This window comes from Simochromis diagramma, unplaced genomic scaffold (genome assembly GCF_900408965.1).
Source record: "Simochromis diagramma unplaced genomic scaffold, fSimDia1.1 OVJJ01000549.1, whole genome shotgun sequence".
NCBI lineage: Eukaryota > Metazoa > Chordata > Actinopteri > Cichliformes > Cichlidae > Simochromis > Simochromis diagramma.
This window is the reverse complement of record NW_024387379.1, coordinates 46,597-186,531: the sequence shown is the minus strand read 5'-3', so window position 1 is coordinate 186,531 and position 139,935 is coordinate 46,597. Positions and strand designations below refer to the sequence as shown.

General features: G+C 42.8%; 2 protein-coding genes and 4 long non-coding RNA genes across 11 annotated transcripts; 3 read left to right on the top strand and 3 right to left on the bottom strand.

Annotated features, from left to right (window-relative positions):
- Window positions 1–23,802: 23,802 nt before the first annotated feature.
- On the bottom strand, window positions 23,803–27,294 carry LOC120720114. The gene is made up of 4 exons (XM_040009748.1): window positions 26,014–27,294; window positions 25,548–25,706; window positions 25,413–25,466; window positions 23,803–24,978 (listed from the first exon to the last, which is right to left on the bottom strand). The coding sequence occupies exons 1-4, from the start codon at window positions 27,221–27,223 to the stop codon at window positions 24,731–24,733; spliced, it is 1,671 nt and encodes a 556-aa protein (XP_039865682.1). The 5' UTR covers window positions 27,224–27,294; the 3' UTR covers window positions 23,803–24,730.
- Window positions 27,295–29,079: 1,785 nt separating this feature from the next.
- On the top strand, window positions 29,080–46,244 carry LOC120720109. The gene is made up of 2 exons (XR_005692791.1): window positions 29,080–29,163; window positions 41,928–46,244. It is a non-coding gene; the product is annotated as an uncharacterized LOC120720109 (long non-coding RNA).
- On the top strand, window positions 35,121–37,363 carry LOC120720110. Its single transcript, XR_005692792.1, has 3 exons — window positions 35,121–35,411; window positions 36,247–36,310; window positions 36,611–37,363. It is a non-coding gene; the product is annotated as an uncharacterized LOC120720110 (long non-coding RNA).
- On the bottom strand, window positions 37,474–50,356 carry LOC120720108. Of its 6 annotated transcripts, none has more exons than XM_040009743.1 (17): window positions 49,312–50,356; window positions 48,486–48,594; window positions 48,240–48,402; window positions 47,928–48,120; window positions 46,543–46,632; window positions 45,603–45,674; window positions 45,345–45,434; window positions 44,407–44,478; window positions 44,149–44,238; window positions 43,205–43,276; window positions 42,935–43,036; window positions 42,609–42,714; window positions 40,851–40,921; window positions 38,783–40,748; window positions 38,316–38,474; window positions 38,181–38,234; window positions 37,474–37,746 (listed from the first exon to the last, which is right to left on the bottom strand). In XM_040009743.1, the coding sequence occupies exons 1-17, from the start codon at window positions 49,348–49,350 to the stop codon at window positions 37,499–37,501; spliced, it is 3,696 nt and encodes a 1,231-aa protein (XP_039865677.1). In that variant the 5' UTR covers window positions 49,351–50,356; the 3' UTR covers window positions 37,474–37,498. The 6 variants fall into 6 exon arrangements, with proteins under 6 accessions (XP_039865677.1, XP_039865676.1, XP_039865678.1 ...); XM_040009742.1 differs by having other exon boundaries at window positions 38,181–38,237; window positions 49,312–50,355; XM_040009744.1 differs by having other exon boundaries at window positions 38,181–38,237; window positions 48,486–48,611; window positions 49,312–50,354.
- Window positions 50,357–63,045: 12,689 nt separating this feature from the next.
- Window positions 63,046–99,801, bottom strand: LOC120720113. Its single transcript, XR_005692794.1, has 3 exons — window positions 99,650–99,801; window positions 82,462–82,465; window positions 63,046–63,248 (listed from the first exon to the last, which is right to left on the bottom strand). It is a non-coding gene; the product is annotated as an uncharacterized LOC120720113 (long non-coding RNA).
- On the top strand, window positions 97,953–98,364 carry LOC120720112. Its single transcript, XR_005692793.1, has 2 exons — window positions 97,953–97,986; window positions 98,247–98,364. It is a non-coding gene; the product is annotated as an uncharacterized LOC120720112 (long non-coding RNA).
- Window positions 99,802–139,935: the final 40,134 nt, after the last annotated feature.

Sequence of the window (139,935 nt, the reverse complement as noted above, 5' to 3'; positions counted from 1 at the left end):
GGCAAAATCCATTTAAAAACAGTATTATTAATTTACGAATTTAACAGAGTTAGAAGTTAGCAGGGAGTTAGCTCGCTAGTTTCCACCTAAACATGATTTACCATGTTCTGACTGAGAGATTTCTGAAAAAATAAAGACGTACAGCTCTGCTATCACTTCCAATAAATGAAGACAGAAAACTAAACAGCAGTGACGTTTGTAGGGTTACTGAAGTTGAGTCAGCTGGTATATAATGATGTGCTACGTGATCACTTGCAACACAGCTATGTTAGGGTAACATAAACACGGTGAAGCTGAAGGATGAATGCTAACTTTTTTCCACTCGATAAAAATTAACGTGAAGGTTCCTGATGGTTAGGAACAAATGCAATCGCATTGCAGGGTGCTGTAAACGGATCAAACTTCAGTCAGGAGAACAACTGAGATAATCCATCCACAATAAGAGGTTAGTTATTAATATACTGCAACAACATGGGAATAGATCAGCTGCGAGAGAATTCAACATTAATGAATCAATGGTACGGAAGTGGAGGAAGTGCAGTTTTTGGCTTTCCTCATATTCTAAAACGTGATTCGTCTCTGCGCTATTACTGTCGCCCGGCATATTTGCAAATGATACTGCTTGCAGCTGCTGCGATGCTTTCAACCAAAACATGTGCAGCTTGATGAAACCATCAACATGCGCTATCGAGGTAGAGCGGTATAATCAAAATCTCTACCGCTGACCAAATTCATATAGTTTCTACCGTGTACCGTTTATACCGCCCACCCCCAGTTCAAGTTGTTGTTGATTGTGTCTTTTTGGCCAAGGGCTGAGACAGATGTTTCTATGTGCCATGCTGTGTTTTAACTAGCACACAGTGTCAATAGCAGTCAAACTGATTTGAACAAGATGGCAAATTCATCTTCATGACAACATTAATGACACTCCTTTGGAATCAAAAGTCCAAATATCAAAAGTCTGTGTTATGTCTTCTAATATTCAATTACTTTTCCTGATGTTTTAGATTTTGACCGGCACTGTCATGTTCGTACATTTTCTTCTCTAAGGACACACTTGTTCTGGAAACGGTAACGGTTAACCTAGCATTTATGTCTTTTGACTATGGGAGTACCCAACCAGGAAAACTCCACAGTAAGGCCCCAGCGTTTGGGGATTTGATCCCCTGCCTTTTTTGTTGGTAAATTGATGGTGTTTGCCCACCAACATCACCATGCCACCCCCGATATCACCTTTTAAAAGCCATAATTTGGATATTGTGGCACATAGTCAACATAAAAAGGAAGGAACACTGTCCAAGATCCGGTGACGATGCATTTGTGAGGTAATCTAAAGGGGCTTGAAGGTTTATTGTGGCTGCTGTCTGCAGCCAGTTATGCAGTTTAAGGTAATTTCATTGGTGTTTAAGTTGCAATAAATATGTTAAAATACTGTATTTCAATAAGTCAGATTAATGTGTGTGTTGTTGGTTTTAAAACACACATATAAAGGTTCTAACAGAATCTAATGTTCAGTCTGTTTTTTGGGGGTTGACATGATTTTTCAGGTACATGCCACACTCTGTAGAGGGCAGCATGCTTTCTTTTCTCAGGTGGTGGTAGAGCTATGTAGACACATGCAATGAAGTTTTCCAGCTGTGGGAAAAGAGTGCACTGCAAGATCCGTTGTCATTAGCCCCTTCAAGTTAATGCGGCCAGTGAGGTATGCAATTTTGTATTTTATATGTTGGTAGAAAAATAAGATGTTTGTTTGTGGACAGAAACTGTCGAGTTTATGTTAGTTTACGTGTAATATGTTAACATTTTGTAAAGCTCAAATGTGAATGTTTTTTATGTTGTTGAATAATATGCTTTATTGTTTAATCTCTATGAGAACAATTTACTATGGAAATTGATTATTTTATGTTGTTTGTACAGTTCTCATGGCATGGTTGGTGGCACCTGTGTCCAATAAATGCCTGTAAAAATCAAGAATGCCTTGTGTCTGTTTTTCAACTCGGAGTTTCAGTTATATAAGTTTTAAGAAAAGTACAGTTCTTTTCTTAAGACATCAAGGAGAGTGTAATCCTTGGACTTCAAAAAAACAAGACCGGCAGATCCGCATTTTCACAGGGATGCTCAACTAGTCAGTCTTACTTAGCAGTGTCTGTTTGACCTATTAAAATGTGTTTGTGTTGCTGGGAAGCAAATGAACATCTAGTCAGTGGTTTACGCTAAGATAAAGCAAAAAAAGAAGAAAGAAAAACCGAAGTTTAGAAAAATTTGAAATTGGTTGTGATCATGGCATACTGTTCGGTGTTTGGAGTCTTTTTTTGTTTGTTTGTTTGTTTGTTTGTTTGTTTGTTTGTTTTTTGTTGTTTTTAAATCTCAGTTTACAGATCACGTGACCTATTTCACCCTGGAGGTCTCTGTGCTGGGACTGTGTTTCTGTCATGGAAACACAATCAGCTGCATTTTTTTTAAAGGTTAAAACTGAAGAGGCCACCTTTTAGAGCTAAAATACATGCCGTGCTTCAGTTCTGTTACATCAGATTTAAGAGCATTACAGTTGAGATCAAACTCGTGGTCGCTGGCAAGATTCAAGAAGCATTACAGATGTAACTTTGCATTAATTATAACTTCATATTTACTTTGAAAGGAATATCTCCGGTAGTTCAAAGAAGTAATTAAAGTAATGCCCACAGCTTCACCCAGCAGCCGACCACAAGTAATAACGGATGATTTAGCCTGCCCGCAGAAGTCGAGTCTACAGTAGCGCAAAATCTACAGTCACTGTAGATGGTTACGTCTTTCATTGGCCCAGAGTCTACGGTGACTGTAGACTCGGGCCTCGGGACTCTCTATTATTCTCTAAAACTAATCAGAAAGTTATGTTTAAATGTGGTGATTTTAACGTTGACTTGTTGAATCCGAAAAAGCATAAAATGACCACAGAATTTCTAAACACTATGTACAGTTTGAGTTTACATCCTAAACTAACCAGGCCTAGCAGAATTACACCTCATTGTGACACTTTAATGGACAATATTTTCACTAATAATATGGAAAACAACATTGTGAGCGGATTATTAATTAATGAAATCAGTGATCACCTACCTGTTTTTGCAGTTTATGACACTAATTACAAGAGAAATCAGCGTGAGGAACAACTAAGATACAGACGTGTGAGGACAGAAGAAACCATGAATGCACTTAAGAATGATCTATTACATCAGAACTGGGATAATGTTTACAAAGAAAGTGATATATATATTGCATATGGCACATTTTTAAGAATATTCAGCGAATTGTATGATTTAAAAACTGTCCAACAATAAAAAATACAACAGAAAGCACAAATATTCAGATAGACCATTGATCACTAAGGGTTTACAAAATGCATGTAAAAAGAAAAATGCACTCTATAGGGAATTCCTAAGACAAAGAACAAAAGATGCTGAAATAAAATATAAAAAATACAAAAAACTGACCAATATTTTACGCATATGTAGAAATGAGTATTATAGTAAAACATTGATCAACAATAAACTGTCATGGGCGATCTGCGATTGTGGCTCAAGAGCGGGCAGTTCGACTTGTAATCGGAAGGTTGCTGGTTCAAGCCCCGGCTCGGACAGTCTCGGTCGTTGTGTCCTTGGGCAATACACTTCACCCGTTGCCTACTGGTGGTGGTCAGAGGGCCCGGTGGCGCCAGTGTCCGGCAGCCTCGCCTCTGTCAGTGTGCCCCAGGGCAGTTGTGGCTACAATGTAGCTTGCCATCACCAGTGTGTGAATGTGTGTGTGAATGTGTGGATGACTGAACGTGTAAAGCGCTTTGGGGTCCTTAGGGACTAGTAAAGCAAATACAGGCCATTTACCATTTACGGTCAGTGTGTGTAGAGTGTTTGGAGGACCCAGGTGCGGACACAGACGCAGGAGGCAAAATTTTTGCTAAACTCAAAGCGAGCCTTTATTTGGGGCTGATACAGAAGGCAAAATAACAAACCATAAACTACAGCAATGACAAAACTAAGAACCTAAACTGGAAGAAACTAAAGGCTATGAACGAAGACTGGGACTGAGGACTGAACTATGACGAAGTACTATGACTGACTATGAACACGACATGAAAAACTATGAACAAGATCTCGGTGCTGGCACATGAAGGTAAAGGAAAACATGACTAGAGTAAGTGACTATGAACATGTCCGATACTGAATCTTGCAGGCTAGAATCATGACGTGCAGCTAGAATAACAGGGTGGGAGAAACAGACGACACGACGACGAACACAGGAAGACTGAGGACTTAAATACACACATGAGGCCACAGCTGACTAGAATGAAACATAATGACAACACATTAAGACTAAATGCAATGAACAAAGGACATCAGACTCTTTCAAAATAAAACAGAAAACACGGAGGCATAGACATTACACGAACTTGACAACAAGAGCCACACAGACATGACACATGACAGGTAGGTGCACGAACCAGGGAGAATGAGTACAGGGGGAGATGACAGAAGGAGTTTAGGAAACAAAGGACTAAACAGCAACCTGGAAATTAACTAGATGAGCCAAACTGAAACTAGAACACCAATGAATACAAAATGATACATTACCGTGTCGTACCGTGACATAAACATAATATGAAGGAAATATGGGATATTTTAAACAGTATCATTAAAAATAATTCTGGACAACAAAGTTATCCTTAATATTTTATTGAGAATGGCAATACAGTGAAAAACACTGCTGATGTGATCAATAGCTTTAATAATTATTTTGTAAATATTGGACCAAATCTGGCAGAACAAATTCCCGAGTCACTGACATCAGTAGACTGTAGTGAATGCCTGATTGATAGGAACCCGAACTCAATGGTCCTCACAGCAGTGGACGAAAAAGTAATAATTGACATTGTAAACATGTGTAAATATAAAACATCTACTGATTGTAATGATATTGACATGAAAATCGTCAAGAAGGTCATAGAAGGAATCATAGGACCTCTAACATACATCTGCAACTTATCATTTCAGACTGGAAAAGTTCCAAACAAAATGAAAATAGCTAAAGTTGTGCTGCTGTATAAAACTGCGGATAGACACCACTTCAAAAATTGCAGGCCTGTTTCTTAGATAAATATAAATTACTCTCTGACAGTCAATATGGATTCAGATCAAAAAGATCAACTTCACTGGCAATAATCAAATCAACTGAGGAGGTTACAAATGCTATAGATCAAAAACGGTATGCAGCTGGACTATTTCACTATATTTAAAGGAGCTGCTGGATACAATTACATCAGAAATGAGCAAAATTAAAGATAGTTTGACAGGAATGAACTATCGCTAAATCTCAGTAAAATTAAATAGTCTTATTTGGGAATTCCCTAAGAAACACACAAGTCCTTTTGGAGGTGGGGTCACTCAGGCACAGCTGGGGGCCGGCGGAGCTCACGGGCGCGTCACTGCAACTCCCCCTGGCTTCTGCTCCGCGGCTGCTGGGCGAGCCCTCATCTGGGACTCTCCTCAGCTCTTACTGGAACAGTGGCGCGGCTGCCCCTCTGTTGGTCTTCCATGGTCTCTTGTGTTCTGGGGGCCTCTGGATGTCTGGAGTTTTGATCTCCCCCATACCCGCTTCACACCCTGGAGGACGGGGCTGTGGCCCCCCCACACTCCCTAGCAGATCGTTACATGGAGAAACCTTTGGAATGCAAGCATGCTGATCCACACAGGTATGCACACAGGTGTACACATGGGTATTCACAGACGCGGACTAAAGCTTTCTTGGCTGCTGCCTCAAAGCACACTGTGCACTGTCTATCTTGCGTGCTGCACAATATCGTTTATTATTTAGTAACTATTGATATCTATGACTAGCTAGTTTATTGTGATGGTGCTTTGTTTTCTCTATTATTATGTTGCTCTTTGTTGTTTGCTGTCTCCTCTGTTTGTTTGTTTTTTTGTTTTTTCTCCATACAGGTGACCCAGGAGTTTTTTTTTTTGTTTTTTTTTTTCCTTTTTTTTTCTCTCTCTTCCCCCCCCCTTCTCACCGTCTCTTCTCCCCTTTGGTTTTCTTTCTTTCTCTCCCCCTCTTTCTCTCATTCATTCCCCCTGTCCTATTTATTAAAAAAAAAAAAAATGACAAAGGATGAACTGAAGCTCTGCCATCACGTAATGTCGCATACTGCTGTTTCTGATGTCATTTAAAAAAAAAAAAAAAAAAAAAAAAAAAGAAACACACAAGTCCAGATTCATATAGATGGTGTGGAAATTGAAAGAGTTCTCGAACTCAAGTTGCTTGGTGTGATAATAGATGATAAATTAAGCTGGAAGTCGCATATAAATCATATACATAACAAAATTTCAAGAAGTATTTCAATTTTGAGTAAAGTAAAACACATTCTGGACCACAAATCACTCCACATTCTCTACTGTTTACTGATTGCACTGTATTTGCATTACTGTACAGAGGTTTGAGGCAATACTTACAAATGTTCGCTATCATCAGTCTTTATATTATAAAAAAGGGCCATAAGGATAATCCACAAAACTGGTTACAGAGATCATACAAATCCACTATTCTTAAAGTCAAAAATACTAAAATTCACAGATCTGGTCCCATTTTCTCATGGCACAAATTATGTATAAAGCAATAAACAACCTACTTCCTAACAATATTCTAAAATTGTTTTCTAAAAAGGAACCGGGATAAAATTTGATAAGAGAATTAAATTTAAAACATCCTTGTATCCGTACAACACTAAAACGTTTTTGTATCTCTGTGGAGTGAAGCTGTGGAACAGACTAAGTAAAGAAATCAAGCAATGTCCAAGCATGAGTCAGTTTAAAAAGCAGTCAAGGGTATGGTTTTTGCAGGGTACAGGGGGGAGGTAGAGCTCTGATAGGGTCTTCTTGTCCAATATTTTCATAATGCTGATGTGTATTTATGTGTGTGTGGGTGTACGGGTACGTTGGTATGAGTATACAGTGGGGCAAAAAAGTATTTAGTCAGCCACCGATTGTGCAAGTTCCCCCACCTAAAATGATGACAGAGGTCAGTAATTTGCACCAGAGGTACACTTCAACTGTGAGAGACAGAATGTGAAAAAAAAATCCATGAATCCACATGGTAGGATTTGTAAAGAATTTATTCGTAAATCAGGGTGGAAAATAAGTATTTGGTCAATAACAAAAATACAACTCAATACTTTGTAACATAACCTTTGTTGGCAATAACAGAGGTCAAACGTTTACTATAGGTCTTTACCAGGTTTGCACACACAGTAGCTGGTATTTTGGCCCATTCCTCCATGCAGATCTTCTCGAGAGCAGTGATGTTTTGGGGCTGTCGCCGAGCAACACGGACTTTCAACTCCCGCCACAGATTTTCTATGGGGTTGAGGTCTGGAGACTGGCTAGGCCACTCCAGGACTTTCAAATGCTTCTTACGGAGCCACTCCTTTGTTGCCCGGGCGGTGTGTTTTGGATCATTGTCATGTTGGAAGACCCAGCCTCGTTTCATCTTCAAAGTTCTCACTGATGGAAGGAGGTTTTGGCTCAAAATCTCACGATACATGGCCCCATTCATTCTGTCCTTAACACGGATCAGTCGTCCTGTCCCCTTGGCAGAAAAACAGCCCCATAGCATGATGTTTCCACCCCCATGCTTCACAGTAGGTATGGTGTTCTTGGGATGCAACTCAGTATTCTTCTTCCCCCAAACACGACGAGTTGAGTTTATACCAAAAAGTTCTACTTTGGTTTCATCTGACCACATGACATTCTCCCAATCCTCTGCTGTATCATCCATGTGCTCTCTGGCAAACTTCAGACGGGCCTGGACATGCACTGGCTTCAGCAGCGGAACACGTCTGGCACTGCAGGATTTGATTCCCTGCCGTTGTAGTGTGTTACTGATGGTGACCTTTGTTACTTTGGTCCCAGCTCTCTGCAGGTCATTCACCAGGTCCCCCCGTGTGGTTCTGGGATCTTTGCTCACCGTTCTCATGATCATTTTGACCCCACGGGATGAGATCTTGCGTGGAGCCCCAGATCGAGGGAGATTATCAGTGGTCTTGTATGTCTTCCATTTTCTGATGATTGCTCCCACAGTTGATTTTTTCACACCAAGCTGCTTGCCTATTGTAGATTCACTCTTCCCAGTCTGGTGCAGGTCTACAATACTTTTCCTGGTGTCCTTCGAAAGCTCTTTGGTCTTGGCCATGGTGGAGTTTGGAGTCTGACTGTTTGAGGCTGTGGACAGGTGTCTTTTATACAGATGATGAGTTCAAACAGGTGCCATTCATACAGGTAACGAGTGGGGGACAGAAAAGCTTCTTACAGAAGATGTTACAGGTCTGTGAGAGCCAGAGATTTTCCTTGTTTGAGGTGACCAAATACTTATTTTCCACCCTAATTTACGAATAAATTCTTTACAAATCCTACCATGTGAATTCATGGATTTTTTTTTCACATTCTGTCTCTCACAGTTGAAGTGTACCTCTGGTGCAAATTACTGATCTCTGTCATCATTTTAAGTGGGGGAACTTGCACAATCGGTGGCTGACTAAATACTTTTTTGCCCCACTGTATATTAGTGGTACAACGGATCACGGTTGATCTGTAATCCAAACCGATCCCACTCCACGGTTCGGCACACACGTGACCCGAAGATTAGAAAAAGAAGGGAAAAAAAGCATATGGTGCGCGTGGTCGTTCTGTCAAGCGATAGCTATGGCCAGCGCTAGCAGTCCAAGTGGAGGAGCAGAGGAGTTTGTGGTATTTAAGCAGCCCTTTGCTGCCCAATCCGACCGGGCTAAAGCTATTACAAAAGCTATTGGGGTGTTTAGCTGCAGACGGATGTAAAATTGTTCTGTTTCAAATGATTTAAATTGACTTCATGCAGCTGACTGTGTAAAGCTTGGTTTGAGAGTAAACATCAACTGAAAAGGTAGTTGTGTTGAGTAATTTCTAGTCAAATAGAAAACAAAAGGGATTTATCTTTTTTTGTCCAAAGAATTTGGCATGTACTGTGGAAAAGAAAAACAGGTTCAGTGGTGTTTCTACCTTTTCTCTGTCGTTCAGCTCTGCTTACACTTCGGCATTAAGAGAAAATAGGCTTGTTGACTTCATGAATTTAGTTTAAATTCTGTGTACACAGGAAAATTGTGTGGTCATGTGCTATGCTCACATCTACAGACATTCAGAATCTCTTAAATTATTTATTTTTTTCCAGTCTAGACCTCCTTTTCCTGTCTTTGAAGACTATTATTATTACTTATATATTATAAGAGTTCAAAGCAAGATCTGAGCTTACTGGGTGCCTCTTCTCTTCTAAAGCCCGAAATGAAACAACATACATACGGTAGTCTGTTTGTGGCTGCCTTCTAAATAAGATAATGGGAGAGAGCGCTTGACTGAGAAACGCACACAAAGAAAAGGAAACGTGAATACGTCAGCCTCACAAACCCCAAGTCTCGGCACAAAGGGTTCCTTATTCAAGACTTTGTCTTCTTCGAGACTGCTTTATCTGTCTTCCTTGACTTTAACTTGTCATGTGGACATGACTTTACAACCCTGTGTCAACAGAGAGGAGAAAGGCATGCCTGTTAGCTGTTGAGCTGATATTAAATCAAGGCATCAAATCCAAGTTAGATATAAAAGTTGGGTTTTTTTTTTTTTTTTTTTTTTAGGGAAATTTGTAGAAATGAAAAGCTCCACTAAGGCACAGCTGTTTAATTGGATTCTTCTGAGAATATGATTACATATTACAATGCTAACACACGGATGTTTAAGTATAGTTTTTACTGTGTTAATGATCAATACAGCTAATTTTTCAGATTTTTAGACCAATACAGCTGGGACAGGTGTAATGATGTAATTGAATGTAATAGATTGTAAAGCCACACATCCAGTTGTCTAATACCACAAATTTCAGGCAAGCATTCGTATCAAAAGAAGAATGAGTGGACACCAAATGCATTTGGACTTATCTTTTAGTTCTTGTCCAGTTTCTTCAAATTTTTTCAGGACACACTGCTGACCATGCTGAGATATGCCAAGTTCTCAGCTAATAGCTCATTGGGATTCAACCTGTTGGTGCTAAAAGACTATTTTTATGCTTATCAAACTCAAACTGCGCTATTGTTGGCATTTTTTGGGAGATTCGTTGAAAGAACAAATTATGTATTTCTAAAATCACTTTAAAAAACTACAAGTAAAGGCATCTCATTGGAAGCAAAATATAAAGAAATGAGGCTTATGTTTATGCCTACAGGTTTGTCTCCAAAACAGAAAGAGCTCTGTGATTACCACCAGGTTATCTCCTGATAGCAAGTAAAGTACAATTCTGAATAACCGAATCGTAAAAAACGGTGTGAATAACCGTCCTTCCTTATGACAAACCTCTGCCTCAGTTACGAGCAGTTATAACGCTGTTGGCAGAGTTTTGTGGCAGGGTGTGTTAGAGGAGGAAAAGAAGATCAGCTCTTCTCTTGCTTTGGTTCCAGCATTTTACAAGCCAGCATCACCTCTCGCCGATTTCATCACCATCGTAAAATGTATTTCATCGCAGCCATTTATAGATGAGCTGACAGTGTTGTTCATGATATTGTAGCTTGATTTGTTTTACTCCAGCAGCACTAAAATGTAATATACTCAACGCCCCTCGTGAGGTACCTTTTCTAATTGCCTGGTAAGTTTGTTTTTTTTTGGTGAACTCAGAATTAATTTCCTGGTGGGACTTTGAGAAGAACATCTTCATTACTGCATGTTTTCATAATTGAACCCAGAGGTTTGTAAAAAAAAAATAAAAAATAAAAAATAAAAAAAACCAAAAAAAGGGACTCCTGCTTGCTTCACTAGCAGTTTTTCCTTCTATAAAAAAAATTAACGATTGAACCCAACCCTGTCATTGCGAGACTTCCCACTAAACCATTAGCAAAGCCCACATATTTAAGTATATACCTAAAAGTCACATAACTCTTAAAGCATTACTGATAAATGGTCAATATATACACCTCCGCTTTCATTTTTATAACAAACCACTTCAGCTTGATAGCTCTGTAGCTGGGTGGAGGATGGGTAGGGCTGATATGCCCTGGAGAGTGCAAATCTGGACCACTGCCAGGAAGTAGGATTAGTCCGCTGAACTGGCACTGTATCCACTTCATCAACAACCTCTTCCTGAGCTGATTAGGCAGGAGTCTGAGATTATTTTTATTTTTTGTCATATCAATCCACTTGTTTTAGTATTGTTCCTATTATCAGTTACCAAGCTTTACACAAGATTAGTAATACTTTTTTTAATTCAAAATATTTTTATTGAGTAATTGTGGATACAGTTTTTAAAAAAAAAAAAAAAAAAGAAGAAGAAGAAGAGGGAAACACAAAATCTGTTTGCATTGAATACATAACAGAACTTTTCATGTTAGAAAATTGGTAAATAAAAAGAGGAAAATGAACAAGCAACGAAAAAAAACAGGGAAAAAAAAGAGAGAAAAAAAATAAAAACAAAAAAAACCCCAACAAAACAACAAAAGCCAAAACCTGGTAGGGATTATGATAGTAACTAACGGTTTCCTTAAGAACCACACAGAAGTTAGCTGCAACATCACTGAGCTTCCCATTAACACAGACAGGCATCAGACCTCTATGGAAAAGCAAATCCGTTAGTCAGCTGGAACATCCTTAAGTTGAAGTTTAGAGACGTTTTTTAGAAAGAGACCCCAAATTTTATCAAATGTGCCCTTTTGGTTCTGGATGGAGCAGTGGATCTTTTCCAGACTGAGACACGACATGATATCAGCAAGCCACTGAACATGGGAGGGCAGGGAAGCAGCCTTCCACCTCATCAAAATGGCACGTCTAGCCAGGAGGGAACCAAAAGACAGCACCCTACGCTTTGCTCTAGGAATATACTTATCATCCTCTCCCGCTGTACGAAAAAGAGCAAGTAGGGGTTGAGAGCTAGTTTCTGGCCGGTAGCCTTGTTCAAAGTGCAGAAAACCTCCTCCCCAAAATTTGCCAGGGCAGGGCAGGTACAAAACACGTGGGTTAGATTGGCATCATCAGACCTGCACCTGTTACAGCGCGGGTCTAAACTGGGATAAAGCTTAGCTAATTTGGATTTAGATAAGTGGGCCCCGTGGACTACTTTGAATTGTAATAGGGAATGACGGGCGCAGAGTGATGTAGAATTTACCAGAGAAAGGACTGAGTCCCAGACGTCACCTGACACAGATATACCCAACTCTTTCTCCCATGTGGACTTGAGGCCTACAACGGGAGCTGGGGTTACACTGCACAGTTTAATGCGAGACATTACACCTTTGCCTGATAGTTGCAAATGAAGGAGCTCGTCCAGTAAGTTTGTGGCTGGAGCTTCTGGAAAATTGGAGAGGTGGGATTGCAAAAAATGTCTGTTTCCTCTCCACTGCACAAGTTGAAAGACCTCCGAGTCCTTATTGTGTACATAGTGATGGTCCAAGTCTTTTATTTTATTGTCTCATTCTTGCCTTTCTTTTAAGTTTACCCTCTTCATATTAGCTGTATATGAAATGATCTGTCCTCGGAGATAGGCCTTCATTGAGTCCCAAACTAAAAGGCTAGAAATATTTGGGGAAAGGTTTGTGTCTACAAAGAGTTTAATTTGGTTATTTATAAATTCAAGAAAGGTATTATCAGATAGTAGTGTGGGGTTAAAACGCCAACTCCTGTCTGTTCTAAGTAAGTCGGGGATAGACAGAGTCAAAATTAAGGGGGCATGGTCTGATATAACTATGGCACGGTATTCACAGGCACATACAATACTAGTCAGGTAATTATCTAAGAAAAAGTAGTCTATCCTAGAAAAAGTGTGATAGACACTAGAGAAAAAAGAATACTCCCTGTCGGTCGAATGCAGAAGTCACCAAGTATCCCTAACCCCATATGTAGAAAAAAGGGAATGACTTACTAAGACAGGCCAGTTTTAATGAGGATCGATCCAAAACAGGGTCCAGCAATTTAAGTCTCCGCCAAGTATCAAAGAGTACGAGCCTAGGACTGGTAAATTAGAAAAAAGATGTTCGAAAAACTTGGGATGTTAGGAGCATATGCATTGACCAAAACTACCTGTGTGTTATACAACCTCCCTGAAACAATGACAAAACGACCGTGTCAATCTGAAATCACGTTAAGGTGTTCAAAGTGAACCTTAGGGCTGATGAGAATGGATATTCCTCTGGCCTTGGCCTCATAACATCAAAGGAACTAAAACATAAGCCGTGAGTTATCCAAAACTCTGATATGGGTTTCTTGTAAAAAGACAATGGAGGCATTTTCTTGCTTAATTTGTGCAAAAACATTCCTTAATGGGATGGTTTAAACCTTTAACGTTCCAGCTGAGCAGATTTAAGGTACTAATCATGTAAGATTATAGGAAGATAATGAAGGGATGTATAAACAGTCTGTCATACCTGGGTGAGAGAAAAGTATGGGAGAAGCCCAGAACAGAACATGGAATAACACCTTATACGAGTTCTGTGAGTTAAAAAAGAGACCCTCCAACAACACACACAAAAAAAAACGCCTGAACCCCCCTCCCTCACCCTGACCAAAGGAGAGCTACTGGAGAACACAGCAGCAAGCTCCCCCATAAAATGTGCATTCCTCCAAAAGGAAACAGCTTGCAGATCAGAACTACTACTACTACTAAGTCGGCTCTCGCTCAAGTCTGGAAAATGTACTTGAAACTTTAATCAAGAATGAAGAGTGACTTCCCTATAGACAAAAACAGAAGAAAAAAAACAAAACAAACAAAAAACAAAAACAAAAGGGAAGACTGACAGCACACTCTGTTAGTGTAAACAGCACAGTAGAAAGGTATGGAAAATGTATGGAAAAGAAAGCCCAAAGCAAAAACAAACAAAAATACTAGCAAACACACACCCAGAAAAAAAACAGAGAGAAAAAAGGAGAGATATATTTACATAGATAGTGGTAATGAAGGCAACGCAAGTGAATAAATTAAATAAAAATAAATATACAAGTAATACTTAAAACCTAATTGGGTTTTCAGGTCAGAGGACACGTAAGCAACTAAATTTGATTCCTTTTAAACACTCGAGTCACTGACAGTATTGATGTTAGAAAGTCGTCTTTCTTTCTTTCTTTCTTTCTTCCTTTTTTGTTATTGAGGCTTGGCGCGTTTACAATTTGGTTACCGTTTAATCCACTGATTCCTTATGCTTCTGAGCTATGTATAAAATGATCAAAGTAATAAATGTTTGGCAACTGTTGGCCAATTTAAAAAAGAAAGTTACAAATCTGAAATGGGTATGTATGTTTTTCAAAAATAAAAAACTTAAAATGCACTGTTCCAAATTATTATACACACAGAGTTTCAAAAGATTTTATAGGTTGTAGAGAATTGAAAATGGCCATTTGTTGAATTTGCAGCATTAGTAGATCAATTTTACTGAAATCAAAAGCTATTTCAATCAAAAACATCTTAACAGGTCAAGTTACATATTAACATAGGACCCCCTTATTTGATAGCAGTTTTACAATTCTTGCATCCATGGAACTTGTGAGTTTTTGGAAAGTTTCTACTTGAATGTCTTTGCAGCATGTCAGAAGAGTCTCCCAGAGCTGCTGTTTGGATGTGAACTGCCTCCCATCCTCATATTTTTTTTGCCTGAGGATGCTCCAAAGGTTCTCAATAGGATTGAGGTCAGGGAAAAATGGGGGCCACACCATGAGTTTCTCTCCTTTTATATCGATAGCAGCCAATGATGCAGAGATATTCCTTGTAGCATGAGATGGTGAATTGTCTTGCATGAAGATGGTTTTGTTGCGGAAGGCACAGTTCTTCTCTTTCTACCATGGAAGAAAGTGGTCAGTCAGAAACTCCACATACTTTGCAGAGGTCATTTTCACACCTTCAGGGACCCTAAAGGGGCCGACCAGCTCTCTCCCTCTGATTCCAACCCAAAACATGACTCCACCACCTCCTTGCTGACGTTGCAGCCTTGTTGGGACATGGTGGCCATCCACCAACCATCCACCACTGCATTCATCTGGACCATCAAGGGTTGCACTGCACTCATCAGGGAACAGGACTGTTTGAAAATTAGTCTTCAAGTAGTTCTTGGCCCACTGCAGCTGTTTCTGTTTGTGAGCATTGGTTAGGGGTGGCCGAATAGAAGGTTTATGCACAACTGCAAGTCTCTGGAGGATCCTACACCTTGATGTTCGCAGGGCTCCAGAGGCACCAGCAGCTTCAAATATCTGTTTGCTGCTTTGTAATTGCCTTTTAGCAGCTGCTCTCTTAATCTGATATATTTGTCTGGCAGAAACCTTCCTCATTGTGCCTTTATCTGCACAAACCCATGTGTGCTCTGATTCAGCCACAAATCTCTTAACATTATGGTGATCACGCTTACGTTTTTGTGAAATATCTAAGGTTTTCATCACGTGTCCAAGGCATTCAACTATTTCACGGTTTTCAGCAGAAGAGAGATCCTTTTTCCTTCCTATATTGCTTGAAAATGGTCTGCTTAATAATGTGAAACATCCTTCTTTAGTTGTTTTTTCCTTTAATTGGACTCACCTGGCAAACTAATGATCACAGGTGTCCGAGATTGATTTCAGTGATCCAAAGAGCCCTGAGACACTAGTCCATCCATGGGTTTAATTGAAAAACAACTTATTTAATCTTTATGACACTTAAACACAATTTGCATAATAATTTGGAACGCCGTGTAAAAGATATGGTTAGTCCACATGCCTGTCCATTCGAAGGGACTTAATAGGGGAAGGATTGAAGATGGTTGCCTAAATTTCTTTCTTCCTTTTCTGCAGGTTTTATGTTGGAAAGTTGTTTTTTTGTTTGTTTGTTTTTTAAATCCCGGCGTGCACACTTATCGTCCATCCTCTGGTGTAGTCATTAGAATTTGTAGTGTGTGTTTTATACACTGTGCATCTGAGCCAGGGTCCTTGTGTTCAGCAGTGTAGCTGATAGCGAGGAAAGAGTCTAGTCTGCCAAGTCTCATGCCTTTGATGACTGGCCTGAGGTTGTGCAAACGCCCTTCTCTGTCTCTGTAGTGAGAGGGTGGCCTTGTAACAACGGCCTCCTCAGTCATAGTCATCTTAAGCAAGCAAGCTTTGGACATTGTTTTGGAGCTGCATGTGTGATGTGCTTTTTTTGTCAGGAAAAGGAGAACGCCCCGCACGTTAACAATGGAAGAAAGCTGAGCTGTGGGCTTTGGAGAGGTGTTTGATGATTAAAAACTACCAACACTTTCTGTCAGTCCCTGCTATTCATGCTTCTATTGTGGAGATGAAAATACTCCAAAGGTTTTAACAGAGCACTCCCTGGATTCATGTGCTTGGCAGCGGCCCACCATAGCATCTCAAGCATTTTTAGCTTGATGTGTCATCAGGAAGACGTAGCTAAACTGTAAAGCATTTCTGTGCAAATTAAATCGGTCATGCTTTTGGCAAGTACAACACAACACGCAACTAAATACCCTTTCAAATACCCAATTCAAAATTATGAGAGTTCCTCAGCTGTACAAACTTATTCCCTGAGCTCCGTTTGTCCCTGACACTTGCCCTCTGCCAATGTGGATGAGGAAGAAACTACTCATCGGTGGACTTGGGGCCTGCTGATGTATAAAGCGCAGGCTGAATTTGTGAGTAAGGGATGAGCCACAGAGCAAAGCTTACTAACACAAACCCCAGGGCTTTTACAGAATATTCCTTTTATGGGGTCACTCTCTGTGAAGACTCCAGTGGGGCAGAATTGCTGGAGACATGACTGAGGCTCTAACAGAGTTGTTGGCAGGCAATGCTGTGAAGCAGTGGCTAGAGCTACACAGAAATGAGACAGAAATTAGGCTGTCAGCTATTGGGCTAAAAATAAGAAGTCCTTAAGCAGAAAGGGTGTCTCGAAGAGCGTCTGTCTCTTCTGTTTGGATGGACTGAGGAATGGAGGATGTCACTCTAAGAGAGACAGACTTGACCTCCTGACTATGAATGATGAAATGATAAGGTGCTGACTCAATGAATCCATAATCTCAACAGGGTTGTCCGAAAAGAACAGATGGGCTTATCCACAAATCCACTTCCACTCAAGTATCTGTCGTTCACTCATTTATTGAACAAGAATCCAAGTTACATATCCATAATGTGAGTGAGGGGATTTTAAAGTGCAGTAAAATGCTATATGCTGTGTGGTGAAGTGATGGTGTGGTTTCTGTTGGGAAAGGACATAAAAGTCTTACATAATTATGTGAACAGAGTGAATTAAATATGTAATACAACAATACAAACAATACTGGGTAGTAGAACATTCAGTAACATAAGGGAGTATCAACAAATGCTAGTTTTACTATTTACATAAATCCTAACTAGACACTTTACACAAGAGCCAACATGAGAAATTAGTGACGGTCCTTTAATGACCACATGGCAGAGGCTGCTTCGCAGTAAATGGCAGTAATATTCGATAAACAAAGTGTGCGCCAAGGATTTAAACAAGTGAGGATAATGTCCGCAGCAAAGAACAAAAAGGATAAAACACAGAAACTTAGCAGGCTCATGGACGCACTCCGCTAACACCATAAGAAGAAACGAAATCCACACAGTGAGTAAACCTCTGCTGACTCTCCCCACCTGCAGCTCTGACCAAACTCTCTGCGTCGAAGTGTGTGCGTATTGATGAGGTAGAATTGCGTCTTCTGATTGGTGAAAAGGATGGGTTGCCTCACCGCTGATTGGCTAATCGGCAGCTGTATGCTGATATGTTTACTTGGCAGATGTGGCTCCGTTCGTCAGTACCGCCAACTGGCTGGCCTTTTGCGGAGCGAAGGTGCACTTCACTTAGGAAGGTCAGCCAGTAGACTCCAGTGGAAGAGTTGGAAGTCTTATGAGTCGGGCCACTGGTCGTGTATATCCCTTGTCTCCCACCTGTTTCTGAGCAGTCCGAACCCTGCCATCTGCTCCAGGGATGACTTGGATGACCTTTCCAACTGGCCATAGGGCACAAGGGAGCTGCTGGTCCACAATGAGAACGATAGTGCCAACAGTCAACTCGTCCCTTTCCTGTTGCCATTTGTGCCGCGTCTGGAGTGAAGGTAGATAATTCCGAATGTAGTGGATCCAGAATTGATCCGCCAAGGCTTGGCACTGCCTCCACCTACGACGGCTCATGAGTTCTGTTTCTGGGTAGACAACCTGTGCCATCAGGCCGCCCTATCAACAACATGTTGGGAGTGATTGAATCAGCATCTGCTACATCTTTGAGACATAACCTAGCGGCTTAGAGTTGATGATGCGCTATACCTCGTTGCGTATCATCCTAAAGACTTCCTCAGTGAGATGCTGCGAGCCGAGAATGGTATGCGGGAGATTCGTTCCATCAAGTCAGCGCTGACTTGATGGAACAAATCTCCCATTCCCAGGAACCACCGAAGTGTGGAGGGTTGAAACAAAAATTAATCTGCTGGCTGGCCAACTGTGATTTCAGAGCAGGGTCAAGAGTGTTGAAAGCCTCCTGGAGTTCAGAGCTGCCACCTTTGAAGTTGGTACCTTGATCAGACAGTAGCTCGAAGGGCTTCCCATGTCTCACGATGAAATTGGCTGTGCCACTTCCTGCATTCAGGACAGTTATACTGGTGCTTCCGGATGGCCTCTCTCCCTCGAAGTATCCTGAATCTGCGCCGGAGCTCAGCAAAGACCCTGTCGGAGCCAGGGTGAGCAAGTTGGTGATCATAATCCTGGATGATGAGCTTTGTGATAACATGCTGAGGGTTGAGAATGACAGGATGCAAGATGTCTTGGCTGAGGGTTTCACATCTGCGAAGCCGCCCCTTACACGAATCAGTCGAGCCTCTGGGTCGTACTCAGGAGCCAAGGCAAGTAGTCGACTGCTGGGAGCTACCGTGTTGTGAGATGACAGCCAAACAAAATCTTCAGGGAAACTGTCTTCCTGTACCTTCTGGAGAAGTGCTAGCTCTGCTTGCCTGTAATCCTCTAGTGACTTTTTCTTTTGTCTGGGTTTGGTGAGTAAGATTGTACACTCGATCTCATCTTGTTTGGTTAATGTCTCAAATGTTTACTCTATATTGTCTGCTTTCACTGTGGTATTGTGGCCCGTTGCAATTTGTACCTCAATAAGTAATCATGTTTTCGCCAACAACTTTTGCCAATATAATCTAAGAATATTTACGCAAACTCAAACATATCACAGCCCTTTAGTTCATGTAGGGCTGTTCGATATAACGATATATATCGGATGACCGTATGAAAACACCTATTGTTTCATATTACGCTATTGTTTCATATTACGCTATCGTTTGAGTAGTCTTTATGTTTGTCATCATTTCAGTGTATTTCGAAAAATCTCAACAGGATCTTAAGCTTTATTGTGTAAGGTTTATTTGCAAAATAAACAACCGGACAGCGGTGCCACACCCGGGGTTTACCATCGTTGCTGTGACAACGTGTAAAAACAGTGGCTTGTCCGTCCATAATGTGGTTATTTTAAATATAAGAGAAAGAGAGAACTTTAAGAAATTAATATAGCCACTACAGTGACCATCAAAACAATGAAAAAATATTGCCGGACACACACACACACACACACACACACACACACACACACTCGGCTACAGATTGTCTCTTTCAGAATGAAGGTAGCTTACTGCTTTTGCAAACTTTTGTTGCACATGTGATTCAACATGAGCAACTTTTAATTGGAGAAAGTTCTCAGGTTAAAGTGTAACACACATTATTCCCGGCAGAGTTATGGAGCAATATTTCAGATTTCAATTAATTATGTCCCCACAGTCAGACCTCATTTCTTTTTGTTTTGTTGTTCTAGGAAGTCCATTTATGGTCATGCAGTGTTGGGGAGTAACGGAATACATGTACCGGCGTTACGTATTTAAAATACAAAATATGAGTAACTGTATTTCGTTACAGTTACCATTTTAAAAGGTGGTATTCAGAATACAGTTACATTGTTGAAATAAATGGATTCCTCTTTTTTCTGTTTCCTATGTTAAGCAGTGTTGGGAAGGTTACTTTTAAAATGTATTCCACTACAAAATGTATTTTGTACGTATTCCGTTAACTTTCCATTAAGTTAGTCAATGAGAGTAACATATTCTGAATACTTTGGGATTACTTAATAATATTATTGTGCTTTTTACATTTTTTTATTATTACCAACTAGATTTTTTTAATCTTAATATAAAGTGAGTAACAGTAGGGTGGACATTAGGTAAGGCTGCACTTTTTGCAGCGATCTTGTATAGAAAACTATTCTGCACATATATAAATCAGGTCCGCGGCTCCGAACCGTAGTAAAAGGACCTCTGGCTAATACGTCAGGTTCTGTGTTGGGCTCGTAGCCGAAAACCAGCTTTACTTTGTTGTCTGGGTCAACTTTGCTAGTGAGAGACAGAGAGGCGTTTAAAGGCTGCTCCCACGGAACTTATTGTTTCGGAGGAAAACACGAACACAGTGTACACTCGAGTCATAATTAGGGGTGCAACGATACACAAAATTCACGGTTCGGTTCGGTTCGATACTTTGGTGTCACGGTTCGATATTTTTTTCGATACAAAAAAAATGTTCATGCCTTTTTTAATTTGTCATTTATTAAAATTATAAATATATATTTTAACTCAAAAGTACAGTTTTTAAATTTAATGCTGTTTAAATGACTTGGGTAAAGTTTGTAGCATGCGTGCTTGTTGTTTTTGTCTGCTTCCACTTGTCTTTGCACTAGGATGATGTCGGCGTAAATGTGCAGTCATATTCATTGTGTTCCCACTAGTGCTGTCAGCGTTAATCTGAAATGACGTTAAGCCACAACACGGCAAATCTCCGTTAACGAGCTACCGCGGATCACCCCGTGCGTGGGGCTGGACGGCGTCAACACGTTAACGAGCTAACTGTGCTAACGCACTAGTTCCCACCAAAGTAATTGAGCATTGCGTGGCACATCCAACATACTGTTTTACTTTTGTCCATGACGCGCTTACCTTCAGGGTCATACGTCACATGAAAACCAAAATGGTTCCAAAGGCCAGATCTGAATGAGGGTGGGGGAGGTTCAATTTGCCATGTTGCAACGAGAGCTTAGCTTCTGTCTCGCTAGCTTGCCCTGTGCTCAGTGAATCTGCGTTCGACTACTCCGCCTAGGCTGCACTGTCGAGCGCAGATCCACTGAGCGTTCAAAACAGACAGCATCGTCAGAAGGAAAGTTGATAAAATAAATTAAAAATGTTGTATTGTTCGATACATATGCGTACCGAACCGAAAGCACTGTATCGAACGGTTCAATATCGATACAAGTATTGTTGCACCCCTAGTCATCCCATATGGAAAAGATATATATAAATCTTATAAAGTTTGTATCTGTCTTGTGTGAAACTTGTATGAAAAGCATATAACAGTGAAAACAGATATAAGAGCCCTTAAAAAATTATATAATGAAACTTGTATGTTTTGGATACTTACTAAAACAATGTATGAAAGTAATGAGAAAGTGGCCACTTTCATGAGTAAATCATGTAATCCTTATATGATTTACTCATGAAAGTGAGTAATCACATATAAGTTGTTACTATTTCTTTTCCATATGGGATAATAGCTTACTTACAACTGGGCTGCAGTGGTTATTATTATATTTACATGCTTCCATCTCCTGTTTCTGGTCGGTGACAACTCTACTGTTCAACTCTCCTTTTTCTTCCTCCCTCATGCTCACAGACACATAACGGGTATGGCAATGAATTCTCCCTGCAGCACAGACTACACTGCCCAGGCTACATTCTTTAGGGCTATACCTGTAACACCATGCAACACTGATGTTAGGCTATGCCCTTTCTATTTTTAGTTATTCCACACCAGTGGAAACCCAAACAAAACACGCAATAAAAGGCTCTAATGCCTGTGTCTCAATCTTACGGCACATGTCACCCGTACTTGCGGCCCGCATAAATGACGTGAAGAACAAAGTAAAGTTGGTGTTCGGCGATGAGCCCGACACGGAAACCGACGTATTAGCCAGAGGTCCCTTTGCTACGGTTCGGAGCCGCGGACCTGTTTTATATACGCGCGGAATAATCACACAGCAATAGTACATTCATGTAGATGTAAAATACACGATAATATTATTAAGTAATCCAAAGTATTCCGAATACGTTACTCTCATTGAGTAACTTAACAGAATACGTTACAAAATACATTTTGGGTCATGTATTCTGTAATCTGTACTGGAATACATTTTAAAAGTAATCTTCCCAACACTGTGGTCATGGAATATCAGATCATTTACCACCTGCAAGAGAGTTGTTCAATCACCAAAGTGGACAAGGAGAACTTTTACTGTGGCCGTGTGCCTGCTTGCTCGATCAATTGGCACTCAAGGTCTGATCTTCCCTTGCAGGAAGTTTGTTGAACCATCAGCCTCACCTGTCTTTTTCCACCTTCACTGCTCATTATAACTCAAAAAGGGAGCAGGCTGCTTATATATAACTGGGAGATATGCATGTATATATACTCTAAGTGATTGTCTCTGTTTGCAAAATAGCGTTCAGGATGTTCAAATCAGGTTTATTAATATTCACAGCTGCAAAAACCCGACAACCTTTTGTTTATTACAGTTTGGTTTTCACAATCTGAGTAATAATTAGAGGGCTAATTACAACTCACGTGGCTCTTCTAATTAAAACTGTCAGCTTGCTTTGCTCATCTGCCTCTGTTACTCTGGTGTTGGGCTGCTGGACTGCAGGGTTCATGTCAGGGAGAACCCTCAGGGACCAGCTAATGAGGAGGAAGAAGAGGGAGGGCGGTTGACAGCTGTTTGTGCCTAATTCTCACTGATTAGCTTCCTTTTGCGCTTAGTGTGTATGAACCCAGCACAACATCATAAGTAAAACACACAGTGCGATTGAAAAACGCAGTTTTATCCTTTGATACCAGTTGAGAAGCCCTGTTCTTTTCCCTCAGTGATGTGAATCACATGTGTCTTGGTTAGCACAACTGCATGAGCTGTTATGTGTTGTGAGGTGTGTCTGAGAAATCGGACCAAGTTGTTTGGCTTTCTTTTGTCAAGAGCAGGCATGTTTGGGAATGTGCTTTAGGGATTACGCCAGCACCGCAATTTCTAATAACCACGAGGAGGAATATTTTGTTTTTCAGAGTTAATTGCTCAAGTGAACCCATAATTTAAATCTCAATCAATTACTTGCTTATTATGCGTGCATACACTGTGTGTGTGTGCGTGTGTGTGTGTGCGTGTGTGTGTGTGTTAAAAAGCTGTTGCGGTGATTAACTCTGCTGGCTCTCTCTTCATTGCCAGTCAGAACCTGTTTGACCAGCTTGGGGCCTAAACATGCATAAGAGAAGATGAGCTGTTCTAAATAAAATCCATTCATTCATTAAAACAAAAAAAAAGAGCCTCCCTGTTTGTTGCACTACCTTCCTTATTCACGCATTGTATTACGTAACATTAAATAGGCGAATTTATCAGCCCATAGTTGTTCTCTGGGAGCTGAAAACTCAGAGAGCATTCATTTATCAACATTGTTTAAGCACTAAATTGTCATTTTGTCATGTCATGAATCCTGCGATTGAGTCAAATATGGTTAAACTAGAAATTAGACTTTTAATTTTGAGATGTAGACGTGAATCTCCTCTCCAAAAAAACAAAAACCTACAACTGTCATGGAATTTGTGACACACCAGAACTTTTCTGGAGAATACCACAATGGGTTGGACTTACTGGTCACAGGGATTGTTTTAACCAGCCTTCATACAAGTGGAAAGATTGAGACCTTTGCCAGCATAAAAACACGCAGCTGACTTTGACTCGCGGGCCAGAACTTAACTCGTCACTGAGATTTGATTTTGTTGCAGATGCAGCCCAGATCTGTTATTTTCACATGAAAGCATGCCAAGTTATGACTGCACAGACTAAATTCTCCAACAGAGATACACACACACACACACACACACGGGTCTATGTGGTATGGAGGGACTATCCTACGTCAATCCGCCCGGTGGTGGTTTAAGTGGACTACCCTTTTCAAAGGACTTAGAGCCAAGGGAGCGAGGTTAAAGTGTTCGAAAAATTCTGAAAAAAATTTGGGTCACTTCAGACCTCATACACTCCCTATAGAAGTCTAGATACACTGATACACACCAACCAGACTCTATTGTGTTTTCTGGAGACATTGTCCACTTGACAACAATGTGTTTTATGAGGTCCAAAAAAAACAATATTGGGTCTTTAAAGGGACAATGATGTAATATTTAAATAGCTCATCATTACCATGAATACACATCTGACAGGACACAGGATTACTGGAACATCATTTTATTAGTGTTCTTGGATCTGAACATTAATTTTAACCATAAATAAAAAAACAAATCTATGGACAAAAATGCCCACGCTTCCCACAGAAATATAAAAATATAGAAAACAGAAAAATTAAAAACATTTAAAATGAATTTTAATAGTTTAAAGGTAAATATTAAGGGGAGAAAATATGCATTTATAATTTTTTATTTTAAATATAACCCGTCAAAAAAAAACTAAATAAATTAAATGTAAAAATTATGAAATACAAACTGCTTCTGTATTTAACAAGAACTTTTTTTTTCTTTAAACAGAACATCAGTGTTAACAACAATTGGCAATCTGACCAAGATGTAAAACCACATCTGGCTAAACAGTTATTTTAGTTCATTTTTTTCTGCCTTTTTGCAGTTAATCCTCTGTTTCTTACAAAATCTCTTATGTTTTGAACTGTTCTTCCTGCCAACACCGGATCTTCTACCAATTTGCAATGACTGCATTCATTTTTGGTGGCTAGTTTCCCTTCGTTTATGTGGTCTTTAAAATGCCTCATCACTGCAGCAACCTCAGCCTTGGACCACATGTTTTTGGGAGCTCTTCGGGAATTGTGGGATTGAGCAGCATTTTTCTCTGGAAGATATATAAAGTAGTAGTAGTTAAAACAAACAAAAAACCAAACAAAAAAAAAACAAAAAACATTTGCTTGTTAAAAGAATGGATGCTACCCTGTACTAACTTCTGAAATGTGTTGCTACCATCAATATCAAAACGAGCTAAAATTCTCTTTGAAAATTTATCAAATTTCTAAAATGAGACAACATTTAGTGTTCCGCTGTGAATAAAAGACTGAATAAAAAGTTGAATAAAATTCTCTTGATGCATGCTCAATCATCCAGGTAAGTAAATCCCAAAACGTTGATTCTGTTAATCTGGACGTAGCGTTTTCAGTGGGAGAAACATTTTGTCACTCATCCAGGTGACTTTTTGCGACCACTCTGCAGTTTGCCATATGTTGCAAAGTGATGAAACAATAATAAGCTTAGAGAACCAACTGCACCCCTTACCTTCAGAGGGAGCAGCAGTCTCACTTGCTGCAGGCATTGTGAGTGGTCCTTCATCTGCTGATTACACAATTTGATTAAGTTTTAATATTTGTAACAAACATTTTATCCACAGAAACCAAGCTACTGGTAACTTACCACAATCTACAGTGTCTTGGAGCTGCGCTGTGTTTGTGGAATCAGCTACTGCATGTACAGGCTCACTGGTGCCACACGCCGACATTGTGAGTGCTGTGTCATCATCATCTGATTCACTCTCACTGTCCTTTGTTTCAGCATCACTTAATGCAATTTCATCTGAGAAATTGTGGGGGGGGGGGGAAACAAAAACCAAAAAACCAAACACAACCCCCCCAAAAACCTCACATTAACAACGAGATATGACAAAATACAGAACAAATACTGGAAATTATAGTACATAGTTTTACTATTTAAGGTCACCACTCTGCAGTTTGCCAAATGTTGCAAAGTGATGAAACAATAGACTTCAAGAACCTTAAATCATGGACATTTAACAGAATGGTCTGTGCTTTTAGGTTTTAATTCTGTTGATAAAGCATAATATTCAACTACTGCCCTAATATTTGCTCCTTTCAATACAAACCTTCTATTTTGATCTCATCCAGTGATTTCCCCTGGATCTGGGAAAGATGTCCTTTTTCCAGTGTTAAAAGCAGTTTGGAAATCTTGGCCAGCTGTGTTGTGGGAACTGGTAATCTGTAGAATTCGCGGTGAACGCGGATATCATGACCCAGGAAATCTGCAACCTGATCAAGTTCGTTGTTTTTCAAATTAAGGACTTGTGAGAGTGTGGCAACATGTTTTCTGAGCTGTGTCGATCTTAGATACTCAGGCTGCTTTGCTCCACACTGGTGTGCATGAACACGCAAGGAGTCCATTCCTCTGTAATGACTCATTGATCGGGGTCTTGCAAAGAGGTAGATATTAGTGGCACAAATACCACAGTCAGGCCTCCTACTAACCAGTAGTGACAGAGCATCGAGCATGCTTGGTGTTAGCAGAACTGGAACATTTCTGTCCCTTTTTCCCATTATTTCTATTCTACAGAAATAGTTACAGAGTCTCTGTTCCATTTCTGAGAGCCCCATGGCAACATCTGTGTGGAGTGCTGTTTTGTCTCTTTCAAGAAAACTTTTGAGGCGCATCTTTGAAACCTCTCCAGAACGTCTTCGGTTGAACACAATGATTTGTGAGAGTGTAACTTGTGCAAGTTGGGCATAATTCTGAGCTGTGGCTTCGTTCTCCAAGCTGCAAAAGGCACTTTCTGCAGATTTTTGAAGGTAGTGATGGAGAATCCGAACATCTTCTGTAAAGGGCAATGTTGATGGCTTGTTAAACTTTGCCTCACTCAATGTGTTCAAGGCACGGTGAGACACCATCTCGGACCATTTGGAGACATACAACTTCTTGAACGCATCAGTGGACTTGATTAGGGCTTCATCCTCTGTCATGAGGGCACGACAATGGATAATGTCAGACATTTTATGCAGTGTATGTCCCAGTTTCAGCGCAAGGCTTGGAGTTTTGTATGACAGTGTCTCTTCATCAAAACCTGAAACTTTCTTTACTGCTTGCACAACTCTCTGGAAATTAGCAGGCTTAATAGCTTCTTCCATGTTATGCACTGAGAATTCTGTGCGCAGACACAACAACAAACGTCCCGCTTCACGAAGCTTCTGTCGTATATAATCATACTTTGTAGGGTCTTGTCCATGTTTATTGTAGAGGGACTGGGCAAACTGAATAACAGTAAAGTCATTTCGCACAGCTGAGGCAATCTCATCTTGTTTCATAACAGCAAGAACCTTCCAGACTCCACTTGACACCTGCGGATAACACTGAGACTCCAGAGTTAAAGCCAGGCCGAGTACTTTGGTTTCTTCCAGGTTCTTTATTCCGTGTCATCTTTTGGTTTGTTCGGACATCTGCGGACATGTCTCCAAAGATCCTTGCGAACATACATCCCTTGACAATAAAAGCAATGAGCGAACTTTCCCTCTACTGCTTTAATCTTGGGTCTTCTCTTCACTTTCAGTGGTCCCACTCCAACCATGCAAAACTGCAGCATTATGCTTAAAATTTCCCTTATTTCTCAATTTCTCTAACAGACTTTTACGCTCGTTTGAGTCTCTAGGCAGGGAAAATGCATGCACAACATCAGGAGCTTGTTTTGTGCGTTTTCAGGTGGCGGGAAATTTTAGCTTGTGGTTTGCCACAAAAATAGCAGTAATTTCTTTTACTTAAAGTCATTTTTTCTGATTCAGTTTCGCAAAGCTCACTTTTATCTTGTGGCTTGTCCTTTGTCAAGTTGTGGATTAAATTCATTGAATCTGATTGTTCATGCGCTTTGGAGATGTCATTTTGGCATAGCAGACCTTTTGATGTGCTTGGCAATAATGAGATGTCTTCATCTGAATCTTCATCATATGACTCTGAATCTGGCACATATTCTTCTTCTGATATGCTGTGGTTGCCATCATCATCGCTTGATATTTGATCCAGAACTGAATGTGGCAATCCATCCTCCCCTGAATATTCAGAAATTTCTTCTTTCTGGAATGTAAGAACAAAAGTTATTTTAATTGATCAATACTTTAGACAGGTAAAAATAAACTGAAAAACAAAGTCAAGCCAAATATGAATGGGATACACACCTGTGTTGACTGGTGGCAATTCTGATTTGCCAATTTTGCAAGGCAAGATTTGTGCCAGACCCCTAAACAAACTGAAACACATTTTGATAGACTTAATTTAGCTTTGCAGTTCTATTTAAGTGAAGTCGTTTTTTGTCAAAGCATTGCAGTAATGTCAAATGCTGAAAAAACAAAACAAAAACCAAACTGTTCACACTTAAGGATATTTTAATGACTACACATACACTGCTAATCCCCCCCCCCAAAAAAAAAGGACATCCCAGATGTGAATGAAGGAATTATTCTTATTAAATACTTTGTTCTTTAGGTAGTTGAATGGCATGAAAGTGTGTAGTTGAATGTGTGTGGCCTCCAGATGCCTGTATGACTTCCCTACAATGCCTGGGCATGCTCGGGATGAGGTGGCGGATGGTCTCCTGAAGGATCTCCTCCAAGACCTGGACTAAAGCATTTGCCAACCCCTGGACAGTTTGTGGTGGATGGAGTGAGACATGATGTCCCAGATGTGCTCAATTGGATTCAGGTCTGGGGAACAGGCGGGCCAGTCCATAGCATCAATGCCTTTGTCATGGAGGAACTGCTGACATACTCCAGCCACATGAGGTCCAGTGTCGTCTCGCATTAGGTGGACCCCCAGGGTCAAACGCACCAGCATGTGGTCTCACAAAGGGTCCGAGGACCTCATCTTGTTACCCAATGACAGTCAGGCTCTCTGGCAGGTACAGAAATGCCACCCCTCACCATTACTGACCCACTGCCAATATGATCATGCTGGAGGATGTTGCAGGCAGCCAGAACGTTCCCCACGGCATCTCCAGACTGTCACGTGCTCAGTTTGAACCTCCTTTCAGCTGTGAGGAGCATAGGGTGCCCGTGCGAAGTTAGCAAACTTTGTGTTTTCTGGCAAAATGCCAAGCATCCTGCATGGTGTTGGCTGCAAGCTCAATCCCCACCTGTGGACGCTGGACCCTCAAGCCACCCTCATGAAGTCAGTTCTGACCATTTGAGCAGACAGATGCACATTTGTGGCCTGTTTGAGGTCATTTTGCAGGGCTCCTCTTGTTCCTCCTTGCACAAAGGTGGAGGTAGCGGTCCTTTTTTTAAATATTATTTACCTAAATGTAATTTGAGGTCATTCACATGTAATGAGTTTACTACTTTACTATATTGCCTCTCTAGGCAGCAACCCCAAGTTGCTCTGATTCATCCATCCAATTTGAATGTATGTGATGTTAGATGAAGTGTGTTTATGGGTTAATGAAGCAATTTGCATAAAGCCCTTTGAGTGCTCAGGTAGACATTTATTAACATTATATGGAATAAAACTGCACTAACTGAATAAAACCACAATTTATAACTTGTGATGAAAAGGAAAGAGCATGGCAGTTTTGTTATCAATGTTTATTTAAACACAGACCCAGACCTAATGATCTGCTGTTAACTGTATGATATTTAGTTATAGAATAACTGAGAATGGTTTGAGTTTTGGCCGCGCTCCTGTCCGACGCGTAATGGGGAGATCAAAAAATCTGATCTGTTAAGCATCCAGCTAAGACTAAAATACAGACTCAGAACAAAGTATGAATTCATAATATGTGGCAGTAAAATTGTAAAGCTCACACACAGCTCCTTTTTTTAGGGGAAAGTGTCCACTTTTTAAATCGTGGTATGCCAGATTTTTTTTTTAAACTGATTATTAAATTTGATACTACTATTAATGTAGTTGTACTAGGATGAGTTATTTAAACAGGTTTGGTTGGTCTGTGTCCATCCTCCTTCAGGTCTCACATGTGAAGAATGAGCTCACATGCTGGGTCTCCAGAGGCACACATGACCGTCCCTTATCAGGTTCAGTAAGCAGCGCCAGTAAATAATTATATCAGTTAAAATATAAATCTATTTATATTTCAATAGAATCCTAATGTTGTTTACTTTATGGTGTAAACAAATTACTAAAACTTGAAAGTCTGCTCAGTAAAATGTACTTTTATCAAGGCTACAAGAGGAAAATTCAGTCCAGACACTATCACCCAAATAAACATGAAGATGTTGTTTGCTGTTATTCTCCGTTTCCTGTTTCACGTGTGTGCTAACAGACACCAGAGCAGATAAACTGAATTTCTTGTCTCTCGTTGCTGGATCAGCTGCTGCTCTATCAGAGATACTTTCACCACAGCGTTTGTCAAGAACCTGATCGTGGTTCTGGTCTGGCTCACACTCAGTTACATCAACGGCCCTTGGTGGTCACGTTTTTTAGACACCAGGTAAACACATAGGCACAACACACACCCACACACACATACGGGATTTGTGTTGGAGGGACTATCCTACGTCAATCCGCCCGGTGGTGGTTTAAGTGGACTACCCTTTTCAAAGGACTTAGAGCCAAGGGAGCGAGGTTAAAGTGTTCGAAAAAATCTGAAAAAAATTTGGGTCACTTCAGACCTCATACACTCCCTTAGAAGTCTAGATACACTGATACACACCAACCAGACTCTATTGTGTTTTCTGGAGACATTGTCCACTTGACAACAATGTGTTTTATGGGTCCAAAAAAAACAATATTGGGTCTTTAAAGGGACAATGATGTAATATTTAAATAGCTCATCCTTACCATGAATACACATCTGACAGGACACAGGATTACTGGAACATCATTTATATAGTGTTCTTGGATCTGAACATTAATTTTAACCATAAAAAAAAACACATCTATGGACAAAATGCCCACGCTCCCAGAATATAAAAAATATAGAAAACAGAAAAAATAAAAACTTTAAAATGATTTTAATAGTTTAAAGGTAAATATTAGGGGAGAAATATGCATTTATAATTTTTATTTTAATATAACCCGTCAAAAAAAAAAACTAAATAAATTAAATGTAAAAATTATGAAAATACCAACTGCTTCTGTATTTAACAAGAATCTTTTTTTTCTTTAAACAGAACATCAGTGTAACAACAATTGGCAATCTGACCAAGATGTAAAACCACATCTGGCTAAACAGTTATTTAGTTCATTTTTTTCTGCCTTTTGCAGTTAATCCTCTGTTTCTTACAAATCTCTTATGTTTTGAACTGTTCTTCCTGCCAACACCGGATCTTCTACCATTTGCATGACTGCATTCATTTTGTTGGCTAGTTTCCCTTCGTTTATGTGGTCTTTAAAATGCCTCACACTGCAGCAACCTCAGCCTTGGACCACATGTTTTTGGGAGCTCTTCGGGAATTGTGGGATTGAGCAGCATTTTTCTCTGGAAGATATTAAATGTAGTAGTTAAAACAAACAAAAAACCAAACAAAAAAAAAACAAAAAACATTTGCTTGTAAAAGAAGGTGCTACCCTGTACTAACTTCTTAATGTTGTTGTACCCTCAATATCAAACGAGCTAAAATTCTCTTTGAAAATTTATCAAATTTCTAAAATGAGACAACATTTAGTGTTCCGCTGTGAATAAAAGACTGATAAAAGTTGAATAAAAGTCTCTTGATGCCTGCTCAATCATCCAGGTAAGTAAATCCCAAACGTTGTTCTGTTAATGGAGTAGCGTTTTGGGGAGAACATTTTGTCACTCATCCAGGTGACTTTTTGCGACCACTCTGCAGTTTGCCATATGTTGCAAAGTGTGATGAAACAATAATAAGCTTAGAGAACCAACTGCACCCCTTACCTTCAGAGGAGGCAGCAGTCTCACTTGCTGCAGGCATTTGGTGGTCCTTCATCTGCTGATTACACATTTTGATTAAGTTTTAATATTTGTACAAACATTTTATCACCAGAAACCCAGCTACTGGTAACTTACCACAATCTACCGTGTCTTGGAGCTGCGCTTGTTTGTGGAATCAGCTACTGCATGTACCGGCTCACTGGTGCCACAGCCGACCTTGTGAGTGCTGTGTCATCTCATCTGATTCACTCTCACTGTCCTTTGTTTCAGCATCACTTAATGCAATTTCATCTGAGAAATTGTGGGGGGGGGGGGGGGGGGGAAACAAAAACCAAAAACCAAACACAACCCCCCCAAAAACCTCACATTAACAACGAGAATGACAAAATACAGAACAAATACTGGAAATTATAGTACCTGTTTTACTATTTAAGGCCACCACTCTGCAGTTTGCCAAATGTTGCAAAGTGATGAAACAATGACTTCAAGAACCTTAAATCATGGACATTTAACAGATGGTCTGTGCTTTTAGGTTTAATTCTGTTGATAAAGCATAATATTCAACTACTGCCCTAATATTTGCTCCTTTCAATACAAACCTTCTATTTTGATCTCATCCAGTGATTTCCCCTGGATCTGGGAAGATGTCCTTTTTCCAGTGTTAAAAGCAGTTTGGAATCTTGGCCAGCTGTGTTGTGGGAACTGTAATCTGTAGATTCGCGGTGAACGCGGATCATTGACCCAGGAAATCTGCAACCTGATCAAGTTCGTTGTTTTTCAAATTAAGGACTTGTGGAAGTGTGGCAACATGTTTTCTGAGCTGTTCGATCTTAGATACTCAGGCTGCTTTGCTCCACACTGGTGTGCCTGAACACGCAAGGAGTCCATTCCTCTGTAATGACTCATTGATCGGGGTCTTGCAAGAGGTAGTTTAGTGGCACAAATACCCAGTCAGGCCTCCTACTAACCAGTAGTGACAGGAGCAGCGAGCATGCTTGGTGTTAGCAGAACTGGAACATTTCTGTCCCTTTTTCCCATTATTTCTTTCTACAGAAATAGTTACAGAGTCTCTGTTCCATTTCTGAGAGCCCCATGGCAACATCTGTGTGGAGTGCTGTTTTGTCTCTTTCAAGAAAACTTTTGAGGCGCATCTTTGAAACCTCTCCACGAACGTCTTCGGTTGCACACAATGATTTGTGAGAGTGTAACTTGTGCCAGTTGGGCATAATTCGGCTGTGCTTCGTTTCTCCAAGCTGCAACACGCTCGCTCTATGATTCAGCAAAGGAGGGAGGGGGTGAGCGAGTCCTGAGTGATTCGCTTACGCTTACGATTCAGCACAGGAGGGAGGGGGCTAGTGAGTCCTGAGTGATTCGTTCGCTCTATGATTCAGCACAGGAGGGAGGGGGTGAACGAGTCCTGAGTGATTCGCTTATGCTTACGATTCAGCACAAGAAGGGAGGGGGTGAGTAGCTCAAATGTGTTGTTAGCATGTTAGCAGCGCGATGCTACTCTGAACCGAGGAGCTATTTTCTTGATGTGAGCTTCTACTCAGGGTTTTTTCTTCCAGTTCAGAGCAGAAATGCTTTTGTTACGAAACTGGCTGTTGTTTTTTCCCCCCACAATTTTAATTATAAGCTAGATATATTTCTACTAATGGAATTAGTTTGCTAACAGCAACAGGGATGAGTCAGTGAGTCAGTTGGGCTTGTGAATCATGATTCACGAGTCAGTAAAGTGATTCTCGAGTATTGAACGATTCGTTCACGAATCGAACATCACTACCTGTCTCTGCTTTTCTGTTAAAAAAACAGGTTAGTGGTTCAAGTTTGCTCACTGCAATGTACATATAAAGGCAAGAAACCTTTTTCTGTCTTAGTTTAAAGACCGCGAATATTGTGAGAGAGTGTGTTTTCACCGATTGAGAGAAAGCTAACTATACCGCCATTTGTAATGGAAGCCGCCATTTCACTCTTAGTCTAAATAGGCAGCTGGTCTTATTACCTGTTTTATTTTGTGACAAACGCAGCTCTTAAGACGCTTCTTTTATCCTGACATTATTGGAAGTTACAGTTGATTAGGACCTACCCAGTTCTTATGTGTCAAATGTAAATAATCTGATGTATACTGTTTGTGGATGATTGTGAACTGTTTGTGAGCAATGGAAGAATGTTTTTGTTTATTGGTTACAAATGTAATATGTTGTTTGAATCTGTTAAAGTATAAGGAATGTATATACTTTAAAAACCCAAAAACCCTGACTGTAGCCTGTCAGACAAAAACATTGCAGTCATATTTAATTAAAAACCTAATTAAAATCAAAATGGTATATAAGCGGGTTAATTGCAGTGTTAGTGGTGCTGCACAGAAATGTTTTTGATGCTGAAATGCAGTAGAATTGGTTACAGATTTATTGTAAATAAGGACACTCATATACAATGATTATTTTGTAAGTTTATTCTTGCGAGAGTGCAAGGTAACCAAAAGTGTTTGAGCTATGGACCTAACTGAATGTTTGTGTTGTTAAAAGAGAAATGTGTGTGTCTAAATGAAAAGAAAAGGACGTTGTTAAATTCTGTTAATAAACCAGACGAGGAAGAGCCTGCAGACCGAACGCAACTGATGTCTCCTGTCTCTGCTTTTCTGTTAAAAAAAAACAGTTTAAAAACAGACCCCATCGAAGGCCTGTAACATCTGCAACAGTATAAAACTTTATTATTAACTTAATTTGTGTTTTTTATGCTGCAAATAAATAAATACCATTGCTTGATTTTATAAAGCGTATTTCTTTTTTCCGGGGGGGGGGGGGGGGGGGGGGGGGGGCTTATAATTATTCAATGAAAAGAAAATATCCACTGGGATTAGTCAAGAAATTATGAGACATTTTGTATAAATTCCATGTTAATGTGCAATGAAAACACTAAAAGTAAAGCAGAAAATACTCACCACCAGCCTTAAATGATCAGAGGTTAGTTTGGGGTTTACTGTGCATCATGCTTTGGTAATAAATAATAAATAAAGTCCTCTTAGGTCAGAATATGCTTCATTTTCTTCTCTTCTTTTTGGCCTTTTTATCTTATAAATTAAGGATAATGAAAATTGCTGTGACTGATTCATATATTTTTAAGAAACTGTGACAAAGAGCATTCATGCTTCAGACTTGGCCTTTGTTGGAGGATTATACATGACTGGTCCCTTTACAGCAGGGGTGGGCAACTCCAGGCCTCGAGGGCCGTGTCCTGCAGGTTTCAGATCTCACGCTGGGTCAACACACCTGAATCAAATGATTAGTTCATTACCAGGCCTCTGGAGAACTTCAAGAAATGTCGAAGAGGTAATTTAACCATTTAAATCAGCTGTGTTGGATCAAGGACACATCTAAAGCCTGCAGGACACGGGCCTCGAGGCCTGGAGTTCCCCACCCCTGTTTTACAGTAAAAGCAATGAGTTGGTACAGCTGACAGAGATTAACATTTATTTTTCTGTTATTTTTTTAACCATTTGATTTTTTTTTTTCAAATCTCATATTTGAGACCATAGCAATCACAGCAGCACCATCACTGTCATCATCAGGAAGCTTTCCCTCCTGTGATAAACACTGAAACGCTTATAAAAGCTCCGCTCTCACACTGCCTGCCTTCTGTGTTTCACCTGCACTCAGGTAGGTCCTCATTAAAATCTCTGCAGTGTGAATTTGTTTGCACGGCAGCAGTTACTCTGTTCCTTTATTTATATGATTTAACTATATTCTATATTTTAAATGATATTCTAATTTAATGTTTTAAATATTATTTACCTAAATGTAAAATTTGAGGTCATTCACATGTAATGGAGTATTACTACTATTACTAATATTGCCATTCTAGAGGCAGCAACCCCAAGTTGCTCTGATTCATCCATCCAATTTGAATGTGTGTGAATGTTAGATAGAAAGTGTGTTTATGGGTAAATGAAGCAATTTTCATAAAGCCCTTTGAGTGCTCAGGTAGACATTTATTAACATTATATGGAATAAAACTGCACTAACTGAAATAAAACCACAATTTTATAACTTTGTGATGAAAAGGAAAGAGCATGGCAGTTTTTGTTTAATCAAATGTTTATTTAAACACAGACCCAGACCTAAATGAATCTGCTGTTAACATGTATGATATTATAGTTATATAATAACTGAGAATGGTTTGAGTTTTGGCCGACGCTCATGTCAGACAGGTAATGGGGGAGATCAAAAAAATCTGATCTGTTAAAGCATCAGCAGCTAAGACTAAAATACAGACTCAGAACAAAGTATGAAATTCATAATAATGTGGCAGTAAAATTGTAAAGCTCACACACAGCTCCTTTATTTTAGGGGAAAGTGTCCACTTTTTAAATCGTGGTATGCAAGATTTTTTTTTTAAACTGATTATTAAAATTATGATACTACTATTAATGTAGTTGTACTAGGATGAGTTATTTAAACAGGTATTGTGTTGTCTGTGTCCATCCTCCCTCAGGTCTCACATGTGAAGAATGAGCTCACTGCTGGGTCTCAGAGGCAACATGACCGTCCCTTATCAGGTTCAGTAAAGCAGCGCCAGTAAATAATTATATCAGTTCAAATATAAATCTATTTATATTTTAATAAAATCCTAATGTTGATTTACTTTATGGTGTAAACAAATTACTAAAACTTGAAAGTCTGCTCAGTAAAATGTACTTTTATCAAGGCTACAAGAGGAAAATTCAGTCCAGACACTATCACCCAAATAAACAATGAAGATGTTGTTTGCTGTTATTCTCCGTTTCCTGTTTCACGTGTGTGCTAACAGACACCAGAAGCAGATAAACTGAATTTCTTGTCTCTCGTTGCTGGATCAGCTGCTGCTCATCAGAGATACTTTCACCACAGCGTTTGTCAAGAACCTGATCGTGGTTCTGGTCTGGCTCACACTCAGTTACATCAACAGCACCTTGGTGGTCACGTTTTTTAGACACCAGGTAAACACATAGGCACACACACACACACACACACACACATACGGGTCTATGTGGTATGGAGGGACTATCCTACGTCAATCCGCCCGGTGGTGGTTTAAGTGGACTACCCTTTTCAAAGGACTTAGAGCCAAGGGAGCGAGGTTAAAGTGTTCGAAAAAATCTGAAAAAAATTTGGGTCACTTCAGACCTCATACACTCCCTATAGAAGTCTAGATACACTGATACACACCAACCAGACTCTATTGTGTTTTCTGGAGACATTGTCCACTTGACAACAATGTGTTTTATGAGGTCCAAAAAAAACAATATTGGGTCTTTAAAGGGACAATGATGTAATATTTAAATAGCTCATCATTACCATGAATACACATCTGACAGGACACAGGATTACTGGAACATCATTTTATTAGTGTTCTTGGATCTGAACATTAATTTTAACCATAAATAAAAAAACAAATCTATGGACAAAAATGCCCACGCTTCCCACAGAAATATAAAAATATAGAAAACAGAAAAATTAAAAACATTTAAAATGAATTTTAATAGTTTAAAGGTAAATATTAAGGGGAGAAAATATGCATTTATAATTTTTTATTTTAAATATAACCCGTCAAAAAAAAAACTAAATAAATTAAATGTAAAAATTATGAAATACAAACTGCTTCTGTATTTAACAAGAACTTTTTTTTTCTTTAAACAGAACATCAGTGTTAACAACAATTGGCAATCTGACTAAGATGTAAAACCACATCTGGCTAAACAGTTATTTTAGTTCATTTTTTTCTGCCTTTTTGCAGTTAATCCTCTGTTTCTTACAAAATCTCTTATGTTTTGAACTGTTCTTCCTGCCAACACCGGATCTTCTACCAATTTGCAATGACTGCATTCATTTTTGGTGGCTAGTTTCCCTTCGTTTATGTGGTCTTTAAAATGCCTCATCACTGCAGCAACCTCAGCCTTGGACCACATGTTTTTGGGAGCTCTTCGGGAATTGTGGGATTGAGCAGCATTTTTCTCTGGAAGATATATAAAGTAGTAGTAGTTAAAACAAACAAAAAACCAAACAAAAAAAAAACAAAAAACATTTGCTTGTTAAAAGAATGGATGCTACCCTGTACTAACTTCTGAAATGTGTTGCTACCATCAATATCAAAACGAGCTAAAATTCTCTTTGAAAATTTATCAAATTTCTAAAATGAGACAACATTTAGTGTTCCGCTGTGAATAAAAGACTGAATAAAAAGTTGAATAAAAGTCTCTTGATGCATGCTCAATCATCCAGGTAAGTAAATCCCAAAACGTTGATTCTGTTAATCTGGACGTAGCGTTTTCAGTGGGAGAAACATTTTGTCACTCATCCAGGTGACTTTTTGCGACCACTCTGCAGTTTGCCATATGTTGCAAAGTGATGAAACAATAATAAGCTTAGAGAACCAACTGCACCCCTTACCTTCAGAGGGAGCAGCAGTCTCACTTGCTGCAGGCATTGTGAGTGGTCCTTCATCTGCTGATTACACAATTTGATTAAGTTTTAATATTTGTAACAAACATTTTATCCACAGAAACCAAGCTAGTGGTAACTTACCACAATCTACAGTGTCTTGGAGCTGCGCTGTGTTTGTGGAATCAGCTACTGCATGTACAGGCTCACTGGTGCCACACGCCGACATTGTGAGTGCTGTGTCATCATCATCTGATTCACTCTCACTGTCCTTTGTTTCAGCATCACTTAATGCAATTTCATCTGAGAAATTGTGGGGGGGGGGGGGAAACAAAAACCAAAAAACCAAACACAACCCCCCCAAAAACCTCACATTAACAACGAGATATGACAAAATACAGAACAAATACTGGAAATTATAGTACATAGTTTTACTATTTAAGGCCACCACTCTGCAGTTTGCCAAATGTTGCAAAGTGATGAAACAATAGACTTCAAGAACCTTAAATCATGGACATTTAACAGAATGGTCTGTGCTTTTAGGTTTTAATTCTGTTGATAAAGCATAATATTCAACTACTGCCCTAATATTTGCTCCTTTCAATACAAACCTTCTATTTTGATCTCATCCAGTGATTTCCCCTGGATCTGGGAAAGATGTCCTTTTTCCAGTGTTAAAAGCAGTTTGGAAATCTTGGCCAGCTGTGTTGTGGGAACTGGTAATCTGTAGAATTCGCGGTGAACGCGGATATCATGACCCAGGAAATCTGCAACCTGATCAAGTTCGTTGTTTTTCAAATTAAGGACTTGTGAGAGTGTGGCAACATGTTTTCTGAGCTGTGTCGATCTTAGATACTCAGGCTGCTTTGCTCCACACTGGTGTGCATGAACACGCAAGGAGTCCATTCCTCTGTAATGACTCATTGATCGGGGTCTTGCAAAGAGGTAGATATTAGTGGCACAAATACCACAGTCAGGCCTCCTACTAACCAGTAGTGACAGAGCATCGAGCATGCTTGGTGTTAGCAGAACTGGAACATTTCTGTCCCTTTTTCCCATTATTTCTATTCTACAGAAATAGTTACAGAGTCTCTGTTCCATTTCTGAGAGCCCCATGGCAACATCTGTGTGGAGTGCTGTTTTGTCTCTTTCAAGAAAACTTTTGAGGCGCATCTTTGAAACCTCTCCAGAACGTCTTCGGTTGAACACAATGATTTGTGAGAGTGTAACTTGTGCAAGTTGGGCATAATTCTGAGCTGTGGCTTCGTTCTCCAAGCTGCAAAAGGCACTTTCTGCAGATTTTTGAAGGTAGTGATGGAGAATCCGAACATCTTCTGTAAAGGGCAATGTTGATGGCTTGTTAAACTTTGCCTCACTCAATGTGTTCAAGGCACGGTGAGACACCATCTCGGACCATTTGGAGACATACAACTTCTTGAACGCATCAGTGGACTTGATTAGGGCTTCATCCTCTGTCATGAGGGCACGACAATGGATAATGTCAGACATTTTATGCAGTGTATGTCCCAGTTTCAGCGCAAGGCTTGGAGTTTTGTATGACAGTGTCTCTTCATCAAAACCTGAAACTTTCTTTACTGCTTGCACAACTCTCTGGAAATTAGCAGGCTTAATAGCTTCTTCCATGTTATGCACTGAGAATTCTGTGCGCAGACACAACAACAAACGTCCCGCTTCACGAAGCTTCTGTCGTATATAATCATACTTTGTAGGGTCTTGTCCATGTTTATTGTAGAGGGACTGGGCAAACTGAATAACAGTAAAGTCATTTCGCACAGCTGAGGCAATCTCATCTTGTTTCATAACAGCAAGAACCTTCCAGACTCCACTTGACACCTGCGGATAACACTGAGACTCCAGAGTTAAAGCCAGGCCGAGTACTTTGGTTCTTCCAGGTTCTTTATCCGTGTCATCTTTTGGTTTGTTCGGACATCTGCGGACATGTCTCCAAAGATCCTTGCGAACATACATCCCTTGACAATAAAAGCAATGAGCGAACTTTCCCTCTACTGCTTTAATCTTGGGTCTTCTCTTCACTTTCAGTGGTCCCACTCCACCATGCAAAACTGCAGCATTATGCTTAAAATTTCCCTTATTTCTCAATTTCTCTAACAGACTTTTACGCTCGTTTGAGTCTCTAGGCAGGGAAAATGCATGCACAACATCAGGAGCTGTTTTGTGCGTTTTCAGGTGGCGGGAAATTTTAGCTTGTGGTTTGCCACAAAAATAGCAGTAATTTCTTTTACTTAAAGTCATTTTTTCTGATTCAGTTTCGCAAAGCTCACTTTTATCTTGTGGCTTGTCCTTTGTCAAGTTGTGGATTAAATTCATTGAATCTGATTGTTCATGCGCTTTGGAGATGTCATTTTGGCATAGCAGACCTTTTGATGTGCTTGGCAATAATGAGATGTCTTCATCTGAATCTTCATCATATGACTCTGAATCTGGCACATATTCTTCTTCTGATATGCTGTGGTTGCCATCATCATCGCTTGATATTTGATCCAGAACTGAATGTGGCAATCCATCCTCCCCTGAATATTCAGAAATTTCTTCTTTCTGGAATGTAAGAACAAAAGTTATTTTAATTGATCAATACTTTAGACAGGTAAAAAATAAACTGAAAAACAAAGTCAAGCCAAATATGAATGGGATACACACCTGTGTTGACTGGTGGCAATTCTGATTTGCCAATTTTGCAAGGCAAGATTTGTGCCAGACCCCTAAACAAACTGAAACACATTTTGATAGACTTAATTTAGCTTTGCAGTTCTATTTAAGTGAAGTCGTTTTTTGTCAAAGCATTGCAGTAATGTCAAATGCTGAAAAACAAAACAAAAACCAAACTGTTCACACTTAAGGATATTTTAATGACTACACATACACTGCTAATCCCCCCCCCCAAAAAAAAGGACATCCCAGATGTGAATGAAGGAATTATTCTTATTAAATACTTTGTTCTTTAGGTAGTTGAATGGCATGAAAGTGTGTAGTTGAATGTGTGTGGCCTCCAGATGCCTGTATGACTTCCCTACAATGCCTGGGCATGCTCGGGATGAGGTGGCGGATGGTCTCCTGAAGGATCTCCTCCAAGACCTGGACTAAAGCATCTGCCAACCCCTGGACAGTTTGTGGTGGATGGAGTGAGACATGATGTCCCAGATGTGCTCAATTGGATTCAGGTCTGGGGAACAGGCGGGCCAGTCCATAGCATCAATGCCTTTGTCATGGAGGAACTGCTGACATACTCCAGCCACATGAGGTCCAGTGTCGTCTCGCATTAGGTGGACCCCAGGGTCAAACGCACCAGCATGTGGTCTCACAAAGGGTCCGAGGACCTCATCTTGTTACCCAATGACAGTCAGGCTCTCTGGCAGGTACAGAAATGCCACCCCTCACCATTACTGACCCACTGCCAATATGATCATGCTGGAGGATGTTGCAGGCAGCAGAACGTTCCCCACGGCATCTCCAGACTGTCACGTGCTCAGTTTGAACCTCCTTTCAGCTGTGAGGAGCATAGGGTGCCCGTGCCGAAGTTGCCAAACTTTGTGTTTTCTGGCAAATGCCAAGCATCCTGCATGGTGTTGGGCTGCAAGCTCAATCCCCACCTGTGGACGCTGGACCCTCAAGCCACCCTCATGAAGTCAGTTTCTGACCATTTGAGCAGACAGATGCACATTTGTGGCCTGTTTGAGGTCATTTTGCAGGGCTCCTCTTGTTCCTCCTTGCACAAAGGTGGAGGTAGCGGTCCTGCTGCTGGGTTGTTGCCCTCCTATGGCCTACTCCACATCCAGGTAGCACCTCCATGCTCTGGACACTACACTAACAGACAGAGCAAACCTTCTTGCCACAGCTCACATTGATGTGCTACGTTAGATGAGCTGCACTACCTGAGCCACTTGTGTGGGTTGTAGACCGTCTCATGCTACCACTAAAATGAAATAACCGCCAGCATTCAAAAGTGACCATAACATCAGCCAGAAAGCATAGGTGCTGAGAAGTGGTCTGTGGTCACCACCTGCAGAACCAGTCCTTTATTATGGTGAATTGACTATAATTTCCACTTGTTGTCTACTCTATTTGCAAAACAGCATGTGAAACTGGTTGTCAGTGTTACTTCCTAAGTGAACAGTTTGATTTCACAGAAGTGTGACTGACTTGGAGTAACATCACATTGTTTAAGTGTTCCCTTTATTATTTTGAGCAGTTTATGTTATGGAATGGGGAATTGAGGACAATCCCAAGTATACCATTTTTACAAGGTCCTGCACCAATGAGGTAATACTACATTTCTTTAATTAGACGTGACCACCCATTAATTAAAAAGGGAGCAGTGTTCATTTCAGCTAGTCTTAACTTGTTGAACTCTATTAATGCTTTTTACTATATACTGTACCTATTCACTAAATGTCTCACCTTTGCACTTATAGCCAAGCCACTTGAGGGAGGAAACCGGTCCCACACACTGAATGCACTTGTCCAAAGATGATATTGTTGTGCACACCAGACGATGATTGTGAAACTGTTAGCAAAATATTGCAACATTTATTTGTTTTGGACAGTTGGAAAGGTGAGGTGTTTTCAATTCAGTTGCAGATATCAACTAATAAACTTTGTCCATGTAAATCACATCACACCCAGGTGACTGCCAAACACACACACACACACACACACAGCATCCATAAAGAATGATGATAGATTAAATTATTAGTTCATTAAGTGGTACACTGGATTATATTTACCCTTTCAGGCTCTGGATGTTTCAGGTCCAGATCATTGTTTGGAAAGCTGTTTGGTTGCGGCTTTAGGCAGCTCACAGTCTTCTGAATCTGGCTGGTCTCAGTCTTCGTGTGTAACAGATAGAAAATGAAGACAAAAGAACAGTAATCTGACAGTTACTAAAAATGCATCACTCAAGAGGATGAATAAACCATTTCACTATCGGCAAATAGCGTAAGGTACACATCGTGCATGAGAAACATTCATTAAAATCTGTCCTAAGTCAATGTTACCTCTTCAAAATCTTGCACTGAAGAAGAATGCATGGCTTCTGAGCCTTGCTGAGGCATTTCTTCATCAAGATCCTGCAACAAAGAAAAGATGGCACAAAGATTAGACCAAGTGCTCTTCTTGCAACTGTACTGGGCAGGCCTGTGCTTCTGTTTTTAATTTGCATGTGTGTGTGTGTGTGTGTGGGGGGGGGGGCTTTCCACTCAAGAAATGTTTTCTTCTGACAAAAATACTGGCTACAATAATTAACAACTGATTCCTTTGCAATCATCCATCCTCTTCCACTTATCCTTATCAGGATTGTGGGGTAGCAGGTTTGGGGCCTATACCAGCTACCATAGGGCAGTACAACCTGGACAGATCACCAGTCTAACATGGAAGGACAAGCATTTGCATTCACACCAAAGGGCAGTTTTGAATCACCAGTTAACCTAACCCCATAAGCTACATCTTTGGACTGTGGGAAGAAGCCAGAGTACACAGCCAGAGACAACCCATGCACTACAGCAGTAAAAAGTGCCTAAAACAAGTTAAGAAGTTGTATAGTACTATCCATCTTAATGTTCAAGCCTGAGTTTCAAACCATTTCAACATAGAAACAAAGCACATGTAGCCAGTTCTGCATGCTGTAGGTCAAACTGTCAGAAAATACAAGAAGACCCCTCCTAAAACCAGAGTGATGTCACCATGAAGCAAACTTTGACGGAGTCTCCCAATAACAGTGTGGTCCTCCTAAGTCACATTTGGGTGGTTAACACACACACACACACACACTCAGATGTTATCCAGACTTGCACTTTGAAACAATGAAAAGGACCTACAAGCCACGGTCCATGTAAATCACATCTCACCCAGGTGACTGCCAAACACACACACACAGCATCCATAAAGAATGATGATAGATTAAATTATTAGTTCATTTAGTGGTACACTGGATTATATTTACCCTTTCAGGCTCTGGATGTTTCAGGTCCAGATCATTGTTTGGTTGCGGCTTTAGGCAGCTCACAGTCTTCTGAATCTGGCTGGTCTCAGTCTTCGTGTGTAACAGATAGAAAATGAAGACAAAAGAACAGTAATCTGACAGTTACTAAAAATGCATCACTCAAGAGGATGAATAAACCATTTCACTATCGGCAAATAGCGTAAGGTACACATCGTGCATGAGAAACATTCATTAAAATCTGTCCTAGGTCAATGTTACCTCTTCAAAATCTTGCACTGAAGAAGAATGCATGGCTTCTGAGCCTTGCTGAGGCATTTCTTCATCAAGATCCTGCAACAAAGAAAAGATGGCACAAAGATTAGACCAAGTGCTCTTCTTGCAACTGTACTGGGCAGGCCTGTGCTTCTGTTTTTAATTTGCATGTGTGTGTGTGTGTGGGGGGGGGGGGGCTTTCCACTCAAGAAATGTTTTCTTCTGAAAAAAATACTGGCTACAATAATTAACAACTGATTCCTTTGCAATCATCCATCCTCTTCCACTTATCCTTATCAGGATTGTGGGGTAGCAGGTTTGGGGCCTATACCAGCTACCATAGGGCAGTACAACCTGGACAGATCACCAGTCTAACATGGAAGGACAAGCATTTGCATTCACACCAAAGGGCAGTTTTGAATCACCAGTTAACCTAACCCCATAAGCTACATCTTTGGACTGTGGGAAGAAGCCAGAGTACACAGCCAGAGACAACCCATGCACTACAGCAGTAAAAAGTGCCTAAAACAAGTTAAGAAGTTGTATAGTACTATCCATCTTAATGTTCAAGCCTGAGTTTCAAACCATTTCAACATAGAAACAAAGCACATGTAGCCAGTTCTGCATGCTGTAGGTCAAACTTTCAAAAAATACAAGAAGACCCCTCCTAAAACCAGAGTGATGTCACCATGAAGCAAACTTTGACGGAGTCTCCCAATAACAGTGTGGTCCTCCTAAGTCACATTTGGGTGGTTAACACACACACACACACTCAGATGTTATCCAGACTTGCACTTTGAAACAATGAAAAGGACCTACAAGCCACGGTCCATGTAAATCACATCTCACCCAGGTGACTGCCAAACACACACACACAGCATCCATAAAGAATGATGATAGATTAAATTATTAGTTCATTTAGTGGTACACTGGATTATATTTACCCTTTCAGGCTCTGGATGTTTCAGGTCCAGATCATTGTTTGGTTGCGGCTTTAGGCAGCTCACAGTCTTCTGAATCTGGCTGGTCTCAGTCTTCGTGTGTAACAGATAGAAAATGAAGACAAAAGAACAGTAATCTGACAGTTACTAAAAATGCATCACTCAAGAGGATGAATAAACCATTTCACTATCGGCAAATAGCGTAAGGTACACATCGTGCATGAGAAACATTCATTAAAATCTGTCCTAGGTCAATGTTACCTCTTCAAAATCTTGCACTGAAGAAGAATGCATGGCTTCTGAGCCTTGCTGAGGCATTTCTTCATCAAGATCCTGCAACAAAGAAAAGATGGCACAAAGATTAGACCAAGTGCTCTTCTTGCAACTGTACTGGGCAGGCCTGTGCTTCTGTTTTTAATTTGCATGTGTGTGTGTGTGTGTGTGGGGGGGGGGGCTTTCCACTCAAGAAATGTTTTCTTCTGAAAAAAATACTGGCTACAATAATTAACAACTGATTCCTTTGCAATCATCCATCCTCTTCCACTTATCCTTATCAGGATTGTGGGGTAGCAGGTTTGGGGCCTATACCAGCTACCATAGGGCAGTACAACCTGGACAGATCACCAGTCTAACATGGAAGGACAAGCATTTGCATTCACACCAAAGGGCAGTTTTGAATCACCAGTTAACCTAACCCCATAAGCTACATCTTTGGACTGTGGGAAGAAGCCAGAGTACACAGCCAGAGACAACCCATGCACTACAGCAGTAAAAAGTGCCTAAAACAAGTTAAGAAGTTGTATAGTACTATCCATCTTAATGTTCAAGCCTGAGTTTCAAACCATTTCAACATAGAAACAAAGCACATGTAGCCAGTTCTGCATGCTGTAGGTCAAACTTTCAGAAAATACAAGAAGACCCCTCCTAAAACCAGAGTGATGTCACCATGAAGCAAACTTTGACGGAGTCTCCCAATAACAGTGTGGTCCTCCTAAGTCACATTTGGGTGGTTAACACACACACACACACTCAGATGTTATCCAGACTTGCACTTTGAAACAATGAAAAGGACCTACAAGCCACGGTCCATGTAAATCACATCTCACCCAGGTGACTGCCAAACACACACACACAGCATCCATAAAGAATGATGATAGATTAAATTATTAGTTCATTTAGTGGTACACTGGATTATATTTACCCTTTCAGGCTCTGGATGTTTCAGGTCCAGATCATTGTTTGGTTGCGGCTTTAGGCAGCTCACAGTCTTCTGAATCTGGCTGGTCTCAGTCTTCGTGTGTAACAGATAGAAAATGAATATACAGTGCATTTTTGAAGAGGCTTTTGAAACATTAAATAAACTGTATGAAAAAGATAAGTTTCAAGCTAATGTCTTTAAAATATTCACTTATGTATAGAGAATTTAAGGCCCTATGATTAAGAGACAAATAGTCAGTGTGATTTCTTTATTTTTTAAGCCATTGCTAAAGGAGTAAAACAATCACCTGTAGCAGCAACGAACTGTCACTAGGGCCCATTTATCTTCGAGGGACAAAATTTAAAATTAATCTAACTAAAGAGGCTACACAGCAAAATCTCCAGTGTTAAATTAACACTAGAGAGTGTCTATATGGGTCCACACAACACTGTTGAGTGTTAAATTAACACTTTTGACAGTGTTATATGTTTAAAAGTAACCTAGTCAGTTTTGAAGATTAACAGTGGCTATTCCAGTTTTCTAACACTGGAATATTTCTAACATTTTGAGTTATTTTCCAGTGTTAGAAAATCAGCACTGCTCAGTGTTAGCCATTGTTAATCTTCAAAACTGACTAGGTTACTTTTAATCATATAACACTGTCAAAAGTGTTAATTTAACACTCAACAGTGTTGTATTTAACACTCAGAGGTGTGGACCCTTATAGACACTCTCCAGTGTTAATTTAACACTGGAGATTTTGCTGTGTAGAATCACATTAAACATCAATCACTGTTAAAATTTAGAAACCGAAAGCCATTTTTTATTTCTGCATACCTGCTTTTAGAGGGCTTTGATGTGGCAGCCATCACAATTGCCTGTTTTCCATTAGTACCTACCCCTGTTTTTCCAGTAGGTTATAGTACCATGTAGTTTTTCAGTAACTACTGCACCAAGGTTCTAAGTGATCCAAAGTGATCAGAAAATTTGACATAGACAGACTGAATGCCACCAGGTGGCTGGTCAATGGTGTCACTCGATAAGTTATGAGTGCGCCTCCTTCGTGAAAATCCAAGCCATCATTTTTGAAACTCTGAAATGTTTGAAATGGCGACCAAAATTAACAGCGTGATCCCTGAATTGAACACTAAAGTATAGACTGAGCAGCAGGCATTTTGTCACCTTGACGTCCATGCTTGCTGTGGCATTTATATCACTGGATGCTCGGCTGCATTGCTATAGTGACCCCAGGCACAGTAGGTGATACTCAATTTCAGTGAACAACTAGATGCCCTAAGTCACTTTAAGCCAATTTGAGTAGGTACAAATGTAAAAATGGCTTACGGTATGCAATTTATCAGTTCCAAAAAGTACAATTGTAGAAATACCTTGCATCTCCAGGGCCAATCCGAGTCACCATAATTATAGTCTATTTCTTCGCCTGGACTTATGTCTCTGCTTGCAAATAAGCATAGATGGGGCTTTCCATTGATATTTAATATTTTCATCTTAGCACTTGGACTGATGTGGTTGTCGTTGACAAGTCTGCCTAATGACCCATCTTCTTGAGATGCATCCACACTGTGGGGTTAGGCAAAAAAGTATTAGCTTAACTAGTTTTTGTTAGGAAGCTTTTTTTTCATAAATCAAAAGCAATGTGTAATTTAATCTTAATCAAACTACACTGATATAATACGCACCACCAGAGTTTTCCATCAAACTTGAATTCAAACATGAACACCTTCAGGCTGTCATGATAAACTCTGTGTCTCCGCTCACATTCTTCTTTTGTTATGAGTTTACCTCTGTATTCCAAAAGGAAGTCTCCTTTTTGGAATGGAACAGTCGTGAAAATGCCCCGACCTGAATTGCAGAGGCATACCAAGTGAGTGACAAAAGACAAAGTGACAAACTCCAAATCTAATCCAAACTAAAGACCAACTTACCTTTGAAGGCATTTATGTAGTGGATATCAAGTCCCAGTTTGTCCCTTCCAGCAGAAACATGACAGACTGCATCCTCCCGTGGAGGAATGCGTCTCCTTCGCATGTTCTCCTGTACGTTTTGATTGGCTGTATTACCAAAGCATATAAAGTATTACGATTATCGTCATCATTGTCATCATCATCATCATCAGTAGTAGCAGAACTAGCAGTAGTGTAGTTTACAGCATAAACACAGCTGACTTATTCATAGTCCTAATTTATGCCTTCTTTTAAAATGTTAAAGGCCTAGTACTCAAAATGGCGACATGTGACATTTCTGTAATGGCGACTGCAGAGAGTGATACAAGTACTGAGAAAGCTTAGGCATCAAAACTGTAAGAAGTTTTTTCTTCAGGCATATAAATAAATACACGACTAAATACACTTATACCCTTGCTTTTATTTTAGGGCTGTCAGCAGAATGGACAGACATTGGACAAACTGCCCAAAATTAGCTAACAGCGACATCAGGGATTTTGACTCAGACTGCGCTGGTTTAATTGATAATCGCGTTAGTCGCGATGTCGGCATTAACACGTTTAAGCCACAATAATGCTTTAACACCGAGTAAATCCTAACACGGGTTAGCCCGCTTTATCGCGTTGACGCGGTTAGTCGTCAGCCCTATTTTATTTACTCAATGACAAACGCTGGGGCCGTTTTACTTCTTCAAAGACTCACTAACAGTCCATAAAGCATAAATTAAACCAGTTTAATATAGGCCTGTGCACCTATAATTTCATATAGTATTAAAGTCATGGTGCATTTTACATTAAAAAAGGCTTACCTTTGTGTTTTTAATCCGTCTTCGTATTGCCGTCGACATACACTTGTTAAAGGGCACGCGCGCGAAAGTTGTGGCGCCGTTTCCTGTAGGTACCGCCTATATATATAGCCTACCAATCACAATGACTTCCGGCCGTGTGTATTGAAAATGTGTATTAAATTGCAGTACCTACACACATCCACTCTAACTCGAAACGTCGCTGTGCAATACACTGGAATACACAAAAATCAGGTGAGGGGTATAGGTGGACTTTTAAGAAAATCAGAAAATCTTTTAATTATAGTTTAATAAATGAATTTACACTACAGTTTAAGCAAATACAGGTCAAAAGATAAATAATGACCTCATAAGAAGTAGAAAAAATTATTATTTAGACACTTAAAAATGCATTTACAAGTCATGTTTTAGGGGGACACATGAATACACAGCAAAAAGTCAAAATGTCCCCGGAGCCCAGGTACAGCGCAGGCCAAATGTCAATCCATACCACATAGACGCACTCACACACACACACACACACACACACACACACACACACACACACACACACACACACACACAGAGAGAGGGGGGGGAGATCATTAATACAAAGGATTGAAGCCGTTTTTGGATTTTCACTTGTTGTTGGCTTTAATATGAACAGTCACATAAAATTCATTCCAGTTTTTTTTTGCCTTTGCTTCAATTAAGATGTTTCTTTAAATCTACAACAGCTTCCTTTTCAAGAAAGTTTACTGAGATAGTAAGGAAGTAGCCAGGGACCTCAGTAAGTATGAGCAACAATAGCTTAGGGACAGTTTCTACAATAAAGAGGATTTCATCATCTGCTGTTCGTCAAAAAGTGCCGTATTAAAAACAATTCAGCAGACCCTCAGAGTGCGGATACAAACTGTTTTCAGCTGTAGAGGTAGAGGTACGCTTCATGTACTTATCAACATACAGTTTAGCGGAGTGGATTAGAGTGCATTGGTGGTTGGGCCTCTTTTATTTAGCACGATTATACCATTGTGAATTTAGCTATATAAATATGCTCAAGAGTCTATCATATGTTTGACATGCAACTAAAAATTCGAAAATATATATTTTTTTAAATCAGTAACTTTGCAAATTTAGAGGAATTGTTTTCGGACAACATATGTGTCACATTTTAAACAGGGTTTGAATAATCAGCACTGACATACAGACATTTATGCCCTGGGTATAACAGACATGCTTACCTTGTGAAAGGCCCTCGGATTTCTTGGAGCAGAGAAACACTCTGTATTGTTGCTTTTCTCTATTGTATAAGCAGCGCCCGACTGCCAGAAACGCTCTGTGCGGGTAGCAAAGTCGGCTCCAACGCACATTCAGGTGAAAAAATAAAAAGTTAAAACGATATACCTTGCGGCAGTTGTGAAGTGCTGAGGAAAATACTGTGTGTCTGATGGGGTGTTTTTATATAGGTGGACTTGGTTTCAGTTGGGCTCTGAGATGCAGATATAAAGAGCAGGTTATAAAGAGAAAGGTGGAGAAACTATGGTGGTTCGGTTAGTCAGTAGGAGGTGTCGTTACCCCCCGGGGTTGGCCACGGTTTCAGTTGACCTCTGACATGATAAGATAAGATAATGGAATTAACTGTTTGTGAAGAAAGACCTTTGGGCTGGGATGCTCTTGAAAAGGGAGCCTCTTTTGTTGCTTCATGACTTCTTTTGCAGACTTTTGGGAGCCTAACTGCAACCCCCTCTGTCTAACTGTTGCAGACTAGTAGATAATTATAAGACTAGTTGCATTAAAGCCACATTAGGGTTGATACAGCGCTAGTGTGAATTTGTACTTTTAGAAGTATCACAGTTTATTTCTAAAGGGATACATGTTGTTTGTGGTGCTCTATTTAAAAACTATTAGCCTGTGAAACTATTAGAAAAGTGAAATCTTCCTAAACTAGCTAAATGAAATGCTGTGTGGGAATACACGGTTTCTAGAAGTATCACTGTTTATTTCTAATGGGATACCTGTTATTTGCGGCCCTCTGTTTGAAAACTATTTGCTCCTAAATAGCACTGAAGAACATGCAAAAGGCTCCTAACTAGTTAAAATACCCCTAAAGTAGTTAAATTAAATCATCTATGTCTAAATAACAGAACTCTGAGACCTATACAATCCTTTAAAAAGAGTTGAATTAAAACACATAATGGTTTCATTAAATAATACGCTATTAAACACATGTAAACTCATATGACCCCTGGACCCACATGCACGTGCAAAAAGTCCGTTCTCGCGCACGTGTACACGCACATGGACTCGGAGGGGGATAGGGGAGGGGGGAAACAGCCCGTGGGGGAGAGGGGTGGGGGGGCAAAAAAAGTAAAGGTATATTACTACTGACGTTCTTTAAGGATGCTTTCCGATGGTGAGTGACTGTAGTTTATATTTAGCCGCAAAATATCATCTAATAGCTGTTTCAAGTGCTCAGTGTCAGCTTTTTTTCTTGCTGCTGAAAATGAGATAATTTGGCCCCGAAGATAGGCTTTCAGTGACTCCCATATGACTGAAAAAGACATCCCAGGGGTCTGGTTTGGTTAAAGAAAGTCTCTAATCTCAGATTTTCTAAAATTCATGAATGTTTCATTAGAGAGTAAAAGAGGATTAAAACTCCAGGGGCAGTATATGCGATTGGCACCAGGGATGTGCATTCTCATCACTAGGGGAGCATGGTCTGAAATAACAATAGATTGATAATTGCAAGTTTCAACCAGTGGAAGAACACCATCCATCCATCCATCCATCTTCATCCGCTTTATCCGAGGCCGGGTCGCGGGGGCAGCAGCCTAAGCAAAGAGGCCCAGACCTCCCTCTCCCCAGCCACGTCCTCCAGCTTATCCGGGGGAACACCAAGGCGTTCCCAGGCCAGCCGAGAGATATAATCTCTCCAGCGTGTCCTGGGTCTGCCCCGGGGCCTCCTCCCGGTGGGACATGCCTGGAACACCTCACCCAGGAGGCGCCCAGGGGGCATCCTTGTCAGATGCCCGAACCACCTCAGCTGGCTCCTTTCGATGTGGAGCAGCAGCTGCTCTACTCTGAGCCCCTCCCGGATGGCCGAACTTCTCACCCTATCTCTAAGGGAGAGGCCAGCCACCCTTCGGAGGAAGCTCATTTCTGCCGCTTGTATCCGCGATCTCGTTCTTTCGGTCACTACCCACAGCTCGTGGCCATAGGTGAGGGTAGGGACGTAGATCGACCGGTAAATTGAGAGCTTCGCTTTTACACTCAGCTCCCTCTTCACCACGACGGACCGGTGCAGCGTCCACATTACTGCAGCTGCAGCCCCAATCCGTCTGTCGATCTCCGGCTCCCTTCTCCCATCACTCGCGAACAAGACCCCGAGATACTTGAACTCCTCCACTTGGGGCAGGAACTCATCCCCGACCCGGAGTGGGCACTCCACCCTTTTCCGGCTGAGAACCATGGCCTCAGATTTGGAGGTGCTGATCCTCATTCCCGCTGCTTCACACTCGGCTGCGAACCGCTCCAGTGCGAGCTGGAGGCCCTCACCCGATGAAGCCAACAGAACCACATCATCCGCAAAAATCAGAGATGAGATTCTGAGACCACCAAAGCGAAAGCCCTCCGCCACTTGGCTGCGCCTAGAAATCCTGTCCATAAAAATTATGAACAGAACCGGAGACAAAGGGCAGCCCTGGCGGAGCACATCACCCACCGGGAACGAGTCCGACTTATTGCCGGCAATGCGAACCAAGCTCTTGCAACGGTTGTATAGGGATCGAATGGCCCGTAGCAATGGGCCAAACACCCCATACTCCCACAACACCTCCCACAGGACACCCCGAGGGACATGGTCGAATGCCTTCTCCAAGTCCACAAAACACATGTACACTGGTTGGGCAAACTCCCATGCACCCTCAAGTATCCTCGAGAGGATAAAGAGCTGGTCCAGTGTTCTGCGACCCGGACGAAAACCGCATTGTTCCTCCTGTATCCGAGGTTCGACTAGTGGACGAACTCTCCTTTCCAGCACCCTGGCATAGACTTTCCATAGACTATACACAGTGCAGGTAGAGCACCGCTTTCCCCTCCTGAGATGCCTGACGATTTGCCAGAATCTCTTCGAGGCAGTCCGAAAGTCTTTTTCCATGGCCTCTCCGAACTCCTCCCACACCTGAGTGTTTGCTTCAGCCACTGCCCGAGCCGCATTCCGCTTGGCCTGTCGATACCCGTCGGCTGCCTCTGGAGTCCCACAGGCTAACCAAGCCCGATAAGACTCCTTCTTCAGCCTGGTGGCTCCCTTCACCTCTGGTGTCCACCATTTGGTTCGGGGATTACCACCACGGCAGGCACCAACCACCTTGCGGCCGCAGCTCAATGCAGCAGCTTCGGCAATGGAGACGCTGAACATGGTCCATTCGGACTCAATGTCCCCAGTCTCCCTCGGAATGCTGTTGAAGCTCTGCCGGAGGTGTGCGTTGAAGATCTCACGGACTGGGGCCTCTGCTAGACGTTCCCAGCACACCCTCACTACGCGTTTAGGTGCACCAGGTCTGTCCAGCGTCCTCCCCCGCCACTTGATCCAACTCACCACCAGGTGGTGATCAGTTGACAGCTCAGCCCCTCTCTTTACCCGAGTGTCCAGAACATATGGTCGCAGGTCTGGTGATACGATTACAAAATCGATCATCGACCTACGGCCTAGAGCATCCTGGTGCCACGTGCACTTATGGAAGCTCTTATGTTCGAACAGGGTGTTCGTTATGGCCAAACTGTGATTAGCACAGAAGTCCAATAACAAAGCACCGCTCGGGTTCAGATAAGGGAGGCCGTTCCTCCCAATCACGCCCCTCCAGAGTCAGAGTCTCCAGGTGGAGCACCTTCCAGCACCCCACCCAGGGACTCTAAGAAGGCTGGGTACTCTGAACTGCCACTCGGCGCATAAGCGCAGATGACAGTCAGGACCTGTTCCCCGACCCTAAGGCGCAGGGAACAAACCCTCTCGTCCACCGGGAAAAACCCAAACGTACCGGCAGCAAGCCGAGGGGATATTAGAATACCCACCCCAGCCCGCCGCCTCTCACCAGGGGCAACTCCAGACTGAGACAGAGTCCAGCCCCTCTCCAGGAGACTGGTTCCAGAGCCCAAGCCATGCGTAGAGGTGATCCCGACTATATCTAGCCAGTACCTCTCAACCTCACGCACTAACTCAGGCTCCTTCCCCACCAGAGAGGTGACATTCCATGTCCCTATTGCCAGTCTTGGCAGCCGGGGGTCAGTCCGCCAGGGCCTCCGCTCCTGGCCGCCACGCGGCACACAATGCACCCGACCCCTATGGCGCCTCCTGCGGGTGGTGGGCCTGCGGGAGGATGGGCCCATGTCTCCTCTTCGGGCTGTGCCCGGCCAGGCCCCATGGACTAAGGCCCGGCCACCAGACGCTCGCCCTCGGGCACCCTCCCCGGGCCTGGCTCCAGGGGCGTGGCCCCGGTAACCCTATCCCGGGCAGGGTAAACTGTTCCCTCGATATCCTTTTCATAAGGGTCTTCTGAATCACTCTTTGTCTGGTCCCTCACCCAGGACCAATTTGCCATGGGAGACCCTACCAGGGGGCAAAAGCCCCCAGACAACATAGCCCCTGGGATCCCTGGGACACACAAACCCCTCCACCACGATAAGGTAGCGATTCAAGGAGGAGGTGGAAGAACACGTTTATCAATAAAAAAAAAAAATCTATCCAAGAGAATGTTTTGTGGACAGGAGAGTAGTAGGAGTATGCCCTTGATGAAAGGTTATGAAAACGCCAAAAGGCAACAACGCCGTGGGATTGGAGAAAGCATGTAATAATTTCTGCGGGTTTTGATTTAGGAGTATCCTTATTAGATCATCGGTCTAGGCTAGAAAGCACAGCTAAGATGAGATTGTGTGTTATCATATCTGCAGTTTTTGAGAGTAAATTGACAAAGAAGTTTTCATCATCCCAGTTGAGAGCATAAATCCTGGCTAAAATTAGTCTGAGTCCATAAAGTTGGCCAGTAACAATAATATAACGGCCCATGGGATCAGATAAAATGCTCGATACAGTAAAAGGGACGCTTTTACCAATAAGGATATCCAATCCTCTTGTGTGCGAGTTAAAGTTGGAATGGAATGTTTCGCCAACCCAACCATTCTTCAGTCTATGTTGGTCTGCTATACAAAGGTGAGTCTCCTGCAGAAAAGATATGTCAGCCTTGAGATTTTTGAGGTGTGTAAGCACCTTTTTGCGCTTAACAGGGTGATTCATAGACTTAACGTCCCAGTCTAACAAAGTTGGCTGAATAACCAGTACGCTTCGCCTGTTTGTTGAAAGCAGCCATAGAGTTATCTAATCAGAGAACAACATTATGCATGAATATGCACCCCCAGACTCCAAAAGGAGAAAAAAAGAAGAAAGAAAGAAAATAGAAAAAATTTTGGCAGTGTCCCAAACCCTGTCACCATGTAGAACCCGGTGACCCTGAATCCCCATCTGAACAAGACCACACATTGGAATGCTGGTATTGGGGAAACACTAGGACCAAGAAAAAAACAAGAAACAAAACTGGCAGCCACCTGGCTATCACTCAGAATGAAATAACATAGCACCTTAATAAACACCTTAAGTAGTGCAAACGCCATTCATCCAGCCTTAACATGATGTGGTATTAACGAAGTAATTACACTGTCCACCAAACCCTGTGTCTTGCGAAGCCTCATCATCGGCGACTGGCTAGAAACAAGTCAGTCAGGAGGGGAACTTCACCCGGCAGTTTCACTTGGTAAGATGACATTTTTCACGTATACCATTGCCTTCTTTGGATCCAGAAACTCCTTACTCTCGCCCCTAAAAGATATACGCAGTCTCTCTGGAAACATTATTCCGTAGCGGACATCTTGACTTCCTCGAAGCAGATTCCTCATGTCGTTAAAAGCGGAGCAAGCTTTGGCAATGCTCCCGGTGTAATCGGGGAAGATGGCCACAGGGTTCCCCCTCTGTTGCAACTGACCCCGCTCCCGGGCCTGCCGTAGCACATTGACGCAGTCTTGGTAGTAATGGAGTTTGGCGACGATAACTTGAGGTTTCCCGTTAGATCTTCTGGGAGCAAGGTCTCTATGTGAGCGGTCCACCAGGATTTCTTCATCCAGTTGCAGAACATCTTTCAATAGAGTAGAAACTGAGCTGGTCGAACTGGAACCGGCATCCTCCGCAACACCCACAATACGAATATTGCACCTCCGCATTCTTGACTCCATATCTCCATTCTTTTCTTTTAAGCAAGGCAGCTCAGTCTGTAATCCTGCAGCAGTCTCTTGTCTGACCATGATGATAAACCCTCTTTCAGGTCGCAAATAGCGGACTTGACGTTGTTAATTTCTGAGCGGACTGCTGCTGTGTTGTTAGCAATCTCTGTCTTAACTTCTCTTAGTTTGTACTTGAGGGAGTCGAAATCCTCTCCAAGCACACTTGTCAGTACTCACCTGATAATCGTGGAGATATCATCTTTCAGAGAGGACAGGAGAGGATGTCCGAAGCACACCTCGTGGTTCCTCCCCCCTTTTTTTTGAAAACAAAGGAACGGTGGGACTGAGGCAATTTTACCTCAGGATGGCCAGTCACCGTGTGCCCGTGATTCAGCGAAACTCACTGGAGGAAACCTGCCGACAACGCCAAATTGTTGTGGAAAATTCACCAATAACCTGCAACATACCCAGTGAGCTTGATTGGAAGTGGGTTTAATAAACACATTGCAATTTGGAGAGAGCATCCCAGTGAAACACTAAGATCATTTCTGAATTGTGGCCGCCGCCCTTACATCTTATATACAGAGACACAGAACATTTCACAAATTCTTACATGTTCTGCTTGATCGTCACCTAAGGATTTACATCCCTGATAAGGAGTCCCACTGTGTGTTCAATGTCTCCCATTACAATGGCCTCACTGTGTTAACATTCCACATGAGGTGGCTGTAGCTCAGGGGGCAGAGCAGGTCAGCCACTAATCAGAAGGTCGGTGGTTCGATCCAAGGCTGCATCCTGGCTGCATGCCAAAGATACTAACCCCGTGTTTGCCTACTGGTGGTGGTCAGAGGGCCCGGTGACGCCTGTCTCCGGCAGCCTCCGTGTGTGTGAATGGGTGAATGACTGAATGTAGTGTAAAGCGCTTTGGGGTCCTATGGACTAGAAAAGTGCTATACAAATGCAGGCCATTTACCATTTACATGCATGCAAACTGGTGACAAGAGTGCTCTGACTATAGTAAAGTGAGAAAGTGATATTACTATAACTAATGTGATATGGTAAATGGCCTGTATTTGTATAGCACTTTACTAGTCCCTAAGGACCCCAAAGCGCTTTACACATCCAGTCATCCACCCATTCACGCACACATTCACACACTGGTGATGACAAGCTACATTGTAGCTACAGCCACCCTGGGGCGCACTGACAGAGGCGAGGCTGCCGGACACTGGCACCACTGGGCCCTCTGACCACCACCAGTAGGCAACGGGTGAAGTGTCTTGCCCAAGGACCCAACGACCGAAACTGTCCAAGCCGGGGCTCGAACCGGCAACCTTCCAATTACAAGGCGAACTCCCAACTCTTGAGCCACAATCGCCCCATCATATGATTAAATATGTGATTAATACATGAGAAGAAAAATCTGCCTCCACAACACCTACAGGCCAGTGGACACTCTTTCACTGATGAGGATGTACACATCCTGGACAGGGAGGAACGCCAGTTTGAGCGTGGTGTCAAGGAGGCCATTTACATGAGAAGGGAAAGACCATCTCTGAATCGAGGAGGGGGCCTAAGGGGACATCTTTCGCCATCTTACAATGCTGTGATTGCAGCCATTCCCCAACTCTCTGTGAATGGTACTCATGGCCATTGATCAGTGGTCTTTGATCAGTGGTCATGAGAATTTACATAATTATGATGAAGGAACTGACCTCCCAGCCCATTGTTCCTTCAGTGGTTCTAGTTACTGTTTATAAGATTGGGGAAACCTGCAGTCAGCTGAGACTGAAGAAGTCACTTGGATGAGTGACGAAACGTTTCTCCCACTGAAAATGCTACGTCCAGATGAACAGAATCAACTTTTTGAGATTTACTTACCTGGATGATTGAGCATGCATCAAGAAGAATTTAGAATGGATTACCTTGCTGAATCCTTTTAGACAAGGAACTTAGGACTTACTATCTAATCGTGTCCCACATAGGTGATGTTCTCCAGTGCCCATTGTAATGTGGAGAAGCTCACTTCTCTAGGGTTTTGATCAGTAACAAGACAGAACCAGACGTGGAAGCTGCAGGATGCTGGACGGGCTCAGCTGAACCTCTAGCTGTCGTGGCAGGATGCTGGACGGGCTCAGCTGAACCTCTAGCTGTCATGGCAGGATGCTGGACGGGCTCGGCTGAACATCCAGCTGGCGTGGCAGGGCGAGCAGGTGCGGAGACCTCTCGCTGAGGCATGGCAGGTGACGGCATGGCAACCACAGACGGCAGGGCGGGCTCTTCAGAGCACTCAGCAGGAACTGATGGCGGAGCGGGAGCTGTGGAGTGCTGGGGTGGTTCGCCTGAACCCCCAGCAGACACTAGAAGAGGCTACACAAACTGCCCAGTGACCCCCATGGAAGCAGAAACAGGCTCTTCGGGAGGTCCAGAGCAAAGTTAGTCCTCCAAATCAGCCTCTGGATCCAACCTGGCCTGGGTCTCAGTCCCACAGGGGCTTTGCTGAGCCTCACGGCTAGCATCTCCAGTGAAAACAGTCTTGAAGCCTGACTTCTTAGAAGCATGGGTCGTGGCATGATCAATACACAGAGATGCTAGATAATTGTGCAAAAGGATAAGATGTTCTGTGGAAGACTTGGGTAGTAACTTGTCGGTCTTAGTCCTTTCATGAACATGAACAGTCTCTTCATAACCGGGCCCATGAACTGGCAAATCTGTGTTGATTTTAGTTTCCTCCTTAGAAAAACCACACGGAATACAGTCACCCACCTCATGCTGCTGTAAGCCGCGGTGATGACATGGACGCCGCCTCCTCCTGGAAGCCACGGTTGTGGAAGCTGGCACTGCCATGGCTGAGGTGAATGTGGTGCTAGAAGCAGCCACTGGTTGTGTGAAGGAAAATGCAGCACTTGTCTGCTGCTGCGTCGACATGGACCTGGAGACAGGCGGGAGGCTCAACACGCCAACTTTAATTCCTGTAGCTGGTGTAGGGAGAGCTGCGTCACACAGGGGCTGGAGTGATTCAGTCTGCATGCTGAGGGGCTTGCTGCTTTGGCGGTGAATGGGAAACTCCTCCAGTTGTAGCCAAAAAAAGTCTTTGTGATGCTCCGATAAGCGCTCCACAAAAAACAGGTTGGCAGCAATAATCCGACATAGCTGGACCCGAATAGATTTATTCTCCACCTCCTCCCCTTGAGCAGAGAAGATGTAGCGAACCCCCCCGAATGAAGGATGACACTTTACTGATGACATTTTGAAGGTTTAATGGCAGTAAACCATCAATCTCACCGTAAGAGCTGGGGATGTATACATAGAAACAGCGTGTAAGCAAAAATAATCCACACTGTTACAATCGTAAACCTTATAACATGAAGTTCGTTTCAACGTAACATTTAACAAATGTAGCGACTGTCACAAAAACATCTAAACGTGTCCTCATTTATATCTGCGGTCCCCAACCCCCGGGCCTCGGACCGGTACCGGTCCCTGAGTCGTTTGGTACCGGGCCGCGAAAGTTGAGGCTCAGGTGTGAAATGTTTGGTTTTCAGGGTTTTTATCGGTTTCCAGTGTTATTTTGTAATCGTTTTTATCGTTAACTCTGTTTTCCTGGGTCTTTTCACATGTGTTATGAATAAATCTTTTTTTCGGTACCGGTGCTAGTTTTATTTTGTTGTATTTATCCACGACACCTTAAAGGCCGGTCCGTGAAAATATTGTTGGGCATAAACCGGTCCGTGGCGCAAAAAAGGTTGGAGACCGCTGGTTTATATCATAACCATACCTTGTGCCTCTATCAAGGCGGCTGCTAATGACAAAAGAAATCTCCATAGGCTCCGTTAAGCCATCACATTTCAAAACTCCCGCGACTGCTGCTGAAAACTGCGCCAAAAACAGTTTTACAGGTAATCGTCCCATCAAAATAAAAGTTTCTACACCCGAACAGGAAGTTGGTAGTAGAAGACAGCAATGAGTGCCAAAATAAGGTGCAAGGAAAGGCATTCAGGGTTATTTACAGAAGATAATCCAAAATCCATGGATCCAGTGTCCACGTCACACACGTGGACACTGTTAAGGGTTCAAATATTGAGGAGGAATACAGGAGGGATTCAAAATCACAACACTTGTCCAGGAGGGTTGGGTCAAACGATGATTTTAATGATCACACGCGTGGGGAGATGAACACTGTCACACACTCAGCATCGATCTCCGCCCAATAATACACAAGCAGTTGTTTTTATAGCATCAGGGTATTATTTATGAAGCCCCCTCGTGCGTCAAGCAGATACAACCCATATGGAAAAGAAATAGTAAAAACTTATATGATTTACTCATGAAAGTGGCCACTTTCATGACTAAATCAAAATAATAATTTTGATGAATTTTGATAAATAAATAAATTCTCCATTTGTAAAATAATTTTAGAATTCCACATTAACAAAGTGAGTTTCGAAATGTTTTTTAAAAACCTCATTACATTTCAACCATTACCATCCCCTAGGATGGTAATGAGGTGCTTGAAATCCATCTTTGTGGATCTATGGAAGTCCATATATACAGGGTGTAGCATCCCCTGGGTAAAGGTAGTGATCTGCAGGGGGGTCAGGGGGTTTTCCCTTTCACGTTCTTGTAGGCAACTGATGACTTTCTTTTTGTAGTTGCTTCTGGGGTTTCACCTTGAAGCTTCATAGGTATTGTTGTCACTGAGGAGTTTAGTCATGTTTATTTGCTCTGCTTCTTTTTGTCAGGGATAAAATACAAATATATACTTTTTGTGTCCCAGCTGAGTAACAGGAGGAGAAGGGTCTGGTGGTGCAGCAGAGGAATAATTTCAGCCATTTGGACTCAGATCAGCCACTACAGAGGAAAGAATGTCGTCAACACAAAAGGTGAGAAAAACATCACAGTTACACTGTTATTGAAACTGTGTGTACAGCTGGTCGGTTTTTAAAAACCTGTTAACAGCAGCTTTATCTTTTCCATCCTGGGCTCCTCCATATATACAGAATCTACAATCACAACCAAAAACCACAGAAGTTACAAGAAAATACAAAGATCATATTTTCTCTAAACACATTGAATCAACAATATCATCAGTTGAACTCAAATTATTTTCTGAAGTAAAAGAGTGTCTTTGATGATCAATATTTCTTCAATAATGTCATTTTGTACAACTCTCATTGTAGCACATCATTGTAATGTGATACTGTCACCAGAAGGTGGTGGTAACACACCAACAATGTGTTTTTTTGACATGTCTGATTCCACCAATGGAGGGAGTTTCAGTTTGTTCCACAACTGCATTTCACTCACTGCCTGAGTTTGTATCTCTGTCACTGCAGGACCAACATGGAGCAAGAAGTCAGCGCTCTCAGGAGGCCGACAAACCTCACAGAAGAAAGGGAGAGAAAACCTACAGCTGTGATGAGTGTGGGAAGGATTTTAACCAGGCTGTAAGCTTAAAAACTCACCAACTCATCCACAGTGGAGTTAAACCTTACAGCTGTGAGTTTTGTGGAAAGTGTTTTACCCAGGCTGGAAACTTAAAAACTCACCAACTCATCCACAGTGGAGTTAAACCTTACAGCTGTGAGTTGTGTGGAAAGTCTTTTACCCTGGCTGGACACTTAAAAAGTCACCAACTCATCCACAGTGGAGTTAAACCTTACAGTTGTGAGTTGTGTGGAAAGTCTTTTACCCAGGCTGGAGACTTAAAAAGACACCAAATCATCCACAGTGGAGTTAAACCTTACAGCTGTGACTTGTGTGGAAAGTCTTTTACCCTGGCTGGACACTTAAAAACTCACCAACTCATCCACAGTGGATTTAAACCTTACAGCTGTGACTTGTGTGGAAAGTCTTTTACCCAGGCTGGAGACTTAAAAAGACACCAAATCATTCACAGTGGAGTTAAACCTTACAGCTGTGAGTTGTGTGGAAAAAGTTTCAGCAACAAACGGTACCGAAATATTCACCTTCGGATTCACACTGGAAATGATGTTTCCTGCTGTGATCAGTGTGGGAAACTGTTTGCAACAGATGCACAGTTACGACGACACATGTTTAGCCACACTGAGGAGAGACCTTATAAATGTGACCTGTGTGAGAAGACTTTTAAAGCTCCACATCAGCTGAAGAAACACCAACAGATCCACACCAGAAAGTAACCCTACAAGTGCAGTTACTGTGAGGATGTATTTAGTTTTATCTTGTAATTGTAACCTGATTGTTTGGAACAAGTCTGATCAGTAAACTTATGGAGTTATACTGAATGAACTGTTTGGAAAAATGAAGACTCATTTTCACTCAGTAAGCTGAGTGTTGTAATGTAAACAGTAAAATATATTTGGACATTGGCAGCGATGCTCTTTGTTTCAGGCGACGTTCAGGATAAAAACGTTGAAGGAAGTCCCTGACATACAATGTCTTTGTTTAGAAGTGGAGAAAAGCACATGGATCCATTTCTCAACCCTGTCGTCACTGTGGTGGTGGGAAAGAGTTTCTCTGTGATCTTTGTGGAAAAACCTCCAATCATCAACGGGACCTAAAACCACATCAGCGTAGCCACACTGGAGACAAAATGAACTACTGCAAAGAATGTGGGAGAGGCTTCCACACACCGAGTACATTAAAAATACAAGACCTCTTCCACAGTGGGGTCAAAAAGCACATCTGTGACCACTGTGGGTCATCCTTCACCACTGGACGTGAGCTCAATGAGAAAGAATAAGGGAATCCACACAGGAGAGACACCATACAAGTGCAGACACTGTGACAAAAGCTTCTCACAATCACGTCATCGTAACAAACATGAACGTACACACATGGAAGTGAACTTCAGCTGTGACCAGTGTGACAAGAGCTTCAGGAATCTCAGTTCATACTCCGAACACAAACGATCCCACACTGTAAATAAACTGTTTCACTGTTACCAATGTGCAAAAACATTCACTTCATTATCTGCTCTGTGCAAACATCAGCCTGATCATGCAGGACTGAAATCACTGGATCACAATGAATCTGAAGAGAGAGAAAGATCCTCTTCTGGTTTCAGGCTCAGACTTAGAAACCTTGAGATCAGGCTCCACCGAGTTCAGATGGAATCTCCTGTAAAGAGTGTCAGCTGATGCCACACTTGGATCTGAGGTAGCTCTGATTTCTGGACCTGCAGTGAATAATTCTGAATGTTACATTTAGGAAGCTGCATGTATAGATATGCATATCAAGTTTATTATTTTTCCTTTTAGGGATTTTAATTCTCTAAAATGTTATCCCTGTTGCATTTTATTCTTTGTTCCCTTAGGACACAGTAGTGTTTAGTAGTTGTATTCATTTTATGTGTTACCTCAGTTAAATTTCAATCCTTCATTCATATTTAATCTTTTGCTGAGGTAAAATCTTCTCTTAAATCGTTTACTCCCAAAACTACAAATATTTTCACAGAAGTTGCTCTTAAATCCTCCAAAATGAACTAAATCTGTCCACCAGCTTTGAAACAACACCTGCTGTGACTTTATGTCCAGAAAAAAGAAACTCAAGCTAACCTGGTTTTGGGCTGTACTTCCATGTAATACCAGTTTGTACCAGAAGATGAAGCAGTGAGTCAGTGTAACCTTTATTTAATTAGGCAAAGACCACATTCGTATTCACAGTGGCAGCAAAGAAATGTTGAAAGTTAAAAACAGCAGCACACATCAGGACCAATTCAAAGATCACAGGTGACTACTTTTACTTAATTCAAATTCCTTCAAATTTTGGCTCCTCCTTTCACTTTAGTGTATTTACTGTATCCTTAAAGTCCACATGTTGTTTTTTAAGGAATTCATGTTGATCCACATGTTCTGCAGCTGTTTCCCTGTTGATTTGAAGTTTGTATGATGAAATCCTGATAATATTAAAGTGTTAGTTATATTTGATGAACTCTGTGTAAAGTTTGTCTTATTAAACAGTTTGGTGTGAAAAATGAAGAAATGGACAAAAATATTAGATTTTTCTCAAAAACGTGCTGTGGGCATGACGCTTTTAGAGCGTGTGTTTAAGATGCATTGTGATTAACATCTCACACATTCCAATAAAGCAGATGTTCCTGCATTGCAACAGCGCTTTGCAGATGTGTTCTCCCCCCTGCCCGTGTGCATGACTCTCATGGAGCACCACTTTGAAACGCAGCTGATTGGCAGATTCCCTTGTCTGCAGAGTCCAAAGACAAAAACGGCCTCCTCCACTCTGTATGGTTCGTACCAATTCGTCACACTTCCGTTTGGCTTGTTTGAAGCCCCGGCCATTTTTCAGCACCTCCTGTAGCGATAGCTGCGTCCTCACACTGCATATGCTGTTTCCTACCTGGATGATGTTGTCATTCATAGTGCTACCTCGGTGGAGCATGTGCAGTGGTTGGTCACAGTTCCGGATTCCCTGGGGCAGGCAGGGCTGATGGCAAACCCGAAGAAGTGTGTGGTTGGATGGAGGGAGGTACAGAGTTTTTTGGTACAATTTTGAGACCCCACTTGAAGGCTGATTACACCACAGCGACGTGATGAAGGCTGTCCCAATTCCAAATGTGGCCGGAAATGCGCACATTCGCGGCAGAATTCAGAACAAAATTCATAGCGCAGCTTTGACTGTGGCTAAGTTTTTTTTCAAAAAAATTAATAAAACGGCAGATGGTAGAAGCGTGGTGGCTGAAGAGTGAGGAGAAGGATGAGTCAGGTGTATCATTCGTGGCACAAAATATCCCAGAATTCATAGCGCAGACTTTACTGTGCCTAATTTAAAATATGGCAGATGGCAGAAGCGTGGTGGCCAAAGAGTAAACTTTTAAATTTAAGTATTGAATTTTTCAACCTCGTCAGTTAACGCTGTCCATGCAGATATTATAGATTTGTAAATGATTACCTAACAATCTTGTCAACACACACTTAACTTTACAAGGACAAGCTCATGAAGATTAATGCAGGGAATCAGCCACCGGCAGGGAGTGTGGTGAGAGGTGGGCCTCCATATCTCGGAGGGATATAGCCATCATTTACGAATAAATTCTTTACAAATCCTACCATGTGAATTCATGGATTTTTTTTTCACAATCTGTCTCTCACAGTTGACGTGTACCTCTGGTGCAAATAACTGACCTCTGTCATCATTTTAAGTTGGGGAACTTGCACAATCGGTGGCTGTTAGGGGTGAACAGTTATCAAACACTCAGGTGAAGAAATGACACTCAGACAGTTCAGCTGGTAACGTGCACGGGTGAGCTCAGAAAGAGTCACACACCTACACTTGTCTTGCATCTTTATTTATACACTTCAGTATTGTGATGTCACATGGCAAAGGAAAGATAAAACAGGAACTTAGCTGCACGCTCTTCACTCGTGGGGAGAGAACATGCAGTTGCTGGAACTTAATCTAACAATAACAGCTGGTTTTCACAACTCCTTGTCGTGTTGTGATGTGACTGTTCAGAGAGTTCATGATAGAAAGATGTTTGCATAAGCAGAAATATTAAACACAATCTAACAATAACAGCTTGTCTTCACGACTCATTGTGGTGTTGTGATGTGACTGTTCAGAGAGTTCATGATAGAAAGACATTTGCATAAGCAGAAATATTAAACACAATCTAACAATAACAGCTTGTCTTCACGACTCATTGTGGTGTTGTGATGTGACTGTTCAGAGAGTTCATGATAGAAAGACATTTGCATAAGCAGAAATATTAAACACTTATCAGTGATTAAACACTTATCAGTACAACTCAGTTGCATTTCATGACAATAAAACTTAAAAATCCCCTGACAGTGGCTGACTAAATACTTTTTTGCCCCACTGTAATACGGTTCATTAGTATTGATGCTCTTGGATTGTTGTAGAGAAGTTTGACCCACCTTATGAATTTTGGGCCAAAGCCAAATGCTTCCATTACACAAAATAGAAAACGCCACTCTACCCTGTCGAATGCTTTCTCTGCATCTAAGGAGAGGGCTATAGCTGGAGAAAAGTCCCCCGTAGGGGATTTATTCTGGGTTGCCCACATAATATCAATTAGGCGTCTAATATTATCGGCAGAGCAGTGAGTCTGAATAAAACCAACTTGGTCGGGGTGTATTAAGTAAGTCATGACCTTATCTAATCTGGTTGCTAGTACCTTGGCTAAAATTTTGCAATCGCAATTGATCAAGCTTATTGGTCTGTAACTCTTACAGTCAAGCGGGTCTTTGTTTTTCTTTAAGACAAGGGAAATAAGTGCCTCTGACAGTGTTGGTAGCAGGCTGCCCTTATCCAGGGCCTCCTCAAACATTTGCAGGAGCAAAGGGGAGAGCTCCTCTGGAAAGTTCCTGTAAAACTCTGCTGTAAACCCATCCAACCCAGGGGCCTTGTCAATTGGCAGATTTTTGATTACCCTTAAGATCTCTTCCTTTGAAATTGGGGCGTCCAGGGAGTCCACCTGTGTCTCAGAGAGAGTTGGGAGGTTGAGGGGGGAGAGAAAACTGTTAATTTCCTGAGAGTTTGCTTGTATTTCTGAGGAGTACAGTTGCATATAGAAATCTCTGAAGGCTTCATTCACTTCAAAGGGTTTTGACACCATAGTGCTATCCTGTGCTCTAATTGCTGCTATGATAGTCTGAGCTTCTTTTTGTTTAATAAATCTTGCAAGCAGTTTGCCAGGTTTATCTCCATCTTCGAAGTATTTCTGCCTAGCCCGAAATAGAGAAAACTCCATTTTCTGAGTCAAAATTGAGTTAAACTCATATTTAAGTCTAGTTAGGTGGGTCAGATTTGTCAAGCTCATGTCTGCCTTAAAAGCGGCTTCAGCTATGGCAATCTTCCTCTCCAGGTCTATCTGCTTGGATACAGCAGTTCTTTTCTTATATGAGGCATGCTGGATGATGAACCCTCTAATAAAAGCTTTCAAAGCTTCCCATGCTACACCCGCACTGGGAGCTGTAGAGAGGTTAATTTCTATATAAGAATTGATCTGCTCTCTCAGGGAGTGGAAAAAGTTGGGATCATGTAAAAGGCTTGAGTTTAGCCTCCATCTGGGAGACTTGGGGGGGCTACCAAATGGGCTCAGATGTAGGAGCACCGGGGCGTGGTCAGAAACGTGTATACTACCAATAGAGCAGGACATTGCTGAGGGCATGATAGAATTTGACACAAGAAAATAATCTATTCTTGACAGAGTGTTGTGGGGGGCAGAATAAAAGGTGTAATCTCTTGCGGATGGGTTGAATACTCTCCATACGTCCACTAAACCCAAGGTCCTACACATTTTTATAGCGACCGAAGCTGATCTAGAGTGTCGCTGTGAGGGAGTGCTTCGATCCAGTATATCATCCATGACCAAATTGAAGTCCCCTGCTATCAGGATTGGGTAGTCGCCCATATCACTAATTTTGCATTCCAAGTTTCCAAAAAAGGTGGGGTCGTCGATGTTTGGTGCATAGACATTGCTTAAAATCATGCTATGGCCTTGAATCTCAGCCAAGAGTAGCAATGTCCGCCCATCTTCATCCTTAATCATCCGGGAGCATTTAAACTGTAACTGCTTATGAATTAAAATTGCGACACCCCTACTCTGACTGCTGCCACACGAAAAAAATACCTGACCCACCCAATCACGGCAAAGTTTATCTGACTCTTGGGGAGACAAGTGAGTCTCTTGAAGAAAGACAATGTCAACTTTTTTTTGATTTGATAAATGTCATGATCTTCTTTTTTTTGATTGGATGGTTAAGGCCCTTTACATTCCAGGTCATCAAAGTAAGGGCCCTTTGTTGCTTATTCGCCATCATGCAATACGTATCAGACCCATAGCAGTGGGGTAACTTATTATTAGAACCAGGAGTTCAGTACCGAGTGGGCAATATTCGGAAGGCTGGCTGTAAGAAAAATGGGGGGGGTTTGGAAGTAAATAAAAATAACAACTGATAAACATTTAAACAGATACGTCTGGGGCAACCGAGAACACTAGTCACCCTCAGGTGGGCTATGAGCCCCAGAAAGCAAAACATAAACTTTATGGTCCGTCACTCTAACCAGTCGAACAGTCATAAACAGGACCCGTCGCCAGCAGCAGCAGTATATTAAGTCGTCGTAATATGAGGAAAACAGTCATTCTGGGACTTAGCTAACTGAACAGACCTCTATGCAGGTTGGTTAGAACTGTCCCCTGACAAACTGAAAAGGGCTTCATGACAACTGAATTACTAAAAGAGGAATTTAACAGTCTTAGTGAGCTTCTCTACCGAGCAGATTGTGTTGTAGTCTCAAAAGTAGCACAACTGAATAAATCAAATAAAGCTGCAAAGCCCTATAATATTGAAACTAAACAGTTAAGAGGTGCAAAGTATAGCGTGTGTAGCGTGTTAATTAACGCTAGGGCGAAAAGAGAAAAAAAGGGTAGTGTTTAAATCCAAGCCCTGATTGTAAATAACTCAAGGTAAAGACAGAATGTAGTCCTGGGCTTTTTTGGGGTCAGTAAACTCACGTCTGCCCTCCGTCATTTTCAGCACCAGCACCGCTGGGAACAGTAGGGAGAACTTTATCTTCCTTTCGTGCAGCAGCCGTTTACAGGGATTAAATGCCGCTCGTTTGTCCATGACAAGTTTGGAGTAGTCAGGGAAGATCATAATGCGGTGGCTGTTCCAGTTCAGCTGTCCCAGCCTCCGCGCAGCTTCCATGATCTGCTCCCTGTCCTGAAACCGCAGAAATCAGGCGATGATGACCCTCGGGGGATGACAGTCAAGGTTTGCATCTCACCAGGCTGCGGTGTGCGTGGTCAATCTCCAGCCCGCCCGGGAAGTCGACCTTCAGGAGTTGTGGGATCGCGTTGCGCACGAATGCTAGAGCGTCCGAACCCTCGCAGCCTTCTGGAAAGCCAGCGAAGCGCAGGTTGTTCCTCCGTCCTCTGTTTTCGATGTCGTCTAATTTCTGTCGTAGAGCGTTCACCTCGTCACTAGTAGCAGGAGGATTTTCCTTTAGTGCTCTGCTAGCATCCTCAAGGAAATCTAAACGAGACTCAGCATTGCTTATTCGAGTAACCATATCCGCTAGCTTAGCCTCCACTGCCCTCGTAGCAGTTTGGATAGCGTTCAGCTTGCTCTCTTGTGTCTCAGAGGTTTCCTTAAGTAGCACGTAAATACTTGCAATGTCTTTGGCCATTTGTTCAGTTGTAGCAGTCTAAATAGTATCCGACATTGGAGGTGAGGGCGGGTGCACATCATTAGCTTTCGCCGAGGTTTCCTTGCTAGCGCCTTCTTGCCGTTGAAGCGTAAGTTTTTGTTGGTGACTCGGCATTTCTAAGCTTTCACAAAGAGTCTTCAAGCTTCCCACTGTCCTGAGGTTATATTTTGTAAGTGCTGTGTAGCGTAATGCTCTAAGTCCAATGCAAATTAGCTGCCGCTGCGACGGAGCTTCCCCATTCAAGCTGCCATCTTGACCGCCTATGTCAACGGACTCCACGGTGTAATTATTTTACATGTAGTTGTTTTTTTCCTGTGTAATAATATTCAACATTGCTATCAATGAATTAAAAAAAAAATGCCTCTGTGCAAAATGGGTTTAAAAACATAAACAGCTGTGGGATACTGTTTGTCCTTGATTTGAACAGGGGGGGCGAATCGTGGCAGGATCAGCCTGATATTATTTGTATCCCACTGTAACTTTAGTGTATAAAGAGCTAACATCTCCAAAATGTCAGGAGCCGTTAGTCATTAAAACAAGTGTTTGGGAACTAAAAATCAAGAATGTGGGATCCTGTTTGTCTGTGATTTGGAGAGCCCAGCGTGTGCTCCCAACGAAGGAAAGACCAATTCTGCTGTCTGTGAAGGTTCTCTCAATTCTGCTGAGAAGACCTGCCTTGGCACTTGTGCAGGTGAAACCAAAGGGAAGATTTGCCTCACCATATTTTCTAGTCTTTGGCTTAGAATGAAGTTGGTTTGGAAACATATTCAGCTATGCTTCATCTCCTGCTTTGCGTTCGTGTAGGCACCCCATGATAGCAGTGTCCAAGCGTTGTTGGGTTTTTTTTCCCTTTTCATGCCGCGCCCCCCCTGCAATGGCTCTGCCCCCCCCCCCCCAGGGGCCGGGCCCCACACTTTGGGAAGGTCTGTGCTAAAGAGTAGAAAACATTATTTCCCATCAGACCATGAGCAACATTCGTTGTAACACAGTAACACTTTTATTTTTTACATATTCAGCAGAGAGAGTTAGCTGTGTGCACTACTAAAAAAAAAGGCTGTTCTAATTCTCAGCATCACTCCTCTCTTTCCCTGAGTCCTTAGCAATTCTCCCTCTCACGATGACGTTTTCCTCGAGGCAAAGAAAAGAGTTTAGGGAAAGGAGTAGTGATGCCCGAATCATGAACGAGCAATTCAAATTCAAATTTAACTTATTCAAATTCAGTTTCTGATGGCACAGATTTCTGCCCATAGAATCGTTCAATACTCGAGAATCACTTTACTGACTCTTGAATCATGATTCACAAGCCCAACTGACTCACTGACTCATCTCTGTTGCTGTTAGCAGCAATATATCTAGCTTATAATTAAAATTGTGGAGAAAAACACAGCATCCAGTATCTTAACAAAAAGATTTCTGCTCTAAACTGGAAGAAAAAACCCTGAGTAGAAGCTCACATCAAGACAATAGCTCTTTGGTTCACAGTAGCATCATTCTGCTAACATGTTAACAGCACATTTGAGCTACTCACCCCCTCCCTTCCTGTGCTGAATCGTAGGGTAAGCAAATCACTCAGGACTCACTAACCCCCTCCCTCCTGTGCTGAATCATAAGCATAAGCGAATCACTCAGGACTCACTAAACCCCTCCCTCCTGTGCTGAATCGTAGAGCGAAAGATTCACTCAGGACCAATGACTGTATAAAACATGGACAGCTCCCCAAAAATGAAATAAACCCGGCCTCCTCCATGTTAGCGGATGGGACTGGGGTCAGACTAAAATAAATTTATTCTCCTCAGATAATTTTTTTCCAAAGATTCTTTCTTTTGTTTTCAATAGTTCTCATCACGCTGATTGATGTCCAAGGGGTCTCCTCTCCCATAACTTTGATTCTAATTCCTACCGCGGTGATGTTAAATTGGGTGAAACGTCATCATAACAGCTTTGACTGGCAGCTGCGGTCACGGAGAAACTTGCGTATCTCTGTTCGGGAATAGCAGATAGAGCGAAGGCTCTGAGAGGAGGGCCAGCGTTTACGCTACGAAAACACGACCGAGTGTTTTAACCTGACAGCCTGAGGTGTTCTTCAGTAAACTGGACTACCCATCAGAAGGACCCGAGGCCCTGCTGCATTTTTTCTGTAAGTTAAACGTGTTTGTAAGCGTCCTTAGCTCGGTCCTGAGACCTAGCTAGCTAAGATGAGGACTCGGCTGTCAGGGGTCGTTTTGCTAACCCGTGCAGGTGAATGAATTTACACCGACTAAAGAAATCAAGAGAAATGCTCGGGCTATTCAGTCACTAATTACTGTTACTGTACTTTTATTACAAGTATTATACTGTAAAAGCAACAGGCTGCATCCTGCTTCAGTGTGACAGGTTGAAGGATTACTGCATATAAAACTGTTCAGTTAATACTAATTCATATCAGTTGATAAAAGGATGAAAATAATGTAAATATGGTAAGAAAATGGTTAAGAGTTTATTATTTTTCATGTTATATTAATGGCTTTCATGTTAAGAGAACTACAATCTATACATCTCTGATCCGCTAGTAAGCCTTTTCTGGGATCGATTAGTAGTGTCTCTATTCTCCACTAGGGGGCTTTCGCGCGTTCTCCTCACTGCATGAGAGACGCAAGTCATAATCAGGTAAAAGTGTTTAAAAGTTGATATATTTCCAATGTGTACACTGTTAAGATATTTAAGAGGCAATCCTTCATTGTTTTGTAAGCGTTAGAAGCATTATATTACAGTTTTGTGCATATATACGTGGCGGTTTTGAGCCTCAGTTTTGTACTGTGCAATGGCCATTAAGATAACTGCAGGAGCTAAAAATGCCGCAATTGTCAGCCATTTTGTCAGGAAACCTGCTCAAGTATATGTATAGTAAGCACGTTAGTATTTCGGTTTATTATTTAGTGTTTTTCTTCCACCTTGTGACATTTAGCAGTACAGAATGTGAAACATTTCTGCTCATTTTGACTGCAATAAACTACTGTATGAGAGACGCAAGTCATAATACTCTCGTGATTCTTTTCCCCCTGTTTTCAGGGGTGTAACATCAGCTCCTGTGCAGAGCTGAATATTAAATATGTGCAAACAACAGCATGTTTTCAGTCTCTTGCCACATCTGTAAAGACAGTAACTCTTTTTTTTAAAGCTTGTACCTTGTAGCTCCTCATCTTTATTTCAATTTTGAGGGATAAAATTTATATTTGAGTTTGATGGTTCTGTTCTCTTTGTGATTACAGGAGCTGCCCTCAGATTCAGACCTCAGCACCACCCAGTGACAGCAGACAGATCATCCAACATGTTCACATGTTAACTGCAAAATGAACTGATGAAAACAGTACAAAGGTTAAAGTACCACATGTGCTGTAGTGAAAGCTGCAGCTGTTTTATTGATAAAGTTAAAGACAAAAAACCAAAAGGATTAATCACTCATGTAACTGTGTCACTATATATCACCATTAACAGGACCTCAGTTTGGTGTTTCACAAAGCCGCTGATCTCAGACCTGCACAGCTTCCGTTTTAAACACATTATGTACTCAGCTGCATGAAGAGCACATTTGAGTTTCTCTGACACAATTAAATAAAACCTGATGAAGGTCAAAGGCCATCACTTGTATGTTGAACTACAAACTTGTGATCTGGAATTCTTTCACATTTTTTTGCAGATAGTGTATTATTTACCATAAAGTGATGCAGAGTTATTCATACCAGAGTAACCAGAGAGGATAATAAATTTTTAAATATATGACTTTCTACAGGACTGAATATAATATCTTTATGTAAAAGTCCGGAGCCTCTGAGGAGTATCTGAGTATTTATAACATTACACAAAGCAAAGGTCTCCATCACAGTGTTCATGAAATGCTGGGTTTATCCATCTACTGGGGCGGGCCTACAGAGGACCTCTGAAGATTTCACTGAGCTTCAGTGTTCCTGGTGTTTCTTAAATAAAGCCTCTCTCAGCGGGTCAACAGAACTTCTGGCACAGGACAGCTGTGATGAAAGAAAGGGAAGAAGTTTCTCCAAACCTCTGGACCCAGAAACCCAGCTTGGTCCTGATGGTCTCCCTCACTAGTTTCTCTCCAGGGTGAATGTAGCTGTTATACATAATACGGATTATTATTAAATGAAAAGAACACATTAGACTACACTACTGAAACCTTCTGCTGCTGTTTTTAAAGTTTCCATGTTACCAGGCTGTAGAGATTTAAACAGTTTTAGATCCATTACACTCACAGTCTTAAATGTCAAAATCTCAAAGGACAGCGTTATATTTTTGATATTAACAGTAACTCTGGGATTCTGTGGAGTGTGTAGCTGATCTCATCGCTGTCTAAAAATGGATTAAAAAAAAACATAAGAAGTGCTGAATCCTTCAATAACACAGACTATTAGAGTAACAGGTGTGTAACATCGCTAACTAGCTAGCAACAAACCTCCAACACAGTGCGTATGCTAGCGGCTAATCTGACTAATGAATTAACAACAGAGCGATTTTAGAACTATAAGATGATAAGCTGTGTGTCTTTTTTTTTTAATAACAGTGACATGGTTGTTTTTACCTTAATTAAACCAGTCGTCAGTCACGGTAAACCAGCAAAAAAACTCGAGCCGCCGGGCTACGTAAAAAGTGTAGGGGGGGGGCGTGTTTGCGGTCACGTCCAGCGGGTATGTGTGCGGGAATGTTACACAGTCGCTCAAGTCACTACTGCGCAGACTTTGGCTCCAAATTTGCAAGATGGCAACCTCCACAAGCGGGATATTTTGGCTTCACTTTTGCACAATGGTAGGAGGCGGTGTCGCGTCGTCCATCTTTTATACAGTCATTGCTCAGGACTGACTAACCCCCTTCCTCCTGCGCTGAATCGTAAGCGTAAGCGAATCACTCAGGACTCGCTCACCCCCTCCCTCCTGTGCTGAATCATAGAGCAAACGAATCACTGGTCATGTCCAAATTCATGGGCTGCATCCTCCTGAGGCCGCATTTGTAGACCAATTACGTCACAGCGACGCGCCGAAGGCTGTCCAAATTCGTAGACTACTCCAAATGCAGCCGACAAATGCAAAGTGTGACACGGTCGAGAATTTACGCCAGTGTCCTGTTATATTTTAGATAGCAAGGAGCAGACAGCCGAGTTTATTAAACTCCACCACGACAGCGGTGACGCTAATCAGAAGGCTAGACCCTCCAATTTCCCCAGCCGTTTACTTCCGGCCTACCCAACCTGCAGCCAATGAATTTGGATACGACCACTCACTCACCCCCTCCCTCCTTCCTGGCTCACAGCTTTTTCTTCTTCTTGGTTGGCAACCAATGTTAAGGCGCATTACCGCCCCCTGGCTCACAGCTCAGTGGACATTTAGATGAGAAAATATATATTTGACACATTTAAGGAAAATACTAATAAAATAAAAATAAACAAAATAAATGTTTATTAAGAAATTTTGATAGGAAATTGCTTAATTTTAGAAAAGTTTGTGCTCTTTTTTGCTCTATAAAATAGTTTTTTTTTCTTTTAGAATCACTCATCTTAGCAGTAGGATTTACATGAAAAGAGAAACAAATTAAGTTTGAGTGAAAATGTAAATTTTTTGCACTCTCTGGTCAACTGACTCAGTGAATCAAATGACTCAAAAAACGCGATTCACTTTGGTGAGTGACTCATTCAAACTCGATTCGGTAAAAAGAATCAAATTTACCATTACTAGAAAGGAGATTGGCGCTAATTTTGAAATAACACCCCCACGTGGTTACGTTGTACAGCTGAGTCACGTGACTGCACAGCCACAATTCACAGCAGAGCCGGGAAAATGGGGCGGAGCAAAGTGTGTGTACAGGAGAGAAGAGTCGAGCAGAGAGCTGCTTTTTCATGAAACGGGAGTAAAGTAGTGAACTTACAGGAACATATACCACTACCAACATTTGGATCGATATCTGCATCGATCTGCACACCCTTGTCTCCTGGATTGTAGCTGAGATCAGCGTGAACCACGTGGGTCTCTGCTCCCTCATCTGTTTCCAGTTTCTCTCGTTTTGTGGGCTCATCTAAAGGTAAGCACCGAGCTAACTTTAATGCGGGTTTAGTTTATGTTGAATTTAGCTCTGTTCAGAATAATAGATTGCTTGATATACACTGGAGTTAGACAGACTGTAGAGTTTGTGATTGCTTGCAACATTGTGAAAAGAGCGGTTGCTAGGGGGTAAGAATGCATATAGAAAAATAGTCTTGGAATATGAACAAACGGATGGGCTGCAGGGCAGGAGAACAGCCACCCCCAGGACAGGCAGCCACAGGTACAAGCCTGGGGGAGGGCAACCCCAGGGTGAATAATCCGGTGTTCCAGATCTACTGGCGTTTAGATCAACTGGCGTTGGTCGAACAGATGTGTGGCAGTCTTGCGTTTCAGGAGGTGCTACCGACAAACCAGCAACAAAAACGCCAAATGTGTCACCTGTGACACTTCTGAGGTTATCTCAAACACACTCCGTCAGTCTTGATGCTGTTGAACAACAAAATGTTTAAAAATGTGGCGAGTTTACCTGGTGATATCCTCATGCGCGACGCGATCGCGAAAACAGCAAACAAGTAATACCACGCCGATGTTGTTCACGGGACAGCAAGAGTAAACGATCGGGAGACTCTTGTCGTCGTTATCGTTCCCCTCGCACGGTTTATTTCTCCGGTTTCAGCGTTTTTGCTCCACAACTAAAGCGAGCAGTTTACTTTGTGTGCACTAACATGGACTCGAGTCAACCAGCGCCACCTCTGGCCAAGTGCCACAGCCTACAACCAGATCAACTTGTGACACACATTTGTACCTTTCAATTGTGTCTGTTTGTGCGTCATGCAAATAAACCTTTGAACTATCGTACCTATCATAAGTTTACCAGTCTCACAAATCGTCTTCATAAATACACACTCGTTAACCGTTTATTAATATAACCTTTGATCTCAACGGTAATTAGTTAGCAGTGGAAATAATTTCTGGTACGGATTACAGAAATGTAGCAGTGACCAGAGGTGTGGACTCAAGTCATTAATTTTATGACTTTAGACTTGACTTGAAAAAATGTTCTAAGACTTGTGACTTGACTTGGACTTTTACACCAATGACTTGGGACTTGAATTGGACTTGAACCGGTTTACTTGAAAAGACTTGATATTTTACCCCAAATATAAAATTTAACATGCATATTATATAGAGATTGAAAATGTGACGTCATTCAGGGGTAGAACCGCAAAGAATTCTGGGAACTCGTGGCAAGAGGTACTAGCGCACGCAGGCATTCAATTGAAATCAGTTATACAGCGATAAAAAACCCCCACAAAAAATGGCAAGAAGCTGTTGTATTATTAACTGCAATAGCCGGTCGCATGACAGCCATGGAAAGCCGACGGGTAAAGAGATCGGTTGTTATCGGATTACGTCGTTGAAGAGAAATTGTTCGAGCCATGTTTCCGAAGTAACAAAGAGGCGACTGGATTGCAGCCATTCAAAGACAAAATATAACGTCCCAGAACACTCCAGCTCACAGGTTAGTCTGCTCCAAGCATTTCCACAAAGGTCAGTCTGCTGTTGTAGTTAATGCGTCATTTTTCTTAACATAATTGGTGATATAGGTTACAAGCAAGTCTGGCGCTGAACAGAAATTGTCGCGCTATGCTCCTTTGTTTATTGCGCATAAATAGTAAATTGTCCTGACACAATATTGTGTTTTGCTTCTGTTATTACCATGGTACATTGACAAAAACATATACTTTTATTCACATGATAAAACAGTTGTTTTGTATCACTAATTGCCCAGTACGATTACAGCATACAATATTAATGTCACTGCTACATTTCTGTGATGTTTCTGAAGTTACTAAACTTCACGAGTGTATGCACTCACTCCAAGAGCCGTATAATTATAAATATGAGTGTGATGAAAGTTGGGCAGCACGCTAACGTATTTTGTCCCTCTGTGTGCTTGTAAGGGTCTAACCCTTTCACTGGTTTGATTTTTTTTTCCTCGTATCTTTTCTTTGACTTTTCATCAAGTCTGTCTTTGTACGGACCGGCATTGTTCTCCTTCGTTTTGTACATACCTTTTTGGGGGGCAAAGAAAAAGCAAGAATTTATTGGAACTAGAGCTGGGCGATAGAACGATAACGATATGTATCGCAATATAACTTTTACTCGATAGAGAAATTAAGCTATCGCGATAGACCTCGCCGCTCTTGTCCTCAAAAAAAAAAAAAAAAGGTCAGCCAATCCAAATTAAGTAGCGCAGAGCCGAACCAATCACAGCCGCAGCGTCACGTCGCGTGACTTGTTACGTACAGCACAAGTGCCAAGCCGCACGTGTGTTTGTTTGGGAAGCAGCCAGCGCGTAATGGAGGAAAAGAGTGTGCCGACTAGAAAAATCAACCGAGCGTGACCGAAGAGAAAACAGATGATGGTTCCAATGCCGGAGAGATTGTCGAACGGAAGAGCCATAGAAGTTCCGTAGTGTGAAGGTATTTCACATTTCAATATTTCGGCTATTTCAAGTCTGACAAAAAACAGAGTAGTGTGCACTGTAAATTGTGCCGGAAGCAAGTCTGGAAATACAATAAACTGGTGCATGCGTCACACTGTGCGCCACGTTATTGTTTCGGTGAAATGAATTTCTACAATACTGTTACTGTTAATTGTACTCTCTGCAGTGTTTAAATGCTTACATATACACACAGTTACTGTCCCTCCACACATACCACTCGGTTCTGCTTCTATGCCCCAGCTTTGTTTACTTTTTCCCACCGAGGCTTCTAGACTTCTGATTGGCCAACATTTCTGCATGGTTAGGAATCTAGCGCCACCTGCTGCTTTGGCATGTTCATAGCAGCGTTTTCCTTCATTTCTGCCTTTATGTGTGGACGGGATTATTTTTTAAAACGAAAACGGAAAATCTCCGTTTTCAAAAATACCCGTGTACGTGTGGACGTAGCCTCAGTCTCTGACTGGAAGCGCTAATTCATCATTCGGCTTTTGTCTAGTGATGGGCAGATGAAGCCTCATGAAGCACTGAAGCTTTTCATCCAATTGGTTCACCCCAACGCGAAGCTTCTTGAAGCTTCATTTGCTCTAGTAGGACACCTACTGGACGTAAAAATATTTGAAGAGTGTGGCATTTTGCACACAGCCTGTAAATGTCAACAACAAAAGGAGTGTGTAAAACATCTATATTGTAGTGATGGCAGTATACTGTGTATATTTATACTGGCAGTATGGAAAGACAATAAAAACAAAGCACAAATATAAATATCACACACGTCACTTATTGCATTGTATGATATTGTTATATCATTTAGTAACATTACAGCATGCTATAGTATCATGGCATGTGATGGCTCACCTGGTCTTGCTCCACAATCGGTGTTCCCCTTATTCTCATGCAAAGCTCTGTAGTGCCTAAACATGGATGAGGTGTTGTTGTTATATCCCAGCTCCCTGGCACATAGCAAACACCTCACCTTGTACAAAAGTACAGACAGCTTAACATAGGTTTTATTGCACCATCAGTATTATGAAAATACATCTTCTGTAGAAATTTACATACCTTGTTGGGAGGAATAAGCTCAAAATGTTCCCACACAGGGGAGGATATCCTTCTCTTCGTAGCTGGCTCCATTCTCTCCTGACTTTCTCTCCCGACTCTCCTAAACCTCCAAACTCTCTCCAAACTGTCTCTAACTCTCACTAACCGCAACTCTCCATCAAACACCCACATTTTGATTGAAGTCTGAGGGGTTTATATCGCTGTCATAGCTCGCGGCAAAGTTCGAACCACTTCCTGAACCAGTCACGTGGTACAGCCGGGCAGCAAGGCTTCGGACGTCATCATTTTCAGCTCCTCCCATAAATGAAGCAAGCCTCGATACGCGCTTCGCGGAAACGCCCCCTCCATTACTCGACACACGCTTCGAAGCCTCGATACAGAACGTCACATCACTACTTTTGTCAGACTAAAGTAACTGTTAAAACTGTTTGAAAAGCTAAGCTATACAACAAGGAGAGATTGATAATTTCCTTTTAGTTCTCAGTTTATTTGATATTGACAAAAGTTAGTCAGTTTTGTCCTTCTGTAAAACAAACTTAAGATTTATTTTTAGAATTAATATTTTGTTTCTAAGTGGAATTGACAATTTAGTAGTCTGTTTTGTTTGTTCTATTTTGAAACTTAAACGCTTTAGCGGCTGCCTTTTGTGTAGTTTGCAATATTTGCCTTTATTTATCTGAAAAAGTCTCATGTTCCTTAAGTACATCTACCCTGTTGAACTTATTATGGGAAATAAATATTTAAATAAAAACAAGCTGCTGATTATTTCACATTTTACTTGTGAGCAACGGCACATTTAAATCTTACAAATATAGTTATTTGGCTTATATCGTGATAGATATCGTTATCGCCTGAAATGAAAAAGACATATCGTGATATGAAAAAATCTCATATCGCCCAGCTCTAATTGGAACCGAAGAATGAACGTTTTGCGGTGCTGCAAATGCTTGCATTTGATGCAGGTACTTGGATTGTTTTGCCACGAGTTCCCGGCATGCAATGCGCGAAAGTCACGTGGTCTGTCAATCTCTATATACAATGAAGTCGGAAAATAAAGCAATAATTAAATAAATATAATAAAAAACGGTGTATATGTATACATATGTGAGTGGAACTATATACATGGTGTATGTGTAGGAAACATTGAAACAGACTGGGACCAAAATAATTGCACATGAGCCAAAAATATTGCACAAAACATAGAAAGACTGAGACATTGCACATAGATGATCAACAGCAGTGTCAGGGTGGATGTGTTGGGGAAGTCTTTACACACTCTTAGTTTGCATTAAGAGTTCTGACAGCCCACGGGAAGAAGCTGTTCTTTAGTCTGTTGGTTTTGCACCTGATGGATCTGAGCCTTTTTCCAGAGGGCAGGATGTTGAAGAGGTGGTGGTTAGGATGGAGGTGGTCCTTTATAATTGCCCTGGCTCTGGAGAGACATCTTGAGCTGGCAATTAAGTCCAGGGAGGGGAGTGGACAGCCGATCAGCTTCTCTGCAGTTCTGATGACCCTCTGTAGTCTCTTCTTGTCAGCTGTTGTGCAACCAGCGTACCACGCAGTGATGGCGTGCACCAGCACAGTCTCGATAGTGGCACGGTAGAAGGACACTAGGAGTTCAGTCTGCAGCCTGTTCCATCTCAGAACCCTCAAGAAATGGAGGCACTGCTGGGCTTTCTTTACTAGGGCTGATGTGTTTGTGGACCAGGATAGGTCCTCGGATATGTGGGTGCCGAGGAACTTAAAGGAGGACACCCTCTCCACATAGTCACCTTTTATGGACAGGGGAGGTGGATCAGTTCTTGTTTTGCGGAAGTCCATGACCACTTCCTTGGTTTTCTTGGTGTTTAGGGTGAGGTTATTGTAGTTACACCATTCTGACAGTCGCTGGACCTCATCCCTGTAGGCGGTGTCACCATCCTTGGTGATGAGCCCCATCAGAGTGGTGTCGTCTGCAGATTTGATGATTATGTTGCAGGGATGCGTAGGGATGGTGTATAATAGTGGACTCGGCACACATCCCTGTGGTGAGCCAGTGCTGAGTGAGTGACAGGGTGGATGATCGCTGGTTGCCAACCTTGACTGATTGTGAATGGTCTGTGAGGAAGTTTTTGATCCATGCACATGTGGAGGGGCGGAGGTCCAAGTTTACCAGCTTGTCTATAAGAATGTCTGGGATGATAGTATTGAAGGCTGAGCTGAAATCAATGAAGAGCATCCTTACTGATGTCCCAGGATTCTCCAGGTGATGCAGAGCAGAGTGGAGAGCAGTGGAAATGGCATCCTCTGTGGACCCATTTGCCTTGTAGGCAAACTGGTGGGGGTCGAAGCTGGGTGGGAGGCAGTCCTTTGTGTGTTTTAGGACCAGCTTCTCAAAGCACTTTGCAACCACTGGAGTCAGTGCGATGGGTCTGTAGTCACTGAGGCTACTGATGGTGGTGGACTTGGGGACTGGGACTATTGTTGACAATTTTAGGCAGTGAGGGACAGAGGCATGTGTCAGGGAGAGGTTGAATAGTCTGGTGAACACAGGAGCCAGCTGGTCAGCACAGGCTTTGAGCACTCTACCAGGTATTCCATCGGGGCCAGCAGCTTTCCTCTGATTTACTGCTCTGAACACATTGCGGACCTGATGTTGTTGGAGGCTAAATGTGTGGGGGCTGTGCTCAGAGGACGCTGTGGGTAGGGTGGTGTGCATGGTGGGGGTGACTGCAGTTTTCTCAAAGCAGGCAAAAAAGTGGTTAAGTTCCTCCGCTAACGAGATGTCCATATTATCTATATTTGTCCCATTGGCTTTGTAATTGTTTTGTGTGTTTGTGTTTCAGGCCCTCCCTGGGGCGACCGTGGCTCAGGGGGTTGGGAAGCGCATCTGTAACCGGAAGGTTGCCGGTTCGATCCCTGGCCTCTCTCTCCTGGTCGTTGTGTCTCTATGGGCAAGACACTTTACCCTATTGGTGTTGGCCAGAGGGGCCGATGGCGCTATATGGCAGCCTCGCTTCTGTCAGTCTGCTCCAGGGCAGCTGTGGCTACAACCGTAGCTGCCTCCACCAGTGTATGAATATGAGAGTGAATGAATAGTGGCATTGTAAAGTGTTTTGGGTGCTTTGAAAAGCGCTATATAAATCCAATCCATTATTATACCTTCCTGGAGTTGTTATCAGAGAGGTGATCTGATAGCTTGTTTGAATAGTCCAGTTTTGCTGCTCTGATCCCTTTTTTAAGGTCTGCTCTTGCTCTGCTGTACATGTCCTGGTCCCCAGATTTGTATGCAGAGTTGCATGCCTTTAACAGTGCCTGAACCTTGCTTGTCATCCAGGGTTTACGGTTGGGGTAGACCCGGACCCGCTTTTCCGTGGTGACAGTGTCCATGCAGTGTTTGATATAACGCAGCACTGCGGTTGTGTGAGTCTCTAGGTCATCCTGTTCAAAGACACTCCACTCTGTGAGAGCAGGCAGTTCTCTGGGCAAGTAGAAAGGTCCGGGGAGCAGACTCTGGTGATGATCTTAGTGTTTGTGCACCAGTTGTTATGTTGTTATGTGCGGCTCCGCGTGGTTTGGGAAAATAAATTATTATTTTTAAGTAATTAGCTGAAGTGTGTTTTATTTATGTTAGTTCTTTTGTAACTTGTAGTTCTAAATTGGAAGATTATTGTGATATTGAAATATAAATATAAAATCATATTCTATTATTTTTTTTGATCGCTCAAAATAAGAGTCACACTTACGGAAGCTGGTGTACCCACCGAAACGCCGTGCATTTATCGAGACTTTCAACCCCAGGTAAGACAATTCTGGATCTTCGGATCCACATTATGTCAGCAGCTCCACCGTGAACTATGTTAAAAACAAACGCCGCTCACGCCTCACAGATGACAGCTTACAGTCCTGCATAAAGATGAAAGTGACTTCGTACAGCCCCGATTTGCAGATGCTGTGTGCAGAGGTTCGGGAGCAGAAGTCCCATTGTAAACATATCACGGCAGGCCCCACGATGTTTCCATGAACATGCTTTTCAGCATCTCTTTATTGACCACTTTTCACACACAGTTGTTAACGCATACAGCCAGTGTTAAAGCGCACAGCCCAACACATACCAACACAACAGCATAGAGAGCACAGACGTGCGGGTGCCGCTCAGGTGCGTCCGCCTCCCCTGCAGCAGCGCTGTAGACCATTGCCCGCCACACACATTAACAAGTAAAATACAAATTTAGGCAGAATATTGCAAATATTTATTTTTCATTTTTCAGCAGCATAGTGCTTTTTTTCCCAATTATTTTTTTAAAAGTCAGGTCAAGGCCCCAAAAGCCCAAAGGCGATATAAAACTGGCGGCTCACAACAATTTTTGTTTGCTACATGGATCGTTTTAGTTCAGCTGGGTGTCTGTCATTTTGTTACATTTCTTCAAAATGTGTTAATTACATAAATAAAATGTAATTTTCTCTGTAGCACTTCATGGATTTAAGACACACACCTTAGCTGTTTACACAAAGCATAAAGGTAAAAAAACAATATATGCAGTGTTATCTATTTTAGATGTATATCTATTTTAGATGTCAAAAAGTATTTGCGGCTCCCAGTGTTTGCTTTTGCGTAGAAATTGCGTCCATTTGCTTCCACCGGCTGCCTTTACCCAGTATTTTCCTCGCCAATGTCCGTTCTCTGGCAAACAAAATGGATGAGATACGGCTCTCCATCACTAACAACAGACAGATTATGGACTCAAATGTCATGTTTTTCACCGAAACATGGTTGAACAACAGCTGCCCGGACAATGCTATCGAGTTAGCAGGACGCCACACACACCGAGCCGACAGGCTAGCAGATGACTCCGGCAAGACCAGAGGTGGAGGTTTGTGTATTTATATTAACAATGCTTGGTGCATGAACTCCACTACTACTGAGAGTCACTGCTCACCTAATGCGGAGTTTTTAATGGTCAAATGCAGACCTTATTATCTCCCCAGAGAACTCACTTCGATCATACTCACTGCCGTGTATATACCCCCCGACGCTAATGCTAGGTTGGCCATGAAAGAACTTTCTACAGCCATTAACAAACACCAGAATAAACACCCCGAGGCTGCTTTTATTGTTGCTGGCGACTTCAACCACACCAACTTAAAGACAGTCCTCCCCAGATTCCACCAACATGTCTCCTGCCACACCAGAGGAGACAAGACTTTAGACCATGTGTATTCCAACCTGGCTGGAGCCTACAAAGCCACACCCCTCCCCCACATTGGACAATCGGACCATCTCTCCCTGTTCCTCACACCTAGGTATTCACCACTCATCCAACGTGTGAAACCTGCTGTGAGGACACTTAAAGTGTGGCCAGAGGGGACAGATGCAGTGCTCCAGGACAGATTTAAAAACACAGACTGGAATATGTTCACCCACACAGACCTGGACCAGTACGCCTCATCTGTACTGGATTACATCTCCAAAACCACAGCTAGTGTCATCACCCAGAAACGGACCATGTACCCCAACCAGAAGCCTTGGATGAACCGGGATGTTCGTCTCCTCCTGAAGGCCCGCAACACCGCCTTTAGATCAGGAGATGCACACGCCTACAGTACAGCCAGGGCTAATCTAAAGAAGGGCATCAAAAAAGCCAAACACCATTACAAAACGAAGGTAGAAGAACACTTCTCCAACTCCAACCCCCAACGCATGTGGCAAGGACTCCAGACCATTACAGACTACAGGACCACCAAACCCTCCCCCGCATCCTCTGATGTCTCCTTCCTCAACGAGCTCAACAACTTTTATGCTCGTTTTGAGCGAGGGAACCCCACAACCACAACCAAAGCAGACGTGACGCCAGACTACCAACCTCTGACTCTCTCCCCTACCGATGTAGGAGCGGTGCTGAGCAGGATCAATGTCCACAAGGCTGCAGGTCCTGATGGCATCCCCGGGCGTGTTCTCAGAGCGTGTTCTGGGGAGCTTGCAGGAGTGCTCACAGACATATTCAACCTGTCCTTGGCCCACGCTGTGGTACCGGCCTGCTTCAAATCCACCTCCATCGTCCCGATACCCAAAAACTCCAACCCATCTTGCCTCAATGACTACCACCCAGTAGCACTCACCCCCATCATCACTAAGTGCTTAGAGCAGCTGGTCCTAGCACACTTCAAATCCTGTCTCCCCCCCCACCCTGGACCCCCACCAATTCGCATACCGCCAGAACAGGAGCACAGAGGATGCAGTCTCCATCGCACTGCACTCTGTCCTCTCACACCTGGACAACAACAACACATACGCCAGAATGCTGTTTATAGACTTCAGTTCAGCATTCAATACAATCCACCCCTCACAACTCATCAGGAAACTGACAGACCTGGGCATCAGTTCCCTCATCTGCAAATGGTTACTGGACTTCCTGACCAACCGCCCCCAACATGTCCGGCTGGATAACCGCTGCTCATCTACCATCACAATGAACACCGGTGTACCACAAGGCTGTGTGATGAGCCCTTTCCTCTACTCCCTCTTCACCCACGACTGCAGACCTGCTGATGGTTCCAACACCATCATTAAGTTTGCAGATGACACCACGGTGATTGGCCTCATCAGTGACAACGATGAGGCCGCCTACAGGGAGGAGGTGGATCGTCTGGCTGAGTGGTGCGACACAAACAACCTGCTGCTTAACACCGAGAAGACCAAGGAGCTCATTGTGGAACGCTGACCCACATCCACCCATCCACATTAAGGGGACGGCTGTGGAGCGTGTGAGCAGCTTCAAGTTCCTGGGAGTCCACATCTCCGAGGATCTCACCTGGACGACCAACTGCTCCAAGCTGGTCAAGAAGGCTCACCAGCGCCTCTTCTTCTTGAGGACTCTGAGGAAGAACCACCTGTCCTCAGACATCCTGGTGAACTTCTATCGCTGCACCATCGAGAGCATCCTGACCAACTGTATAACAGTCTGGTACGGGAACTGCCCTGCCTCGGACCGGAAGGCGTTGCAGAGGGTCGTGAAAACTGCCCAGCGCATCGCCGGAGCGCCACTTCCTGCCATGAAAGACATCTACAGGAAGCGGTGTCTGAAAAGGGCTGGGAAAATCATCAAAGACCCCAGTCACCCATCACATGGACTCTTCACCCTCCTGCCCTCTGGGAGGCGCTACAGGACCCTCCGGACTAAGACCACCAGGTACCGGAACAGCTTCTTCCCCACAGCTGTCAGACTCCTGAACTCTGCCTCCTGACATCTGACCCACGTTAACACATGGACTGAACATACACACACCCACAATGGACAACTGTACCCTCAAACACACAATAATAACATGGACTGAACCACCACTCACAACCACTAGCACTTTATATAGCCTCTGTAGGAATTATATCTCACTTATCTTAACTGCACTACTGTATAGCTCTGTGTAAATAATCATTCTGTACATTCGATAATTTTTAACCCTACAACTGTTTACAACTTGCATAGTTCCCATTTCTGTATAGCTGTATATCTCAGATTCTGTAAAGTTATTTCATATTCTGTATAGTTTTTCATATTTATATCCTGTTCATAGTCTGTACATAGCTTGTACTCACTACAGCCTGTACATACCTATAGTTATAGAATATTCACAACATACTTCATACGTATACATTATAACATACCATAATAGACCCATTTCTGTAATATACTCACATATCTATATTATTGCTAATATATACTGTAATATATCTATATCACTAAAGCACTTCTGGATGGATGCAAACTGCATTTCGTTGCCCTGTACCTGTGCATGTGCAATGACAATAAAGTTGAACTCTATTCTATTCTGTACCAATGTACCTGCACATGTGATGTGACAATAAAAGTGATTTGATTTGATTTTATTCTATTTTTGAGAAAATTGAAGGGTTTTAAGTGTGCCTTTTAGTGCAAAAAATACGGTAGATTACGTCAATTAAGCATTATAAGGCGGAGGGTGGGGGGTGGTTTCCTATTAGTTTTGCTAGGAGTTTGCAACCATATTAGCTAAGTTGTTTAACCCTTGTATGGTGTTCGGGTCTGTGAGACCTGTTTTCAGTTTTTTTTTCAAAAGAAAAATTAAACAATTAATTATTTTTTCAACCTGAAATTCATTGGCTTTGGCTTATTTTCTGTGAAGAACATAAATCCAAACTAATTTTCAATGACCTCATACTGTACCTCCCCCCACGCATTTACATTACATACAAGGTGTTTGGGTCCACTGGACCCAGGTCTAATAAAAGTGTTGAAAGTGTAGGTCCTGTGTTCCCACACTCTGTCTTCCTCCTTTCTGGTGCTGCTGATAGTGTTTTCTTCCCCTCCTGCTCCCGCACAAAGTTGCAACATTGTTGAAAATTCAACTATCAACACCGTCTGCTCTGACATTCCTGCACATTTTACCCTCTTTCTTGAGGGATCCAAATTTTATTTTCTCATACCCTGTCCCACCTGCAAATTAGGGGCATAATACTATAAATAAGACTTTGCTAGTGTGGTTCTTTATCACAACTGATCAAGATGGCAAAAGATTATCTGCTGCGAGGGCCATCCAATTGATTTTGGAAGAGAGAGAGGCTTCGGATGATGATGTTGACAAAGAGGTTTCAGAATATTTCACATTTCTGAAAATTCAGAGTCTCACAGTGACTTTGAAGAAGAGGATGAGGTTGAGCACCATTCAGTAACAAAACGAAGACGAGTACCCCATCTGCAGCCAGCTCCAGGACCAGAACAAGCCCACCAGACAGCAAGTGAGGAAATATGGATGTCAATAACTGGTGAAATTGAATGGTCTTCTTGCCCAAGAAATGAGCCGCCCTGCAGAGCTGTTACTGTGATAAGCCAGGGCCAACACGGCTGACAGTTACTCATGTGCAGGACATCAAGTCTTCATTTGAGCTTTTCATCCCAGATTCCATCCAGAAAATTATTCTGGATTGCAGTAATCTAGAAGGAAGGTGTGTTTTTGGAGAGAGGTGGAAGGAGATGGACCAAATTCATCTCAGAACCCCAAAGGCCTACTTTGGGGTTCTTATCCTTGCAGGAGTTTTCAGGTACAAAGAGGGAATCCACAGAATCCCTGTGGGATGCAGAAACCTTTCCGTGCATCAATGTCTCTGGAAAACTTCCACAAAATTTCCAGGATTACCCGTTTTGATAACCGAGACGACAGACCAGCTCGACGGCAGAGAGACAAGCTAGCTGCCATCAGGACAGTGTGGGATAAGTGGGTGCACCGCCTCCCCCTGTTTTACAACCCTGGGCCTAATGTCACCATTGATGAGCAGCTGATCCCATTTAGTTGTGAAACATATTGCTTCACGTGTAAATGTGTTGTGTCTTTCCACTCACTCCACTTGATTATAACTGATTTATGTTTTTTATAACATTTTATATACAAAAAACGAGAAGCACATTAATTCATAAATGTGATCCAACAAAGGTAAAGGGAAAAAATTAACCATGTTTGCTGTTCATATGTCTTGTAATTGGGATGAAGTAAACATCTGTTTAGTAATTTAACATAAAATTGTTTGATAGTGTTAATTTGGAAAGCCAAAACTCTAGCGGGTCCACCAGACCCATGAACACTGGCTGAGTAACAAAAATATGAACACCACACAAGGGTTAATATTTCTGCTAAGTACTGTTTAGAATACCAGAATAGGGAGGATGGTGTAGGTTTAAGTAAATTAGATTGATCAGTATTGCTGAACTATGAAATATTTTGGGTGTAGTGCATGCAGGTATAACAGAATAGCTTTAATGTTTTGTTTTGTTTTTAAACTTGAGTATGAACTTATATAAAATGCAGCAAGATATTTAAAAAAAAAAACAGTTTTGTTGATTATTAAAGGAACTATATCGGATTCATATCGTTATCGGCAGATATCCAAATTTATGAGATCGGTATTGGACATAAAAAAAAAAAAAAGTGGTATCATGCGATCTCTAGTTGAGATCTGGGATTTTTCTGTCTCAGTGGAGTCAGGACTTTGGACTCTGCTAGGTCAGATCCTTCTAGATCTCCGCAATGCTTCTTCCAGGCTCCTCAGCTGATGCGCACTGGCTCCAGTGAGGTGAGACATCCTCTCCACCACCTCAGACCAGTCCAACAAACCATACACTAGAACACCCAACTTGTTGAGCTTCTAAGATCCTCCACTTACCACTGCAACAAGAGTACCCACTAGAATACCCAAACTCATTGACTTTCTAGGAACCTGCACTCAATAATTGCAGCAGTAAAGAAGCAAGGCTTTCCCCATTGGTCCGGTTGAAAATCCTCCCGAATCAAAAACAGCTCACCATTGCAAATTCTTTGCAGTCTCTCTCTTGGTTTGTTAAAACGTCCTGCATGTGTGAGTTGCTGAAGCATATGTCGCGGTTCTCCCCTTTTGAAAACAAAAGAATGATGGGACTGAGGCAATTTTCCCTCAGGATGACCAGGCATCGCGTGCTGGTGATTTAGCAAAACTCACCTGAGGAATCCTGCTTGACAACGCCACATTTTTATGGAAAATTTCAAAATTAGCTGCAACACACCTTGTGAGCTGGATTTGAAGTGGGTTTAATAAACACTTTACAATTTGAATGGAAACATGCCAGCCAACACAAGGATCATCTCGGAAATTCGGCCACCACCCTTATATCTTATATACACCATCACAGACACTCTCAAACAAAGAACATTCCACAGCACATCATGCATACCTAAAGCTTCAGTCCAGCTCATCCTTGACCTTCTCCCACACTAAGAAACGTTATGACCACCCATCACCTCCCTTAGAGCAGGATGTCTGGAGCTCTTCCAGTCTACGATGGGTCCACTGTGAGGGTGCAATAACATGGGGCCCACTGGTGATAACATTCTACATGCATGCATACAACTGGTGAACACTAAAGTGAGGAAATAATATTACTATTACTAATGTGATATGATTTATAGGAAAAGAAATGTGCCACTGCAACATGCATAACAGCGCTGGTAAATACACACAGAAATTAACAACTACAAGATTAAGTCTGCATGGCCCACAAGCTCATGCGACCCTAGGATGTTGCTGTCATCTTCCTGCTCCTGAAAAAACATACATACATCTACCCTTTCCTTGTCTGCTTGGAGTAGGTGCAATGTGCGTATCAGTGTCAAGTCAGTGAACCATTTGTCCCCATTATCAGTCCAGTCAGTCCCCATTGCAATGTGGAGAAGCTCACTTTACGATCATTTTCCAGCAACACTGTTGTATAGCACTTTTAGTTCCAATCATGCAGGCCTGCTTAACGGACAGCAGATTCTCAAACAAAACTCTCAGTGCACTCCTCAAACATGAAAAGAAAAAAAAGAAAATACTACAAAATATGAAAGTCTAGTTTTAGGACTTGCCAAAGCATAGTCATCTCCTTAAACTGATAAATCAAACCAAAACGTCTTGACAGGTTCCACTTGGTAAAAGAAAAATGTAGCCGCCAAATAAATCCCCAAAACATTCATCCACCAGCGACACACATTTCACACAACCCTAATGTCCTATCAGATAATAAGTTTCTTCCCATGTAACCAGGTGTATGTCATCAGGGCTCGCAAAATCGCTAGCCCGAAGTCCCGGGGCTAGCAATTTTTTCCAGTCGGGCTACCAAAATCTATCTCTGCTCTGCTCGCCGGGCTGTCATAGGACGGAAAAATATATGTCAATGATTTTGCATTCTTTTGGAAATGTAGCTGGGTAATTATGTCATTGACATCGGTGAGCCACTTTCAATATGTGACATATTGAACTTTGCATCGCACGAACTGTGCATAGAGAGTGACAGTACTGATTGGTGAGTGATGATAATTTGCGCACCAATTCTTCTGACATCGTCTTATCAATCGTTAGCTTACTATGCAAACATGACAAGTGAAATCTCCCGCAGCAAGCTTAAACATGTGAGAGGATTGCTGAGTGTTATGTGAGTGCGTGTGTAAAAGCAGCAGGATATATATTTTAGTTCTGCTGAGCCAAATAAGACAGGTCAGGGTGAAGAAGTGACAGCCAAAGAAAAGCTTACCACAAAAAAGTTATGACAAATCAGACTATAAGGCAAAAAGAAAGTGCAGCTTTATGGTTTCATGGACAAAAGAATTTCTGTGGCTGCAATATGACGAGCTATATAACCAGGGCTGCACATAAGTGGTCCACAGGTGCGCATTTGCTGTCAAAATAAAAAACATGCACAAGACAAGAAGTTGCAACGCGTGTTTGCGTACATAGGATTTTCTGGAAGAGGACAGACATTTGTTTAGAACTCTTAAATATGTCGAAGAAGCAAGCTCCTTTAAGTAATTACTTTGGTGTTCCTCCACCTCCAAAGAAATGTCAGAAGGACAAGAAATGCATTATTGCTCAGTCTGCAATATCTTTCCCGGAAAAAGCACCAATTCCAAATAACTTACTAAAAATAAACCTGAAAATCTGTTTAGAACAGCGTACTATGCAAATACTATACAGTGTACTATACAGCGTACTTGCAAAGAGTGAACTACCACTGGCAAAATGTAGCAGTCTTTGCAAACTTCAAAAAGCAAATGGCCTAGATCTTGGTTCCACTTACCCGTGACTTCAGTGGAAATTTTAAATTCAGGATCTGACACAGACTGATTCATGTCCTACACAGTTCTTACAAGTTCAAATGTCTGTTCAATTGGAACAAAGTATTTGAGTTGATGATTGTAATTTTTATACAATGTTGTAATTTGTGTTTCAACAATTATTTGATTGTTTCCGTTACGGAAACGAAACATCAATCAAAAAATTGCCCTATTTTTTTATTTGGGCTACTTAAATTTATTTTGGGCTACCAAAAACTGAAGAGTCCCTGCCCGAAGGGCTACCGGAACTTTAAAATTTTGCATGGCCCCTGCGCAAGGATGACACGTAAAGCCTCCCCTACACATTTGAATTTGAATTTATTTATTCAAAAGGGACAGTGCAGTTTGACATAGTCCAAATACAAAACATGAAACTGATGTAACGCACGTAAGTTTATAGCTATTGCTAATTTTCAACAATTGGCCCTTGTTGGGCTTACAATCAAAATAAATACATTTTACCATAAAACATACATTTTCATGAAGCCAAAATACATCGTAAATACAACTACAATTAATAGACAATAAATAAAAATAAAATCATTAGTTAAAATGACTACATCTCTGATTTCCCTTTAACCAAACTTTAACCTTCAATAGAAAGGATCTGATGTCTGTAATCAATTTGATTTTGGCTGGAAGTGCGTTCCACAGATTACAAGCCTTTATGGAAAATGCCGACTGACCAAATTTAGATCTGCGATATGATATCTTCCAGTTTCCGTTCACCATGCTTCTAGTAATACGATTACTATCTTGTCTCTGGATGTATCTATTAAGACACTCTGGGGCCCATCCTATTTTTACATTTAAAGACTAATTTAAGAAAACACAAATGATTAAAACTCCTAAAACTAAGTAGATTATATTTCTCTAAAATGTGACAATGATGCCAGGGCTGCACCATTTTGCATAATATGAGAATCACAATTTTTTTGCTTAGACTTGAGATCACGATTTTCTTTTCCAATATAAATATTTATTGCACTTATTAACTGCACATCAACTTCGTAACAGGTGAGACTGAACATAAAAACAATTGTCTCAATTGTCTACTCTTACGTACAAAACCTTAAAATACTTTTAAGAATAACATTTTGAACAGTATTCTTTCCGTGTGTAAGGTGATGAGAGAGGTACCTATTAGGTATGTTTCTTAAAATGTAAACCACAATGATTAATAAAATATAACGCTTAGTTCGGCTGCACTGTAAGTCTGTCATTGCCGTGAAATATTGTACTGCTTGTAATTCCGTCTCCTTAGGGCAGGGATAGCTCAGTACAGTGGGGCAAAAAAGTATTTAGTCAGCCACCGATTGTGCAAGTTCCCCCACTTAAAATGATGACAGAGGTCAGTAATATGCACCAGAGGTACACTTCAACTGTGAGAGACAGAATGTGAAGAAAAAATCCATGAATTCACATGGTAGGATTAGTAAAGAATTTATTCGTAAATCAGGGTGGAAAATAAGTATTTGGTCACCTCAAACAAGGAAAATCTCTGGCTCTCACAGACCTGTAACGTCTTCTGTAAGACGCTTTTCTGTCCCCCGCTTGTTACCTGTATGAATGGCACCTGTTTGAACTCATCATCTGTATAAAAGACACCTGTCCACAGCCTCAAACAGTCAGACTCCAAACTCCGCCATGGCCAAGACCAAAGAGCTTTCGAAGGACACCAGGAAAAGTATTGTAGACCTGCACCAGACTGGGAAGAGTGAATCTACAATAGGCAAGCAGCTTGGTGTGAAAAAATCAACTGTGGGAGCAATCATCAGAAAATGGAAGACATACAAGACCACTGATAATCTCCCTCGATCTGGGGCTCCACGCAAGATCTCATCCCGTGGGGTCAAAATGATCATGAGAACGGTGAGCAAAGATCCCAGAACCACACGGGGGGGACCTGGTGAATGACCTGCAGAGAGCTGGGACCAAAGTAACAAAGGTCACCATCAGTAACACACTACAACGGCAGGGAATCAAATCCCGCAGTGCCAGACGTGTTCCGCTGCTGAAGCCAGTGCATGTCCAGGCCCGTCTGAAGTTTGCCAGAGAGCACATGGATGATACAGCAGAGGATTGGGAGAATGTCATGTGGTCAGATGAAACCAAAGTAGAACTTTTTGGTATAAACTCAACTCGTCGTGTTTGGAGGACGAAGAATACTGAGTTGCATCCCAAGAACACCATACCTACTGTGAAGCATGGGGGTGGAAACATCATGCTATGGGGCTGTTTTTCTGCCAAGGGGACAGGACGACTGATCCGTGTTAAGGACAGAATGAATGGGGCCATGTATCGTGAGATTTTGAGCCAAAACCTCCTTCCATCAGTGAGAACTTTGAAGATGAAACGAGGCTGGGTCTTCCAACATGACAATGATCCAAAACACACCGCCCGGGCAACAAAGGAGTGGCTCCGTAAGAAGCATTTGAAAGTCCTGGAGTGGCCTAGCCAGTCTCCAGACCTCAACCCCATAGAAAATCTGTGGCGGGAGTTGAAAGTCCATGTTGCTCGGCGACAGCCCCAAAACATCACTGCTCTCGAGAAGATCTGCATGGAGGAATGGGCCAAAATACCAGCTACTGTGTGTGCAAACCTGGTAAAGACCTATAGTAAACGTTTGACCTCTGTTATTACCAACAAAGGTTATGTTACAAAGTATTGAGTTGTATTTTTGTTATTGACCAAATACTTATTTTCCACCCTGATTTACGAATAAACTCTTTACAAATCCTACCATGTGGATTCATGGATTTTTTTTTTCACATTCTGTCTCTCACAGTTGAAGTGTACCTCTGGTGCAAATTACTGACCTCTGTCATTATTTTAGGTGGGGGAACTTGCACAATCGGTGGCTGACTAAATACTTTTTTGCCCCACTGTAGGTAGAGTGGTGGCCCCATGATCGGAAGGTCGGGGGTTCGACTCCACTGAACGGCTACCCTGAGGTACCCCTGAGCAAGGTACCATCCCTACACACTGCTCTCCGGGTGCTGCATTGGTGGCTGCCCACTGCTTCACTGGGTGAATGGGTTAAATGCAGAGGAACTATTTCCCTATGGGGACTAACACATACACATTACATTACATTACACTTGCCTGACACTGCGTGTATAGAGCAGGTAGTGCAACATTTGAAAAATAGTTGCAGGACGGCACTGTGTACTGTTTGTCTTGGGTGTTGATCCTTTTCCTAAATCCCTCGTTTTTCACAGTGTTGATGGGAGCCATATCTTTAGCCAGGTGATAAGTGATGGTCTCCGTAATTTTTTTTTTTGCCTGGTGGAGTTTGACGGGTATGGGGAAGTGCTGATTAAGATTGATGTTTGGGTGGTTGACGGGGACGGATTTTCTCCTGTCACTTTCTTTGCCTTTACAGCTTCGTCATATTGCACTTTATGGTGACTTTTAAGGTCGTTATACAAATTTGTAGTGTTAGCTTGCGGTGCTGCTACTATGGCAAAACACAGCTTGCAAATGATATCTTTTTGACTCTCATCATCTTCTTTGAAACCAAAAACCTTCTACACGGAGGAACGAGAACCTTTCTTGGAATTAATGTTACAGTGGGGTTGTCATTCTCACCACCATCAGAGCTTTTCCTCTGCACTCATTGTGGTTTCTCCCCTCTGGCAGTTTCTCTCACGTGCTCTCCATTGTTTTTTCCCCTTCCAGCTGGCTTCTGTATCACGCTCCGCCCTTGTCATTTGTTGAGCATGAAGAGTGAGTGCTTGTTTTCATGCAGATTATGTCCCGGAGCAAAACGCGGTACAATCATCATCTTTTTTTTTTCTTTCTTACATCGTTGTCATTTGGACATGAAATTGCACATAAGTATGAATTGAGATCGCGATTTTCTAGCATTTAATTGTGCAGCCCTAAATGATGCCATCGAACAGATTTGACATAGGACACAGACCTTCAAAATAAAACAGGAAACATGAGACGCAGACATGACAATATAAACTTGATAACATAAGACACGCAGCATGAAACACAAAGGGTGAGGGAAACTTAAATACAGGGGAAGAAAATAAAAGAGAAATCTAAAGAACAAATGAACTTCGCTGACCTAAAGAACTTAAACATAGAACTCAAAACACTGGTTCAAAAGACCCAGGAACGTGACAAGTGCATAAATAACTGAGCTGCTGAAGCAGGTATATAGTGCTGAATTAACTCAAAACAATTCAGATTAGCCTCGACCGTCTTAGCAATCTTCTTTACATGCTTGTCCAATTTAAGACGTAAATTATTCCTAAAAACTCATCTTACTAAGTGAGTTGAACAAGATGATAAAATCAGAAACACAGGCTTAAAATACCATCTGGTAGGGCTGCACGATTAATCGTTAGAAAATCGCGATCTCGATTCATACTTATGTGCGATCTCATTTCCAAATGACAACGATTTAAAAAAAAAAAAAAAAAAAAAAAAGACGACGACAACGATTGTACCGCATTTTGATCCGGGACGTAATCTGCATGAAAACAAGCGCTCACTCTTCCTGCTCAACAAATGACAAGGGCGGAGCCTTATACCACGTGATACAGAAGCTGTGCCGTGTGATGCTAAAATTAGCAGGGAAAAAACAACGGAGAGCACGTCAGGGATGACGAGAAAGTGACAGGAGAAAATCCTTCCCGGTCAACCACCCAAACATCAATAACGGGAACCTTATACAGCGCTTCCCTATACACGTCGAACTCCCGCAGGCACAAAGAAATTACGGAGGCTATCACTTATCACCTGACCAAAGATATGGCTCCCATCAACACTGTGCAAAACGAGGGATTTAGGAAAATGATCAAGACCCTAGACAAACGCTACACAGTGCCATCCCGCAACTATTTTTCTATTGTTGCACTACCTGCTCTATACACGCAGCATCGAGCAACGGTGGAGACGGAATTTCAAGCAGTACAACATTTTGCGGCAACGACAAAACGTGAGACATTTGTTGTTTTTATGTTTATTTATTGTTTTTATGTTCAGTCTCAACTGTTACGAAGTTGATGTGCAGTTAATAAGTGCAATAAATATTTATACTGGAAAAGAAAATCGCGAGAGAATTGTGATCTCAAATCTAAGCCAAAAAATCGTGATTCTCATTTTATGCAAAATCGTGCAGCCCTACCATCTGGTATTCCTTGCATTGCATGTGTGTGTATGTGTTAGTAGGATTAAAACATTCTGTGCTTATGTATGTCGTTTTAATTACTGTCGCCTTTTTCTGAAACAAATCTCTGTTTACTACACCTTCTTGTTTCAGAAACGCCTAAAGAGGAAAGTCTCTATTGTAGTCAGGCACAGCTAAATTCTGCTTGTGAGTTAACCTAGCAAACCACACAGTGTGTTGTTAACACCTTAAACATGTACCTCCTCATGCCACTTGCTCTATTTTTATCTCTGATTTTTGACACCCCTATATGGAGGACAACAAGAGCGACGCACATCAAAATAAAGAATTCTGTGCTTAAATAATGAATTGTAGAATAAATTCTCCATTTGTAAAATTATTTTTAGAATTCCACATTAACAAAGTGAGCTTCGAAATGTTTTGAAATTACCATCCTAGGGGAGCTAGGATGGTAATGAGGTGCTTGAAATGTTGTAGGTGGCTGAGTTTATACTGCTACCATTGAGACTGATCGGGACTCCATCTTTGTGGATCTATGGAAGTCCATATATACAGGGTGTAGCATCCCCTGGGTAAAGGCGGTGATCTGCAGGGGGGGTCAGGGGTTTTTCCCTTTCAAGTTCTTGTAGGCAACTGATGACTTTCTTTTTGTAGTTGCTTCTGGCTTTTCACCTTGAAGCTTCATAGGTATTGTTGTCACTGAGGAGTTTAGTCATGTTTATTTGCTCTGCTTCTTTTTGTCAGGGATAAAATACATATATATATACTTTTTGCGTCCCAGCTGAGTAACAGGAGGAGAAGAGTCTGGTGGTGCAGCAGAGGAACAATTTCAGCCATTTGGACTCAGCTCAGCCACTACAGAGGAAACAATGACTTCAACACAAAAGGTAAGAAAAACATCACAGTTACACTGTTATTCAAACTGTGAGTTTCTCTACTGATCAATATTTCTTCAATAATGTCATTTTCATTACAACTCTCATTGTAGCACATCATTGTAATGTGATACTGTCAGCAGAAGGTGATGGTAACACGCCAACAATGGTTTTTTTTTTTGATATGTCTGATTCCACCAATGGAGGGAGTTTCAGTTTGTTCCACGACTGCATTTCACTCACTGCCTCTGTTTGTATCTCTCTCACTGCAGGACCAACATGGAGCGAGAAGTCAGCGCTCTCAGGAGGCCGACAAACCTCACAGAAGAAAGGGAGAGAAAACCTACAGCTGTGATGACTGTGGGAAGGATTTTACCCTGGCTGGAAACTTAAAAACTCACCAGCTCATCCACAGTGGAGTTAAACCTTATAGCTGTGAGTTGTGTGGAAAGTGTTTTACTCAGGCTGGAAGCTTAAAAACACACCAACTCATCCACAGTGGAGTTAAAGCGTACAACTGTGACTTGTGTGGAAAGTCTTTTACCCTGGCTGGAAACTTAAAAACTCACCAACTCATCCACAGTGGAGTTAAACCTTACAGCTGTGAGTTGTGTGGAAAGTCTTTTACCCTGGCTGGAAACTTAAAAAAACACCAAATCATCCACAGTGGAGTTAAACCTTACAGCTGTGACTTGTGTGGAAAGTCTTTTACCCTGGCTGGACACTTAAAAAGTCACCAACGCATCCACAGTGGAGTTAAAGCTTACACCTGTGACTTGTGTGGAAAGTCTTTTACCCTGGCTGGAAGCTTAAAAATCCACCAAATCATCCACAGTGGAGTTAAAGCTTACAGCTGTGAATTGTGTGGAAAAAGGTTCAGTGACAAACAGTACCGAAATATTCACCTACGGATTCACACTGGAAATGATGTTTACTGCTGTGATCAGTGTGGGAAACTGTTTACAACCAATGCAAAGTTACAACAACACATGTTTAGCCACACTGAGGAGAGACCTTATAAATGTGACCTGTGTGAGAAGACTTTTAAATCTCCACATTACCTGAAAAAACACCAACAGATCCACACCAGAAAGTAACTCTACAAGTGCAGTTACTGTGAGGATGTATTTAGTTTTTTATCTTGTAATTTTAACCTGATTGTTTGGAACAAGTCTGATCAGTAAACTTATGGAGTTATACTGAATGAACTGTTTGGAAAAATGAAGAATAATTTTCACTCAGTAAGCTGAGTGTTGTAATGTAAACAGTAAAATGTGATTGGACGTTGGCAGAGATGCTCTTTGTTTCAGGCGACGTTCAGGATAAAATTGTTGAAGGAATTCCCTGACTTACAATGTCTTTGTTTAGAAGTTGAGCGAAGAACATGGATCCATTTCTCAACCCTGTCGTCACTGTGGTGGTGGGAAAGAGTTTCTCTGTGATCTTTTTGGAAAAAACCTCCAATCATCAACGGGACCTAAAACCACATCAACGTAGCCACACTGGAGACAAAATGAACTACTGCAAAGAATGTGGGAGAGGCTTCCACACACAAAGTACATTAAAAATACATGAATTCTTCCAAAGTGGGGTCAAACAGCACATCTGTGACCAGTGTGGGTCATCCTTCACCACTGGACGTGAGCTCAATGAAAAAGCATAAGGGAATCCACACAGGAGAGACACCATACAAGTGCAGACACTGTGACAAAAGCTTCTCACAATCAGGTCATCGTAACAAACATGAACGTACACACATGGAAGTGAACTTAAGCTGTGACCAGTGTGACAAGAGCTTCAGGAATCTCAGTTCATACTCCGAACACAAACGATCCCACACTGTAAATAAACTGTTTCACTGTTACCAATGTGCAAAAACATTCACTTCATTATCTGCTCTGTGCAAACATCAGCCTGATCATGCAGGACTGAAATCACTGGATCAGAATGAATCTGAAGAGAGAGAAAGATCCTCTTCTGGTTTCAGGCTCAGACTTAAAAACCTTGAGATCAGGCTCCACAGAGTTCAGATGGAATCTCCTGTAAAGAGTGTCAGTTGATGCCACACTTGGATCTGATGAGGTAGCTCTGATTTCTGGACCTGCAGTGAATAATTCTGAATGTTACATTTAGGAAGCTGCATGTATAGATATGCATATCAAGTTTATTTTAATTCTCTAAAATGTTATCGCTGTTACATTTTATTCTTTGTTCCCTTAGGACACAGTAGTGTTTAGTAGTTGTATTCATTTCATGTGTTACCTAAGTTAAATTTCAATCCTTCATTCATATTTAATCTTTTACTGTGGTAAAATCTTCTCTTAAATCATTTTCTCCCAAAACTACAAATATTTTCACAGCAGTTGCTCTTAAAACCTCCAAAATGAACTAAATCTGTCCACCAGCTTTGAAGCAACACCTGCTGTGACTTTATGTCCAGAAAAAAGAAACTCAAGCTAAACTGGTTTGGGGCTGGACTTCCATGTAATACCAGTTTGTACCAGAAGATGAAGCAGTGAGTCAGTGTAACCTTTATTTAATTAGGCAAAGACCACATTCGTATTCACAGTGGCAGCAAAGAAATGTTGAAAGTTAAAAACAGCAGCACACATCAGGACCAATTTAAAGATCACAGGTGACTACTTTTACTTAATTCAAATTCCTTCAAGTTTTGGCTCCTCCTTTCACTTTAGTGTATTTACTGTATCCTTGAAGTCCACATGTTGTTTTTTAATGAATTCATTTTGATCCACATGTTCTGCAGCTGTTTTCCTGTTGATTTGAAGTTTGTATTATGAAATCTTGATAATATTAAAGTGTTAGTTATATTTGATGAACTCTGTGTAAAGTTTGTGTTATTAAACAGTTTGGTGTGAAAATGAAGAAATGGTCTCAGAACAAGTAGTTTGAGCCATGATTTCAGATTCAAACTAATTTAACTGTTTTCAGTGGTGCATGTGGAGGTTTATCAGAGGAGGCGACTTGGCTGTTCTCCACTCACACAGAACAGGGTTCCTGCAGCTCATTAAAAACTCTGAAATGATCTTCAAGGACAAAAATATTAGATTTTTCTCAAAAACATGCTGTGGGCATGACGCTTTTAGAGAGTGTGTTTAAGATGCATTGTGATTAACATCTCACACATTCCAATAAAGCAGATGTTCCTTCATAGCAACAGCGCTTTGCAGATGTGTTCTCCCCCTTGCCCGTGTGCACGACTCTCATGGAGCACCACTTTGAAACGCAGCTTATTGGCAGATTCCCTTGTGTGCAGAGTCCAAAGACAAAAACGGCCTCCTCCACTCTGTATGGTTCGTACCAATTCGTCACACTTCCGTTTGGCTAGTTGGAAGCCCCGGCCATTTTTCAGCACCTCCTGTAGCGATAGCTGCGTCCTCACACTGCATATGCTGTTTCCTACCTGGATGATGTCATCACTCATAGTGATACCTCGGTGGAGCATGTGCAGTGGTTGGTCACAGTCCCGGATTCCCTGAGACAGGCAGGGCTGATGGCAAACCCAGAAGAAGTGTGTGGTTGAAGGGAGGTACAGAGTTTTTTGGTACAATTTTGAGACCCCATTTGGAGGCTGATTACACCACAGCGACGTGATGAAGGCTGTCCCAATCCCAAATGCGGCCGGAAATGCGCACTTCATTTCCCCGGACTTGAAGGATGAGTCAGGTGTATCATTCGTGGCACAACATATCCCAGAATTCATAGCGCAGCCTTTACTGTGGCTAATAAAAAAAAAAAAAAGGCAGATGGTAGAAGCGTGGTGGCTGAAGAGTAAACTTTTAAGTATTGAATTTTTCAACCTCATCAGTTAATGCTGTCCATGCAGATATTATAGATTTGTAAATGATTACCTAACAATCTCGTCAACACAAAGTTCTTTACTGACAGGCAGTGGGGAGACGGGACACCTGGGCAGTGCATTTACTCCATATAATGTGTTATCAACCTTTTCATCTTTTCTCATTACCCACAGCTGCCTCCATTTCTGTTGGGCTTCGGCTACTCACTAGGGCTGGGTATCATCGCTGATTTCTGTAATTGATTTGATTAAATTCAATTTTGACTCAGTAACTGCTTCAAAGTAACTGAGGATAAAACACAGAACAACAGCAAGCTAAGCTTTTTTTCAATTTGGCATAATTTTAAAAAATATATATTAAGCAGCAAAAATGAAGCTTTCTTTTGGCCGGAGAGGGAGCGAGCGCTCGCAATACTTATTGCGAGATTTCGCAATACTTTTGCGAGATCTCGCAAAAGTCCGTCTTAATTTTAAATTTTCCTCCCTAATTTTTTTTTCCTCCCTAATTTTTTTTTTTCCTCCATAAGTTTTTTTTTCTCCCATGTCCCCTGGGGGGCTCCGTAGTCTAGAGATGGCTTGTTGAGTAAAGGTTTAACTACAGCCAGCTTGAAGGCCTGTGGTACATAGCCGATCATTAGAGATAGGTTGATCATATTTAAGATCGAAGAATTAATTAATGGCAGGACTTCTTTGAGCAGTTTTGTAGGAATGGGGTCTAAAAGACACGTTGATGGTTTGGAGGAAGTAATTATTGAAGTTAACTCAGAAAGATCAATTGGAGAAAAAGAGTCTAACTTAACATCAATGGTACTAAGAGTAGCTGTAGATAATATTACATCTGTGGGATAATTATTGGTAATTTTTATTGGAGCCCCAGGCTCCAGGCCCCGACAAGCGGCCGCCAAGGAGTGAGCCGGTGTGTACCTGGACACCCATCCCCAGACACAAAGAACCACCAACGCACCGATGTCTGAGGGAGTCCGCCACTGGCAGGGGAAGAGAGGAGAGAGACCTAATATTTAATAATCCACATTTCATTGTTTTACTCTTTGGTTCAGATGTGGATACTGTATTGTTCTTTCTTTGTGATTGTTTATGTTTAAGTTGTTTGTTGCTGGTTTTAGTTTGTTTTTTGTCTTTTTGGGAGCTGACACAGTCTCTATGGAGAGGTGTTTTTTTGGGGGGGGGGAGATAGCAGGAAAAGAGAAGCTGCAGAGAGGTGTATAAGACTGCAACTCTGCTTCCTGGTCCCAACTCTGGATAGTCATATTTTGGGGGGTTTAATAAATTTGTCCATATTTCTAGAAATGAGAGCTGCTCCATCCAAAGTGGGATGGATGCCGTCTCTCCTAACAAGACCAGGTTTCCTCCAGAAGGTTTGCCAATTATCTATGAAGCCCACATCGTTTCTGGGACTCCACTCAGACAGCCAGCAATTTAAGGAGAACATGCAGCTAAACATGTCACTTCTGGTCTGATTGGGGAGGGGACCAGAGAAAACTACAGAGTCCGACATTGTTTTGGCAAAGTTGCACACCGATTCAATATTGATTTTAGTGACCTCCGATTGGTGTAACCAGGTGTCGTTACTGCAATATGTCAGTAAAAACTTTTAAAAGGGCTGATTCATTGCTATGTAAAACATTTTGCTTTTCCAGGAAGGTCATTCATTGACTGTGAACTCTCTTTTCAAGAATTTTGGAAAGAAAGGGTAGTTAGAAGATAGGCCTGTAATTTGCAAGATTCGTAGGATCAAGAACAGGTTTTTAATCAGGAGTTTGACTACAGCATGTTTACAATCTTTAGGGACTACACCTGACATCAAACTATGGTTTACCAGCTGGAGAACCAAAGGTCCAACTGTAGGTAACACCTCTTATAAGAGTCGAGGAGGGACAGCATCATTTGGAGATCCTGAAGGCTTAAAACGATCAACAGTCTCCTTCAACCCTTTAAAGCCGGTCGGAGCGGGCACGCTCCGTTTTGCATAACTATATTTAAATCCCGGTAGCACTGGAACCATGAAAGCTAGCGCAATAATTGTTTTTGCATATGAAACCGGAGGAGTTGTACTTACATCTTATGCCATGAGCTTGTCCTAGGTCACAGTTTCCTTCCACATAAAGCTTTGCAAAAATTGCATAAAAAGCACTTGCAGCAACAAAAATATAATATTCCAGAAACACGCTTTGCCGATCCGATCAGCTTTTCGTAACACTTCCTACGTCCATCAGCGCGAACTATCGCATATGCGCCATGACCTGCCCAAAACCGGAAGTGATGTCATTTTCACAGAAATTTAGTTCTTTACCATCAGGGCCTTGTAAGCCTATACTGGTGTTTTTAAAAGTTATGTTTGACTTTATGACTTTCTGTGTCGTTTCTGGGATGCTTAGGATACATATTGCACTGCTGGAAATAGTTTATTTTGATGCATATGCTATTTTTTTTGCAAATTTGCATTATAATACTTATTTTCGTGTTTTTTGCAGTATATAAAAATTGGTGAATATCAAAAATAAAACTATGAAGACACTCATAGTCTTCATAGACAACTCTGTCGTTCAGCCACTAATTGGTGCTGCTCGGGTCAAAGTCGGGGCTGTATCAAGACACGACGACTAAACCCCAATTCAACCAGACACAGAACTGATCTGGAATTAAAACTGGACTACAACAGTTTAAAATCAGGACTACTTAGGATTTAACCAAGACAGAACCAGAATCAGAACTAGATGATAGTAGCACTAAAAATCATCATAGACCTCCACTACACTTTTTTTTAATTCTACCAAAGTACACTATTTAGATTGAGAAAAGTTTAATTATTTAGCTGTGTTGTGCAAACAAGCCTGCATAACGTAATAAATATAGAATTTGAAAAATAACAAACCTAAAAAGAAACACTAGGTACGAGATACATGAGTACCTATGATACAGTGATACTTTTGGTAAACAACCATTTGACTACCATGTGTGTCTCACCTGCTCTTGTTCATCTCTGTTCTGTCCTCATTCTCCCTCTCTCTCCACTCTCTCCCTCTCTCTCCCTCTCTGTTCCTCTCTCTCCCTCTCTGTTTCTCTCTCTCTCTCTCGCTGTTCCTCTCTCTCCCTCTTTGTGCTGACAATCAAGCCAAACACCAACATCATCAAATATACAGTTGAAACCAGATATTTACATACTCTTCAGATAGGAGAGGAGAGATGCATCAGTGCAAACTGTTTCATCCTTTAAACCTAAACTCTGTGAACAGTTGACTGTTCGATGTGCTAAAGAACAGAAAAAACATTATTTCCCATCAGACCATGCGCAACATTCAGGCATGTAACACAGTAACACTTTTATTTTTTACATATTCAGCAGAAAGAGTTAGCTGTGTGCACTATAAAAAATTAAGAAGCGTAATTCATTTCTGCTTGGTTTCACATAAACTGTATTATTAAGGAACAATAAGTGGGGCTCACCTCAAAACAATCAGTATAAGATCTGACTGGAGAGTTTTAGGACAGAGCCAAACTTTTGGAACTGAAATAACAACTTTGAGCTGATCAGAGACTTGTTTTGATAACATCTCCCCCTAAAACAATAAACTGTCCTCACTATCACAACCACAGCAGGAACAAGACAGGATTCTGTGGTAGATTTTTTGCAATTTGTAGTAAATTGTGCACCACAGACTTTGCAATTTACATTTGTGTCACTCATTTAAATCTTCTTCTCCTGAAAGTGAAACTCTTACAAACACATATGTCATAACTTTGAGTCACAAACTGACACTAAGTCTCTTCAGTAAATCCAGCAGCTTTTTAACATCAAAAGACGTCTTTGAGCTGCTGCAGATGTTAGTAAATCTGACCCTAAAGGTTCCTTCTTCTTTAAAATTAAAACTTTGTAATGAAAGGATATTTTTAACAGGCTGTTCTCGTTTATATGACCTCCATAAAACAACAGGGTTAGAACACATTGTCACAAAGTAAGATGTTTGTTTTGTAGTCCATCTTTTGCACAATGTAGTTTCAACGGGCGGACATCCGGTGTCACATCGCTCCTCTCTTTCCCAGAGTCCTTATCAAATCTCCTTCCCACGATCACGTTTTCATCGAGGCCAAGGAAAAGAGTTTAGGAAAAGGAGATAGGCGCTACTTTTGAAATAACACCCCACGTGGTTACCTTGTGACGCTGAGTCACGTGACCTCGCAGCAACAAATCACAGCACAGCCGGAAAAGGAGGCGGAGCAAAGTGTCTGTGCAGGAGAGAAGAGTCGAGCAGAGAGAGCTGCTTTTTTATGAAACGGGAGTAAAGTAGTGAACTTAAAGGAACATATACCACTACCAACGTTTGGATCGATGTCTGCATCGATCTGCACACCCTTGTCTCCTGGATCGTAGCTGTCATCAGCGTGAACCACGTGGGTCTCTGCTCCCTCATCTGTTTCCTGTTTGGAAAGAGTTCCAGCTTCATCACGGTTCTTCTCTCGTTTTGTGGGCTCATCTAAAGGTAAGCACCGAGCTAACTTTAATACGGGTTCAGTTTATGTTGAGTTTAGCTCTGTTGAGAATAATAGATTGCTTGGGATAAACTGGAGTTAGACACACTGTAGAGTTTGTGATTGCTTGCGACATTATGAAATGGCGGTTGCTAGGGGGTAAGAATACATAAAGAAAAATAGTCTTGGAATATGAACAAAAGGATGGGCTGCAGGGCAGGAGAACAGCCAACCCCAGGACAGGAAGCCACAGGTACAAGCCTGGGGGAGGGAAATCAGCCTTTACAATAGGACTTCATAGGATGATCTCCAGATGCATCTGTATTTTATTTTCTTCCAGCGCAAATAAAGACGTCTGATAAAATAAAGACACTGTTTAGTCTTAATGTTTATTACGTATTACGGTATACACAAATGCAATAAGCAGCAGGTGCTATAGGCATCTACAAGCAACTGTATATACAATTCTAACATGTGATTAACTATTAGTTACTCGGTGTCACCCTTTCTATGCAAAACTAAGCAACTGAAAATAATCAATACTGCCTTAAAAGTGCACATGTGTAATTTATATAATTACGTCACCACATCTGATTAGAGTAACATTAAGCAGTTTTATATTACACAGAACAACCACAACAGAGCCCTACAATTAATAACATCTAATATCAGCTACTCTGACAATGAGCTGAACATCACTAATCATTACTGGTGCCTTTTTTGAGTCTCTCTGCTTTCCTCTCAATTTCTGTACATTATTTAAAACTCTTAATAAAGTGACATTTTCTCTATATTGGCAATGTACATCTCTGTTTAGAGCTGTTCGCACTAAAGTAAAAAGCACCATCACTTCATGTGGATACCCTTTCGGCGCCAGCTGCAGTCACAAGGCTGGAGCCGAACAAAAACACCCTGATAACGACTGTGTTTAGTCTGTTCCTTCCCATTCCATGCAAGGCCACCTGGGTTGGCTGGAAGACTGTTTACTTAGCCTAGCAGGGCGAAGGACACTGTCACAGCTGAACTCTGGACACGCACACACATACATATACACTGATATGCACACACCCATCCCCCCTCCCTTTCCAAAGTTCTTCGATGCTTGTTACCCCCAGAGGCGGAGGCAGACATTTGATACACCCGGGGCTTAGCCCTAAAGGGTAGTATGCATGTGGGATTGGGGGGGGGGGGGGGGGGGGGGGGGTAGAAATGACTGAAAGATTAATAGCCCCTGTGTTGAGTTTTGTTCAAAAAAGAATGACTTCATATAGGGGAAAATATACATCACATATGCAGGACACCTTAAACTAGTTTTTTAATTAAATGGCCTGTATCTGAATAGTGCTTTTTACTAGTCCCCCCTAGGGGACTAGTAAAAAGACCCCAAAGCGCCTAGACCTCAAAGCGCTTTACACACCCAGTCATCCACCCATTCACACACTGGTGGAGGCAAGCTGCCCTGGGGCAGACTGACAGAAGCGAGGCTGCCATACCGCCTTCTGGCCAACACCAGTAGGTGGTAGGTGAAGTGTCTTGCCCAAGAACACAGCAACCGAGACTGTCCGTGCCGGGGCTCGAACCGGCAACCTGGGGCTTCATCAAGACACGAGGACTAAACCCCAATTCAACCAGACCCAGAACTGATCTGGAATTAAAACTGGACTACAACAGTTTAAAATCAGGACTATTTAGGATTTAACCAAGACAGAACCAGAATCAGAACTAGATGATAGTAGCACTAAAAATCATCATAGACCTGCACTACATTTGTTTTTTAATTCTACCAAAGATTGAGAAAAGTTTATATAATTATAATGAGTACCTATGATACAGTGATACTTTTGGTAAACAACCATTTGACTAACATGTGTGTCTCACCTGCTCTTGTTCATCTCTGTTCTGTCCTCATTCTCCATCTCTCTCCCTCTCTGCTCCTCTCTCTCCCTCTCTGCTCCTCTCTCTCTCCCTCTCTGCTCCTCTCTCTCCCTCTCTGTTCCTCTCTCTCCCTCTTTGTGCTGACAATCAAGCCAAACACCAACATCATCAAATATACAGTTGAAACCAGATATTTACTCTTACTCTAAACAGATACTTTTTAATTGTAACATCAAATCAGACTAATTTTTTTTAGATTGATAAATATAAAAAACACATTTGTTAACTTTAAGAGTAAAGAGAGAAACTATCTGTATTTCTTAATTTTAAATGGCACCAAATTGTATTCAAATTGAGCCACACTTATGGAGCTCCACAATCCTTTTCCTGCTGTTTTGGTTGACATCTCTTGATTTTCCCATTTCAAAGAAACAGGCTCTGTGTTTTGCCTTATGTGCATCCACAGCTGTGCCACCAATTTACTCACATAGACTCTACTAACCTATCAGAAGCTTCTTCAGCTCAGAATGGAATCGTCTGCAGTTTTCTTATTAATTAACAATAAACTTAGTGTATATGTACTCCTAAATATGATGAAAGTGATAAAAAATAGACAGCCCTGTCTCTCTTTATTCTGACATTTAACTAATTCAAAAGATATTTCGATATTTATTTATCCAAAACAAAACAAGTTTACTCTAAATTGATGTTGTACAGTAAAAAAATGTTCTTCTGTTTTCCACAAAGTGTATGTAAATATCTGGTTTAAACTGTGAATGTACTGCTGTGTATTGAAGTTCCTCTTGTTTTGCACAGAAATATACTAAACAACATACAAAGCATAATATATAAAATAACATCTACCAGAGTTTTTTCTTTGAAAGAAGCCCCTTATATCCATTCTTATATTTCAGTACATAACTGAAACCGATTTATTTAGCCGTGGAGGGTAACAACTGAAAAACTGAAATAAACACACATGTAAGCTAAGACTCTCTAAAGAAACAGCATTGTTGTTGTTCGGCTTTTCATTTCGCCATTTGTTGATTCACTTGAAGAGCAAGTAACGTAATATGGGTCAAGCGATCAGTTTGATATCAATCTTTCGTGATACACCGTCATATTTACATTATTTGTACAGTACGAATGATTTGCTTTGGTACCTGGTTGAACTTTAGTTCTCTGTCTGCCTGGCTGCGTTTCTCCATCAGCGCACTCGCATCGCAGGCTGCAGCTCCCCCCACCACCTCGCTCAGTGTCTGAGCTCAGATCATACCAATATTAGGAGGATTTATGCACAGTCGTAAATTCCCACAGTGTGCTCTATGTGCCTCGAATATTGTGTGACATAAATAATAAAGCTAAAGACTTAAATACTCTGAGAGGGTACAAGATGACAACTTTGGAATTCTACTAGAAACAGTCGATCATATTTGTTTGTCAAAGCTGAATTCAGGGCAAACTACGCTAAATTAGCATTTTTAGCTAACAGCTACAATAAGCATAAAAGTTACTGTATGGCTATCATTTGTTAACATGACACGTGTTCCTATACATGTAATACATTTATTACTAACCTGAGAGTTTATCCGCTGGTCATTCGACATGACGAATGACTTCTGAAGTCTTAATTCAGCTCAAGACGCTGTAGATTCCCGTCAGTAACACTTTTTGGTCTGCTAGCAAAACGTAGTTCTATTAATCTGCACTCGACTACTCTTGAACCGGAACCGGATGTAAGTCCCAAAAAACTGAATTTTGGAACTGAAACTGAATTGTAGAACTGAAACTGAATGGTGAGAAGTGAATCTGAAATTATTCGAGAACTGAATTTTTAAAGGATAAAATACGGTTTCAAAGAAAATTAATTCGTTTTCAAAATATAAAATTAAATTTCAATTTAGTGATGATCATTTTCAAACCAATAAATTGAATTTCAAATTAGGATAATTCATATTCAGTTTTTAAAAGCATTTATTCAAGTTACAATTCAGATTCAATCTGAGCAATTCAAATTCAAATTTAACTTATTCATATTCAGTTTCTGATGGCACAGATTTCTGCCCATCGAGGCTTCATTCAAGAAACACCAGGAAGACCGAAGCTCACGGCATTGATCAATCGGAACTCATCATCTTCACCAGCAGCTCCCTCACTGGGAATTCTTCAGCACTCCTCTGTAGGCCCGCCCCAGAAGATGGATAAACCCAGCATTTCATGAACACTGTGATGGAGACGTTTGGTTTGTGTAACGTGTAACGTCATAAATACTCGGATACTCTCCAGAGTCTCCGGACATTTACATAAAGATATTATATTCAGTCCTGTAGAAAGTTTTATATTTAAAAATAGGTTATCCTCCCTGGTTACTCTGGTATGAATAACTCTGAATCACTTTATGGTAAATAACACATTATCTGCAAAAAACGGAAAGAATTCCAGATGACAAGTTTATAGTGACGACCTTTGATCTTCATCAGGTTTTATTTAATTGTGTCAGAGAAACTCAAACGTGCTCTTCATGCAGCTGAGTACATCAAATGTTTAAAATGGAAGCTGTGCAGGTCTTAGATCTGCAGCTCTCAAACACCAAACAGGGCTATGTTAATGCTGATATATAGTGACACAGTTACATGGGTGATTAATCCTTTTGACTTTTTGTCTTTAACTTTATCAATAAAACAGCTGCAGCTTTCACTGACAGCACATGTGGTACGTTAACCTTTGTACTGTTTTCATCAGTTAATTTTACAGTTAACATGTGAACATGTTGGATGATCTGTCTTCTGTCATTGACTGGTGCTGAGGTCTGAACCTGAGGGCAGCTCCTGTAATCACAAAGAGAACAGAACCATCACAAACTGAATTATAAAGTTTATCTCTTAAATCTGAAATAAAGCTGATCCTTCTGTCCTCACACACTCAGGATCTGAAGTTCTTCTCTTACATTTTTTTCGGTTCTACAGTTTAATCCATAGTTACAGATTAATGAGGAGTTACTGAGGTACAAGCTTAAAAAAAAAAAAGGAAGAAAATTGGTGTTACTGTCTTTACACATGTGGAGACTGAAAACATGCTGTTGTTTGCACATATTTAATATTCAGCTCTGCACAGGAGCTGAAGCAGAGTGCAGCCTGTTGCTTTTACAGTATAACACTTGTAATGAAAGTACAGTAACGATAATTAGTGACAGAGCAGCCCGGGGCGGCAAATTTGCTCAAACTATAGAAAAGGTAGTCCCACTCCACCCGGTCGAAGGCCTTCTCAGCATCAAGTGACAGTAGGGCTTCAGGTGTAATCCTTTGAGAAAAGGTCATGAATTATACTTAAGACACGTCTAATGTTGAAGAAAGAGTGTCTGCCCTTGATAAAGCCGGTTTGGTCTGTGGAGATGATTGTTGGTAACACGACCTCTAAGCGCTGTGAAAAAATCTTTGCAAGAATTTTTGCATTGGTGTTTAGCAGTGAAATCAGCCGGTATGAGCTACATTGGAGAGGGTCTTTGTTCTTTTTAAGAATGAGTGAAAAAACCCTAGGAGGCATCTTCCTTGGGGGGCTCAACCCGGGGTAGCGGTCATGTCCGGTTGGGGGCTCTTTTGGCTCTCGGGTGACTGTTTCCTCGTGGCTGCGTGCAGCGGGGCTAGGGGAGGGTCTGTGCTGACGGACGTGGGTTACTGACCTGGTAGCCTGGCTGCCCCTGGGTGGGTCTGGGATGGGCGTGAGGTTCTGGGGGCGCTCTGTCTCTGGGCTGGGGCCCTGGCCGGGCCTCGGGGGCTTGGGTCCTGGTTGTGTGTTGCCGGGGTTGTGGGTGGGTGGGTGCATGGGGGCCGCCGGCGCGTCGAGCCACCTGGGGGGCTCTTCAACTGGTGGGGGAGATTGTCAGACCTTGCAGGAGCTTTCCTCTCCTCAGGAACTCTCTCTGCAGGAGGGGGAGATACAGGAGAGGTGGAGGAAGATCTCAGCCTGGGCGTCTATTGTCTCATGTAGTCTGGAAGATGAGTGGATGGTGGGGTGGGTGCAGTTTTCTCTATGGTGGGGTTGGGTGGACTGTCCCGGGCTCTGTGGGGCCGGGGGGCACTGCTGCACTGGGCCCCGGTCTGGATGGGCCTGAGCCCCCTTTCCCTGGCGGGTCGCGGAGTATGGGGGTGCCTACTGGGGTCAGCGGGGGAGCTGGCCCCAGGGAGGGGTCACCTGCCCCTCCCTTCCTTCCCTCCCCATCTCCAGCTGCCTCCCTCTTCCCGCTCCACCACAACCATCCACACATGCAGGGCCTTGGAGTAGGGATATGTCACCAGGGTGCAGAGGAGGCTACCCCCCCTCTGTCCCCTTCTGGCTGCCTCTGCCTCAATTTTATCCCACAACTTAGACATTCACATTACTCACACTCTCATTACACATACATATAGGATCTTGGGGGTGGGCACGATACACGGAGTCCAAATTACCATCAGGGTGTACACCTCACCCCTGGCGTCGTTGCCCTCCTCTCAATTTTGAATACACGTAGACATTGAGGGCTAGCAGGAGGGGCTATGCGCTTACCTGCTCCTCTCTGGCAGGTAGCTCCATACCCTCCTGGGTTTTAATTGCACCTTAGAACACACATGCATCAACACTACAATGAGCGGGTGGAGGGAGGTTTGGAGTCTTCTCTCACCCCCGTTCTCTGCGGCCTGCTGGAGCGGGGGGGCTAGGAGGAGGAGTTGGCCGTCCGACTGCGGTCTGGAGTGTGGGGCCTCCCTGCTGCTGCGGAGTCGGGGCGGTCTGCCTCTCCCCACCGCAGGGAAAAGGGTAACACCACCTGGGTCTGGGTGCAGTTCCCCACTCCAGGGGCAAGGGTACCTAGACCCGGTTCGTAGAGTACGCTTGGGGAGTGTGATCGTGTGTACAGCGTCTCTTTATGTCTGTCTCCACATTGGTTGAGTGTGGAGTAAGTGCATATGAGAGCATGAGGGTGGGAATGGATGTTTGTGTCTGTGTGTGCCTGTATGTCTGTGTCTATATGTCAGGTTGGGTATCAGACACCACCTCTCTGGGGACATCTCAGGCCCTCCAAGGTTTGGAGGCCTATCTCCACCCACCACCACTTCCCCTGCCGGTGGCAGACTTCCTCAGGTGTCGGTGCGTTGGTGGTTCTTTGTGTCTGGGGGTGGGCGTCCGGGTACACACCGGCTCACTCCTTGGCGGCCGCTTGTCAGGGCCTGGAGCCTGGGGCTCGCTCGGGCCACTTCGGAGGTGGGGTGCCCCCGGTCTCTCGGCCTGGGGCTCGGTCACTCAGGCACAGCTGGCTGCCGGCGGAGCTCACGGGCACGTCACTGCAACTCCCCCTGGCTTCTGCTCCACGGCTGCTGAGTGAGCCCTCATCTGGGACTCTCCTCAGCTCTTTCTGGGACAGTGGCGCGGCTGCCCCTCTGTTGGTCTTCCTTGGTCTCTTGTGTTCTGGGGGCCTCTGGATGTCTGGAGATTTGATCTCCTCCATACCTGCTTCATACCCTGGAGGACGGGGCTGTGGCTCCCCACACTCCCTAGCAGATCGTTACATGGAGAAAACTTTGGAATGCAAGCATGCTGATCCACACAGGTATGCACACAGGTGTACACACGGGTATTCACAGATGCGGACTACAGCTTTCTTGGCTGCTGCCTCAAAGCACATTGTGCGCTGTCTATCTTGTGTGCTGCACAATATCGTTTATTATTTAGTATCTACTGATATCTACTGCTAGCTAGTTTATTGTGATTGGGCTGTTATTTTTTTTATTTATGTTGCTCTTTGTTGTTTGCTTTCTCTTCTGTTTTTTTTCTCCATACAGGTGACCCAGGTGGGTTTTTTTGTTTTGTTTTGTTTTTTTTCTTCTTCCCCCCCTTCTCACCATCTCTTCTCCCCTTTGGTTTTCTTTCTCTCCCTCTCTTTCTTTCATTCTTTCTCCCTGTCCTATCCCCCAGTCATGTCTGTCCCGTTTGTAGCAACTGAAAATAAAATAAATTCATAATTATAATAAAGGTCAATCAAATGGACCAATATGGCAAGGCCATGATGATCCACTTGGTAAAATCAATCCGCTTGGCATCTTTCTTGGCCTTAAGACAACAATTCTGATGGCTAAAGATCCAAACAGGACAAAAAAAAAGAAAAAGAAAAAACCCTTCTCTCATAATTGGAGGGAGAGTGCCAGATGAATAGGACTCCAAAAAGACTGACAGCAGAAGTGGTGCAAGTTCGTTAGAAAATGTTTTTAAAAATCCATCTGGTCCAGGGGACTTGCCACTTTGCATTCCACCAATTGCCATCATGACCTTCTGGATAGAGAGGTCCCTTTCGAGTTCAGTAACCAGTTTTGGGTCAACTGTGGTTATACTGAGGTAACTAAGGAAACTGTCCATAGCAGACTCATCTTGGCGTGATTCTGCGGTATATAAATAAGAGCAAAATTGTTGGAAGCAGGAGTTGATTTCTGCGTGGTCTGTATGCTTTAGGCCCTGTTCATCAGCTATTTCAGAGATGAATTATTTGGATGACTTTTGACGTATTTGATGTGCTAAGACCCTGCCAATTTCCTCCTCATAGAAAGTACATCTAGACTTTAGGATAGGTTGCTCCACTTGCTGTGTTGAAATAAGATCAAATTTAATTTTGAGGGTCTGACGTTCTTTAAGGATGCTTTCCGATGGTGAGTGACTGTAGTTTATATCTAGCCGCAAAATATCATATAATAGCTGTTTCAAGTGCTCAGTGTCAGCTTTTTTTCTTGCTACTGAAAATGAGATAATTTGGCCCCGAAGATAGGCTTTCAGTGACTCCCATATGACTGAAAAAGACATCCTAGGGGTCTGGTTTGGTTCAAGAAAGTCTCTAATCTCAGATTTTCTAAAATTCATGAATGTTTCATTAGAGAGTAAAAGAGGATTAAAACTCCAGGGGCAGTATATGCGATTGGCACCAGGGATGTGCATTCTCATCACTAGGGGAGCATGGTCTGAAATAACAATAGATTGATAATTGCAAGTTTCAACCAGTGGAAGAACACCATCCATCCATCCATCCATCCATCCATCCATCTTCATCCGCTTTATCCGAGGCCGGGTCGCGGGGGCAGCAGCCTAAGCAAAGAGGCCCAGACCTCCCTCTCCCCAGCCACCTCCTCCAGCTTATCCGGGGGAATACCAAGGCGTTCCCAGGCCAGCCGAGAGATATAATCTCTCCAGCGTGTCCTGGGTCTGCCCCGGGGCCTCCTCCCGTTTATCAATAAAAGAAAAAAATCTATCCGAGAGAATGTTTTGTGGACAGGAGAGTAGTAGGAGTATGCCCTTGATGAAAGGTTATGAAAACGCCAAAAGGCAACAACGCCGTGGGATTAGAGAAAGCATGTAATAATTTCTGCGGGTTTTGATTTAGGAGTATCCTTATGAGATCATCGGTCTAGGCTAGAAAGCACAGCTAAGATGAGATTGTGTCAAAGTCAAAGTCAACTTTATTTGTCAATTCTGCCACATGTACAGGACATACAGAGAATAGAAATTTCGTTACTCTCAAACCCTAGATGAAATAGCAAATGAACATTTAAATATAAGAGAGTGATTAAAAAATGCAAATAAAATAATTAAAAAGTAAAAATTTAAATAAATACAATACAATTTAACAAGAAAGCTATGCAATATACAATATACAATATTCAGGTAAGGGTAAATGACATTGAGTGTAAACCAGGCAGAGTAGTGCAAATAGGCAAATAGTGCAAATGGAGATTTAGTAATATACGGTAAGAGATAGTATAACAACAAAGTCTTATGAGGTAATGGCAGTCCAATGCTCCACAAAGTGACTGGTAACTGGTGCAGGCCAGTGAGTGAGTCAGAGAGTGTGTGTGTGTGTGTGTTTGTGTATGTGACAGAGTTCAGTGAGACCATGGAGGAGAAGAGGGGAGAGGGGGCAGAATCGGGAGGGAGTTAAGCTTCCTGACAGCCTGATGGATGAAGCTGTCCTTCAGTCTGCTGGTCCTGGCCTGGAGACTCCGCAGTCTCCTCCCTGACGGCAGCAGCTTGAAGAAGCTTTGCATTGGGTGCGTGGGATCAGCCGCTATGCAAAGGGCTTTTTTAGTGAGACGGGTGCTGTAAATGTCCTGGAGGGAGGGGAGAGAGACACCAATGATCCTCTCTGCAGCTCTCACTATGCGTTGGAGGGTTCTATGACAGGACGCATTGCAGGCTCCAAACCACACAGTGATGCAGCTCGACAGGATGCTCTCGATGGTGCCTCTGTAGAAAGTGTACATGATGGGGGCTGGTGCTCCTGCTCTTCTTAGTTTGCGGAGAAAGAAGAGACGCTGCTGTGATTTCTTGGCCAGTGCTGTGGTGTTGTACGTCCAGGAGAGATCCTCTGTGATGTGCACACCCAAGAACTTGGTGCTGCTCACTCTCTCCACAGACGCTCCGTCAATGGTCAGAGGAGCATGTTGGGTGTGCATTCTCCTGAAGTCCACAACAATCTCCTTCGTCTTCTCCACATTCAGAGAGAGATTGTTGTCAACACACCACGTGGCCAGGCGTCTCACCTCACTTCTGTAGTCGGTCTCATCCCTGTTGCTAATGAGACCCACCACCGTTGTGTCGTCCGCAAACTTGATGAAGAGGTTGGAGCTATATGATGGAGTGCAGTCATGGGTCAGCAGAGTGAAGAGGAGGGGGCTCAGCACACATCCCTGCGGGACCCCCGTGTTTAAAATGATGGTGCTGGATGTATTACTGCCGACCCGTACTGCTTGAGGTCTTCCGGTGAGGAAATCCAACAGCCAGTTGCACAGTGAGGTGTTGAGCCCCAGCTGGACCAGTTTTTGAGTGAGCTGTTGGGGGATTATAGTGTTGAATGCTGAACTGTGTTATCATATCTGCCATTTTTGAGAGTAAATTCATAAAGAAGTTTTCATCATCCCAGTTGGGAGCATAAATGCTGGCTAAAATTAGTCTGAGTCCATAAAGTTGGCCAGCAACAATAATATAGCGGCCCATGGGATAAATAAAATGCTTGATACAGCAAAAGGGACGCTTTTACCAATAAGGATATCTACCCCTCTTCAGAGTTAAAGTTGGAATGGAATGTTTGGCCAACCCAACCATTCTTCAGTCTATGTTGGTCTGCTATACAAAGGTGAGTCTCCTGCAGAAAAGATATGTCAGTGTTGAGATTTTTGAGGTGTGTAAGCACCTTTTTGCGCTTAACAGGGTGATTCATAGACTTAACGTCCCAGCTTACAAAGTTGGCTGAATAACCAGTACGCTTCGCCTATTTGTTGACAGCAGCCATAGAGTTATCTAATCAGAGAATAACATTATGCATGAATATGCACCCCCAGACTCCAAAAGGAGAAAAAAAGAAGAAAGAAAGAAAATAGAAAAAATTCTGGCAGTGTCCCAAACCCTGTCACCATGTAGAACCCGGTGACCCTGAATCCCCATCTGAACAAGACCATACATTGGAATGCTGGCATTGGGGAAACACTAGGATCAAGAAAAAAAACAAGAAACAAAACTGGCAGCTGCCTGGCTATCACTCAGAATGAAATAACATAGCACCTTAATAAACACCTTAAGTAGTGCAAACATTGTTTACCCAGCCTTAATATGATGTGGTATTAATGAAGTAATTACACTGTCCAGCAAACCCTGTGTCTTGCGAAGCCTCATCATCGGCGACTGGCTAGAAACAAGTCAGTCAGGAGGGGAACTTCACCCGGCAGTTTCACTTGGTAAGATGACATTTTTCACGTATACCATTGCCTTCTTTGGATCCAGAAACTCCTTACTCTCGCCCCTAAAAGATATACGCAGTCTCTCTGGAAACATTATTCCGTAGCGGACATCTTGACTCCCTTGAGCAGGTTCCTCACATCGTTAAAAGCGGAGCTAGCTTTGGCAATGCTCGCGGTGTAATCAGGGAGGATGGCCACAGGATTCCCCCTCTGTTGCAACTGACCCCGCTCCCGGGCCTGCCGTAGCACATTAACGCAGTCTTGGTAGTAATGGAGTTTGGCGACGATAACTTGAGGTTTCCCGTTAGATCTTCTGGGAGCAAGGTCTCTGTGAGCGGTCCACCAGGATTTCTTCATCCAGTTGCAGAACATCTTTCAATAGAGTAGAAACTGAGCTGGTCGAACTGGAACCGGCATCCTCCGCAACACCCACAATACGAATATTGCACCTCCGCATTCTTGACTCCATATCTCCATTCTTTTCTTTTAAGCAAGCCAGCTCAGTCTGTAATCCTGCAGCCGTCTCTTGGAGGCTGACAACCTTGTCCGACCATGATGATAAACCCTCTTTCAGGTCGCTAGTAGCGGACTTGACGTTGTTAATTTCTGAGCGGACTGCTGCTGTGTTGTTAGCAATCTCTGTCTTAACTTCTCTTAGTTTGTACTTGAGGTGGTCGAAATCCTCTCCAAGCGCACTTGTCAGTTCTCACCTGATAATCGTGGAGATATCATCTTTCAGAGAGGAGAGGAGAAGATGTCCGATTTCAGACCTTCATACTCCATTGCGGTTCCTGACTGCGAGCTAGGCGACAAGCTAGGCGACAAGCTCCCACTTGCTTAAGTATAACCTTCCTCTTGTGTTAGCTTTCTGTTATCATCTCTTATGTTAGCGGGTCGGTTTTGACCCGTGAATTAAATCAGCTATAAAATATACTAAAAACAATAAGTTATCATCCAATTTGTTTCTCATCTCTTGATTACCTTGTTAGGCTTCCTTATCCATGAAAATGTTGGTTTTAATACTTTTGGTGTCGACCTGTGGGTCTTTTTTTTGTCACTATACCCCTCGATTTCAATTTTAAAAAAAAAATTGTAAAATTAACCTCAAGAGAATCATATTAATAAATAAAAGGTTTTTGTGTTACCTGACTATTACTGAGGGGTATAGGACACATCTCTTAAATAAATCTGTTTTATTGATTTTTTTCATTTTAAGATTAATAACTAAAATGACATCTATGGTGTTACGGGTCAGCAGTAGACCTTTAATATAAACTGAAAAAAAAGAAAAAGTCCACTCCTCCTTTGTTTTGGTTATAATCGTGGGTATTTGTGGGCTTTTTATCACTTCCCAATGATAGAGCTTCACCTTTGTGAAGTTCTTGTCCGAGGTCATATCTGGTAAAAAACAAAATAAAATAAAATATCACAGCTGATATTGTGACCCTGCAGTCCAGTGGTCATATCGAGGACCACACATTTTCATTGTTTCTTCTCAGGGGTGCCACTCGCAGCTTTGACTTTGAAAATCTGTACATTCCAGGCATAGTTGGTTTTTGCATCACAGGCTTCCCAGATTTTTCTGCCATATTTCCCTGGCTTACTGGGTAATGTATTGCCGGAAGGGGCATTTTCCTCGAAAAGTGGACAAGACATTCATCCACTGTCACCTCTGGCCCTGGGATGAAGATCAGTGGAAGAAGCTGCACCCATCTCTCCTAGACATCCCTGATGGGAGCAAGCTTGTCAGACCTTGATCTGGTCTCTCTGTTGTCAAATCTGAGGACTCTTGAATCAAAATGATATCAAATGTGTGAAGTGACATCGTTGCCCAGAAAATATTTCTGCCTGTCGATGCGTCCCATAGACTATCAGTGGCCTCATTGCAGCATCTGTACACTCCAGCAAGAAGAAGAACACCAATGAAAGCATCCAGGTATTCCTCATCATGTCACTATGGACTTTTTTTCCTTCAAGGTTTATCATAGTAATGATGATTCTTTTTAGTGACAATGGCATAAATAGATCAAAACATCTCTATCTGTCACTGACTTTGGTCAGAACAAACCTTGTGATTCCAGGGGTCATTTTGATGACATTTGCAGTAGCTGCCCTGCTCATGAGGTACTGAGCTCCAAAAGATATTACCATTTTTGGACTTGAATCGTTCAGCAGGTGTAGCTTCAGCACCAGCGACCTCCACCTATGATCAGATGTGTCTGTGTCTTCTGGATGATAGTCCACATTGTCTTCCTCCTTAGAAACCTGCCCATCTGAATCGCTATGCAGCTCTGTGTCCTCTCCTTCATTTTCACCAAAATATGATGCAGAACTTGGCTCACTGTGAATCCTCTTCTCATTTTTGTATGCTGCAAATTGTAAATGTGCACTCTGGATGTCAAATGGCCACTCAAATGAGTGAATTCACCTCACATGTTTTGACATGCCCGTCTTTATTTTGTTTTGTTTTTGTGCAGGTATACTGCAACAAACATGCAAAATAAGAATCCCCTGAAGCTCATATGATTAGAAGAGGAGCTTGCTGTCAGTGTTTTAGCTGACAGTGCACTTATGATTTCAGTTTTGGCGTTAATTATTGCTTTATACTCATAATATTATACCTGGGTCAAAACCGACCCTAACAACACAAAGGTCATAATTTCAACTAGGGCATTTTATAATTTAGTGAAAAGATTTTTTTTTTGTTTTATTTTGTAGAAATAGAGGTTCCAGACAAAGTCAAAAAGATTTGATACAATAAACAAATGTATGTGATTTTTTTTTTTTTATGCATTTGAAATTTAAAATGGGTCGGTGCCGACCCTAACACGAGAGGAAGGATAAGTATGCTGGCCCCTCGGGTTTAGATGCCCTTCCGGTTGTAACCACTGGTCCGTTTTTCCCCGTCGGTCACAGGTGTTAGGGGGAGTGATAGTTCGTTTAACTTAGCCTTTAAAAGGGGCATGGAATTGTTAAAATACAAGCTAGACAGGCGTGAGCTCAGTCCAACATGCCTTACTCCATTGTTGGCTCACTAGCGCCCCCGAAGTCGGCGTACTTCAACAGCTCCTGAATGAAGTCTTCAGCTGCTCTCCCCTGTGTCTGTTCACAGTTTATTGTGATCACGTTGAGAGAGGATTGAGAGAGTGTTTGGAGAAAAACACCAACTAATCATTAGCTCAGCATGCTGGGAGAGGTTGATGGTTTGCTCGCTTGTTCAATTATTTCCACCTTACTTTGACTGCAGATGTAACCAGACATATTCCAGCAGGATTTGTAAAAAGCGTTTTAACAGACACACAAAGCTGGAAATGTCTAAGAAGCTTACAAAGAAAGTGATTGGACTTCTCGTGTGGCTAGGTGCTGTTGAGGTTCACTTCTTCTTGACCTCACCCATTCTTTTGATATCCCAGCTGGAGAAGAAGGGTTAGATGAGGCTGAAGTATTGTTCATCAAAGCTTTATTACCAATGCGCATTGATCCCACTACATGCAGTCACAGCAAACACCAAGTGGATCTGAGGAGCACTCGTCATACACACACCTTTATGGGCTGTATCCCAATTTAGGATCTGCAGCCATGGAGGAAGCGGTTTACCTGGGCCTCGTCCTCAAAACCGGAAGTACGAGGCGTGTGAATTTGGACCGTCTGACCTCCATTGCGCTGCTCAGCTACTAACCGCTGGAAACGTTTCATACAGCATTGTTAAACAAATGAAGGAGAAAATGTTTTTGTTCATCTGTTTTTATATGAGCTTTGTTTGATTTGTTGAGTATCAGAGGCTGAGACCACAGGACTGTAAAAACATGATTGTCGGGCTTCATTTCTGTACTGAACAGTCATTTTAAGATTAGCTAGTAAATGTCTGTGAAGGTTCTCAGTCATCCAGGTCATCGTAGTCAAAGGAGCTTGCAAAGAAAAGCGTCTGGACTTCTTTAAGACCAGACGCTAGTAAATAACCATTAGCTAATGTTTTTCATGAGAGTAAAGTCATCTCACTTTGGTAATGTAAATATAATATGTGAAATATTAAAGTTATTTTTATATTAATCATTATTAGTTATTACAGCAGTGAACTTGAACTTTGTCAAATACCGAGCTTCAGTAAGATTCAAGATTCAAGTTGCATTTATTTAAGATTCAAGTTGCATTTATTTATATCTTATGGGGCGACCGTGGCTCAGGGGGTTGGGAAGTGCATCTGTCCTGGTCGTTGTGTGCTTGGGCAAGACACTTTACCCTACCGCCTACTGGTGTTGGCCAGAGGGGCCGATGGCGCGATATGGCAGCCTCGCTTCTATCAGTCTGCCGTAGCTTGCCTCCACCAGTGAGTGAATGAATAGTGGCACTGTAAAGCGCTTTGGGTGCCTTGAAAAGCGCTATATAAATCCAATCCATTATTTTATTTATATATATATATATATATATATATATATATATATATATATATATATATATATACATACATACATACATATGTATATATATGTGTGTGAGTGAGTGAGTGAGTGAATGAATGAATGAATGAATAAATGAATGAGGGCAGGGTGTGAGGGGTCTGCGATGATCTTCCCTGCCCGTTTCCTGGTTCTTGAGAGGTACAGATCCTGGATGGAGGGCAGGGGGGTGCCGATGATCCTTTCTGCTGCCCGTACAGTCCGCTGCAGTCTGCTCCTGTCCTGTTTAGTGGCTGCTCCATACCAGACTGTGATGGAGGAGCACGGGACAGACTCAATGACCGCAGTGTAGAACTGGATCAGCAGCTCCTGTGGAAGACTGTACTTCCCCAGTTGTCTCAGGAAGTACATCCTCTGCTGGGTCTTTTTGAGGATGGAGTTGATCTTGGTCTCCCACTTCAGGTCCTGGGAGATGGTTGCTGGGTCTTTTTGAGGATGGAGTTGATGTTGGTCTCCCACTTCAGGTCCTGGGAGATGGTTGTACCCAGGAACTTGAAGGTCTTCACAGTTGACACAGGGCTGTCTGATATGGTGAGGGGGAGCAGAGTTGAGGGATGTCTCCTGAAGTCCACTGTCATCTCTACAGTCTTAAGAGTGTTCAGCTCCAGATTGTGCTGACTGCACCAGAGTACCAGCCGCTCAACTTCCTGCCGGTATGCAGACTCATCACCATCTTGAATGAGGCCAATGACAGTGGTGTCATCTGCAAACTTTAGGAGTTTGACAGCAGAGTTATTGGAGGTGCAGTCGTTAGTGTAGAGGGAGAACAGTAGTGGTGAGAGGACACATCCTTGAGGGGCACCAATACTGAGGGACCGGGTTTCAGAGGTGATCTCCCCCAGCCTCACTTGTTGCTTTCTGTCTGTCAGGAAGCTGGTGATCCACTGACAGGTAGCTGGTGACACGCTGAGCTGGGAGAGTTTGGAGGAAAGAAGTTCAGGCACAATGGTGTTAAAAGCCGAACTAAAGTCCACAAACAGGACCCTGGCATAAGTTCCCGGGCGGTCAAGGTGTTGCAGGATGTAATGCAGCCCCATGTTCACTGCATCATCCACTGACCTGTTTGCTCGGTAGGCAAACTGCAGAGGGTCCAGCTGGTGGCCTGTAATGTCTTTCAGATGGGCTAACACCAGTCGTTCGAAGGATTTCATGACCACAGACGTCAAGGCGACAGGTCTGTAGTCATTCAGTCCTGTGATGGTGGGTTTCTTGGGAACAGGAATGATGGTGGAGCGTTTGAAGCAGGAGGGAACTTCACACAGCTCCAGGGATCTGTTGAAGATGCGAGTAAAGATGGGAGCCAGCTGTTCAGCACAGGTTTTGAGGCAGGAGGGTGAAACGCCATCTGGTCCGGGGCTTTCCTGGGCTTCTGTTTCTGGAATAGTCGGCTCACATCCTGAGTGTGTATTCTTAGTTTCAGGGAGGAGGAAAGGGGGGTGAGAGGTGTGGTGGAGGTCGTTGAGTCTGGATTGGGGAGGGTGGGGGTGGTCGTTGAGTCTTGATTGGGGAGGGGCAGGGTGAAGGGGGGAGAGGTGGAAGGTGTGTTGGGGGTCAATGTCTGAAGCAATGTCCCTGGGGAGGGGAGGGTGGGGCGTGGGAGTCTGTCCGTCTCAAACCTGCAATAGAAAGTGTTTAACTCGTTGGCCAGGTCTTTGTTTGCTTCAATAGTGGGTGGGGGGCGTCTGTAGCTGGTGATTTCCTGCAGGCCCCTCCACACTGACGCAGGGTCGTTGGCTGAGAGCCGTTCTTCCAGCTTCTGGGAGTAGATGCTTTTAGCTGCTTTGATCTCCTTGGTCAGTGTGTTCCTGGCTTGCTTGTACAGGACCCTGTCACCACTTCTGTAGGCGTCCTCCTTGGCCTTGCGAAGATGTTGGAGTTTAGGAGTGAACCATGGTTTATTGTTGTTGTATGTGCAAAAGGTCTTTGTTGTATATATGTGTGTAACAAAAAAATGTCAGAGCAGTGATAACTGTTTCTGATAAATTAAAGAGTAGACTGATATGTTAAATATTAGCTTATTGGGTGAGAAAATCATACCATGTCATAACTGCGTTAAGTCATACAGAATAGATATCAGAGCCTTAAACAGGCTGACTTCTGCTAAATGGATCAAACTGGGCAGAAAGAAACAAACATGGGCACTTATTTTCAGGTCCATTCTGCTGCTGATACATACTTTAGGTTTCTGATTATTCTAAACATCACACACACTCCTTTGTGCCTTTTGCTTTGCCCTGTCCAGATGTTTACCATAAAGAACAGTGACTATATTAGAACCTATAGGTAAATGAATACCACAAACATAAACTAACTTCAATGTTAGTGCTTTCAAAGTCTGGGGTAAAACCCAGAAGTGGCCATGTACAGCCAACATATATCAAACACTTCTGAGCTAAATTTTACAACAGACTGATAGATCTTTCCTCTATATCTATGCAGTGTACTGTACTCTTTACTATTGTAGGGCAATAGACCCATTTAAACAGTGTAAACCCTCTCAAAGGAATTTACAATTATCTTTACTGTGCCCACATCAGTGATTGGGGAAACCAAAACAATCACATTTAACACTGGAAGAACTACCTCATTCTTTAGGTGCTTCAGGCATCTTTGAGGCCTATCAAAAATCCCTCAATGAAATGTGGCGAACCCAAAATCTTACCTTTAGGGTGTCAAACAATTTCTCAAAAGAACTCACAACTGTTATTGTTTCCTCGGACAATGAGGATCTAATGCACTTATGCATCAGGAACTTATATGCTAGGAAAACAGTCTCACTACCATGCAAAATGTACAGAAGTAATTATTAGTCAATTAACTGTGAAATGCACATGCTATAATTACTCCAGTCACTTTTACTCAGGCTCAGGACTCTAAAAGAGTTTGGTGTTCAGAGAGTCATGTAAATGCATATCATTTATGAAATGATTAGAAAGGTCACACCAACGACCTTATCTGAACATTGATTTACCCCTTTGTAGAGGTTTAATACCTGTACATGAACGGTTAATCCCACAAATCATAGTAAAAAAAGAAACGGAAAAAATCATTATGAAAATCTGGGCCTGAGCAGCTGGCGCCGTGGTGTCCGCATGTTGAAATTGTTGAATTTTCTTTTATGCGAGCAGCTCAGGAGAATTTCAAGCTGTTCTTTAACACTCCGACACTGGTCTCTCAATCTCCCGTTGGAGAACCGCGAGCCTCCCCATGATGGTATCACAGAAGTTATGCACAAAAACAAAACAGAAGTAACGCACTGAAGCACCAGGGCATCCATATGCGGCGCCATCTTGGTATCGCTCCTCCTTCAACTCCTCACTGCAGGCATGTCATGTGCCTGCCTGCTTCAAGTCCTCTACCATAATCCCTGTCCCCAAGAAACCTAGGATCACTGGACTAAATGACTACAGACCCGTGGCTCTGACATCTGTGGTCATGAAGTCATTTGAGCGCCTGGTTCTCTCCTATCTCAAGACCCTCACGGCCCCCCTCCTGGACTCCGTGCAGTTTGCATACAGAGCCAACAGGTCTGTAGATGACGCCATCAACATGGCCCTACACTTCATCCTGCAGCATCTGGACTCCCCAGGAACCTACGCCAGGATCCTGTTTGTGGACTTCAGCTCTGCCTTCAACACCATCCTTCCAGACCATCTCCAAGGCAAGCTTTCCCAGATGAATGTGCCTGATCCCATCTGCCGGTGGATCACTGACTTCCTGACGGACAGGAAGCAGCATGTGAGGCTGGGGAAGAATGTCTCGGACTCCCGGACCATCAGCACCGGCTCCCCTCAGGGCTGTGTTCTTTCTCCTCTGCTCTTCTCCCTGTACACCAACTGCTGCACCTCCACCCACCAGTCTGTCAAGCTAATCAAGTTTGCAGATGACACCACCGTTATTGGACTCATCTCGGACTGGGATGAGTCTGCCTACAGGAGGGAGGTTGAACGTCTGGTGTCCTGGTGCAGCCACAACAACCTGGTGCTGAATGCCCAGAAGACAGTGGAGATTATTGTGGACTTCAGGAAGCACACAGCTCCACTCCCCCCCCATCATCCTGACTGACACCCCCATCACCTCTGTGGACTCATTCCGCTTCCTGGGTACCACCATCACCCAGGACCTGAAGTGGGAGCCCACCATCACCTCTGTCATTAAGAAAGCCCAGCAGAGGATGTACTTCCTGAGGCAGCTGAAGAAATTCAACCTGCCAATACGGACGATGATGCAATTCTACACTGCAATCATCGAGTCCATCCTCACCGCTGGAGCCACTATTAGGGAGAAACAGAGACTGCAGTGTGTTGTGCGCTCTGCTGAGAAGGTGATTGGCTGCAGACTCCCATCTCTGCAGGACCTGTACACCTCCAGGACACTGGGGCGTGCAGCTCGGATCTCAGCTGACCCTTCTCACCCTGGACACAGTCTGACCTGCTCCCCTCAGGCAGGAGGCTCCGGTCCATTCGCACCAGAACCTCTCGCCATAAGAACAGTTTCTTCCCCTCTGCTGTTGGACACATGAACAATAACCGTATGACTGTTCCCACCACTAACACATGACCCTACGCTGTGTTCACTGCATCATTCCATGTTTGGCACTGATCACCACCTGCACTGATGTATATATCTACCTACTTAGCACTTTTAATTCTTATTCTTATTTTTATTTTCATGTCTATTTAAGTGTAATTTATAACAGTATGTTTGCACTGAAGCACCGCAGCAATTTCCTAATGTTGTAAACCCGCTCAACATTTGGCAATAAAACCCTTTCTGATTCTGATTCTGATTCTGATGGTATCAAACTTCTGTTCCGTGGTGTTGTCATTCTTTTGATTCTGAGACCCCACAACTGCAGTGAGCCATTCTGCGATGTGATCCAACTTTCGCTCAAGGGTCTCATTTTGAGCAGGCCTCTCTCTGATGTATCCCACCATATGCTCAATGGTGTTGTTTTGAGTCTTCACGGCAGCTGTAAGCGTCTCCAAGGTGTTAACCATGCTGCGTTCGTTGTGAGAGGTCGCGCCTCGTCCCATCGCTTCGATTCCAGCGGGCAGCTTTGGGGGGGTTCCGAATAGGTAGATATCTTCAGCGTCCTCAATCGACAGTCCCGCCAGGCACATGACCCTCCATTTCTGCCACGCGTCCATCGTGTATCCGGCAGGGAAAGTCCCTCCAGGGCACTCGGGCTCTCCAGGGCACTCGGGCTCTCCCGAGCCCAGACTTCTCGTTGAGAAAAGGGTGTCAATAGCATTCAGAGACCAGTTGATCAAATCCATAATTCTCTTTTAGGTTTTAGAGAATGACAGTGAGAGACTGTTCGAGGAAAGTAATGCACACGAGACAAGACAAGGACACATGAGGCTAAGCAGGGAAGATGAGGGGAAGGAGGAGAGGAGAAAAAGTGCGACTGCCTTCGCAAAGAGCCAAGAGAATGTACCACTACCTTTGGTCATGTTCCCCACATCATATTTACTGGTTGCCCATAAGTGCTCAAGAATATCACACGATTCTGGAAAGTCTGGGGCCAACTGACCTAGTTCCACCTGCAAGATGCACAGAGAAATTTCTCCCCCTTTTTATTAGCAGCTGCACAGTTCACACAACACTCATTTTCGCCATTAAACGCTTCCTAAACACTTCATGGCAGTGTTTCATCACTAGAATGTGAATTCCTTCCCCAGGTCTGTGCTTTTTCACTCCCTTTTCATTTTCACAGACCCAATCATTTTATTTGATTTTCTTCTCTTTTCCCCCAACACAAAACATGTGACATGTTGTCGTGTATTTCACAAAGCAAGTTTGTTCTTATGTATTCAGAGGTGTGTATCTGGGTGCAAGCTTCACCCATACATCAGGAACAAGCAGAAAGCACCTCACAATTTACTATATTAACAACTAATTTTATTGTGTGATCACTGGTTGGTCAAACCAGAATCTCTCCTCTCCCCCCCCCCCCCACCAAAATTTTCACCTATTGTCCTGAAACCTGGAGAGTTAATTGTCAGCAGTGGATACAATCAGCATTTGATAACAAGTGTCTGTTAAATTCACACTATTTTAACACTGATGAAAGATAACAAGCTGATTTTCAGTGTGTGTGTATGTGTGTGTGTGTGTGTGTGTGTGTTAGTAGGCGTGGTTAATGGCTGTGTGTGCAGTGGAGCTGCAGATTCAGCAGGGCATGTCCTTAAAACTACCTTCCTTCACATTTCTCTGTTTATGTGTGTTAGTGTGTGTTTCATTTTTACCTTTGTTGCGATCCTACGGAGCCTTTCTCAACCTCCACAAGACAGTCGGCAACAGTTTTCCAACCCAATTTTCATGTGTTCTCACATTAACAACAACAGACTTCATTTTTCCTCCATGCTCTCTTCTCCCCACTTCTCACAGCTTCTTTCTCTCTCCCACATCTGCAGCAGTTCACGGTTGTGGCATGTCAGAGGCCCAGTGGGTTGTTCTTCTTCAGCTTTGCCTTTTGTCTTTCACTCTTTTGTGTCTCTTCCTTTGCCATCAACTCCCAGTATGGCAAATGTGAAACTAAGACAGTCTTCTCAAGTCCATTCACACACAGCGATGTTGCTGGTGGTCATCTAATCGAATCACTTTATCACTTAAGTCACTTAAATAAATCAGTTTAAGCATATTTGCACTGCACAAGACACTTACACATGTGGATTGCACAACCCTGGACATTATATTTCTTCATTTCCATTTAGTATTTGTACAGCTGCTCTCATTGTTCTATATTTCTTCATATATTGTTATATATTTCTATATTGTGTATTTGTGTATTGTGTATTTTGTTGTACAGTTATTTTATTTTCAACTTTAATTTTTATATTTTATTTTATTCCTTCCAAGTTAAATTTACCCTTCATTTTAATTTTAATATTTATTATAATAATAATAATAATAATACATCTGATCTGATCTGAACCCGAGCGGTGCTTTGTTATTGGACTTCTGTGCTAATCACAGTTTGGCCATAACGAACACCCTGTTCGAACATAAGAGTGTCCATAAGTGCACGTGGCACCAGGACGCTCTAGGCCGTAGGTCGATGATCGATTTTGTAATCGTATCACCAGACCTGCGACCATATGTTCTGGACACTCGGGTAAAGAGAGGGGCTGAGCTGTCAACTGGTCACCACCTGGTGGTGAGTTGGATCAGGTGGCGGGGGAGGACGCTGTACAGACCTAAACGCGTAGTGAGGGTGTGCTGGGAACATCTAGCAGAGGCCCCAGTCCGTGAGATCTTCAATGCACACCTCCGACAGAGCTTCAACAGCATCCCGAGGGAGACTGGGGACATTGAGTCCAAATGGACCATGTTCAGCGTCTCCATTGCCGAAGCTGCTGCATTGAGCTGCGGCCACAAGGTGGTTGGTGCCTGCCGTGGTGGTAATCCCCGAACCAAATGGTGGACACCAGAGGTGAAGGGAGCCACCAGGCTGAAGAAGGAGTCTTATCGGGCTTGGTTAGCCTGTGGGACTCCAGAGGCAGCCGACAGGTATCGACAGGCCAAGCGGAATGCGGCTCGGGCAGTGGCTGAAGCAAAAACTCGGGTGTGGGAGGAGTTCGGAGAGGCCATGGAAAAAGACTTTTGGACTGCCTCGAAGAGATTCTGGCAAACCGTCAGGCGTCTCAGGAGGGGAAAGCGGTGCTCCACCTGCACTGTGTATAGTGCTGGCGGAGCGCTGCTGACGTTGACTGAGAAAATTGTCAGGCGGTGGAAGGAATACTTCGAGGACCTCCTTAATCCCACGGACACATCTTCCGAGGAGGAAGCAGAGTCTGGGGATGAGGGGAATGACCCGCCAATTTCCGGAGGCGAGGTCACTGAGGCAGTTAAACAACTCCTCGGTGGCAGAGCCCCTGGTGTTGATGAGGTCCGCCCCGAGTTCCTGAAGGCTCTGGACGTTGTAGGGCTGTCCTGGTTGACACGCCTCTGCAATGTTGCGTGGAGATCAGGGGCAGTACCTGTGGACTGGCAGACCGGGGTGGTGGTCCCCATCTTTAAGAAGGGGGACCGGAGGGTGTGTTCCAACTACAGGGGGGTCACACTCCTCAGCCTCCCTGGGAAAGTCTATGCCAGGGTGCTGGAAAGGAGAGTTCGTCCGCTAGTCGAACCTCGGATACAGGAGGAACAATGCGGTTTTCGTCCTGGTCGCGGAACACTGGACCAGCTCTTTATCCTCTCGAGGATATTTGAGGGTGCATGGGAGTTTGCCCAACCAGTCTACATGTGTTTTGTGGACTTGGAGAAGGCATTCGACCGTGTCCCTCGGGATGTCCTGTGGGAGGTGTTGCGGGAGTATTGGGTATCTGTTCCATTGCTACGGGCCATCCGATCCCTATACAACCGTTGTAAGAGCTTGGTTCGCATTGCCGGCAATAAGTCGGACTCGTTCCCGGTGGGTGATGTGCTCCGCCAGGGCTGCCCTTTGTCTACGGTTCTGTTCATAATTTTTATGGACAGAATTTCTAGGCGCAGCCAATTAGCGGAGGGCTTTCGCTTTGGTGGTCTCAGAATCTCATCTCTGATTTTTGCGGATGATGTGGTTCTGTTGGCTTCATCGGGTGAGGGCCTCCAGCTCGCACTGGAACGGTTCTCAGCCGAGTGTGAAGCAGCGGGAATGAGGATTAGCACCTCCAAATCTGAGGCCATGGTTCTCAGCCGGAAAAGGGTGGAGTGCCCACTCCGGGTCGGGGATGAGTTCCTGCCCCAAGTGGAGGAGTTCAAGTATCTCGGGGTCTTGTTCGCGAGTGATGGGAGAAGGGAGCCGGAGATCGACAGACGGATTGGGGCTGCAGCTGCAGTAATGCGGACGCTGCACCGGTACGTTGTGGTGAAGAGGGAGCTGAGTGTAAAAGCAAAGCTCTCAATTTACCAGTCGATCTATGTCCCTACCCTCACCTATGGCCACGAGCTGTGGGTAGTGACCGAAAGAACGAGATCGCGGATAACAGCGGCAGAAATTAGCTTCCTCCGAAGGGTGGCTGGCCTCTCCCTTAGAGATAGGGTGAGAAGTTCAGCCATCCGGGAGGGGCTCAGAGTAGAACCGCTGCTGCTCCACATCGAAAGGAGCCAGCTGAGGTGGTTCGGGCATCTGACAAGGATGCCCCCTGGGCGCCTCCTGGGCGAGGTGTTCCAGGCATGTCCCACCGGGAGGAGGCCCCAGGGCAGACCCAGGACACGCTGGAGAGATTATATCTCTCGGCTGTCCTGGGAACACCTTGGTATTCCCCCGGATAAGCTGGAGGAGGTTGCTGGGGAGAGGGAGGTCTGGGCCTCTTTGCTTAGGCTGCTGCCCCCGCGACCCAGCCTCAGATAAAGCGGATGACGATGGATGGATGGATGGATGATAATAATAATAATACTACATTTTATTTGAGGGCGCCTTTCAGAAACCCAAGGTCACCTTACAAAAAAAACAATTAATAAAAGGAACAGCAGTACTTAAAATACATAAAATAAGTTAAAATTACAAAACAGAGCGTGACAACAGATAAAAATCAGCATTAAAGCGAATAAGCCAGTTTAAACAGATGTGTTTTGAGCTGTGTCTTAAATACGGAAAGGGAGTCAATATTTCTTAGTGCAGGAGGAAGAGAGTTCCAGAGCCGGGGAGCAGAGCGACTGAAAGCTCTGTTCCCCATAGTAATAAGGTGTGAGGACGGAACAGTAAGATGAATAGCAGATGATGATCTGAGATGGCGGGAAACAGTAGTGATATGGAGCAGGTCACACAAATATGAAGGAGCAGATTTATGGATACACTTGTATGTAAGAAGTAAGATTTTAAAATTTACCCTGGCTTCTATGGACAACCAGTGAAGCTGCTGAAGAACTGGAGTAATATGAGCACTTAATGGAGTACGGGTTATGATCCGAGCTGCAGAATTTTGAAGAAGTGGGATTTATTTCCTATCCTATTCATAGTCTTTTTTCTTTAGGTAACGAGCAGTTGTCTAAGCATTTCACTGCATATCGTACTGTGTATGACTGTGTATGTGACAAATAAAATTTGAATTTCATTTGAATTTGGTGAACCTCTCGGCTTGTGATTGGGAGCGCATGCTTCCGTCTACGATGACATTTGTACGTGCTGCTGAACCCTTTAAGGTTTAAGATTTAGGGGACTGCTGCTGTCTGTTCACCTTGTTGACTCTTGAAACCTACAGTGGGGCAAAAAAGTATTTAGTCAGCCACCGATTGTGCAAGTTCCCCCACCTAAAATGATGACAGAGGTCAGTAATTTGCACCAGAGGTACACTTCAACTGTGAGAGACAGAATGTGAAAAAAAAATCCATGAATCCACATGGTAGGATTTGTAAAGAATTTATTCGTAAATCAGGGTGGAAAATAAGTATTTGGTCAATAACAAAAATACAACTCAATACTTTGTAACATAACCTTTGTTGGCAATAACAGAGGTCAAACGTTTACTATAGGTCTTTACCAGGTTTGCACACACAGTAGCTGGTATTTTGGCCCATTCCTCCATGCAGATCTTCTCGAGAGCAGTGATGTTTTGGGGCTGTCGTCGAGCAACACGGACTTTCAACTCCCGCCACAGATTTTCTATGGGGTTGAGGTCTGGAGACTGGCTAGGCCACTCCAGGACTTTCAAATGCTTCTTACGGAGCCACTCCTTTGTTGCCCGGGCGGTGTGTTTTGGATCATTGTCATGTTGGAAGACCCAGCCTCGTTTCGTCTTCAAAGTTCTCACTGATGGAAGGAGGTTTTGGCTCAAAATCTCACGATACATGGCCCCATTCATTCTGTCCTTAACACGGATCAGTCGTCCTGTCCCCTTGGCAGGAAAACAGCCCCATAGCATGATGTTTCCACCCCCATGCTTCACAGTAGGTATGGTGTTCTTGGGATGCAACTCAGTATTCTTCTTCCTCCAAACACGACGAGTTGAGTTTATACCAAAAAGTTCTACTTTGGTTCATCTGACCACATGACATTCTCCCAATCCTCTGCTGTATCATCCATGTGCTCTCTGGCAAACTTCAGACGGGCCTGGACATGCACTGGCTTCAGCAGCAGGAACACGTCTGGCACTGCGGGATTTGATTCCCTGCCGTTGTAGTGTGTTACTGATGGTGACCTTTGTTACTTTGGTCCCAGCTCTCTGCAGGTCATTCACCAGGTCCCCCCGTGTGGTTCTGCGATCTTTGCTCACCGTTCTCATGATCATTTTGACCCCACGGGATGAGATCTTGCGTGGAGCCCCAGATCGAGGGAGATTATCAGTGGTCTTGTATGTCTTCCATTTTCTGATGATTGCTCCCACAGTTGATTTTTTTCACACCAAGCTGCTTGCCTATTGTAGATTCACTCTTCCCAGTCTGGTGCAGGTCTACAATACTTTTCCTGGTGTCCTTCGAAAGCTCTTTGGTCTTGGCCATGGCGGAGTTTGGAGTCTGACTGTTTGAGGCTGTGGACAGGTGTCTTTTATACAGATGATGAGTTCAAACAGGTGCATTCATACAGGTAACGAGTGGGGGACAGAAAAGCTTCTTACAGAAGACGTTACAGGTCTGTGAGAGCCAGAGATTTTCCTTGTTTGAGGTGACCAAATACTTATTTTCCACCCTAATTTACGAATAAATTCTTTACAAATCCTACCATGTGAATTCATGGATTTTTTTTTCACATTCTGTCTCTCACAGTTGAAGTGTACCTCTGGTGCAAATTACTGACCTCTGTCATCATTTTAAGTGGGGGAACTTGCACAATCGGTGGCTGACTAAATACTTTTTTGCCCCACTGTATGTGATTAATACATGAGAAGAAAAATCTGCCTCCACAAAACCTACTGGCCAGTGGACACTCTTTCACTGATGAGGATGTACACATCCTGGACAGGGAGGAACGCCAGTTTGAGCGTGGCGTCAGGGAGGCCATTTACATGAGAAGGGAAAGACCATCTCTTAATCGCGGAGGGGGCCTAAGGGGACATCTTTTGCCATCTTACAATGCTGTGATTGCAGCCATTCCCCAACTCTCTGTGAATGGTACTCATGGCCATTGATCAGTGGTCTTTGATCAGTGGTCATGAGAATTTACATAATTATGATGAAGGAACTGACCTCCCAGCCCATTGATCCTTCAGTGTTTCTAGTTACTGTTTATAAGATTGGGGAAACCTGCAGTCAGCTGAGACTGAAGAAGTCACTTGGATGAGTGACGAAACGTTTCTCCCACTGAAAACGCTACGTCCAGATGAACAGAATCAACTTTTCGAGATTTACTTACCTGGATGATTGAGCATGCATCAAGAAGAATTTAGAATGGATTACCTTGCTGAATCCTTTTAGACAAGGGACTTAGGACTTACTATCTAATCGTGTCCCACATAGATGATGTTCTCCAGTGCCCACTGTAATGTGGAGAAGCTCACTTTACGATTTTGTGATCAGTAACAAGACAGAACCAGACATGGAAGCTGCAGGATGCTGGATGGGCTCAGCTGAACCTCTAGCTGTCATGGCAGGATGCTGGATGGGCTCGGCTGAACATCCAGCTGGCGTGGCAGGGCGAGCAGGTGCGGAAACCTCTGGCTGAGGCATGGCAGGTGACGGCATGGCAACCACAGACGGCAGGGCGGGCTCTCCAGAGCACTCAGCAGGAACTGATGGCGGAGCGGGAGCCATGGAGTGCTGGGGTGGTTCGCCTGAACCCCCAGCAGACACTGGAAGAGGCTACACAAACTGCTCAGTGACCCCCATGGAAGCAGAAACAGGCTCTTCGGGAGGTCCAGAGAAAAGTTAGTCCTCCAAATCAGCCTCTGGATCCAACCTGGCCTGGGTCTCAGTCCCACAGGGGCTTTGCTGAGCCTCACGGCTAGCATCTCCAGTGAAAACAGTCTTGATGCCTGACTTCTTAGAAGCATGGGTCGTGGCATGATCAATACACAGAGATGCTAGATAATTGTGCAAAGGGATAAGATGTTCTGTGGAAGACTTGGGCAGTAATTTGTCAGTCTTAGTCCTTTCATGAACATGAACAGTCTCTTCATAACCAGGCCCATGAACTGGCAAATCTGTGTTGATTTTAGCTTCCTCCTTAGAAAAAACACGCAGAATACAGTCACCCTCCTCATGCTGCTGTAAGCCGCGGTGATGACGTGGACGCCGCCTCCTCCTGGAAGCCACGGTTGTGGAAGCTGGCGCTGTCATGGCTGAGGTGAATGTGGTGCTAGAAGCAACCACTGGTTGTGTGAAGGAAAATGCAGCACTTGTCTGCTGCTGCGTCGACATGGACCTGGAGACAGGCGGGAGGCTCAACACGCCAACTTTAATTCCTGTAGCTGGTGTAGGGAGAGCTGCATCACACAAGGGCTGGAGTGATCCAGTCTGCATGTTGAGGGGCTTGCTGCTTTGACGGTGAATGGGAAACTCCTCCAGTTGTAGCCAAAATAAAGTCTTTGTGATGCTCCGATAAACGCTCCACAAAAAACAGGTTGGCAGCAATAATCCGACATAGCTGGACCCGAATAGATTCTTTCTCCACCTCCTCCCCTTGAGCAGAGAAGATAATCCAAAATCCATGGAGCTGTGTGACGTGGACTCTGTTAAGGGTTCAAATATTGAGGAGGAATACAGGAGGGATTCAAAATCACAACACTTGTCCAGGAGGGTTAGATCAAATGATGATTTTAATAAACACACGTGTGGGGAGATGAACACTGTCACGCACTCAGCGTCAATCTCCGCCCAATAATACACAAGCAGTTGGTTTTATAGCATCAGGGTATTATTTATGATGCCCCCTCATGCGTCAAGCAGATACAACCCATATGGAAAAGAAATAGTAAAAACTTATATGATTTACTCATGAAAGTGGCCACTTTCATGAGTAAATCAAAATTATTATTTTGAGAAATTTTGATAAATAAATTCTCCATTTGTAAAATAATTTTAGAATTCCACATTAACAAAGTGAGTTTCGAAAGGTTTTTTAAAAACCTCATTACATTTCAACCATTACCATGCTAGGGGCGCTAGGATGGTAATGAGGTGCTTGAAATGTTGTAGGTGGCTGAGTTTATACTGCTACCATTGAGACTGATCGGAACTCCGTCTTTGTGGATCTATGGAACTCCATATATACAGGATGTAGCATCCCCTGGGTAAAGGCGGTGATCTGCAGGGGGGTCAGGGGGTTTTCCCTTTCACGTTCTTGTAGGCAACTGATGACTTTCTTTTTGTAGTTGCTTCTGGGGTTTTACCTTGAAGCTTCATAGGTATTGTTGTCACTGAGGAGTTTAGTCATGTTTATTTGCTCTGCTACTTTTTGTCAGGGATAAAATACATATATATACTTTTTGTGTCCCAGTTGAGTAACAGGAGGAGAAGAGTGGTGGTGCAGCAGAGGAACAATTTCAGCCATTTGGACTCAGCTCAGCCACTAAAGAGGAAACAATGACTCCAAAACAAAAGGTAAGAAAAACATCACAGTTACTCTGTTATTGAAACTGTGTGTACAGCTGGTCGGTTTTTAAAAGCCTGTTAACAGTAGCTTTATCTTTTCCATCCTGGGCTCCTCCATATATACAGAATCTACATTAACAACCAAAAACCACAGAGGTTACAAGAAAATCAAATCAAAATCAAATCAAATCAAATCACTTTTATTGTCACATCACATGTGCAGGCACATTGGCACAGCACATGCGAGTGAAATTCTTGTGTGCGAGCCCCACAAGCAACAGAGATGTGCAAACACAACAACACAAACGAGCAAAATACAAGAATGGCCGACCTGAAACTAATAAATATATGTACAATATATAATAGTGTATGCATTTCTGGATGTGTATACTAAATATTTTCCTACGTGTGTGTGTGTGTGTGTGTGTGTGTGTGTATACACATTTTTACAAATTAAATAGTAAAAAATAATAATAATAATAATAATAATAATAATAATAATAATAATAATAATAATAAAATATAAAATATACAGAGTTGAATATGTCCAAAACAAGTGGCATTTATATACAGTGTGGAGTGCATAATGTTGAAGTTCCAGTAGTGAAGCTGAGGTGTCTATGAAGTGTTCAGCAGTCTGATGGCCTGATGGAAAAAGCTGTCTCTCAGTCTGGTGGTACGGGACCGGATGCTGCAGAACCTCCTTCCTGATGGAAGTAGTCTGAACAGTTTATGGCTGGGGTGACTGGAGTCCTTGATGATCCTCCCCGCTTTCCTCAGGCAGCACTTCCTGTAGATGTCTTGGAGGGAGGGAAGCTCACCTCCAATTATCCGTTCAGAGCACCGCACTACTCGCTGGAGAGCTTTGCAGTTGTAGGCGGTGCTGTTGCCATACCAGGTGGTGATGCATCCAGTGAGGATGCTCTCAATGGCACAGTGATAGAAGGTCCTGAGGATGCGGGGGCTCATGCCGAATCTTTTCAGTCTCCTGAGAAAGAAGAGGCGCTGCTGCGCCTTCTTCACTGTTTTGTTTATGTGTACTGACCACGTAAGATCCTCAGCCAGATGTACTCCAAGGAACCGGAAGCTGCTCACTCTCTCCACAGCAGCGCCGTTGATGGTGATGGGGGTGTGTACTTCTCTGCACCTCCGGAAGTCCACTATCAACTCCTTTGTCTTCGCGACGTTGAGGGTGAGATGGTTGTCTTGACACCAGTGGGTCAGGGCGCTGACCTCCTCCCTGTAAGCCGTCTCATCACTGTTGGTGATAAGACCCACCACTGTAGTGTCGTCCGCAAACTTCACAATGATGTTGGAGCTGTTAGTGGCTGTGCAGTCGTAGGTGTAGAGTGAGTACAGGAGAGGGCTCAGTACACACCCCTGTGGAGCACCAGTGTTCAGTGTGATGGGGGATGAGGTGATGCTGCCCAGTCTGACCACCTGGCGTCTGTCAGACAGGAAGCTAAGGATCCAGCTGCAGAGGGAGCTGCTCAGTCCTAGATCCTGCAGTTTCCTGTCCAGCTTCGAGGGAACGATGGTATTGAATGCTGAGCTGTAATCTACAAACAGCATCCTCACATACGTGTCTCTCTTCTCCAGGTGTGACAGGGCAGTGTGTAGTGTCAGGGCTATGGCATCATCAGTGGACCTGTTGTGGCGGTATGCAAACTGTAGAGGGTCCAGTGAGTCGGGTAGTGCAGAGCGGACGAAGTCCCTGACCAGCTTCTCGAAGCATTTGCTTACGATGGGGGTCAGGGCTACAGGTCGCCAGTCGTTCAATGAGGAGATGGTGGAGGATTTGGGTACAGGGACGATGGTGGCCATTTTGAAGCAGGCTGGGACTACAGACAAAGAGAGGGAAAGGTTGAAGATGTGCGTGAACACTCCAGCCAGCTGAGCCGCGCATGACTTGAGGACGCGGCCGGGAATCCCGTCCGGACCAGTAGCTTTGCGTGCGTTCACCTTCCTGAAGCACTTCCGCACATCCTCCTCAGACACAGTGTGCGCACTGACGTCATCCGCGGTGCGCACACTGTCCGGTCTCATGGTGTTCGCTGCGTCGAATCTAGCGTAGAATACGTTTAGATCCTCACACAGAGAGGCCGTGGTCTGCGGTGTGCTGGTTTTCCCTCTAAAGTCTGTGATCGTGTTTAGTCCCTGCCACATACTCCGAGGGTTGTCAAACTGTTGCTCCACCCTGTCCCTGTACTCACGTTTGGCTGCTTTGATCGTCTTCCGGGGTTGGTAATGTGCGTGTTTGTAGTCCGATGTGTTCGCGGAGGCAAAGGCGGTGTTCCGTGCCGCGCGAACATCTCCGTTAATCCAGGGTTTATGATTTGGGAAGGATTTGACTGTTCTGGATGGGACGACATCTTCCACGCATTTCCTGATAAATCCACAGACTGAGTCTGTGTATTCATCAATGTCTCTGGCGGCCACGTGAAACATTTCCCAGTCCGCGTGATCAAAACAGTCCCACAGCGCAGACTCCGATTGGTCCGTCCAACAGTGCACCGCCCTCCGGGTTGGAGCTTCCTGTTTCAGCTTCTGCCTGTAGGCGGGCAGGAGCAGGATGGAGCGGTGATCTGATTGGCCGAATGGGGCGCGGGGGAGGGCTTTGTACGCATCCCGGAAAGAGGTGTAACAGTGGTCGAGTAGCCGATCTCCACGAATGTTAAAATGGATGTGTTGATGGAGTTTTGGTGAGACTTTCTTCAGGTTTCCCTTATTAAAGTCTCCGGCTGTGATAAACGCTGCCTCTGGGTGTGCGGTTTCCTCGCTGCTGATCACGCTGTACAGTTCCCTGAGTGCTCGGTCAGTGTCGGCTTGTGGGGGAATGTAAACAGCCGTAATAATCACTGCTGTAAATTCCCTCGGTAGCCAGAATGGCCGGCACTTAATCATCAGGTACTCCAGGTCCGGTGAGCAGAAGGATTTGACCGGGTGCACGTTCGCATAATCACACCAGCTGTTGTTGATCATGAAACACACACCACCGCCTCTGCTTTTCCCAGTAAGATCCTGTGACCTGTCCGCGCGGTGCACAGAGAACCCCGGCAGTTGTATTGCGGAGTCCGGTACTTTGTCCGATAGCCAGGTTTCTGTGAGGCAGATCACGCAGCAG

What these genes read in the sequence shown, in the direction of transcription:
- LOC120720114 (XM_040009748.1), bottom strand. Translation starts at nt 27,223, where the DNA reads ATGAAACAAGATGAGATTGCCTCAGCTGTGCGAAATGACTTTACTGTT. An exon ending in CCAAGACACTGTAGATTGTG is followed by an intron (nt 25,467 to 25,547) that starts GTAAGTTACCAG and finishes TGTAATCAGCAG; the next exon opens with ATGAAGGACCACTCACAATG. An exon ending in GACTGCTGCTCCCTCTGAAG is followed by an intron (nt 24,979 to 25,412) that starts GTAAGGGGTGCA and finishes TATATCTTCCAG; the next exon opens with AGAAAAATGCTGCTCAATCC.
- LOC120720108 (XM_040009742.1), bottom strand. Translation starts at nt 49,350, where the DNA reads ATGTCGACGGCAATACGAAGACGGATTAAAAACACAAAG. An exon ending in CTACATAAATGCCTTCAAAG is followed by an intron (nt 48,403 to 48,485) that starts GTAAGTTGGTCT and finishes TCTGCAATTCAG; the next exon opens with GTCGGGGCATTTTCACGACT. An exon ending in AACATCCAGAGCCTGAAAGG is followed by an intron (nt 44,479 to 45,344) that starts GTAAATATAATC and finishes TCTTTGTTGCAG; the next exon opens with GATCTTGATGAAGAAATGCC.